Source organism: Elephas maximus, chromosome 9 (genome assembly GCF_024166365.1).
Source record: "Elephas maximus indicus isolate mEleMax1 chromosome 9, mEleMax1 primary haplotype, whole genome shotgun sequence".
NCBI lineage: Eukaryota > Metazoa > Chordata > Mammalia > Proboscidea > Elephantidae > Elephas > Elephas maximus.
This window is the reverse complement of record NC_064827.1, coordinates 7843580-7987758: the sequence shown is the minus strand read 5'-3', so window position 1 is coordinate 7987758 and position 144179 is coordinate 7843580. Positions and strand designations below refer to the sequence as shown.

Sequence of the window (144179 nt, the reverse complement as noted above, 5' to 3'; positions counted from 1 at the left end):
CCAACATGGTGATATAGACAGAAGCAGCACACCATCTCTCTACAGCAAAGACCCAAAAAACTAAGAAAAACATACAAACATCAATCCTGGAACCCTAAGCATCAAACAAAGGGATAAAGAACTCAACCAAGCACCAAGTGGAAAAAGAAATGGACATAGAACAGAGAACGAGGAGCGATACGGAGTGGAGGTCCCCTACTAGCTAACGCAGCACAGACTCGCCATCTTGGACCTCAGCCACCAAGAATGGCAGAAAAGGAGTACGGAAGGCAACTTCACAGAGCTCCCAACAGGAGACATATCACCCTTAACCAGGGATACACATTTTCCTACCCCACACCCCTCTTCGTTCTACAGCACCTCTACCAATTTCCAATGGGCCACAGTCCCTTGACCAGAGAGACAGAAGCTCCTTGCCTTCTGGATTCACCCTGCCCACACTGGTCAGCTCCTTCAGTGCCACTTTTTTGCAGTTGTTTTTGTTGTTGTCTTACCTTTTTGTTTTGTTTCTTCCCTCTCTCCCTTCCTTTCTTTTTTCCTGTCGAGCTAGCGCCGTATGCCATCTCTGCCCTTCTTGACGGGCTCTGCCATACCCAGCTAGAGAGCCATCAGCACATGAATTTCCTGGTCCGAGGCACCACACTGGGAGGCTCCCTCAGTGCCATTTTTTTTTTTCAGTTTCTTATCTCTCTCTCCTTCTCTTTCCTTTCTCCTGCCCACCTAACCATGTGTACCATCTCCACCCTTTCTTGAAGGGCTTTGCCATACCTCCTGGCTAGACAGCTATAGGCATATGGCTTCCCCAGGTCCATGTGACCCCACCAGCAGGCTCCCTCAGTGCCATTTTTTTTTTCAGTTTCTTATCTCTCTTCCTTCCTTCCTCTCATTTCTCCAATCCACATAGCCGCATGTGCCATCTCCATCCCTTCTTGCTCAGCTGTGCCACACTGGTAGACTAGAGAGCCACAGCACACGGCTTGCTCGGGTCCCTGCCACCCCACCAGCAGGCTCCCTCTGTGTCATTTTTTATTTTATTTATTTTTTCCATTGGTTGCTTATCACTCCCTTCCCTTCCTTCTGTATGCCAAGCCCTGTGTGCTGTCCGCATCCCTTCTTGACAGGCTGCACCACACAGCTCAGCTAGAGAGCCACCAACACATGGCCTCCAAGGGTCTGTAACACCCCACCAACCCCATTTTTAATTTTTTTTTCAGTTTCTTCTCTCTCTTTCTTCCTTCCTGTCTTTTCTCCTGTCCACCAGGTCCCATGTGCCATCCCCACCCCTTCTTGATGGGCTGTGCTCCACTGCTCAGCTAGAGAGCCACCAGCACATGGCCTCCCCAGGTTCACACCACCCCTCTGGCAGGTTCCTTCAGCACATTTATTTATTTATTTTTCTTTTTTTGGTTTGTTTTTCTTTTCTTTCTTGTTGCTTCTTCTCTCTCTCCCTTCCTTCCTTTCCTTTCTCCCATCCACCTACCCCAATACACCACCACCCCTCTTCTCAAAGTGCTGTGCTGTACCATTTGGTTAATAAATATCTATGTACCCAATGACAGGGCTCCAAAATATATAAAACAAACTCTAACAGCACGGAAAAGGGAAACTGACAGTTCCACAATAATAGTAGGAGACTTCAGCACACCATTGTTGGTAAAGGACAGAGCATCTAGAAAGAAACTCAACAAAGATACGGAAGAGCTACAGGCCGAAATCAACAAACTTGACCTCAGACATACATAGAACACTTCACCCAACAGCACCAAAGTACACATTCTTTTCCAATGCACATGGAATGTTCTCCAGAATAGACCACATCTTAGGCCACAAAGTAACCCTCAACAAAATCCAAAATATTGAGATAATACAAAGCATCTTCTCTGATCATGACACCATAAAAGTAGAAGTTAATAACAGGAAGACCAAGGGGGAAAAAATCGAATACATGAAAACTGAATAACACTCTGCTTAAAAACTACTGGGTAATAGAAGAAATCAAAGATGGAATCTAAAAAATTTCTAGACTCAAACAAGAATGAATACATCATACCAAACCTTTGGGATACAGCAAAGGCAGTGCTCAGAGGTCCATAGATGCACACATTAAAAAAAAGAAACAAAACATTAGCTACATAACTTGAACAAATAGAAAGACAACAGCGAAATAAGCCCACAGCCACCAGAAGAAAGGAAATAACAAACATCAGAGCAGAAATAGATGAAATAGAGAAGAGAAAAAGAATAGGAAAAAATCAACAAAACCAAAAGTTGGTTCTTTGAAAGGATCAAAATCAACAAACCATTGGACAAATTGACAGAAGAAAAACAGGGGAGAATGCAAATAACCCAAATAAGAATGAAACAAGGGATATTACAACAGACCCAAATGAGATAAAAAGGATCATAACAGAGTACTATGAAAAACTACACTCTGACAAATTTGTAAAAAAAAAAAAAGAAAGAAAGAAACAGGACCTACACCTCACATTATACACAAAAACTAATTCCAAATGGATCAAATACCTAAATATAAAGCCCAAAACTGCAAAGATGATAGAAGAAAAAATAAAGTCAATGCTAGAGACCCTAATACATGGCATAAATAGCATAAAAAACCATAACTAACAATACACAAACCCCAGAAAATATGCTAGATAACTGGGATCTTCTAAAAATTAAGCACTTATACTCATCAAAAGAATAAAAAGAGAACCTACAGACTAGGAAAAAATTTTTGCTACTACAAATCAGACAAAGGTCTAATCTCTAAAATCTACAGGAAAATCCAAAAGCTCTACAAAAAAACGACACATAAATCAATTAAAAAATGGGCAAAGGATATGGACAGACATTTCACCAAAAAAAAAATTCTGGCAGCTAACAGATACGTGAGGAAATGCTCAAGATCATCAGCCATTAGAGAAATGCAAATGAAAACTACAATGAGATACCGTCTCACCTTGACATTACTGACACAAGTCAAAAGAACAGAAAATAACAAATGTTGGAGAGGCTTTGGGGAGTTTGGAACTCTTATGCACTGCTAGTGAGAATGCAAAATGGTACAACTATTCTGGGAAATGATATGGTGCTTCCTTAGAAAGCTAGAAATAGAAATATCATATGGCCCAGCAATCCCAGTCCTACGAATATATCCTAGAGAAATAAGAGTCGTCACATGAATAGACATGTGCACACCCATGTTCATTACGTTACTGTTCATGATAGCAAAAAGATGAAAACAACCTAGGTGCCCATCAACAGATGAGTGAATAAACAAACTATGGTACAGACACACAATGGAGTACTTTGCAACAATGAAAAACAATGATGTATCTGCAAAGCAGCTCACAACATGGATGAATCTGGAAGGCATTGTGCTGAGTGAGGTAAGTCAATCACAAAAGGACATATTATATGAGACCGCTGCTATAAAAACTCATGAAAGTGTTTATACTCAAAAAGAAACAATCTTTGATGGTTGTGAGGGAGGGAAAGGGTGGGGAGAGAAAAACACTAAATAGATAAGTGGTAACTTTGTTGAACGGTAAGACAGCACACAACACTGGGGAAGCCAGAGCAACTTGAATCAAGGCAAAGTCATAGAAGCTTCACAGACACATTTAAAGTCCCTAAGGACCGAATTGCTGGGCTGAGGGCTGGGGACCATGGTCTCAGGGGAACGAGCTCAACTGTCATCACATAGTTTATAAAGACGTGTTCTACATCCTACTCTGGTGAGTGGCGTCTGGGGTCTTAAAAGCTTGTGAGCAGCCATCTAAGATACTCCACTGGTCCCACCCCATCTGGAGCAAGGGAGAATGAAGAGAACCAAAGACACATAGAAAGATTAGTCCAAAGGACTAATGGACCACAACTACCACAGCCTCCACCAGACTGAGTCCAGCACAACTTGACTGTGCCCGGCCTACCACCACCAACTGCTCTGACAGGGATCACAATACAGGGTCCCGGACAGAGCTGGAGAAAAATGTAAAACAAAATTCTAACTCACAAAAAAAGACCAGACTTACTGGTCCAACAGAGACTAGAGACACCACAAGAGTATGGCCCCTTGACTCCCTTTAACTTAGTACTGGAGACAGTCCTGAGGTTCACCCTTCAGCCAAAGATTAGACAGGGCCATAAAACAAAATGAGACCAAATGGACACAGCAGCTCAGGGGCAAGGACAAGAAGGCGAGAGGAGACAGGAAAGCTGGCAGCGGGGAACCCAAAGTCAAGAAGGAGAGAGTGTTGACATGTCATGGGGTTGGCAACCAATGTCACAAAACAGAATATGTGTATTAATTGACATAAACCTTCATCTAAAGTACAATTAAAAAAAAAAGTTAAATATAGAATTACCCTGTGATCTAGCAATTCCACTCCTAGTTGTGTACCCCAAAGAACGGAAAGCAGGCACGCAAACAGATACTTACATGCCAGTATTCATCGTGACAGTATACACAGTAGCCGAAAGCTGGAACCAGCCTAAAATTTCATCAGTCGATGAATGGGTAAACAGTTTATGGTGTATCCATACAAGGGAATATTACTGTGCCGTAAAACAGATACGTAGGCCTTATGCATGCTACAGCATGGATGTCCCTGGAAATCATTAAGCTGAGTGAACCGAGTCAATCACAAAAGGACAAATACTGTATGATGCCAGTTGTATGATATATCTAGAGTAGGCAAATGTATACAGACCTAAGTTTGTTCGTGGTTACGAGGGGTGGGAAGTAGGGAAGGGAAAGGGGCGACCCCATTGCTTAGGGGCCACTGAGTGTCTGCTAAGGGTGATGGAAAAGCTTGGAAATGGATAGTGGTGATGGTCACACAACATGGTGAATGTGATTAACATCACTGAATTGTACTTATGAAGAATGTTGAAATGGTAAACGTTTTGGTACATGACTATTTACCACACACAGAGACATGTTATCTATTGCTTATGGAGAGGGAGGCACCGGTGTTTACATCCAACCCAGTCCCGTCAACAAAAGCTGCCCAATAACCTACTTCTTACTCTGTTACATTTTGTTCCTCCCTCCAAGAAATAAAACATTTCTGATGCTTAAATAAAACCCAACAATTCATTAGAGGTATGTCTTGAATATCCTCTAGGTTATAATATTCTTTTTGTTGTTGTTGTTCTTGTACAGATGTTATTGTTCTGTGATTGTATTGTTTTTGAAATGTCCCTTTCTCTTTGTTCCTGTGAATTACCACCTGTTCTAGGAAGAGACACCCAAACGTATTTTCTTAAACTGCAGTTGTTTTCGGCTGGCCAGATGCCGCAGCGAAATGCCATCCTCTCCAGGGACTGACGTGTGACTGTCAGCCGAGGAGGCTAATTTTTTTGGTTTTATCAGAGAGGGTTTCTAGAAATCAGTCCCACCAGGTACGATTGCTTTGTTCTGTGCCAGCCTTCCGAAGCAGGGGGACGAGAATCTGCCAGTGGATTGTCTCTGTCTGTCGTAAACCCCTTTGTAGTCAGAGACTATTTCTTTTAAAGAAATTCTATCAAATGTGCCTTTAACTGTCTCCAACCTTCCCTTCCCAATGAATGAATGTAAATATTTGAAAAGACGCAATGGAATTAGAACCTTCAACTGATTTAATTAAGACGCTGGGATAAGGAGGGGCTGTATTTTGCCTGCGGTTATGAAGAGTCTTCTATTACCCGGTATTCAGTTAGTGGACAGAAACAATCAATACACGTTTGGAATTTTTTCTTCTTCTTGCCAACATCAGGAATGAAGGTCTCACATGAGAAAAAACAACCTTTTTTTTTTTTTCTTATATCAAACTGGAATGGACTTTTGTGTTTCTAGCACAATAGGAAGGCTATCACCAGGTGGTACGTTTACTTTTGTATCAGAAATGTAAATGCCGTGTATGGACCTCGTAATGAGCAGGAACCTGTGGCCATCAGGTCAACTTTGACTCATAGTGACCCCGTGTGTGTCAGAGTAGAACTGTCTCCATAGGGTTTTCAGTGGCTGAGGTTTTGGAAGTAGGTCACCAGGCTTTTCTTCTGAGGTGCCTCTAGGTGGGCTCAAACCTCCAACCTTTCGGTCAGCACCCAACCGTCCTAACCATGTACACCAACTAGTGTCTTCATAGATAAACCCATTGTCATTGAGTTGATTCCAACTCATAGCGACCTTCTAGGACAGAGTAGCTCTTCTCCATGGGGTTTCCAAGGCTGTAAATCTTTATGGAAGCAGAGGGCCACATCTTTGTCCTGTGGAGCAGCTGGTGGGTTTGAATCACCTACCTATTGGTTACTATTGGTTAGCAGCCAAGAGAGCGCTTTAATCACTGCACAACCAGGGCTCCTTTCCCCAAAGATAGGCATGATGTATCCTCCGGAGGCCCTAGCTCTCCCTGGAAGCCAAGGAAGAACAGGAACTTTTTGAAACGGGCCACAAATAGCATTGGAACTTCACGGAAGTATGTGGCGGTGGGAGTGGTTTTAGTTACTATTGAGTTGGCTCTCACTCATGGCGAAACAGAACAAAGCATTACTGCCAACTTTGAGGTCTTTGGGGGTAAGTGGGGACAAAAGAAACAAGGCACCAAGACTTAGCAGTGTGACCATTCATGGGGCCAGCCCTTCAGACAGGGATTGGACTGGAATATGGGATGGAAAATGATGCTGGTGAGGAACAGGCTTCCTGAATCAAGTACACACATGAGACTGGAGGGGAGATGAGAGGGCAGAGGGGGCCAGAGGCTCCCCGAATGGACACGAGGAGAGAGGGTGGGGGGAAGGAATGTGCTGTCTCATTAGGGGGAGAGCAATTAAGACTGTATGGCAAGGTGCGTATAAATTTTTGTATGAGAGTTGGACTTGATTTGTGAACTTTCACTTAAGGCACAATAAAAATTAATTAAAAAAAAAAAGACTTAACAGTGTCAGGGAGCCCAGAGCCTGAGCTGTCAACATCAGCTGTCATGGTCTTCCTACTGCCTACCAAGGTAGACATTAGAGGGAGCAGACGTTGAAATTGCCGTGGCTCCAAGGATCTCCTTTCTGTCCTCTTTTGGTGTCGAGTCTGAGATCTGAAGCATCTGCTTTTCAGGGCTCCAGAAATTGGTGGCAGCATCACAGTGACTGAGACTGCTGAGTGTGTGCAGGATACCTTCCTTCTCAATCGCCCCAGCACCTTCAGTATATCTGCAGTGAACAACTCACAAGCTTCGTTATGGGCTCCTTGTTGTTTTGATTGATCTAACTCTTCTTGCTGCTGCTTCTCATTCATTTTTTTCTTCTCCCTGCTGTGACTCACAAGTTTTGCTTGGCTTTCTCTCTCAGGCTGCTCCCAGTTAAACAGTCCTTTCAGCTGGTGAATTGTAGTGGCACATAAATGGAGAAATGGAAAATATTGATCAGCCTGGTATAACACCTGCCAAAATTTCCGTCACCCCTTCTCACTTTCATCAGATATTGTTGTCGTTAGGTGTCATCAAGTTGGTTCCAACTCATAGTGACCCTGTGCACAACAGAACGTAACACTGCCCAGTCCTATGACATCCTCACAATGGTTGTTATGCTTGAGCCCATTGTTGCAGCCAGTGTGTCAATCCATCTTGTTGAGGGGCTTCCTCTTTTTTGCTGACCTTGTACTTTACCAAGCATGATATCCTTCTCCAGAGACTGATTCCTCCTGATAACATGTCCAAAGTATGTAAGATATAGTCTCGCCATCCTTGCTTCTAAGAAGCGTTCTGGTTGTACTTCTCCCAAGATAGATTTGTTTGTTCTTTTGGTTATCTGTGGTATATTCAATATTCTTTGCCATCACCACAATTCAAAGGCATCAGTTCTTCTTCAGTCTTCCTCATTCATTGCCCAGCTTTCACATGTATATGAGGTGGTTGAAAATATCATGGCTTGGGGCAGGGGTCTCCTAGTCCTCAAAGTGACATCTTTGCTTTTTAACACTTTAGAGAGATCTCTTGCAGCCGATTTGTCCAATGCAATGAGTCTTTTGATTTCTTGACTCCTGCTTCCATGGGTGTTAATTGAGGATACAAGTAAAATGAAATCCTTGACAACAACAATCTCTTCTCCATTCATCATGATGTTGCTTATTGGTCTAGTTGTAAGGCTCTTTGTTTTCTTTTATGTTGAGGTGTAATTCACATTGAAGGCTGTGGTCTTTGATCTTCATCAGTAAGTGCTTCAAGTCCTCTTCACTTTCGGCAAGCAAAGCTGTGTCATTCGAATAACGCAGGTTGTTAATGAGTCTTCCTCCAATCCTGGTGCCCTGTTCTTCTGTAGTCCAGGTTCTCAGATTATTTGCTCAGCATACAGACTAAGTAGGTGTGGTGAAAGGATATAACCCTGATGCACACCTTTCCTGACTTTAAATCACTCAGTACCCCCGTGTTCTGTTCAAACGACTGCCACTTGATCCATGTACAGATTCCTTATAAGCACAATTAAGTGTTCTGGAATTCCAATTTTTTGAAATGTTATCCATAATTTGTTATGATCCACACAATCAAATGCCTTTGCATAGTCAATAAAACACAGGTAAACATCTTTCTGTTATTCTCTGCTTTCAGCCAAGATTCATCTGATGGCAATGATATCCCTCATTCCACCTCCTCTTTTGAATCCAGCTTGAACTTCTGGCAGTTCCCTCTTGATATACTGTGGCAGCCACTTTTGAATGATCTTCAGCAAAATTTTACTTGCGTGTGATATTAGTGATATCATTTGATAATTTTCACATTTGGTTGGATCACCTTTCTTGGGAATAGGCATAAATATGGCTCTCTACTGGTCCGTTGCCAAGGTAGCTGTCTTCCAAATTTCTTGGCATACATGAGTGAGCACTTCCAGCACTGCATCTGTTTGTTGAAACATTTCATTTGGTATTCCATCAATTACTGGAGACTTGTTTTTTTGCCAATGCTTTCGTGGCTGTTTGGACTTCTTCCTTCAATGCCAGCAGTTCCTGATTATATGTTACCTCCTAAAATAGTTGAACATTGACCAATTCTGTTTGTTACAATGACTCTGTGTATTCCTCCCATCTTCTTTGATGCTTCCTACATCGTTTAGTCTTTTCCCCATAGAATCCTTCACCATTGCAACTCAAGGCTTGAATTTTTTCTTCAGTTCTTCCAGCTTGAGAAACGCCAAGTGTGTGCTTTCTTTTGGTTTTCTATCTCCAGGTCTTTGCACATGTCATCATAATATTTTACTTCATCTTCTCGAGCCACCCTTTGAAATCTTCCATTCAGCCCTTTTACTTCATCATTTTTCCTTTTGCTTTAGCTACTCAACGTTCAAGAGCAAGTTTCAGAGTCTCTTCTGACATCCATTTAGGTCTTTTCTTTCTCACTGTCTTTTTAGCGACCTCTTGCTTTCTTCATGGATGATGTCCTTAATATCATTCCACAACTCATCTGGTCTTCAGTCATTAGTGTTCAGTGCCTCAAATCTACTCTTGAAATGGCCTCTAAATTCAGATGGTTGTACTTTGGCTCTTGTGGGCTTGTTCTAATTTTCTTCCATTTCAACTTGAACTTGCATATGGGTAATTGATGGTCTGATCCTCAGTCGGCCCCTGGCCTTGTTCTGATTGATGATTTTGAGCTTTTCCATTGTCTCTTTCCACAGATGTAGCCGATTTGATTCCTGTGTATTCCATCTGGCGAAATCCATGTGTATATTCGCCGTTTATGTTGGTGAAAAAGGTATTTGCAATGAAGAAGTCGTTGGTCTTGCAAAATTCTATCATTCAATCTCCGGCATCATTTCTATCACCAAGGCCATATTTTCCAACTACCAATCCTTCTTTGTTTCCAACTTTTGCATTCTAATCACCAGTAATTATCAGTGCCTCCTGATTGTATGTTTGATCAATTTCAGACTGCAGAAGTTGGTAAAAATATTCAATTTCTTCATCTTTGGCATTAGTGGTTGGTGCATAAATTTGAGTAATAGTCATATTAACTGGTCTTCCTTGTAAGCGTATGGATATTATCCTATCACTGACAACATTGTACTTCAGGATAGGTCATCAAATACCAGGGAAATAATATAGTGGATCATAGACTCCAACAGGCATCTGAGACTCAGAGCTCATGCTGTGGACTATATTTGCTGTGGGGAAAAAAAAATCCATTTAGAAACTATAAAAAGGTAATATTACTACAGCGCGGCCCTGTCTTTATTTTTACATATTCCATTTTTAGCTTTCTTTGGTCTTCTAACCCCCCAGTGATTAAACTTGTAGTCCACGGGGAGGAGGAATTGATCTACTTTTTCTCTGTGCTGTTGAGCCTTCTCTGTTCAGGGTTAAGTTGTAGCATTTAAGAAGAACTGTCTTACCTGACTCTTTCTCATGCTTTTTAAAGAAAAACACACCAGATAAAATAGAACATGTCAAACAAAGCCAGGCCAAAATGAAAACTTTCTTCATCTCCCCGAAGTCAGAACATGCTCTGGAACACGCCTCTTTCTGGCAGCAGCCAGAATATTGGGTGGAATTATACAGTGGCATCTGACTGTCTGGATTCCAAGGCTGGCTTCAGCATTTACCAGCTGGGAGACTTCAGACAAATCATCTCCCATCTTTGAACTTCAGTTTTCTCACCTGTAAAACAGAGATTGATGAAACAAGTGTGGTAAGTAGAGGTCACATGTGAAACATTTCTAGCAAGTGTCTTAGATTCCTAGTGCTGCTATAACAGAAATACCACAAGTGAGTGGCTTTAATGAACAGAAATTTATTTTCTCACAGTTTAGGAGGCTAGAAGTCTAAACTTAGGGTGCCAGCTGTAGGGAAAGGTTTTCTGTCTGTTGACTCTGGGGGAAGGTCCTTGTCTCTTCAGCTTCTGTTTCTTGATTCCTTGGTGATCTTTGTGTGCTGTGGCATCTATCTTCCACCCATCTCTGCTTGCTTGCTTCCTTGTTCAATCTGTTAACATAACAGAGAAAACCCATTCCCAAGTGGGATTATAACCACAGGTATACCAAACCAGAGCAAACCCATGGCCACCAAGTTGCTTCCGACTCGTAACAACCCTATAGCACAGAGTAGAACTGACCCATAGGGTTTCTAAGGTTGTAAATCTTTACAGAAACAGACTGCCACATCCTTCTCCCGTGAAGCGGCAGGTGGGTTCGAACCACTGACCTTTTGGTTCGCAGCTGAGCACTTTAACCACTGTGCTACCAGGGCTCCTTTTACCTCAGGTATAGGGGCGAGGATTTACAGCACATATTTTGGGGGGTGGGGGGACACAATTCAATCCCTAACAGCAGCGTTTGGCATGGAATGAGCACTCGTGTGTGGACGGACCTACAGTTGCTGTTCTCTCCTGCCTCCTCCTTCTCTTCCTATCCCCCTCATCCTCCTCCTCTTCCATCACACCATGCCGTTGTTGTTAGCCGCTGTGGAGTTGGCCCCCAACTCATGGTGACCCCACGCACCATGGAATGAGACACTGCCCAGTCCTACCATCCCCATGCTCGGTTATATGGTTCAGATCATTGTGATCCATAGAGTTTCCATTGGCTGGTTTTCAGAAGTAGCTTGCCAGACCTTTCTTCCCAGTCCATCTTAGCTTAGAAGCTCCGCTGAAACCTGTTCAGCACCATAGCAGGGCGCAAGCCTCCACTGACAAATGGGTGGTGGCTGCGCTTGCTGCGCATTAGCTGGGAGTTGAACCCAGGTCTCCCATGTGGAGAGAAGACATATTGTCTTGATTAAATGAAGTCTTAAATCATCTATAAGTTCCCTTTGGAGCCCTGGCGGTGCAGCAGTTAAGAGATTGGCTGCTAACCAAAAGGTCGGCAGTTTGAATCCACCAGGTGCTCCTTGGAAACCCTATGGTGGCAGTTCTACTCTGTCCTCTAGGGTCACTGTGAGTCGGAATCAATTGATGGCAATGGATTTGGTTTGCTTGGGAAGGTCCCTTTAGTTCTAGCACAGTCCCCCATCTCTGACCTCCATAGGACAATGACAAAGAGGTAGAGTTGCCTTAGACCAGTTTCACAGAAGCTGCTGTTGAGTGGGTTGGGAGGAGGTAAGGTGCTAAGCTTGCAAAATAGATTGGGTCCTTTTTTCTGGGCTTCTCCACATTCCTCTTGCCTTTCCCTCCACTTGGGGTATTGCCAGCCAGCCCCTCTGCTATTTTAGAATTAGTGGGAATTAGCTGACAATTGTTGGCAGGCAAAGAAAGGATGGGGTTAATACTGGGGAGGAACAGCAGCATGTAGAGCAGCTGAAAATGTCCAAAGATGAACATTGCCTCTTTAATACCCTGTGTCTTTCTGAGCTAATTGACATTTAGCTCCTTTGCTGTCAGGACTTCAAACTGGTTCCTTCTGGTTCGAGCCCCTGCTGAGAATTTGCATTTGTAACAAATTCCCAGAAAGTTATAGGAAAGAGTCACCTGGGGATCTTGTTAAAATGCAGATTCTGATTCAGTGTATCTGGGGTGGAGATGCAAATTCTCCACAGGGAACTTGTTACAAATGCAAATTCTCAGCAGGGGCTCCAAACGGTTTGAAACCCTCCTTGCGGGGTCCACGTAACCAAAACAGCCCTGTGCCTCAGAGTGGATTCCAACTCATGGCGACCTTATGCATGTCAGAGTGGCACCGTGCGCCATAGGATTTTCAAGGCTGTGAGACCCTCAGGAGCAGGTGGCCAGGCTTGTGTGTGTGTGGGTGAGTAAATTAGTTTCTCATTAAACGATACACATATTGTTTTGTGACATTGGTTGCCAACCCCATGGGATGTCAGCATTCTCCCCTTCTCGACTTTGGGTTCCCCACTTTCAGCTTTCCTGTCCACTCCTGCCTTCTTGTCCTGGCCCCTGGGTTAGGGTGGCCATTTTGTGTCACTTTATGGGCCTGTCTAATCTTTGGCTGAAGGGTGAACCTCAGGAATGGATTCAGCACAGAATTAAAAGAACGTTCAGGGGCCATGCTCTCAGGGTTTCTCCAGTCTCTGTCAGACCAGAAAGTCTGGCCTTTTTTTGTGAATTAGAGTTTTGTTCTACATTTATCTCCAGCTCAATGGGGAGGTTACGGGATTGTGATTCTTGTCAGAGCAGTCGGTGGTGATAGCCAGGCACCATCTAGGTGTGCTGGGTTCGATCTGGTGGAGGCTGTGGTGGTTGTGGTCCATTAGTCCTTTGGACTAATCTTTCCCACGTATCTTTGATTTTCTTCATTCTCCCTTGCTCCAGACAGGCTGGGACCGGTGGAGTATCTTAGATGGCCACTCACAAGCTTTTAAGACCCCAGATGCTACTCACCAAAGTAGGATGTAGAACATTTTCTTTATAAACTATGTTGTGCCAGTAGAGTGAGATGTCCCCCTAGACCATGGTCTCCAGCCTTTAGCCCAGTAATTCAGTCTCTTGGGGAGTTTGGATGTGTCTATGGAGCTTCCATGACCTTGCCTTGGTCAAGTTGTGCTAGCTTTCCCAGTATTGTATACTGTCTTACCCTTTACCAAAGTTACCATTTGTTTATTGTCTATTTAGTGTTTCTCCCTCCCAACCTCTCCTCTCCCTAGTAACCATCAAAGATTGTTTCTTTTTGTGTGTAAACCTTTTCTTGAGTTCTTATAGTAATGTCTCATGCAGTATTTGTCCTTTTGTAACTCACTTTTTTCAATCAGCATAATGCCCTCCAGATTCATCCATGTTGTGAGATGTTTTGCAGATTCATCATTGTTCTTTATAGTGTGGTATTCCTTTGTGTGTTTGTACCACAGTTTGTTTATCTGTTCATCTGTTGATGGGTACCTAGGCTTTTTCCATCTTTTTGCTATCTTGAATAATGCTGCAATGAACGTGAGTGTGCATATGTCTATTCATGTGATGGCTGTTTTTCCTCTGGGATATATTTCTGGGAGTGGGATTGCCAGATCATATGGTATTTCTATTTCCAGCTTTTTAAGGAAGCTCCATATCGTTTTCTAGAATGGTTGTACCATTTTGCATTCCCACCAGCACTGCATAAGAGCTCCAAGCTTTCTGCCGCCTCTCCAACATTTGTTACTTTGTTTTTTTTTTTTTTATTCATGTCAGTAATGTCGAGGTGAGATGGCATCTCCTTGTAGTTTTGATTTGCATTTCTCTAATGGCTTGTATAACCAAAATACTCCTTAGAAGTAAGGACGGCAACATGACATCTCACATACTTTGGTCATGTTATCAGGAAGGATCAGTCCCCGGAAAAGGGCATCGTGCTTGGTAAAGTAGAGGGTCAGTGAAAAAGAGGAAGACCCTCAATGAGATGGATTGACACAGTGGCTACAATGGGCTAATGCATAGCAATGATTGAGAGGATGACGCACGACTGGGCAGTGTTTCCTTCTGTTGTACATAGGATCACTCTGATTTGGAACCAACTTGATGGCACTTAACAGCACAACAACAATGGCTAGTGATCGCGAGCATTTTCTCATGTGTGTGTTAGCGGCTTGAATGTCTTCTTCAGTGAAGTGTCTGTTCACATCCATGGCCCATTTTTTAATTGGATTATTTGCCTTTTTGTTGTAGAGGTGTTCGGTTTTCCTGCAGATTTTAGAGATTAGACCTTTGTGAGATTTGTCATAGCCAAAATTTTCCCAGTCTGTAGGTTCTTTTTTTACTCTTGTGGTGAAGTCTTTTGATGAGCGTGTTTAATTTTTAGAAGATCTCAGTTATCTAGCTTATCTTCTAGACTTTGTATATTGTTAGCATCCTGTTTATGCTGTGTATTGGGACCTCTAGCACTGGCCTTATTTTTTCCTTCTATGATTTTTACAGTTTTTGTTTTATATTTAGGTCTTTGATCCATTTTGAATTAGTTGTTGTGTATGGCATGAGGTATGGGCCCCGTCTCATTTTTTTGCAGATGGACGTCCGGTTTTGCCAGCACAATTTGTTCAAAAGACTGTCTTTTCCTCATTTGATGGATTTTGTGGCTTTGTGGAAGGTCAGGTGACCATAGGTGGGTGCATTTACACCTGGGTTCTCAATTCCGTTCCATTGGTCAATGTATCTGTTGTTCCAGTACCAGGCTGTTTTGACTACTATAGCTGTGTAGTAGGTTCCGAGGTCAGGTAGTGTGAGTCCTCCTACTTTATTCATTTTCTTCAATAGCGCTTTGCTTATCCAGGCCTCTTCCTTTTCCATATAAATTTAATGATTAGCTTTTCCATCTCGTTAAAGAATGCTTTTGGTATGTGGATGGGGATTGAATTGTATTTGTAGATTGCTTTGGGTAGAATTGACATTTTCACCATGTTGAGTCTACCCATCCATGAGCATGGTATGTTTTTCCATTTGTGTAGGTCTCATTTGGTTTCTTGCAGTAGTGTTTTGTAGTTCACTTTCTGTAGGTCTTTTATGTCCCTAGTTAGATTTATTTCTAAGTATTTTATTTTTTTAGGGGCTATTGTAAGACGTATTGCTTTCCTGGTTTCCTTTTCGTAGTTCCCTTTATTGGTGTATAGGAATTCCACTGAGTTTTGTATGTTTCTCTTATATCCTGCTACTCTGCTGTATCTTTCCATTAGTTCAGTAGTTCTCTTGTGGAGTCCTTTGGGTTCTCTATGTATAGTATCATATCATCACAAATAGGGATAGTTTTACTTCTCCCTTACCAATTTCGATGCCCTTTATTTCTTTTTCTTGCCTCATTATCTAGCTAGGACTTCCATTACAATGTTAAATAGGAGTGGTGATAAAGGACAAACTTGTCTTGTTCCTGTTCTCAGGGGGGATGTTTTCAGCCTCTCTTCATTAAGAGTGATTTTGGCTGTTGGTTTTGTACAGATGCCCTTTATTATGTTGAGGAATTTCCTTTCTATACCTATTTTATTAGAGCTTTTATCGGGAATGGGTGTTGGACTTTGTCTAAGGTCTTTTCTGCATCGATTGAGGTGATCGTGTGATTCTTTTGTTTTATTCATGTAGTGGATTACATTGATTGATTTTCTATTGTTAAACTATCCTGGCATACCTGATATGAGTCCCACTTGGTCATAGTGTATTTTTTTTGATATGATGCTGAATTCTATTGGCTAGAATTTTGTTGAGAATTTTTGCATCTATATTCATGAGAGATACTGGTCTGTAATTTTCTTTTTTCGTGGTGTCTTTTTTTTTTTTTTGCCTGGTTTTGGTATCAGAGTTATGCTGCCTTCATATAATGAATTCAGATGTATCCCTTAATTTTCTATGCTCTGAAATAATTTGAATAGTACTGGTACAAGCTGTTCTCTGAATGTTTGGTAAAATTCTACAGTGAAGCTATCTGAGCCAGGGCTTTTTTTCTTGTTGGGAGTTTTTTGTTTTTTTAAATTACCTTTTCAATCTCTTCTCTTGTTATGGGTCTGTTCAGATTTTTGACCTCCGTGTTAGTTTAGGTAGATAGTGTGTTTCTAAAAATTTGTCCATTTCCTTGAGATTTTCAAATTTGTCAGATTATAGTTCTCTTAGTACTCTATTATGATCCTTTTTATTTCTGTAGAGTCTGTCGTAACGCCACCTGTTTTGTTTCTTATTTCGGTTATTTTTCATTCTTTTTTTTTTTGTCAATTTGGCCAGTGGTTTGTCAATTTTGTTGATCTTTTCAAAGAACCACCTTTTTTTTTATTGTTTCTAAAGCTTTTCTATTCTCTATTTCATAAATGAAATAGAGAATAGAAAAGCTTTAGAAACAATAAAAAAAAAGGTGGTTCTTTAAATGAAATAGAGATCTCTGATCTTTATTATTTCATTTCTTCTGGTGGTTGTGGGCTCCTTTTGCTGTTTTCTTTCTATTTGTTTGAGCTGTGTAGGTAATGTTTTTATTTTGTCCCTTTCTTCTTTTTTGATGTGTGCATCTATTACTATGAATTGACCTCTGAGCACTGCCTTTACTGTGTCCCAGAGGTTTGGGTATGATGTGTTTTCATTCTCATTTGAGTCTAGGAATTTTTTTATGCCATCTTTGATTTCTTCTATTACCCAGTAAGCAGGGTTTTATTCAGTTTCTGTGTATTTGATTTTTTTTTTCCTTGCTCTTCTTATTAATTTCTACTTTTATGGCATTGTGATCAGAGAAGATGCTTTGTATTATTTCAATGTTTTGGATTTAGTTGAGGGTTGCCTTTTGGCCTAAGATGTGATATATTCTGGAGAATGCTCCATGTGCATTGGAAAGAACGTGTACTTTGCTGCTGTTGGGTGGAGTGTTGTATGTATATGAGGTCAAATTTGTTGATCTGACCTTTACATCTTCTGTATCACTGTTGAGTTTCTTTCTAGTTGTTCTGACCTTCACCAAGAGTGGTGTATTGAAGCCTTCTACTATTATTGTGGAACTGTCTATTTCTCTTTTCTGTGCTGTTAGAGTTTTTTTTTTTTGTTGTTGTTGTTATGTATTTTGGAGCCCTGTCAGTGGGTACATAGATATTTATTATGGTTATGTTCTAATGGTGGAATGTCCCTTTAGTCATTATATGAAGTCCATCCTTGTCTTTTATGTTTTAAAGTCTTTTTTATCTAGATTAGTATTGCCACTCCTGCTCTTTTTGATTGCTGCATGCTTGATATATTTTTTCCACCCTTTGGTTTTTAAAATCTTTATGTCTTTGTTTCTAAGGTGTATCTCTTGTAGGCAACAAATTGATGGGCCCTGTTTTTTAATCCATTCTGTCACTCTCTGTCTCTTTATGGGTGCATTTAAGCTATTTATGTTCAGTGTGATTATTGATATGTGTGAGTTTACTGCTGTCATTTTGTAGTGCTTTTTTTGAGGTGCTGACATTTTCTTTGTTCCTCTTACTCTTCTGTGCTGAGTTCCTTTTGTTTGTTTTGTTTTTGTAGATTTAGTGTTCACTGTGACTTTATGTTTTTCTTCTTTATTTTGATGAGTAAGTTTGTTAACTTTCTTTGTGGTTACCTTGAAATTTACTCCTACTTTCCTAAGTTTAAATCAGTCTTTTATTCTTGATAATGGCTTGACTTCCTCTCCATTTGAAAGCTGTATACCTACACTGTTTATTCCCTTTTTTATTGTTCTGACATTGTTGTCATTTCCAGCTTGACCTCTTTGGGTCCCGGTTGTAAATCTTTTAGTTTTGTTTTATCCTTGAGAATTCATAATCTAGGTTGGTATCTGGCTGATGCTGTCTTATATCCTAGATTCAGGCTGTTTTCTGAAGTTGTTGGTTATCTGGCTGATGCTGTCTTATATCTTAGATTCAGGCTGTTTTCTGAAGTTGTTGGTTCTCTCACCCAAGGACTTCCTTTAATAATTCTTGTAAATTTGCTTTTATTTTTACATGTTTCCTTAATTTCTCTTTATCTGGAAATGTCCTAATTTCACCATCATATTTTGGTGAAAGTTTTGTAGGATATATTATTCCTGGTTGGCAATTTTTTTTCTTTCAATATTTTATATATGTTATTCCATTGCCTTCTTGCCTGCATGGTTTTTGCCAAGTAATCAGAGCTTAGTCTTACTGTTTCCCATCTTTATTTGTCTTTGGCTGGATTCTCCAGAGAACAAGTAAAGCATATAAATATATATAGAAAAAAAATAAGAGAGATTTATATCAAGGAAATGGCTCACACTATTGTAAAGTACGAAACATCCCAATCCAGTGGATCAGGATAGAGGCTTCTGATTCACGTAGCCATAGGGGCTGATGAACCGAAGATTGGCAGGCTGGAGAGCAGGGCTCTTGTTTACAGGTTGTGAAGATCGACATATTCCAAGATCGGCAGGCAAGACCTCAAGGCTTCTCCTGATTCATGTAGCTGCAGGGGCTGATGAACACAAGATCAGTAGGTCAGAGAGCAGGGCTTGTGTTCACAGGCTGTGAAGATCGATGAATCCCAGGATCAGCAGATAAGCTGCTCGCTCAAATCCCAAGAACTGGAGGTCAGAAGAACAAGAGGCAGCTGCAGGATCCAGAGAAGGCAAAAGCCAGAACATCCACTTATATTCAGATGCAGGCCACACACCCAGGGAAACGCCCTTTCAACTGATTGGCTACTCACAGCAAGGTCTCATCATGGGGGTGATCACATGTAAACACTGAGAATTGTGGCCCAACCAAGCTGACACACAATCTTAACCATCACAGTATGTGACTTTTCGTTTTTCTCAAGTTACTCTCAGGATTCTTTCTTTGTCTTTGGTTTTAGGGAATGCAATTATGATATGTCTTGGTGTTTTCCTTTTGCGGTCTATCCTATATGGGGTTCCTTGAGCTTCATGGATGGTCAGCTTTTCATCTTTCATGATATAAGGGAAGTTTTCTGGCAGCAATTCTTCAATGACCCTCTCTGTGTTTTCTATTTACTCCTCCTGTTCTGGAACTCCAATTACTTGCAGATTTTTGCTTTTGATTGTATCCCACATCATTCTCAGGGTTTCTTCATTTTCCTTCATTCTTTTCTCTGATTTTTCCTCATGGTGGTAGCCAAGGGTTTGTCTTCAATTTCACTGATACTGTCTTCCATTGTTTCAAATTTGCACCTAAAACTTTCTATTGCACTGTCTGTATCTGAAATCTTATTATCTTTTGGATTTCTAATTTCTGTTTTTGTATGATTTCTACTTGTTTACTTATTTTGACATTCTGTTCCTGTATTATTTTCCTGAATTTTTCCATTACTTTGTGTTTTCCCTGATTTTGCCTGTATTTTCCGTAATTTTGTCTATTTTTTTTTTTTCCTTATTTTTGTCTGCTTTTTCCTTCATCTGTTGGAGAACCTTGAACATTAGAGTTTTGAATTTCCTATCAGGTAGTTTCAGTGCATTTTCTTCTACCAGAAGTTCATCTGGCATTTTACATTGGTTGCTTTCTGGAGCCACCCCCCCCCTTTTTTTTTTATATTTTTTTATATGCTTTGATATTTTTTGCTGTCTCCAGGACATTCAGGGATTATAATCTTTCTTTATTCATTGTAGATTTCATTACTCCTATGGCTTGCACCTGTGTCATGTGGCTTAGTGAGTAGCCAGTGATTTGACAGAAGTCATGTTCAAACACCTGAAGCCAGTATGGCTTTCATTTGCTGCCAATGGACCTGAATGTGGGTAGGGGAGTGAATTCAAATGCAGGCCATTTTCAGGTCTGCACTGGATTTATTTTCCAGGCCTTTGCATGTCTGCTATGTGCATGCATGCAGCCTCCAGGTAAGCCAGGATTTATGACTAGCTCAGGGCCTCGCTGGCCTCCACTGCTCATGTACACAGCCTCAGCCAGGAATTGGCTCTGTCCAACCAAGGTCATGGAAACCCTGGTGGCTTAGTGGTTAAGTGCTACAACTGCTAACCAAAAGGCCTACAATTCAAATGCACCAAGCACTTCTTGGAAATTCTATGGGGCAGTTCTACTCTGTCCTATAGGGTTGCTATGAGTTGGAATCCACTTGAGGGCAATGAGTTTGGTTTATTTTTTGGAATCAGTGTCACAACCTTAGGCCAGTAGAGCCAAGCCGTTGACCTTCCCTTGCTTGCCTACTTCTGAGAAGCCACTTCCCCTTACAATGAGACAGGGTGTGGACACTGTCCACCACTCTAAATCAAGTCAGCCCCTTTGATTATGGCAAAGGAGTTGCCAGGCCTCATGGTCGGCCTCATCATGGCAGATTTTCTCACCAAACAAGCCTGGACGGGGAGATGGGAACAGCCCCAGGCCAGAACACTCCAGATTCCCATGGTTTGTACCCAAAGCTCAGCAGATTTTCAAGCATAAATGCTTCTCGGATTGTCGTGTGCCTCTGGTCAATTTTCAGAGAACTGAAATGGTTGTTTGGTCATTTTTTGTCCAGCCCTATAGTTGATTTGGGGTGAAAAATTTGCCAATTTGCTCATTTGGTCACAGCTGGAAGTTAAAGGTTCTTCTATACTGGTAACTTACTAAGAGGGTTTAACTATCTCGTAAAGCAGCAGTTACTTATATTTCTTACATTCCTTCCAAAGTACCTGGTCTGATATTGGCATGGCACCAAGGAACTTCAAGGAATTCCTAGGGCTACCCAGGGCTGTGAGTTTGTCATACTCTGGGGCCCCATGTGTTGCTGTGATGCTGGAAGCTATGCCGCTGGTATTCAGATATCAGCAGGGTCACCCATTGAGGACAAGTTTCAGCTGAGCTTCCAGACTAAGACAGACTAGAAAGAAGGACCCGGCAGTCTACTTCTGAAAAGCATTAGCCAGTGAAAACCTTATGAATAGCAGCAGAACATTGTCTGATATAGTGCTGGAAGAAGAGCACCTCAGGTTGGAAGGCACTCAAAAGATGACTGGGGAAGAGCTGCCTCCTCAAAGTACAGTTGACCTTAATGACATGGATGGAGTAAAGCTTCCAGGACCTTCATTTGCTGATGTGGCATGACTCAAAATGAGAAGAAACAGCTGCAAACATAATAATCGGAACCTGGAATGTATGAAGTGTTAATCTAGGAAAATTGGAAATCGTCGAAAATGAAATGGAATGGATAAACATCGATATCCTAGGCATTAGTAAGCTGAAATGAACCAGTATTGGCCATTTTGAATCAGACAATCATATAGTCTACTATGCTGGGAAGGACAACTCGAAGAGGAATGGTGTTGCATTCACCGTCAAAAAGAACTTTTCAAAATCTATCCTGAAGTACAACGCTGTCGGTGATAGGATAATATCCATACGCCTACAAGGAAGACCAGTTAATACGACTATTATTCAAATTTAAGCATCAACCACTAGAGCCAAAGATGAAGAAATAGAAGATTTTTATCAGCTGCTACAGTCTGAAATTGATCGAACATGCAATCAGATGCATTGATAACTACTGGTGATTGGAATGTGAAAATTGGAAACAAAGAAGAAGGATCAGTAGTTGGAAAATATGGCTTTGGTGATAGAAACAATGCCGGAGATCGAATGATAGAATTTTGCAAGACCAATGACTTGTTCATTACAAATACCTTCTTTCACCAATGTAAACAGCGACTATACACATAGACCTCGCTAGATGGAACACACAGAAATCAAATTGACTATATCTGTGGAAAGAGATGATGGAAAAGCTCAATATCATCAGTCAGACCAAGGCCAGGGGCCAAGTGTGGAACAGATCATCAATTGCTCATATTCAGGTTCAAGCTGAAACTGAAGAAAATCACAGAAAGTCCATGAGAGCCAAAATATGACCTTGAGTATATCCCACCTGAATTTAGATACCATCTGAAGAATAGATTTGACACATTGAACACTGGCGACCGAAGACCAGAAGAGTTGTGGAATGGCGTCAAGGACATCATTCATGAAGAAAGCAAGAGGTCATTGAAAAGACAGGAAAGAAAGAAAAGGCCAAGATGGATATCAGAGGAGACTTTGAAACTTGCTCTTGAGTGTTGAGCAGCTAAAGCAAATGGAAGAATTGAGGAAGTAAAAGAATTGAACAGAAGATTTCAAAGGGCCTCTTGAGAAGACAAAGTAAAGTATTATAATGACATGTGCAAAGAGCTGGAGATGGAAAACCAAAAGGGAAGAACACGCTCGGCGTTTCTCAAGCTGAAAGAACTGAAGAGAAAATTCAAGCCTCGAGTTGCGATAGTGAAGGATTCCGTGGGGAAAATATTAAATGACACAGGAATCATCAAAAGAAGATGGAAGGAATACACAGAGTCATTATACCAAAAAGAATTAGTCGATATCCAACCATTTCAAGAGGTGGCATATGATCAGAAACCGATGGTACTGAAGCAAGAAGTCCAAGCTGCTCTGAAGGCATTGGCAAAAAATAAGGCTCCAGGAATTGATGGAATATCAATTGAGATGTTTCAACAAACTGATGCAGCGCTGGAGGTGCTCACTCGTCTATGCCAAGAAATGTGGAAGACAGCCTATTGGCCAACTGACTGGAAGAGATCCATATTTATGACTATTCCCAAGAAAGGTGATCCAACCGAATGTGGAAATTAGAGAACAATATCGTTAATATCACACGCAAGAAAATTTTGCTGAAGATCATTCAAAAATGGCTGCAGCAGTATATCGACAGGGAACTGCCAGAAATTCAGGGTGGCTTCAGAAGAGGACGTGGAACCAGGGATATCATTGCTGATGTCAGATGGATCCTGGCTGAAAGCAGACAATACCAGAAGGATGTTTACCTTTATTTTATTGACTATGCAAAGGCATTTGACTGTGTGGGTCATAACAAACTATGGATAACATTGCAAAGAATGAGAATTCCAGAACACTTAATTGTGCTCATGAGGAACCTTTACATGGATCAAGAGGCAGTTGTTCGGACAGAACAAGGGGATACTGATTGGTTTAAAGTCAGGAAAGGTGTGTGTCAGGGTTATATTCTTTCACCATACCTATTTAATCTGTATGCTGAAAAAATAATCCAAGAAGCTGGACTATATGAAGAAGAACAGGGCATCAGGATTGGACGAAGACTCACTAACAACCTGTGTTATGCAGATGACATAACCTTGCTTGCTGAAAGTGAAGAGGACTTGAAGCACTTACTGATGAAGATCAAAGACCACAGCCTTCAGTATGGATTATGCCTCAACATAAAGAAAACAAAAATCCTCACAACTGGAACAATGAGCCAACATCATGATACACGGAGAAAAGATTGAAGTTGTCAAGGATTTGATTTTACTTGGATGCACAATCAACAGCCATGGAAGCAGCAGTCAAGAAATCAAAAGATGCATTGCATTGGGCAAATCTGCTGCAAAGGACCTCTGTAAAGTGTTGAAGAGCAAAGATGTCACCCTGAAGACTAAGGTGCGCCTGGCCCAAGCCATGGTATTTTCATTCACATCATATGCATGTGAAAGCTGGACAATGAATAAGGAAGACCGAAGAAGAGTTGACGCCTTTGAATTGTGGTGTTGGTGAAGAATATCGAATATACCATGGACTGCCAAAAGAACGAACAAATCTGTCTTGGAAGAAGTTCGGCCAGAATGCTCCTTAGAGGCAAGGATGGCGAGACTACGTCTTACATACTTTGGAGAGTACAGGGTCAGCAGAAAAGAAGAAGACCCTCAACAAGGTGGATTGACACAGTGGCTGCAACAATGAGCTCAAGCGTAACGACGATTGTAAGGACGGTGCGAGACCGGGCAGTGTTTCGTTCTGTTGTGCATAGGGTTGCTATGAGTCGGAACCGACTCGATGGCACCTAGCAACAACAACACCAACAAGGAAGGACCCTCCGCTATAGCCAATGCCCTAATTTAAACTCTAGCCTCCAAAACTGTGAGACAATAAATTCTTGTTCTTTAAAGTCACCCACTCATGGTATTTTTTGTTACAGCAGGTAACTAAGACACCAACTTTGCCTTATTTTCTCTTTCCCCTTGGTCCTCATTGTTTTATATTCTTGTTTTTTAAATTGTCTTAAATCCTTTATAAAATAAGAAAATTATAAGAAAAGCACTTGCTTTACTATTAGAAAGGAAAACAAATTTGAAAGCTTATCCATGGAATGATGGAGGCAAATGATCAGAACCTCCTTTCAGTCTTCAGGGCAAAGACAACCAGCATCTTTTTCTGGCAAAACAACACTGATAAAGGAAAAGAGGAATACTTCTCCAACCTTCAATATTTTCTCTAAGAATCCTGGGCCACTTTCCATCAGAAACCTGGATCTCTTTATGAAGTGCTGAGCTAGCAAAATGTTTTCATTAAATGCATTCGAACAGTTTTCCTCTGTGGCTTGTCCCAGGAAATACGTGTGCACAAGAGGGCCCTGTTTGCTTGCTTTGCATCAGCATCAGCACGAGTTACTATTCGCTTTTTAGGAAAAGAGGGTGTGTAAGAACCACGTGAACTTCCGTTCCAGGCCTCTTCCACGCAGAGTGGCAACAGGCTCCAACTCGACTTAACTGTGGATAGGTCAGCAGGAGATGGCACACGCGCGAATTCCACAGCAGACGTTGCACATACCTCTGATTGTAAAGAGGTTACTGTATGAGCATCATAACTCCTTAGTTCCTCAGAGTCCCCTGGAGACTCAGCAGGAGGTATTAAGAGAATGGTCAAAGGAGAGATATTTGCTTTCCTGTTTCAAATACTCCATGCTATGTGATGAGAGCAGGCTTGTTTTCCCCTGAGTTACTTTCTAGAAAAACTCCCATCACTTCCTGCTGAATAGTGCATTACCAACATGGTTCCACATAGTCTACATGTGGGGAATGCCCCTCCCCCAAATATAAGCCCCCAAAGAATGCAGTGAAAGGAGCCCTGGCGATGCAGTGGTTAAGTGCTTGGCTGTTAACTGAAAGGTTAGTGGTTCAAGCTCGCTAGCTGCTCCTCGGGAGAAAGATGTGGCAGTCTGCTTCCATAAAGATTAAAAAAAAAAATTGGAAACCTGTGGGGCAGTTCTATTCTGTCCTATAGGGTCTCCATGAGGTGGAATCAACTCAACAGCAATGGGTTTGGTTTTTTGGTCAGCGGAGTGGGTTCTTACCATGTGCCTGGAACCATGCAAAAGCCTTTACTAAAGATCTAGTTTCTCCTCTCCACCAATCTTCAAGGAGGGTTTATTCCCATTTTCATGTTGAGCAGCCTGAGGCTGAGACCACTGAGTAACTTGTCCAAAGTCACACAGCTATGAAATGCCAGAAACAGAATTCAGATGTCTGTCCCACTCCCAAATGCCCACTCTTAAGCACGAAACTATTGTGACCCTACTTGTCCAGAAGAGGAGAAGTCTAAATTCTCTTTCCAGAGCCTGTCCACCCTGATAGATCCAAGAAGTCCAGGTAATTCCTTATGGACAATGGGTCTTCTGGCTCTACTTGTACCCAGTTAGCCCTAAAGTCAGAACTCAGACGTGTTCCTTTAATCTTGGAAGACCGCAATGGTTGCTTTAGAAAACCGCAATGGTTGCTTTAGAAAACAAAGTCAGCCGGAAGCCGGGTGTTCCATGAAGCTCAAAAAGGTCTTCTGTTGGCTATCACTGCCTTTACTGCCAGGCACGTTCACCACCACCTGTGTCCATTGCTGTGTGGGTGGGGCTGAGCCTCTACTCCAGCGGTTCTTGGTGATAGCGGCATTATGTCAAGTGTTTTAGGAAAATGAGGGCATATTTTGTTTGTGTGCTGCTGGCCTTTAATGTTCAGGGCTAGGGATTCTGGACATTCTGGAATGCAGCTGTCTTAGGCATCAAGGGCTGCTATAACAGAAATAGCACAGGTGGATGGCTTCAACAAAGAGAAGTTTACTTCCTCACAGAAAAGTAGTCTAAAAGTCCAAATTCAGGGCATCTGCTCCAGGGGAAGGCTTTCTCTCTCTGTTGGTTTTCTCATCAATCTTGCCCCGGACTAGGAGTATCTCCACAAAGGGACCCCAGGTCCAAAGGATGCGCTCTGCTCCCAACACTGCATTCCTGGTGGTGTGAGGTCCCCCACTTTCTGTTTGCCTTCCTTTCCTTTTATCTCTTATAAGATAAAAGGTGGTGCAGGCCATATCCCAGGGGAACTCTCTTACATTGGATCAAGGATGTGACCTTAGTAAGGGTGTTACAGTCCCACCCTAATCCTCTTTAACTTAAAATTACAATCACAAAATGGAGGACAACCACACAATACTGGGAATCATGGCCCAGCCAAATTGAGACACACAGTTTTTGGAGGACATAATTCAATCCGTAACAGGAGGTGACATACCCCACTTATCAAGAAAGAGGGCCTGCATTAAGGTCACCCCCACTCCCTGCCCCCCATTTATAATATCTAAGTCTAGATCCTATTTTGTTTTACATATAACCACAAAGTATTTTTTGTGTCGTTTTAATCTACACTGAATTACCCAGGAATGCAGTCCAGGGGAGATTATTAGTTGTTTTGTTTGAATATCACCTAACGTGGCTCACCATTTCAGAAGACTGTGTCACCAGCAGCCATGCCACTTGTCATATGAGTCTCCAATCCACCGTACCTGCATCAGGGGCCATTGCATTCACACAGATTTTACGGGAACAATATCTGACCCCAAAGCAGCTGCAGCAGGACATCGACAGGAAACCGCCTAAAATTCAAGCCCGATTCAGAAGAGGACGTGGAATGAGGGCTATCACTGCTGATGTCGGATGGATCCTGGCTGAAAGCAGAGAAGGCCAGGAAGATGTTTACCTGTGTTTTATTGACCATGCAAAGGCATTCAACTGTGTGGATCATAACAAATTATGGATAGCAAATTATGGAGAATGGGAATTCCAGAACACTTAATTGTGCTCATGAGGAACCTGTACATAGATCAAGAGGCAGTCATTCAAACAGAAAAGAGGATACTGCATAATTTAAAATCAGAAAGGGTATGCATCAGGGTTGTATCCTTTCATCATACCTATTCAATCTGTATGCTGAGCAAATAATCCGAGAAGCTGGACTATATGAAGAAGACAGGCAACAGGATTGGAGGAAGACTCACTAACAACCTGCATTATGCGTATGACGCAACCTTGCTTGCTGAACGTGAAAAGGACTTGAAGCGCTTACTGATGAAAATCAAAGTTCACGGCCTTCAGTATGGATTACGCCTCACCATAAAGAAACAAAAATCTTCACAACTGGACCAATAAGCAACATCACGATAAATGGAGAAAATACTGAAGTTGTCAAAGATTTCATTTTCTTTGGATCTATAATCAACGCACATGGAAGCGGCAGTCAAGAAATCAAACAACATATTGCATTGGGCAAATTCGCTGCAAAAGACCCTTTAAAGTGTTGAAAAGCAAAGATGTCACTTTAAGGACTAAGATGTGTCTGACCCAAGCCATGGCGTTTTCAGTCTCCTCACATGCATGCGAAAGCTGGATGAGGAGTAAAGAAGAACAAAGAAAAATCGATACTTTTGAATTATGGTGTTGGTGAAGAACATTGACTATACCATGGACTGCCAAAAGAATGAACAAATCTGTCTCATAAGAAGTATAGCCAGAATGTTCCTTAGAAGCAAGGATGGCAAGACTTAGTCTCGCATAGCCCAGACTTGTCATCAGGAGAGACCAGCCCCCGGAGAAGGACATCATGGTTTGTAAGGATGACACAGGACTAGGCAGTGCTTTGTTCTGTTGTACATAGAGCTGTTATGAGTTGGAACTGACTCGATGGCACCTAACAACAGCAACAGTATCTGACCACTGCTGGGTATCTTCTGGTGTGATTGGGTCATATTACTTTCCAACAAATAGTTTTCCATTAATTTTCCTTCGAATTAAACTTAGGCATTATTTTGACTATTTTCATTTCATAGATTATATATTTAAAAAATTACATAAGGTATTACTTATGCTTTTCATTTCAGGATTGTGGTTATTGTTAGGGGACATCAGGGATATGGCATGAACAAGAGTATTACGATCTCACCCTAATCCTTTTTAACAAAAAATTACAATCACAAAATACAAGACAGCTACAGAATACTGGGAGTCATGGCCTAACCAAGTTCATACACACATTTTTGGGGGGACATAATCAATCCATGACAACCATCCTCACAATTGTTGCTGTGTTCAAGCCCACTGTTGCAGCCACTATGTCAATCCATCTCATCAAAGGTCTCCCTCTTTTTTGCTGGCCCTCTACTTAACGGAGCATGATGTTCTTCTCCAGGGACTCAATTCCTCCAGGTAATGTGTCCAAAGTAAGCAAGATGAAGTCTCGCCATCCTTGCTTCTTAGGAGCATTCTGGCTGCACTTCCTCCAAGACTGTTCATTCTTCTGGAAATCCATGGTAAATTTAGTATTCTTTGCCAGAAAGGGTATCTTAAGATATTTTTTATATGAAAGGGGCAAATGATAGTGTTGAGATCCAGTCTACCCTCCCAGGAAACAGAGTACAAACACTTGTCTAGGCAAGGTGGCTCTTCAGGAGAAAAGGAGGGGGGTGCCCTACTCACTGTTACCTCAGTTGAGGGTTGTTATTGTTGTTGTTAAGTGCCATTGAGTTGCTTCCAACTCATGGTAACCCCATGTACAACAGAATGAAACACTGTCCAGTCCTGCACCATCTGCACAATCCTAGCTATGTTTGAGCCCATTGTTGCAGCCACTGTATCATCCATCTCATTGAGGGTCTTCCTCTTTTTCACTGACCCTCTACTTTACCAAGCATGATGTTCTTCCCCAGGGACTGAAGTAACTTGGGCTCCCAACTGCCATCTCTATAGGTTCACAAGTTGAAGCCGCTTGCTTAAGACAGAATCCTTTGCTTTTTGGGACAAGGCAAGACCCAGAATCACTGCTTGCCTCCAGGACAACTCTTTCTATCCCCAATGAGTACATTTATACCAAACCAAACCCACTGCCGTCAAGTCAATTCCAACTCACAGCAACCCTATAGGACAGAGTAGAACTGCACCACAGAGTTTCCAAGGAGCGCTTGGGGGATTTGAACTGCTGACCACTGGGTTAGCAGCCGTAGCACTTAACCACTACGCCACCAGGGTTTCCATAAAATGAAGCGGTTGAGATTTTGGTTCCTTCCCTTCCCTTTCCTTCCCAGAAGGAATACTAGAGTTCCTATGCAAATGTGCTTACCTCCACACTCTTGTAACTTTAAATTCTTAATACCAACACACTGTCACAACGAAAACCTCACAGGACACCCAACTAAAACCATTCACTGCCACTTATACGTACATTATCTCATTGGAGCCAGAGGAAATGCTACAAAAGTTGGGTAGAGCAAAAGAATTGTCTCCTTCTCCTAGTTGAAGAAAACAGGCTCAGAAGCAGCTAAGGGGCTTCCACAAGGCCACAGAGCTGGTGAATGGCACAGCCTGGACTCAAACCCCAGCCTTTAAGCCCAAATGCCACCTCATTAAGCTGGTAAACATAAAAAAAAGCCACAAAGCCATCCCACAGTCAGAAAAGTCCTTTCTGCCACGCCACTTTGAAAAGTTATTCTTTCTTTGTTAAGCAAGGTAACTCGAGTCACCCTCTAGACTAGCAGAAAGGTTACTACTTACAAGCATTTTATCATCAGTGTGGGCCAGGAATCCTTCCAACACACACACACACTTGTACCTGTTACTTGCTCAGCTGCTTACTAACAGGACATGTCTAACGAATTTAAATTTTTTTCTGTGGGCTGCAAGCTTCATCTTGGAATATAAAACACCACTGGGTTATTGTTCCCTTTGCTCATGAACTCAAAGGCCCTGCAGAGCCTGGGGAAGTTCCAAGTGTGCCGCCCTTTTAGTATGTTTTCTTCATCAAAGTAGGAGAGTGTTGTACGTTGAATTGTATCCCCCCCACCATAGACCCTGATACCTATGGATGTGATCCTGTTTGGAAAATAGGGATTCCATATGTTATGCTATTGAGGTCATACCAGAATACCAAACCAAAAAAAAACCGATTGCCATACAGTGGATTCCAACTCATAGCAACCCTACAGGACAGAGTAGAACTGCCCCATAGGGTTTCCAAGGAGCGCCTGGTGGATTCTAACTGCAGACCAGCCGTAGCTCTTAACCACTACACCATGAGGGTTTACTACTAGAATACAGTGGGTCCTAAACCTAGTCCCTTCTGAGTTATAAAAAGAGTAGAATGGACACCGAAACCACTGGGGGAAGGCGCCACGTGAAGGCAGACACACACAGCAGATACAGTTGCAAGTCCAGGAACACCAGGATTGCGGCCACTACTAGAAGCTGAATGGGGCATTGGCGGTTCGGTGATAAAATTCTTGCTTCTTTGGAGGAGACCCAGGTTCGATTTCTGGCCCATGCACCTCGTACAGAGCCACTACCTGTCAATCGGTGGAGGCTTGCGTGTTGCTATGATGCCGAACAGGTTTCGGCAGTGCTTCCAGACTAAGAGGGACTAGGAAGAAAGGCCTAGTAATCTACTTCTGAAAATCAGCCAATGAACCCTGGGGAAAAATAAGCTTCTTGGATCAAGTAGACACATAAGACTATGTTGGCATCTCCTGTCTAAAGGGGAGATAAGAGGGTAGAGGGGGTCAGAAGCTAGCTGAATGGAGATGAAAAGAGAGAGTGGAGGGAAGGAGTGTCTCATGAGGGGGAGAGCAATTAGGAGTATATAGCAAGGTGTTTATAAATTTTTGTATGAGAGCCCAACTTGATTTGTAAACTTTCACTTAAAGCACAATAAAAATAAAAAAAAAAAAAATCAGCCAATGGAAACCCTGTGGATCACAGGTCCAATCCTCAACACATCTTGGGGGTGGCGAGGATTGGGCAGCATTTCGTCCCGTTGTCCATGGGCGTAGGGTCAACTCAACACCAGTGAACAACAACCTTTGGGAGAAAAACACAAAGACCTCCTTCTCCCCCCAAGTCAGGGTAGCCAGATGGAAGGGAAGAGTTAATTCACTGCTTTGGTTATAAACCTAATACATGCACTGCCAAGTCTAGATAAAGACAAGTATTTATAGCCGAGTGAGATTTAAATGGCCAGTAATGGTTCCTTCTAGTAGGTGATCAAGAAAATAAAGATTCTAATGGACATGTCACCAGGAGGGACCGGCCTGGAGAAGGACATCATGCTTGGTAAAGTAGAGGGTCAACGAAAAAGAGGAAGACCCTCAGCAAGACGGATTGACACAGTGGCTGCAACAATGGACTCAGACATAATAATGATTGCGAGGATGGCGCAGGACTGGGCAGTGTTTCGTTCTGTTGTGCATAGGCTCTCTAGGAGTCAGAACCAACTCAAAGGCACCTAATAACGACAATGTAATAGCTACTCTCTCGGACAGGATATCAGACCCGTGAGTAGAAATAAGCAAACTGAAGCCAGTGCATAACAGAGTCAAATGAAAGGGAAAGAGAATTTGACCTGAAAAATAGTTCCTGTTTTCCCCTTCAATTTCCAAATAATCTGTTGTGCATTATTTCCGATAATTTCTCCAATGTCTCTTCTCCCGAAGTGGACTTGATTTGAGGAAATGACATTACATCTGTAAGGCACAGTTCCATTTCTCTTCATATCCTGAGAACATTCTTCCTTGAGCAGAGCCTCCTGGGCTTTTTTATGTGAAGCCAGAAGGCAGGCAGGCCAAGGGCTGGGGGAAAGCGTGAAAAAAGGAAAATAAGCAACTTCATTGGATGTGACTAAAATTTCCTTGTGAAGTCAGAAAAGAGAAAGAAATAACTACTGTTGTTTTTTCCTAACTAGTAATAGAATTTCTAAGTATTGTACTTTGCCATAAGATCCTAATCAAAACAACAAAGTGGGGGGCGGGGGTAGTGGTGATTTCATTGTTCTCTTAAGGGAATATTACGGATTGAATTGTATCCCTCCAAATACGTGTTGTAAATTCTAACTCCTATGCCTGTGGTGGAGCCCTGGTGGGCCAGTGGTTAAGTATTCATTTGCTAACTAAAAGGTCAGCAGTTTGAATCCACCACCCACTCCTTGGAAACCCTATGGGGTGGTTCTCCTCTGCCCTATAGGGTCGCTATGAGTCGGGATGGACTCAATGGCAATGAGTTTGGTTTGGTTTGGTACGCCTGTGGTTATAATTCCCTCTGGGAATGGGCTTTCTTTGTTATAATGAGGAAGTATTAGTGTAGGGTGTGTCTTGAGTTGATCTCTTCTGCGATATAAAAGGAGCAGATTAAGCAAGCAGAGATGGGGGAAGATAGATGCCACACCACATGAAGATCACCAAAGAGCAAAGGAACAGAAGCTGAAAAGAGACATGACCTTCCCCCAGAGCCAACACAGAGAGAAAACCTTCCCCTAGAGCTGGTGCCATAAATTCAGACTTCTAGCCTTATAAACTGTGAGAAAATAAATTTCTGCTTGTTAAAGCCACTTGTGGTATTTCTATTACAGCAGCACTAGATAACTAAGACAGGGAATATTCTCGAAGACATTCCAGGTTCTACAGAAGGTAATCCAATTTGGTACCAAGTCATAATGCCACCAATACGACTTGCTGCCTCTGGTTTTATTCTGTCATGTTATTTTTGTCTTGCTGAAAAAAGCGCCCTAAAAGGATGCCAGCTCTATGTATAGCCATTTGAGAGAAACAAATAAGAAACTACAAAAATTTACAGTATGCCTTTTCAAAGCATGAGACATAGAGTTTCTCACTTAGCCTTCATCTAGCCATGCAGAGGACTTCTGGTGGCACGGCAGTTCAGCGCTCAGCTGCTTAATGGAAAAGTTGGCAGTTCAAACCCACCAGTGGCTCTGTGGGAGAAAACACCTGGCTATCTGCTCCTGTAAAGACGATGGCCTAGGAAACCATATGAGGCAGCTCTACGCTGTCATATAGAGTCTCTAGGAGTCGGAATCGACTCCATGGGACCTGACAACAAAAACAGCCATGTTAAGTGTTAACCCCTATCCCTCTGTGTATGTGAGATCAAGATCAAAGAGTTGGGGGTGCTTTGCAGAGATGCAGTAAGGGTACTGATCGGAATCGTACTCCTCTAGCTGCTCAAGGCAATTATTCCCCTGAAAGTCCATCAGCAGTTCTCCCAGGCATGACTGACATCATGTTTGCAGAGCACTTTGAACCTTCTCAGAAGAAAGGCAATGTGCGAATTCAAGACATTCCTCTCCCACTATGTAAGGCATAGCTATGGTTTTGTTTTGTTTTTGCTCTCATCCTCCAGCTGGGCAGGCCCCACTATAAATGGAAGAGGAATCTTCATGGATTTCTCCTTGGGTATGTTGAATCGCCTTGGGGCCAGCCAACACACTCTCCCTCACCTCTCTGTTCTTTCTTGCAGTCCCTGACGAAGGCGAGAAGGAAAGAATGCAGACAGGGAAAAACTAAGCAATCATTCAGCCTGTTTACGGTCACTTGCTCCCTGAAAGGTACTTTTCAGAGTTCACCAACAGAACCTGATCAACAGATCGCTTCACATATTCCAGCTCAATTCCGCGAACATGGCAGGTCCTGCAATTATTGAAACCATACTTTTTGCCCTCATGGTACTTACTTCTTGCAGTAAGAAAGGAGGAAACTGTAGTAGGAAAGGAGTATGTTTTGAATGCATCGTTTGATTGCAAAGGATATTAGAGATACCAAGGTGTTAGGGTTAGAGAAAAAAGAAAGCGAAAGGCAAGTATTTGTCAGATTCAGTATTAGTTTCAGCTACGTTGTGGTTCCCAAGCCAGCCCTGCATCCCCAATCCCAACACCCTCTGCAAAGATGACACAAACTGCTGCACTAGAAAGGTGCAAGGTGGGCAAACCATCTTTAACACTAACTGCACATGGCAAGGATCAGCATGAATCCAACTCCCACCTGGCCTCATCCTCCCACATTTCCACTCCTCGTCACCAGCTACTTCCCTGGCAAGTCCTCCGACCCTAGCCACCCAGAGTTAGAACTCATCTCTGGCTATCCTGAGCCAGGTCAAATCATCCATGGCCACATGAGACCAGGTCACTGGAGAGCAGCTGTAGGCTGAGGAGTCTGCATAACTCCCTGCATTTCAGACCAGCTGGCCTCTCTCTCTCTGTTGTCCCCTGTGAGTAGGTCACAAGCTAGAAGGACAAGCTAGAAGGACCCTATCCTTCTTCCTCGACTGCCTATGCAGTCTTTCTCTATCACCTAGCCACTCAGATCTGGGGCTACACAAATCCACTCTGTAATGCCAGCACCTGCTGGCTCATTACCAATATGGGTTCATTAATTCTCTATGATGGCTCAAAAAATTCAGGGAGACTATTACATATACTTATAGTTACCCATTTATTACAACCATGAAGGATACAGCATACAGATGTATGGCAAAGAAAGGTCTGGCACTGGGCCTCCACTGTCCCCAGGGACGTGCTGCTCCCTATCCCATGCATGGGTGCGTGGATGTTCTTACCGATCCAGGAGCTCCCAAAGAGAGCGCTCCAAGGTCTTGGGTCCCCTAGTCATTTGGACTTCAATGAATATGCATGACTTGGGTCTTAATGGAGCGCTGGTGGTGCAGTGGTTAAGAGCTATGGCTGCTAATCCAAAAGGTCGGCAGTTCGAATCCACCAGCCGATTCTTGGAAACCCTATGGGGTAGTTCTAATGTGTCCTATAGGTTTGCTATGAGTCAGAATCAATTTGATGGCAATGAGTTTGGTTTTGGTTTGGGGTCTTACGACATAGTTATGATCAATCCAATCAATGAATATGCATGACTGCATCATGCCCCCTCCCTTCCTAACGTTAGGTGTGGGGATTGTGCAGCCCCTACTTGCTGGCTATTTTAGAAAGATAAACCAAAAACCCATTGTCATCGAGTCAATTCCTCCTCATAGCAGCCCTATAGGACAGAGTAGAATGGCCCCATAAGGTTTCCAAGACTGTAATCATTATGGAAACAGACTGCCACATCTTTCTCTGGTGGAGTGGCTGGTGGGATCAAACCACCAACCTTTCAGTTAGCAGCCAAGTGCTTCACCTCTGCACCACCAGGGCTCATCTTAGACAAGGAGCACCTTAATTGCTCAAGCTCTTTTCAGAAACCAGAACAAAATGCCAAGCTTAGTTCTCTGTCCCATACCCTCCCACTCCATCTGCCTCAGATCTGGGATCCCAAAAGGTCTCCCATTACCTTCTTTCCATCAATCGTCTTTGAACTCTAGAAGGAAACCTCTCCCCAAAAGAAAACCATTTTTTCCCCCTCACTGGCAAGGGTTGTGCCTTCAGGAATAATCAGACCCAGAAAACGGCTATGGAAAATATACCTTCTGAGAGAGTTCAGTTTCTCTTGGGGTAGGGAGAGATATTCTTAAGATCCCAAAACTGAATTCCATTTTCTACCAGATCTTAAGTCTGTTTCCACCGTGCTTTGGCAACATAACCTCAGCCTGCACCTTGTTTTCCTAATGGATGGTCAGCTGAAATCACAATACCTTTATGTGCAAAAACATATTTTCTCTCCCACACAACTCATCCAAGGGCTCCTTTAAGATTTCGTTGGAAGACCCAGCTCCTACTGAAAGGGTTTCTCCAGTGACAATGGGACCCCCTTGACTCTTTGATCTGTCTATCCATTTGTTCCAGACTTCTGACTCTAGGACTCATTAAGTGGTCTTTCCTTTTTCAGATGGCAAACTCTGTTGGGTCTCATAATTGAGTGGGCACTCGCTAAATGAATGCTGTAGTTCTTGGAGGGAAAATACACTTCCCATTGGCAGCGAATTCAAGAGAAACTTCCTTAGATGAAAGGACTGTCAATTACCACTTAACAAGCTGAGTTTTGGCTCCTGTAGAAAAAGCAAACAAAACCATAACAGCTCACTCGCCAGCAGCAGCCACATGGCTGTTTGGTGGCTGCCCTCCAGTCACCTGACACACTGCTGGTCCCACAAAAGGTGCTCCACAAGTCCTTGCTGGTAGATTGATTTGTACAGGCAAGAGACTGGAGCCATGCAATCCATCACCTGATAGGTAGACGCCACCTGGGTCCCTTACAGTCTGGCTGTGCCGGGCTTCTGACCTCCCCTGGTCCTTGGCTCTCTGACAGCTGCAGATCTAGCTGCATGTGAGAGGCAGGGCCAGGAGGAGAGGGCACGGCGCTGGGATGAGGAGATTGTTCTGGAACACGGGCCGGGGAAGGCGACGTCTCTCTCACTCATCTATCACCTACAGTTTTCCTTTCATACCACCCCCCACCCAGAGCTTCGGGCTCCACTCAGTGACTCACAATTAGAATGCACAGTGGACCCACCTGGGAGCTTTCAAAATGCTCAGGCCTAGGCACCACGCCCAGAAATTTTTCTTTAATTGATCAAGAGTTGTGCGCCGGTATTGGCATTCTTAATCTCTCTCCAGGAGATTTTAATGTGCAGCCAGCGTTGAGAACGGTTGCTTCCCATTACTCAAGGCTTTGGTCCACGCATGTAAAGTCCCTTTGCCTCTCTTTTACTTGAGGCCTGATGTTAATAATAAGAGCAGCAACAAAAAATAATAATATCGTTAGTATTAACAATAACTCATTGCTGTCGCGTTGACTCTGACTCATAGCAAAGCTATAGGACAGAGTAGAACTGCCTTATAGGGTTTCCAAGGTTGCAATCTTTATGGAGAAGCCCTGGGTGCTTCAGTGGTTAAGAACTTGGCTGCCAACCAAAAGGTCTGCGGTTCAAATCCACCAGCCGCTCCTTGGAAACCTCATGGGAAAGCTCTACTCTGTGCTATAGGGTTGACTATGAGTCGGAATCAACTCGACGGCAATGGGTTAATGTTTACGGAAGCAGATTGTCACATCTTTCTCCCACGGAGCAGCTGGTGGATTTGAACCACTGACCTTTCGATTAGCAGCCAAGCGCTTAACCACTGTGCCATCAGGGATCCTTAACAATAATTGTTAATACTTTTGAGCATTTTTTATATGCCAGGCAATGTTCTCATTGCTTTACTTTTGTAAATGCATTGAACCCTTGTAAGAAGTGGGTGTTCTTGTTAGCGTCACTTTTCAGGTGAAAAAACTGAGGTAGAGAAAAAAAAAAGGCTAAATAACTCACCTAAGATTTCACAACTAGTAAGTGACTGACCAGGCTTTGAGCCCAGGAAGACTGGCTCCAGCATCTACTGTCTTAACCATTAACCTACACTGCCTCTCTGGAGTCCCTGAGTGGTACAAACAGTTAACACGCTTGGTTGCTAACTGAAAAGCTGGAGGTTTGAGTCCACCCAGAGGCACCTCAGAAGAAAGGCCTGGAGACCTAATTCTGAAAAATCAGCCATCGAAAGCCCTATGGAGTACAGTTCTATCTGCCACAGGAGTCGGAGCCAACTCCGCAGGAGCTGGCAGTGGCGCCTCCCTAATCTCAGCACTGATTCCATGCACGAGGCTCCCAGGTACCACACGCGTGCCCTCTGCACCCTGTACGAGCGTAATCGCCTCCTCACATGGTCGTATTTCTAAAGGCTTATCTGATCCATCATCCCTTGACCAGAAGCCTTCAATAGCTTACTGTTTATGGGATAAAAATCCAAACAACATATGAATACCTTCCTAAACTGTCCTCGCCTGCTCTCTGGTATCTCCTCCTAGAGACACTCGCTCTCCCTCCAACGGCTCTGGATCGCTCGCAGTTCCTTGAACCCACCCTAGAGCCACAGCAGCAGGCTCGACAACCAGGCTCCCCTCCACATTCCAGGTACGGTTGTTACCAGCATTAAAAAAAAAAGTTGCTGCGGAGTTGACCCTGATTCGTGGTGACCCCACGTGTGGGGGGGTAGAACTGTATCCCAAAAGGTTTCCAGTAGCTATCTTTTGCAAGCAGATCGCCAGGCCTTGCTTCCAAGACACCTCTGGGTAGACTCGAACCTCCAATCTTTGGGTTTGTAGCCATGCATGTTAATCACTTCCACCATCCAGGGACTCCTTTATCAGCATTAAAAAAAAAAGAACAAACAAAAAATAGCATTAGAACTCAAAAATGTGTTTCTAAAACAATATAGAGGAGGTAAGACAAAACTGCCCCCAAAAGCAAGGCTGGAAGGCAGCACACTCATTCAGAAGACCCAGCCCCTCAAAGAGGGTGCGCAGCAGTTATCAAGTGGACTTAAACTATACACATGTGAACGGTAAGAGAACGTTAGACACCTCACTGTCCGTATTCTCAAAACTCCTAAAAATTTAAAAACCGTGGTCCAATGCGACGCAGTTAAAGAACTTGCTCATAGCTTGCAGCTTAAAATTCCTCCCTCCTAATAAGCAATCTATGCTTAGCTGGCTCCGTAGGGGGCCACAAAGCTCCCATTGTCTGAGCTAAAGGCTGCAGAGCCGCATTCCGATCTCTCTTGCAAGTTGTATTCCTGACAAATTAGGACAATCACATTTGGGGCCAGAATCCCAGAAATTAGTTATTAGGGTTTTTGGAAAGTAAAGTAAAAGTGGCCCAGTACTTCATTCCTGCCTTGAAAAACAAACAAACCTGACATTTCTGCAAAATAAAGGACACAATGAAGTCACCACCAGCCAGAAGGTGGATGTCATCCTGATCTACTTCGATTGGGAATGTAGACTGCTATGGTCCACCTTATGTCTCCCAGGTCTGTAGGTCCACCTATGATGACCTTCTCTCACATCGTATTCACACCGGCCATTGACTGAACCGAGCCCTGGTGGCACAGAGGTTAAGAGCTCGGCTGCTAACCAAAAGGTCGGCGGTTATAATCCACCAGCTACTCCTTGGAAACCCTAGAGGGCAGTTCTACTCTGTCCTATAGGGTCACTAGGAGTCGGAATTGACTCAAGGGCAATGGGTTTTTGGTATTACTGGACCAAGGAAAAAAAAAGAAAGAAAAAAACCCCAAGTGGGCTTTCTTTGTTAGGGAGAGAGCATCTTTCTGTTAGGCCATCTAATATTGTCCCCCTACCGTACCCTGGAAAACCTGGTGGCGTAGTGGTTAAGAGCTACGGCTGCTAACCAAAGGGTCAGCAGTTCAAATCCTTCAGGCACTCCTTGGAAACTGTATGAGGCAGTTCTACTCTGTCCTGTAGGGTTGCCACGAGTCGGAATTGACTCGACGGCACCGAGTTTGGTTTTTTTTGGTTTACTGTACCCTAGACCAAAAGCTCCTACACTGTAGTCATGTGACTTCTCATAAATCTAGCCCAGGATGTCTCAGCCTCGGCCCATTGACATTTGGACCTGAAAATTCTGCACGTGGAGGCTGTCCTGTGCACTGCAGGGTGTTTTGCAGCATCCCCGGCCTCCACCCGCTAGATGCACCAGATGCCAGTGGTCTTTCTCCACGGGGGGACAATTAAAAATGTCTCGAGACATTTCCAAATGTTCATTGGGGGAAAAATTGCCCCCAGTTAAGAAGCACCGATCTAGCCTTATGTTGTTTTTGTCAGGTACCATCCAGTCCATTCCGACTCATGGCGACCCCATATGACAGAGCAGAACTACCCCACAGGGCTTCCAAGGCCCTAATCTTTACAGAAGCAGACTGCCACATCGTTCTTCCACAGAGCGCTTTAACCACTGCATCACCAAGGCCCCGTCAAGATTACAACCTAGAAAAGCCCTGTGAGGTAGTTCTACTCTGTCACAATCTTTACAGAGCCTCGGTGACACAGTTGCTAAAGCGCTCCACAGGAGAACAAAGTGGCAGTCGGCTTCTGTAAAGATTATGGCCTTGGAAATCCTGTGGGGCAGTTCTACTCTGTCACAAGGGGTCGCTATGAATCCACATCAACTCCGCGGCTCCCAACAACAACAGAAGTAAAGCTACGTAGCAGTTAAAACTGTAGAAGGCAGAGCTTTTTCTCTAGAAAATTTCTTAAGCAGCCTGGGTCTTAAGAATCACCTGGAGTAGGGTTAGAAATACAGATTCTTGGGCTCCACACTAAACCTACTGAAGCAGGAGCACCAAGTGGGGGGGGCCTGGGACTCTGCATTTTGACAGGCATTACCAATGATTCTAATGGAACCTGCTTGTTTAGAAAACAGCGGTCTAAGAAATATACCCAAAGGGCTGGGGAGAAAAATCTCCCGGAGGAATTACGTATGTGAACATTTCTTGAAAGGAAAATAATAGTTCCTTCCTCCCTTTCTTTCTGTCCTCCCTCACTACCGGAGCCTCTAACTAATTGCTCTTCCTCTAATCTCCTCCTAAGGAGCCTTGGAGGTGCAATGGTTAAACGCTCAGCTGCTAACTGGAAGGTCGACAATTTGAACCCACCAGCCACTGTTGAAGAGAAAGACCTGGTAGTCTGTTCCTATAAAGATTACAGCCTAGGAAACCCCATGGGGCAGTTCTGCTCTGTCACAGAGGGCCGCTATGAGTTGGAATTGACTCAGTGGCACACAACAACAGTCCTCTGTCCCACCCCACTAAATAAGTCACCTTCATACCACTGCCAGAAGGATCTTTCCAGAACAAACTAGATGTCTGTCCTCTGATCGAAATCCATTATGAAGCTTGGGGGACACTGAGCTTCTGTTAAGGGGAATGAAAACAGTGGTGATGGCTGCACAATGTGACGAAAGGAATTAATGCCACTGAATCGTACAAGTAAAATATGTTGAAATAGCAAGTATTTTTTTTCTACATATATACTCACCACAATACAAAATAAATATCTTTAAAATAAACTAAACAAAACCAAAAAACTCCATAATGAGTTCTGGCCGCAGCCTCATGGGATGAAGTACATACAAAGCTTTAGCGTGACAAACACCCACAGCTCCTAACCCAGCCTCTGCTTCTACCTTTAGCCTACTTGAGCCGTCCTGAATCCCCCGTATTTCCTTGAATACATGACGCTCTTTTGTCCCAGTTCCCTCTGTTTTCCATGGCCTTTCTTCCCCTTCACCTGCTGTGAACGCAAGGTTGTGCTGAGGTACCAAAACCTCGGTAGATGAAGATGCTCGGTTTACCAATTGCCATCAGGTCGATTCTGACTCACAGCCACCGCCTGTGCTCTATAGGATTTTCAGTGGCTGAGTTTTTGGAAGTAGATTGCCAGGCCTTCCTTCCAAGGCATCTCTGAGTGGGGACTGGAGCCTCCAACCTTCCAATTAGCAGCTGAGTATGTTAACCCCAGAGCCCTCGTGACACACTGGTTAAGAGCTTGGCTGCTAACCAGAAGGTCGGCAGTTCAAATCTACCAGCCGCTCCTTAGAAACCCAATGGGGCAGCTTTACTCTGTCCTATAGGGTCGCCATGAGTTGGAATCGGGTTCGCTTTTTTTTTTTTATGTCAACCCTATGCACCGTCCAGGGACCACTGTGCTGTACACAGGCTACTGCAATTGCTTGTCTGTCTCCTGACCAGATGGTGAGCTTCCCTGGGTAACGTCTCTCTATGCCCAATGCCCAGACAGTGCCTGTTACCCTGGGCTACTCCATGTTCGTTGCCTCCACAAGCAAACAAATGTGGCGGATCATGGGAGTGAGTGGGACTGCCTATCGATTCACCTGAACGCTTTGGTGGTCCCGCAGCGCCAAGCTCTCTGAGCCCAGTTAGCTCAACCACACAAGCTCCACTCCTGATACATTCCTCCTGCTGGTTATCTGGTTACTTTCTACATTAATCAAATACATTTCTCCTGATAATACTTCTACTAATCAGTGCTTTGCAGGGAGCTGAGGTCACGGAGCACTTGCTGTTATGCAGGTTGGTTTCTGTTCTCAGTTTACAGGTCGGAAGGCAGGCACAGAGAGGCACACTGATTTTCCCAAGTTTCACAGCCAGTCAGAGGTGGAGCTGAAGGTTCCGCTTTTCTTTTTGATTCCACAAAAAAAAAAAAAAGAAAGAAAGAAACCGCAGGAATGAATACAGAACACAGGGTTGAACATAGAACTGCTGCTAATTTCAGTAACAGTTTATTTGTGTCCCTTGCAGAGATAGAGTAACACATGTTTGTTAAAGATAAGTCTGATTGCGCCATATCAGTGTTTAGACTGTGGTGTACATTCATCTCTGAGTAAAATGTTGAAAACAAGCCGCGTGATGGTTCATTAACGTACTTTTTCTCGTATTGATTCTGCCTACTTCCTCTACCCCCTTCCTTCTTCTGTAAAGCGGCATGGCTTGTCAGATGGCCTTGCAGACCACCTGGAGAACACCAAAGACGCCATGTGCCTAACTTTTACCGTCACACCTTAATGCCTGTTAGGTGAACACCAACGTGCATCTTCACTACCAACTGACGTAAAAGGCTTTGTAATTCAGTTTCACGTGCAACACGTGGGTGGCTGCTGCAGCTTGTACCAAAGTTGTAGCCAACCACAGAGGTGGGCAAAATAGCATTCGGAATGAGCGACACTGCGACCCCATCCGTGGGGAGACTGAAGCTGCTTCCTGCTTATCCGCCACAATCTATGCAATCCTCTGCCCCCCCCCCCCCCCCCCCGGCCGAGTGTCTCCTGACCTGGAATTTTCCTCTCTGCCTCCTGGGTGCAGTAAGTTCTTGAGACAGGTCCCATCCACTGGCCAGCCTTGATAGATGCCAGAAGAGAATCAGGGCACAGAGAATAGAGTTAGGCAACAAGCACCACCTCTCAGATCATCAATGGGACAGAGCCGAACCTGGTCTGAGTGAAATCTGCCAAGTTTGAGTCATTCAAGATGAAAATGAAGCTTTCTTCTTTTTCAACATTATAAAAAGCCTTTATTTAAGAAGACCAACTAGCTTGGTGTGCCCTCCCACCCTTGCAGGATGCTTAGCAGACCACAGAGGGCCAGGCACTCAACCAGAGGAAAGTATGCAAGAAAACTGAAGTACACAAAAAACAAATTATAGATTCGGGAACTCCCAGGAACAAAACAAGAATCATTTCTTTCTCTGAATCTTACCTTTGCCTCCTATTTTTCTTTTCCTTATGCCTTGTAATGGAATGTTACCAAGTCTATCAAGAAGAACAAACCCACACGTGCCCCCTCCCCAAACAAGAAAAGGTTAAGCTTTTAATTGCAGGCCCTCAAACTATCATTTTGTGCAATTAGCAATTAACTATAATCCTTGACGAGAGAATGCAGAGCCGCGCGAGCAATTCCCCTCCTGTCCCAGACTGGGTTATATTTAGCCTTTTTCTATTACAGAGAACAAGCCACAACCGTACGCACGCTCCCACATACAATTTTTACAACGTGCAATGGAGACGGGCACCCGGAACCCCACATCAGAGCAGTCCAGACGTTTTGGCCCCTCCTCTTCATCACTTTCAGGAGGGCCAAGGAAGCGGCTACCTACCAGCCTCACAGTACCAGCCGGAGGGGTGGGGGGAAGGGGCGCGGGCGAGGGTGTAGCCCCTGGACGCTTCAAGACCCCGGGCTGCAAGCGCCGTGAGTGGGGAGGCGCTGGCAATAGCAACGACAGTTGCATCAGCGCTAACTGCTGCTGTCGCCGCTGCCCTGACTGCTGGTGGCTGCCGGGAGGGAACAGTGCTGACTGTAGGGAGCGCACAGCGGCGGCGGCAGGTTCCCTGGATCAGGAAATTAGGGCAGGCCCGGGGGATTGGAGGCGAGGGCGGCGCGCGAGCCAACCAGCAGCCGCCCCGGGCCCCCGTGAGCCAGCGGGCGCGCGGAGCAGCCGGGCCAGGAGCAGTCCGGGCGGCGGCGGTCACGGCCACGGCCACGGCCACTCGCGCCCGGCCACCCGCCCGCCGGCTCGCTCGCTCGCTCGCTGGCGCTCACACCCTGCAGGGCCGAGCGGACGCCGACTGCCCGCCTCCCGCCCTCCGCGGCTCCCAGCGCTCGGGCCGCGCCGGGTGGGTGCCGGGCGCCTGCTCGCTGGCTCGGCGCTCCTCCCGCACCCCCCCACGTCCCCTCCGGCCCCCCCGTCCCCTCCCGCCCCTCCCCTGCTCTGCAGCGCCTGCATTATTGCTGCCCGCAGGCCCGGCTGGCGCGGCGGCTGCAGCCGGGAGGCGGGCGGGCGGGCGGGAGGGCTGCTGGTGGGGAGGAGGTTGTGCAAGTCGGCGGGGAGGGGGTGCCCTCTTCTCCCGGCTCCCGGTCCCCCTCTAACTCCTTCCCCTCCTCCCCGCCCCGCCCCCACCTCCTTCCTCCTTCCGAAGGCTGGTAACTTGTGCCGAGCGGCGGCGGCACCATCCCAGCGGGCACTATGGGCACGTCCGCGCGCTGGGCGCTCTGGCTGCTGCTCGCGCTGAGCTGGGCGCCCCGGGGGAGCGGCGCCACCGGAGCGGGTGAGTGAGAACGTACCCCCCGCGGGCGACCCGAGGACCTTGGGGCGGCTGAGGGGCTCCTGCGCCCAACCTAGTAGAAGCGCTTCTCCGCGCTCCTCGTCTCCCAACCTCCCCCCTCCCGCAACACCCGGTGGCGCCTAGGAGCTGTCAGCGCCGCAGCTCATGAGCTTGCGAGACGTGGGATTCGGGGTATCCTAAAGCCGCACCTCAACTCGTCCGCATTCCTTCCACCCCCTCCCCAAAGTCGCGGCTTGGCCTCATTCTTCACCCACCCGGCAGGGGCTGGGGATGTGGCTCCGCAGCCCTTGGAACAATGGTCCTGCCTCCTTTGCCGCGCGGAGTGTTAGAAAGGAGGCAGAGGGCCAGGCCAAGACGGTGTCGGCACCCGGGCAAGCTCCTCGGTCTCAGGGATGGTGCGAGCGAGTGGTGGGCGAGGGTAGGTGACATCAGGGACGCAGGGCGCCGGAGCCAACCGGGGCCAGGGTGTCCCCGCCGCCGTGAGTAGGCGCGCGTTCCGTGGGCACCCGCCGGGAGCATTGCGTAGCCGGCGCACCGGGCCTGCGCTCCCCCCGGTGCCGGGCCCCTTCCCGGGTGCTGGTTAGGGGAGGAAAGAGGCTTTAAATAGGACTTCCCTTGGGGACGACTGCCTTCCCTCCCCACCCTTCTGGCGGCTTTTGGAACCCCCACCCCACACTCCGGGGTCTCGGGGCTTGCTGAGTGGGGGAGGGGCAGTGGGGACGAGGACACAATCAGGTTAGTTACTGATCCTCCTGCAGTGAGGTTTCCTGGAGAGGAATTGAGCCTTAGTCTAGTGACTGTGGTTAGCCTTCATTCTAAACAATAGATCAGAGGAGGAGCGCGGGCTGGGAGCGCTGAGGGGTGGCTGTGGCTTGTTGAGGGTGGGGGGACCACCGTGGAGTCCCCAGGGCTCTGCCGCACTGGGCCTGAAGGCCCTGTCTTCAACCACTCTCAGACCACTTTGGGGCTGCAACAACTTTCCTGGGCAGGTGACAGGAAACGCTGCTCTAAGGGGGTGCGGTCAGAATCCTGGTGGGTCCCTGAAGTGGTCATGGCATCAACAGGCTGGCTTGGCAGCTCTAGGGAATTGGGGCAGAAAGCTGCCTTGGCCCTAAGCACCTTCTCGGGTCCCTGATGGCTTAGGGGGCCCGCCTGCCTACAGTCACGTGCGTCTTCTGAGAAGGAGAGCAAACCTAAAAGTCTGTGTTCAGGCCGTGTCTGAGTACTTGGGGTTAAGTCTCGAGCTGCACCCCTGCCCCCTGGTCTCCACAGTCCCCAGCGAACGTGCTAAGCTGGGACCGGCTCTTCTGTCCCCTGCGATTGGCCGGCCGCCCGATCACGTTTGGGTTGGTCACATGGCTTCGCGGGCTCCTAACTTTGCAGCGTGAGAAGCGTTATCTTTAAGGGAAACGTGAGAGACCTGGCCGCGCCAACTGACGGTGCTCTGAAACGCTCTCCCTGCTCAGACTTCTCCGGAGCGGCCAACAGGCAGTGAAGAGGGTCCTTGATGTGTAATAAACCTGAGAGACTAGCAAAGCCCTGCTTCCTAGCGTTTGCAGACCCCACCACTAATCATTAATGGACAGCAAAACCAGCTTAACTAAACAACTTCTCGAGGGACAGTGCTGTGTCTTGCTTTACACTTTTCAGTACCATGTCAAAACTCTAAGGTGTGCCAGAAATGCCTCATAAGTGGCCACAGAGTTGGGAGGAAAGATTCATTTTTCCTGCATGCCCCTTCATAGTCTTTGAATTTAGCATGCAACCCTTTAGGTTAGAGTTTCACTTTTCCCTGTAGGTTGCTAAAAATACAGCTAACTGTTCAAAGAGTTAGTTGGAGCCATATGTATTCCTAGTATTTGTGTAAGTAAGGGTCCCTTTACTCCTTTTTGTCACCTGGAAAATATGTGGCATGCCATGAACACTGGGAGAGGGAAACCCACTCAAGACTTCAGTTTTTCCAAGGAAGGCAGGCAGGCACATCCTTTCTGAACTGGAGGGAGTTTGGGGTTGGCCAAGCAGGTATCGACCCTAAGCCAACCCAGACTGACCCTGTTTTAAGTTCATAGTCCCAAGGCATATGGACTGACTTCCTGGCCCAGGTCTTCTACACTTAGCTCTTTTTTTCACAGTACCACTCCCAACACCCACATGCTCATGGTACTGGTTTAAAATACTCCAGGACAAGGGCAAGGGTACCCTAAGACTCTGGCAAGAAACCTAAGTCAAACTACTAAGAGAAGGTCAAATTCAGTGGTATACTGTGCTTGATAGCAAAACACAGAGGGGTTCTAGAACATTTCCTCCAGCCAACGAAGTCAAAGTTAGGATCTAGGGTAACGTATGTTCTTTAAGGCCAGAGTCTAGAAGCACAGTTTTGTGGGAGCTATTCATATATGGCTCTTGTTGTTAGTTGCTATAAAAATGGCATGGGGGGCATTGGAGGTCCTCCTCAAACTTCAGGAGGGAGAGAGAATCGCCATCAGCCCGAGATTAATCCCAGTGTCGCAGAGGTCAAACATACCTCCACCATCCAATCTTTTTACCAATTCTGACGCCAGCCATCCCTGCCACGGCACTCTACTTCTCTGCTGGGTTGGATTATTTCATTTGGCCGCACAGAACTCATAGACCATACTCACAATGATGGGGTTTATTAGGGAAGTAACAGGTTATAATTCAGGATCAGGAACAACTCAGGATTCAGTCCTTAGGTCAAGAAAGATCCTCAGCCATGCCCCCAGGCAGGCCTCTCCCTGGCCCTTGGTCCCTTGGCCTGGCCTCTGCTTGCCCAGGCAAGTGTTACAAAGCTCTTTAGCTCTACCAATAAGTGCCTGGAGGCACCCCACTCTGCCAGCAAGCCTCCTGCCTGAAGGCACTCAGCTTTCTCTCTCCATGGGTGGGAAGCCCGCTGCATCGTCTCCTAATGGTCTCCTGGTTCTGCTGCTACCAGTTCTCTGCTGCACTTGCTGCTCCTTCTCACCGTCTTGTGCTGTCTCTGTTGTTACAGCTCTCTGTCTCCTGGGCCTAGGAGATTCTCAGCACAGGAACCCCGGGTCCAAAGGACACTCTCTTCTCCCTTCTCTTCTTCTTGGTGGTAGTGAGGTCCCCCTCTACTCTGGGATTGACTTTCTTTTAAGCCTAGCAGGATGGAAAAACTGATCAATCCTCTTGTTAGGGTTCCATACACCTTATTTGCATGGCCCAACCCCCCACAGGGATTCCATTCAAAGAGTGTGCATTATTAGCAAGCTGTCCAATCCCTTGGTAGGCCGTGAGCAACTTATTTGCATAGTCCCACCCAGTTGTTTGGTGGGCGTTACAAGACCATGGCAAGAAAGGCCATATAAAAGCAAGCCATCACACCACAGTTGCTGTCCCCTGATTCCAACTTATGGTGACCCCGTGGCTAGTCACCACAGGAGCTCCTCTCATCGAGAAAAGGGGGTTGGTAAAGACTGGCAGTAGTTACAGACCCGGAGAGGTGGGGAAGGAGAAAAGGGCAGGTGTGACGATGATAGTGGTCCTCGTGTAGGTCAGGGAATAAGCATACGAGCAGAGCCTCTACACCAGGATCACCAGCCAAGTCCTTGATGGCAGTGACAGCTTCTTGAAGTCATGAGCAGATTTGTTCTCCAGACTGGCCTCTTGCCCACTTCATGTGGCATTTAGCTTAAATGTCTGTCCTGTGTCACTTTGACTCTTTGTTTTTATTGCTTGAGTCCTCGGATACCTAAAACATGCTGAAAGGCCAAGTCCAGCAGAACTGACCAGCGTTGCCACTTAAATACTGTAAACAAACTACATTGCCAGCAAGGGTAACTCTGGCTGACCCCAGCAACAACAGAAGCAGGAGGCCTGACTGAAGTTTTTCTGCCCTTTATAAATTAAGGAACCCTCGACGTGATTTCACTTGAGTAGGTTCATTACAGTTGTGACGTTGTTAGTTGCCGTTGGGTCGGCTCGGACTCATCGCGACCTCAGGTATAACAGAAGGAAGTGTTGCCTGGTCTCGCGCCATCTTCACGATCCTTGGTATGTTTGAGTCTGTTGTCGTGGCTGTTCTATCAATCCACTGCACCGAGGGTTTCCCTCGTTTTTGTTGGCCCTCTTCTTTATCAACCATGATGTCCTTTTCTAGTGATTGGTCTTTCCTGATGACGTGTCCTAAGTAAGCAAGTCAAAGTCTCACCATCCTTACTTGTAAGTAGCATTCTGGTTTTATTTCTTCTAAGACTTACTTGTTTGTTCTTCAGGCAGTCCACGGTATATTCGATATTCTTTCCCAATGCCACAGTTCAAATGTATCTGTTCCCCTTCTGTCTTCCCTTTTCGTTGGCCAGCTCTGTTGTTAGTTGCCTTCAAGTCGATTATGACTCATGATGACCCAATTGTACAGACTACACTTACTCCACAGGGTTTTCAAAGCTGTGACCTTTTAGAAGAAGATCACCAGTCTTATCTTCTGAGGTGCCTCTGGGTGGGTTCGAACTGCCAATCTTTCAGCTAGTAGTTGAGCTCTAGAGGACGTGGAAAATAGTTACAACCCTTCTGTTCCAAGAGGGACATCTAACTGATTAGCCCTAATGAGAAGTCCTAGACTAGAACATTGCCTCAAGATTGAGGAAACAGATCGTTCTTAGCTATACGGCTGTGGATTTTGATCCAAAGACCAAAGACTCAGAGCACGGAAGTGTAAATAGCTCATATTAAATATCTAGACTGTTCACTGTATGTCACAGAGCTTGAGTAAAGTCTTTTCAAAAGAGGGAAGAGTGATCAAGGCTAGGCAGTCAGCTGCTGTGGCTTGAAGTCATAACCACGTAACCACATTTCCTTTGGATACTGACTGTTCCTTGGAAAACCACTGTCACATTCTAGCCTATAAGAAATTAAATGCCTGAAAGTCCTGTGATAAGGTGTGCAATGTACCTGCCTTAGGAGAATTTCTTATGGTAGGCTAGTAGAGCTGCCCTGCAGATGGTTAGTTAATAGGCTCAAAATTGCCTAGTTTTTTCCCTTCTAAGGGCAGTTCAAATCCGCTAGGCGCTCCTTGGAAACTCTATGGGTCAGTTCTAGTCTGTCATATAGGGTCGCTATGAGTCGGAATCAACTCGACGGCAGTGGGTTTAAGTTAAGTAAATCTCGAGAGTACCTGGACCCCAGAATGAGAAACTACTTTCAAGGCAGGGTCCCAAAATACCTCCTACGGAGGTGATGGATGGGATGTACCTGCTAGAAAGGTGTATAAGTGGTCCAGAGACAATTTTCGTCCCCTGGCCAGAGTTTTTTGGCTGGGAAACGTGAGAACTGAGAGTTTTCCTGAGGGCTTAAAAGCAGAATGTGACTCTGCTTTGGGAGAATCTGGCTTTGTACGTAAAAATCGCCTCCATTTCACTCTCTGCATTTTTCAGTCTGAATCAATATCTTTCTGCAAGCTCTTTTGGCTTCCACTAGACTGCTTTTGTTAGCTGTCAAGTCGTCTCTCAACTCACGATGACCACATGCACGACAGAATCGAACAGTCGTGACCCACAGGGTTTTTACCGGCTGATTTTTGGAAGTGGATCACCATGCCTGTCTTCCTAGCCCACCTTAGTCCCGTAGGGAACTTAGACTCGATTGTAGAGACAGTGGGAAGTCAGGAAGTGATGCCCTCCTTGGCGCTCCTGACCGTTTTGTTATTGCCATCAAGTCAGCCCCGACTCATGGCAACCCCATGCGCAGTATAACGAATCACTGCCCAGCCCCGTGCCATCCTCACAATGGGTTGCAGATCAGATGGTGTTCCATCATGGCTCATAGCATTGTCACTGGCTGATTTCAGAAGTAGGTCACCAGGCCTTTCTTCCTAGTCTGTTTTCGTCTGGAAGCTCCACAGAAGCCTGTTCAGCATCACAGCAACACACAAGCCTCCACGGACAGACGGGTGGTGGTTGTGCGTAAGGGGCGTTGGCTGGGAATTGAACTCAGCTCTCTCTCCACATGGAAAGTGAGAATTCTACCATGAACCAGCACTGCTCTCCTTTCAACTCTAACACCGTTAGTATCACCTCTCTAGGCACACTAACCACGCCGCAGGAACAAAATAAGGTGTCCGGTCATAAGGTGACATCTCCCAGGAAAGCCGGGGCCTGCTAGTTATTTTGAGCCACTAACAAGAAAATGCTAGGTGCTGCGAGAGTTACTAGTCCAGAGATTCTGCTTAAAAGGAAGTGATGTTTGCTTAGTGAACCTTTACCTACTTGCAGTCTTACAGATGCTATGTGGGCCGGGAAAGGTATGCATGACTCGTAGTTAAGAGAGAACATTGGAGGGCAAAGCTAAGATGAGAGCAGTGACCAAAGTGGCTGATGGCATCACCACCTTGGGGTATCTGGGTTGGCCCTGCTGGCCAGTGGCCTTTATGTGTCCACCCTTACAGTGATCTGAGCTGGTAGTGGCAAGGGGCTTGCAGTTTACCAAAGAAGGGAGAGGATAAAAATCTTGGTGATCACATTTGCAAGGCATCTCATATGTTATAACTTAATAAACCAACCCAAACCAAACCCGCTGCTGTGGAATCAGCTCTGACTCATGGCAACCCCACAGATTACAGAGTAGAACTGAGCTCCATAGGGTTTTCTTGGCCTTATTCTTTACAGCGGATTGCCAGGCCTTTCTTCCATGGTGCTGCTAGGTGGATTCAAATCGCCAACCTTTATGTTAGTAGTTTACGCCACCCCAGGGAGTTTCCTAAAGTCTCCAAGAACTTAGGCTTTCATCTGACAGAACCAGGAGCTACACCAGCTCTACAGATGATCTTGCAAAATAACAAGATTCCAGTGACAGCGCGTTGCTGCCAACTTTGCCACAAGGATATTAAAACGTGTCAGAAGTAAAATCCAGGTCTGAGAGATCACATTTCTAACCTCACCCATTGTTGTTGTCTTGTTAGGTGCTGTCGAGTCGATTTTCAACCCACAGCCACCCCATGTGACAGAATAGAACTGGCCCATAAGATTTCCTAGGCTCTAATCTTACAGGGGAGCCCTGGTGGCTCAGCGGTTAAGAGCTCAGCTGCCAGCCAAAAGGTCAGCAGTTCGAATCCACCAATTGCTCCTTGGAAACATGGGGCAGCTCTCCTCTGTCATATAGGGTCACTCCGAGTGGGAATCCACTTGACAGCATCAGGTTGGGTTTGGCTTTTTACTCATTACAGGAGCAGATTACCAGGTTTTTCTCCCACAGAGTGGCTGGTGGGTTCAAACCACCAATCTTTCTGTTAACAGCTGAGTGCTAACCAGTAGCGCCACCAGGGCTCCTACCTTACCCGCTAGCGTCTGCTAACTTTCCTGCGTGCCAGAACCTCTTCTTGACAGGGAAGAAAGCCCAGCACAGCCACACCGCCACACTCCTTCTGACAGACAGGCGTGTGAAAGTGCACTGCTTTCAAATGACAAAGTGCCCCAAAGATGAGGTGGCAGCACTCAACAAGGCAAAGGGAAATGTCCTTTATAAACCTAGAGTCTTTCAAAGTATTCTAGCTCGTGACACAGCTGGTCACACTTGGTTTCAAGTTCAGTAAAGCTGGGAAGAATGCTTTGAGAAAAGTCTATAGTTCAGACCTGCTTTGTTAGTGAACTAATAAATCAATGGGTGCTTCCGGGAATACTAACTAGCGCCTAGGGAATCTTTATATGCCAGGCGCCAGGCCCTGAGTTTCAGAGATAAGTTCCAGCCCTTTCCTAGAGGTGGGAGCAGATAGGTAAGCACAACGCGGTACCTGCCGGCTGTGTAGCAGGCCTGAGGTTACAGGGACACAGCCAGACAACACCTAGTTCTGCCGAGAAAGGAAGGATTCGAAGGCCTCATTTGAGAAATGACATCTGAGCCCACTCCTGGTGGGTAAGTGAGCAGGGGTAACGGAGCCAAACCAAAACAGGAGGGGGAGAGGGAAGTGAATGGGGCCCTTGGGGTTGTTAGCTCAGCGGGTACAGCCTGAGCATATGGTGAGTGGTGACTCATTGGGAAAACACTGAGAAAACACTTAGACTCAATCCTAGACACAGTGAGAAGCCAGGAAGTGAGGCCCGCCTTGGCATACCTGGCCGTTCTGTTGTTAGCTGCCATCGAGTCAGCCCCAACTGCTGGCAACCCCGTATACAATGGAAAGAAACGATGCCCATCCTCATGGTGGCTTAGAGATCAGACAATGTTCCGTTGTGCTCCTTAGAGTTTTCGTTGGCTGGTTTCCAGAAGCAGATTGCCAGGCCTTTCTTCCTAGTCTGTCTTGGTCTGGAAGCTCTGCTGAAACCTATTTAGCATCCTGGCAACACACAAGCCTGCACTGACAGACGGGAGGTGGCTGCGCACGAGGGGCATTGACTCGAACTTGAACCTGAGTCTCCCGCATGGAAGGAGAGAATTCTACCGTGAATCACCAGTGGATTGTGTGGCCCTTCTGGGCGACTTGAATCCCCGCCTCAACTAGGATAGAGAAAGCAGCAGACTGGAACGGGAAGAGCAGGAAACTCAAATTTAGATCAGGTGAAAATGAGGGCTTGGACGCTGCCGAGGCTTGATGACAGAATGTCAAGGAGGGTCTGGGCTCGTTAGTAGACTTCTGATTTAGAGTAAGTGATGGGCCAGTCAAAGACGGGGCACCCGGGGAGGGCACAGTAGGTGTGAGAAGAAACCACCTACTGCGCGGTGGTAGCAGGTGTCCAAATACAGTGTACCTTCCGAATGGGCACAAAAGAAGCGCTGAGTGGTGCAAACAGTGAAGCACTTGGCTGCTAACCAAAAGGTTGGTGGTTCAAACCCACATAGCGGCTCTGAGGGAGAAAGACCTGGCAATCTGAACCCTAAAGATTAGAGCCTAGAAGACCCTGTGGGTCAGCTCTACTATGTCCTGTAGGGTTGCTATGAGTGGAACCGACTCAATGGCACGCAACTACGACAATACTGACTCCAAGGCCTCACTTGTGTCCATTCAGTCATCAAACGGCTTAGTAGGATATATTCCAACCCAGAAAATGAAATTACTGGCTTCCTTGTGGGTAGAAACCTTAGTGCAGTGGTTCTCAAAGTCTGGGACCAGCAGCCTCTACATCATCTGGGAGTTCATTAGAAATGCAAATTCGAGCCCCACCCTGTGGTTGCCATTCATTGCTCTTAGGTCAGCTGACTCATGCCGGACAACAGAACGAAACATTGCTGGTCCTGCGCCGTCTTCAGGATCACCGGTATACTCGAATCCATTGTTGCGGCCACTGTGTGTTTTGAATGTCTTCCAACCTAGAGGGCTCGTCTTCCAGCTTCGTACTGGACAATGTTCTGTTGTGACCTTTACGGTTTTCATGGGCTAATTTTTGGATTTAGATTGCCAGGCCTTTCTTCTAGTCTGTCTTGGTCTGGAAGCTCTGCTCGGTTTACCGTGGGTGACCCTGCTGGGGTGTTTGAAATATAGGTGACACAGCTTGCAGCGTCACAGCAACACGCAAGCCCCGAGTACCAAAGTGACAGATGGGTGGTGGGGGCCCCACTCTATCCCCCCTGAATCAGAAACTCGGGGGGCGGGGGCAGCCTCCTGTGTTTGAACAAACCCTCCAGGTGACATGAAGCATGCTAAAGTTTGAGAACCACAGACTCTACTTACCACCCCGAGAAGCTAGTCACTTCCAGCGGTAGAGGGCCTTTGCCCAGACTTATTGGGACACCAGTGTGCCCTAGCCAAGAAAACAAACTGTAGTTCTTGCAAGAAAATACCTGCTGAGAAAATCCTAACAGTTTTTTTTTTAACTGCAGTGGGGGAGGAGAGGGCTCCATCACAACTGTATACTGTATTAGAACAGTGTCATCTTGGCAAGTGAAGCTACTCAATTCTGGATTCGTTTAAACTGGCTCTACTACCTAAGTTACAACAAGTCAGCGGAATATCATAGAAGAACGCAGTGCTGAGTCAGGTGCTCTGCTTTGCGTGTATGCTCAGTGGCACTAAATCTGGAGCCAGACTGACTGGATTCAAATCCTAAGTTTTACCCAGGATGAGCTTAGGCAAGTTCCTTCGCTTTTCCAAACAGATTTTCTGATCTGTAAAAGGGGTTCATAGTGTTTAGCATGACAATTAAATGGGGTAGGAGACATGAAGTCTTAGAACAGTGCTGGGCCAGCAGCAACCATTCGTTTACTCTGCGTGATTCTTACAGTCACCTCAAAAACCAAACCAGTTGCCACAGAGTCGATTCCAACTCACGGCGACCCCATGTGTGTGAGAGTAGAGCTGTGCTCCATGGGGTTGTCAATGGCTGTGACCTTCCCGAAGTAGATTGCCCGGGCTTTCTTCCAACGCACCTCTGAGTGGACTTGAGCTGCCAACCATCTGGTAAGCAGTCAAGCATTTAATTGATTGCACCACCCAGGGACTTCAAAGACCACCTCGATCAGATGTAAATGGAAAAATTGCTTAATCGATATGCAAAATATCTTATTTCAGCAAATCAGAAGGATTAATTCAAGTGTTTGACAGTTTTTCGTCCGCCCCACACCCGGCTCTTACAATGCCTAAAGGGCTGACCTTAAAACAAGAACACAGCCTTATAGCTTGGCAGCTTGGCCTTCCTCCTTCTCTCTGTTGCAGTGTTTTGCCTCCTGCTAATCTTCTCTGCAGGAAAACTTGGTTGACTTGGAAATCTGCTTGTCCTAAAATGAGTTTTAACCTATGAATAGAAAGATCGGCATTCAAGTGGCAAGCAGTCCAAGTGATCTGGACTAAAAATAAATGCCCTTGGCAGTCCCAGAAGTGCCAAAACAAATGGACTGGAGAAATTCCAGTAGATAATGACACCTGTATGCTCCAGCACTGAGGACGGGTGGGGGAGAAGTGGGCACCGGGCCCCGGAAGCCACGGCAGCGGGCAGCATGAGCACCCCAGTGCAGGCGGAGAGATGCGTCTCAGTTGGGTACCTGGAAACATGTTAAGCCAGTTGCCATTGGTCGACTCCGACTCGTGGTGACCCCTGTGCGTCAGAGCGGAACTGTGCTCCACAGAGTTTTCTAAAGCAGATCACCAGGCCTTTGTTCTGAGGCACCTCTGGGTAGACTCAAACCTCCAACCTTTCATTTAGTAGCCGAGCGTGTTAACAGTTTGTGTCACCCCCATATTATCTGGGTTCCAGGTATGCAAGTAGGCGAGTTTCTGGCAAGGTGCTGGTCAGAGCCCGGTTTGAAGGCCTGGCATTTCCCAGAGGATCTATGTAGTTTCTTACCGAAGCTTACATACATATTAAGGTCCCTGGGTGGCGCAAATGGTTAAGCGCTCTGCTACTAACCTAAAGGTTAGCGGTTCTAACCCATTCAGCATTACTGCTTCCGTAAAGACCACAGCCCCATAAAAACCACGTGGGGCAATTCTGTGCTGTCACACAGGGTCGCTATGAGTCGGGGGCTGACTCTGAACACCTAATCAGTAAAAAGCTGCCTCGGTTTTTATGCACGTGCTATTCTCCCATGTTAACTCTCCTAGGGAGAGTTAGTCAGCAGCAGGCTGCCTTCTGTGTGCAGTACAAGCTCAGAGCTCCTAGAGCCAGTGAACTGCCAACACGTCTGGGTAGCAACGTTCGCTATTTAGGTAAGCCGGGCTCCGGGAACATGGCGTCTTGTAAGACTGTTCTTACAGTCTAACGCCATCTATGTAAGTGACGGTATGAGCAAGTAACTCATACACACTCCTGGGCATTCATGACAAGTTTAAACACTCACATAAGGGAATAGGTACAAGTGACTTCCAACCCCTCACCGAAAAGGATAAAACTCAAAAACAAAAAACCAAACCCGTTGCCATTGAGTCGATTCCAACTCACAGCAACCCTATAGGACAGAGTAAAACTGCCCCATAGGGTTTCCAAGGAGTAGCTGGTGGATTTGAACTGCCGACCTTTTGGTTAGTCGTCTGAGCTCTTAACCACCAAAAAAGGTAGTGGTGTTCGTTCTGAGTATTAGAGCTAGGAGGAAACCCCGATCTCCTCCAACAGTGTGATTTCATTTCTTTGTGTTTCTAATTTCGCCTTGCTGTTGGTGAGGACATATACACACAGCAAAACCCACACCAACTCAACGGTTTCCGCATGTGCAATTCAGTGGCATTGATTACAGTCTTCAGGTTCGGCGGCAGCGGAATTCCTTAAAGCAGGAGTACTTTTCTCTAAGTCCTGTGCAGCTCTCCAGTAATCAAAACAAAGCTTTTGGCATTGAAACAGAGGTGGAAGGTCTAGGGTCTTTTCCTCCACTTCCCCCATCCCCTTTGGCCCCAAGGCATTCCTCTGAAACCCTGTGGCTTTGAGGAACCCTCTAGTAAGCATACGTACTCCAACCTTTCACCTTTCTGAGTACATAGACCCTGGAATATAGAGTACCTAGCGCTTCTACTTCCAGGGTTTTTTTTTTCTTTGAGACATCCTTGGCTTTAGCTAGTCCCCGGGTGGTGCAGCCGGTTAACACGCTAGGATGCTAACTGAAAGACTGGATGGAGGTTCGAGTCCACCCAGAGGCACTTTGGAAGAAAGGCCTGGTGATCTGCTTTTGAAAAATCTGCCATTGAAAGCCCAGTGGAGTGCAGTTCTACTCTCATACATTGGATCGCCATGAGTCAGAGTTGGCTCGACAGCCACTGGTGGTCTTGCTTTAGCTTAGCCTAAGACGTAAAAGCAGCTCAGGTGGAGATGCTTCCAAGCTCCCCTTGCTCGTTTCATGAAAGTGTAATACTGAGCTTGAGGCTTATCTTTCATGGATGGAAATAGGCCACAGGTCCACGGTCCCGTAATCCCCGAAGTCCTGGAAACCCAAAGCTTCTTAACCCCTTTGGTGCCTTTGATTCTCGTGGAGCTGTAAGGCAGCCCTCCCAGCTGAGCAGCAGAGGTGGATAGGCAGAATCTTTGGCATCTTGGATGGGAAGCCCCCAGTGCCCCAGTCTGGCAGCTCAGGTCTCAGCACCGACTTGTGTCTGGGCTTCCACTGCCCTCGCTGTGCGATGCAGGTATTGAGCAGAACTAGCAGCACTTCCTGCCCAGTAGCAGTCTTGCAAAATGAAGTGCTTAGGAAGCTAAGAAACTAAGCAGATGCCTGTAGAGCTGAAGGTCTTCATTTGCCTCTCTTTGAAGGATCCTTCATAAACCTTGGAGTCCCTAGTTGGTGCAAACAGTTAACGCATTCGGCTGCTCACTGAAAAGTTGGAGGTTCAAGTCCACCAAGAGGTGCCTTGGAAGAAGGACCTGGTGACTATTTCCAAAAAATCAGCCATTGAAAACTCTATGGAGCACAGTCCCACTCTGACTCACACGAAGTCTGTGTAAGTCGGAGTCAACTGCACGGCAACTGGTTTTACTAATTCATAAAGCCAGCGGGGCTCGCCCGCCGCCACCCAAGCCCGCTCCTCTTTTAAAACAAGCAGGACATTTAGGTGCAGACCCTAAGCCTCCCTCGGGTTCCTCCTGCCCAATGGCATCTGCTGGGCGCCGTGGTAAAGGCCGGCTTTACGACAGCCAGGATGCCTTTCCCAGATTCCTCCTGCCCAATGGCATCTGCTGGGTGCCATGGTCAAGGCCGGCTTTACGACAGCCAGGCCGAAACTTAGGTGAAGGGGAGATACCTGGGGTCCGAAAGGGTAGACATTCCGTTCCTCTTTGTGTTAGACTGCTAGAATGAACACGAAGGCACCGCTCATGTCTGTCATGAGCCCGCTCGGTGTAGACTCTTGCAGCAGAGTTGCTGGGATTTTAATATCACTTATTACCCATGACGTTGTTAGTGGGTGCTGTCGAGTTGATTTGCGACTTCTAACGACCCTATATGACAGAGTAGAACTGCCCCGATAGGGCTTTCTGGGCTGTAATCTTTATGGAAGCACATTGCTGCATTTTTCTCCTCCAGAGCTGCTGGTGAGTTCGAACCATCCACCTTTGGGTTAGCAGGCAAGCGTTTTAACCATTGCGCCATCAGGGCTCCTGATCACCACTGATAGTTTATGTGTTATAACTAAGTCCAGAGCCTCTCTTCAAGGTGTTAGTGGACTAAATACTACACTTAAGAGATTGTGTACCTGTGTTTAACCCAAACCAACTTGAGTGTCTCTGAAACCTGTAGCTTCAAAATTCATGTTTAGGGAGATCTTCCAGCTGTCTTAAGGAACCCAGGTGGCACAATGGTTAAGTGCTCAACTGCTAACCAAAAGGTTGGTGGTTTGAAACCAAGAGCCGCTCCATAGGAGAAAAACCTGGTCATCTGCCAAGAAAACCCTATGGGGCAGTTCTACTCTGTTGTATATGGTCACTATGAGTTGGAATCAGCTTGGTGGCAACAGGTTCCAGGTGTCTTACTCTGAGGGAAAATTCATCATTTAACACCTACTTTGAAGTCCCTAACCAAGTTGGACTCTCTGGTCACGTTTTGGATCATGTGGATGTCCATGTCAGTGTTTTTTGGTCTTGTTTTGACTTAACGACCTTTGGGAACTAAGACCATTAAAAAATCCAGAGTTTTCCTGACTTTGTCGTATCCAGCTGCAACCTGACTCTTCTTTCCAAGGATATTGGTGTCTATATGGCCTGACTGTGAATTACTCTTTTTTGCCTTTTTTCTATGTTCTTTTTCTACTTTTGCAAATCAAGTTCTCAGAGTAAATACTTACAAACTCCACGGTTCTCAGAAGTTGTGAGGACACAGAACTGCAGCAAAGGGCCCCCAAAACACACCGTCCCCCCCAGCACTGGGTCTATACTGAGAACACAGTGACGCTGGGAGAGAGGGAAGCCAGGGTCCTCGTATTTGGTATGTTCGTGGTGGTGCTGTCGAGCCAATTTCGACTCATAGCAACCCCGTAGGACAGGGTATAACTGCCCATAGGGTTTATGGGAGCAGATGGCCAGGTCTTTCTCCCACGAGCCGCTGGTGGGTTCAAACCGCCAATCTTTTGGTTAGCAGCCGAGCGCTTAACGGTTGTGACAGCAGGGCTTTAGCAGTATAAAAACTAGCAGGGGACGGCAGTAACCTCCACTCTCCTCTCGTTCTCCTTCTAAATTCCTATTATGTTGAATAAAGTATTTGTAGAATGAATGGATACTATGAAATGTAGGTAGGAAATGCCATGAAAACATACGGCTTTATTAGTGGTTGCCAGGTATAGGGGGGAAGGGGGAGCCATTGCTTAAGGGGCACTGAGCTTCTGTTAAGGGTGACGGAAAAATTTAGAAACGGATAGCAGCTGGCTGTACAACCCAATGAATGTAATCGATGTTGCTGAATTGTGTGTGCAAAAATGTCAAAATGGCCAATGTTATGTATATTTTTGTTATGGTTACGTGCTGTCAAGTCCATTTTGACTCGTAGTGAATCCATTGGAGTAGAACTGCCCCATAAGGGTTTCTCGGCTCTAATCTTTTCAGAAGGAAGCAGACTGCCAGGTCTTTCTCCTGCAGAACTGCCTGGCGGGTTTAAACCACCAACCTTTCAGTTAGCAGCCAAGTGCTTAACTGTTGAGATACCATTTTACCACCAAAAGGGGGAAAAAATACATACATACATATATATATATATATATATATATATGAGTCAGAAATGACAGTAACGGATATATGTATATCCGTTACTGTCATTTCTGACTCATAGCAATCCTGTAGGACAGAGTAGAACTGCCCCATAATTTCCAAGGAGCTGCTGGTGGCTCCGAACTGCCACCTTTTGGTTAACAGCCCAGCTCTTAACCACTGCGCCACCAGGGTTCCATGTATGCATATGTATATATACTGCTTTCTATCTTCGTATCTGGGCTCTAACTTGCCTCATGGCAGCAGAGTGATATAATTTTCAAAGCAACACACTCAGTACCTAAGGAGGAGCCACACCCATAGGTAAACCTGACTTGGGCCAAATCGTAATCTCCCTGAGAATGAGCCACAGAGCACAGAATGCTCCCAGACAGCAAGGAGTAGCTGATAGGAGCGGACCAGTTAGAACACTGTGTGCATAACACAAGAGTCCCAGTCTGTGCCTGGTGCCGTAGTGCGCCTTCTTAGGCCAGCATGGCACAGCTGCAGACACTGGAAAGGAGGCAGGAAATCTGCAAGCTTGCTGCTAGAAGCCCTCCCTGAGTCATCTGCATCCACCTTGTGGCTCCACTGGGCTGTTCTGTTTGGTTTTTAACACTTGTAGTATATTTGTTTTTAAGTAATCAGATTTGTGCCTGTCATCTCAAAGTCTCACCCTCCAAAGGACAGAACAGCTAATGATAGAAAATACCTGAATGTTAATTGTTACAAGCCAGGCAAAACACCAAGTGCCTGACTTACAAGTATTAGTTCTTAATTAAATTAATTAAATATCCCTACCTCAAGCATAAGAGTGCTTGGATGGTGCAAACAGTTAATGTGCCCCACTGCTAAGCAAAAGGTTGGAGGTTCGAGTCTACCCAGTGGCGCCTGGGAAAAAAGGCCTGGCAGTCTACTTCCAAAAAAAGAGCCATTGAAAATCCAGTGGAGCACAGTTCTAGTCTGACATACCCGGGGTCACCAAGACTTGGAGTCGACTTGACAGTAGCTGGCACATTAAGCAGAGGAAAGCTGAGGTTCAGAGAAACAGAATCCGGGTCTGTGGTTCTATCTCACTTTCCTTCTTTCCCACCACTACGTCAGAAATTACCTCCTTTTGCCTCTTAACTCTGCTTTTTTTCCTTGATGTGTTTTATCTTAAAGCTATTTTGTAAACATGTCTCTTTCTGATTAAACTTCAAGTTCTTAAGACCAGAAACCATGCATTAAACCTTGAAACCCTCTAAACCTTCTCCTTGCTCCCCCTTCTAAGTATCCTTTACTTTGCTTGTAATAGGAATATCATTCATGAATGAATAGCATGGAATGTGGAGAAGAAATGCTGTTAAAGGGTTAGGATTCAGCCCTATGACTACAGCCCCAGAAGTGGCTTAAACGAATGACAGAAATTAGTACAAAGACAGGTCTGAGGTGCCCTGGGTATCTGGGCAAATCAGGTTCCTTCTATCTTGGTCTGGTTCCATTGGCCAGCCACTATGCTCAGTTTTCAGGAACCAGAAAGGAATAATGGGAAGGAGAAGATGTTGCATGGAACTGTTTCTGGTTACATTCCATTAGCCAGATTTAGCCCCGTGGCTATGCCTAGCTGCAAGAGAGGCTGGTAAACCTACTCTTTAGCTAGATGGCGTGTGCCCAGCTGAAAACTCAGTTACTGTCATTCCTCCAAGACTCATCCAGCTCTGTTATCACCTGCTAAGTCTGAGACCCTCCCTCCACGAGGATCCCTGTCCATGGGTTTTGGGCAGCTCGCATCTCTAGTTTATTTGCCTTCTGTCCCTGCGTAGCTAAGTGTTCCTTTCTGATTCTAGGGAGAAAAGCCAAATGCGAACCCTCCCAGTTCCAGTGTACCAACGGTCGCTGCATCACTCTGTTGTGGAAATGTGATGGGGACGAGGACTGTGCTGACGGCAGTGACGAGAAGAACTGTGGTGAGTAGAGACTTCCGTGGCCTTATTTGCATCCTCCCTTGGACTTAGGCGTTTTATTGAAGTGCAATGGTGTTATCTTAGTTTCTACAAATGTATTGAGATTCTGAAAACAGAATTCACTCTCACCGTTGGATCCAGCAGTCATGCTCCTGCGTATCTGTTTACCCCAATGAATTGAACGCTTAGGTCCACATGGAAACCTGCTCATGGATGCTTATAGCAGTTCTCTTCACAATTGCCAAAAATGAGAAGCAGCCAAGAGGTCCTTTGGTAGATGAATGGGTAAACAAAACAACCCGTGCAATAGAGTATTATTCAGAGATAAAAAGAAATGAGCTGTCCAGCTATGAAAATACGTGGAGGAATTTTAAATACATATTGCTAAGTGAAAGGAGCTGGTCTGAGAAGGTTACATGTTGTATGATTGTGACTATACGACATTCTGGAAAAGGCAGAACTGTGGTGGTGCTGTTGTTAGGTGCCGTCGAGTTGGTTCCGACTCGTAGTGACCCTGCGCACAACAGAATGAAACACTGCCTGGTCCTGTGCCATCCTCACAGTCATTGTTATGCTCGAGCCCATTGTTGCAGCCACTGTGTCAATCCACCTCATGGAGGGTCTTCCTCTTTTCCGCTGACCCTGTACCTTGCCAAGCATGATGTCCTTCTCCAGAGACTGATCCCTCCTGACAACATGTCCAAAGTATGTAAGACACAGTCTCGCCATCCTTGCTTCTAAGGAGCATTCTGGTTGTACTTCTTCCAAGACAGATTTATTCGTTCTTCTGGCAGTCTGTGGTATATTCAATATTCTTTGCCAACACCACAGTTCAAAGGCGTCAATTCTTCTTCGATCTTCCTTATTCATTGTCCAGCTTTCACATGCATATGATGTGATTGAAAATACCATGGCTTGGGTCAGGCTCATGTTAGTCTTCAAGGTGACATCTTTGCTTTTCAACACCCTAAACATGTCCTTTGCAGCAGATTTGCCCAATGCAATGTGTGTTTTGATTTCCCGACTGCTGCTTCCATGGCTGTTGATTGTGGATCCAAGTAAAATGAAATCCTTGACAACTTCAATCTTTTCTCCGTTTATCACGATGTTACTCATTGGTCCAGTTGTGAGGATTTTTGTTTTCTTTATGTTGAGTTGCAATCCATACTGAAGACTGTGGTCTTTGATCTTCATTAGTAAGTGCTTCAGGTCCTCTTCACTTTCAGTAACCAAGGTTGTGTCATCTCCGTAATGCAGGTTGTTAATGAGTCTTCCTCCAATCCTGATGCCCCATTCTTCCTCATATAGTCCAGCTTCTCGGATTGTTTGCTCAGCATACAGATTGAATAAGCATGGTGAAAGAATACAACCCTGATGCACACCTTTCCTGACTTTAAACCAATCAGTATCCCCTTGTTCTGTCTGAACAACTGCCTCTTGATCTATGTACAGGTTCCTCACGAGCACAGTTAAGTGTTCTGGAATTCCCATTCTTCGCGACGTTATCCATAGTTTGTTATGATCTACACAGTCGAATGCCTTTGCATAGTCGATAAAACACAGGTAGTTGTTGTTGTTAGTTGCCATCAAGTCCATTCCAACTCACGCGGAGTAGAACTGCCTTATAAGGTTTCCAAGGCTGTGACCTGTTGGAAGCTGGTCGCCAGGCCTGTCTTTGGAGACGCCTCTGGGTGGGTTTGAACCAGCAACCTTTTAACTAGTAGTCGAGCACTTAGCCGCTTGCGCCACCCAGGGATGCCATGGCAGAACTGTAGCCAAAACCCATTGCTGTCAAGTCAATTCTGACTCATGGTGACCAGACAGGACAGAGTAGAACTGTCTCGTAGGGTTTCCTAGGCTGTAATCTTACCGGAGCAGATTGCCAGGTTTTTTTTCTCCCTCGAACCACCAACCTTTTGGTTAGCAGCCGAGTACTTACGCATTGCGCCGCCAGGGCTCTTCTCCTCAAGGATGGGGACAGATAGTAGAGTGACTCACGTATCCCTTCCCATTCCCGTTGAGTCCATTCTGATTCACAGCCACCCCGTGGGACAGGGTAGAACTGCCCCATAATGTTTCCAAGGCTGTAAATCTTTACAGAAACAGACTGCCACATCTTTCTCCCGTGAAGCGGCTGGTGGGTTCAAACTGCCGACCTTTTGGTTAGCAGCCGAAAGCTAAACCACTGCATCACCAGGGCCCCTGGCAGAATTCTAAAACCAAAAACCAAACCCATCGCCGTCGAGTCGATTCTGACTCATAGCGACCCTCTAGGATAGAGTAGAACTGCTCCATAGGGTTTCCAAGGAGCAGCTGGTGGATTCAAACTGCCGACCTTTTGGTTAGCAGCTGTAGCTCTTAATCACTGCACCATCAGGGCTCCAACTCTAGAGACTAAAAAGATCAGTGGCTGTCAGGACGATAGGGGAGGGAAAAGGGATGAATGGATGGAGCACAGGGCATCTTTAGGGCCGTGAAACTGTCCTGCATGATACTGTAATGGTGGATACGTGACATAATGGATTTATCAGAACCCATAGGGCTTCCTGGGCTGTAATCTTTCTGGGGGCAGGCTGCCAGGTGACCATCTTATGGGGTGGTGGGGGGGCGGGGGGACGTCCTCACCTTCTTCTTGGAATAACTCTTGACAATAAACACTGACAAAAGCACCAGACCGCAAAAACAAGAGTCCTTGTTCTGATGCCTCTGACAGTTAGGCTTAGTGTCCCCAGCAAGTATGGCCCAGCAGAGTGGACAGCACGGTCTCTTTTCTCTTAAACTAGGAAAACCTCTCTTAATAGAACAACCACAAAAAAATAATGATAAAGTGACAAACTAGTTGATATTAAAATTCAGGGCTGCTTTTCATGCAAAAACCTGAGATGGATTATAAATAGATGATAGATACATGATAAAACACTACCCACTGCCGTCGAGTTGATTCCAACTCATACACTAGCAACCAAAAAGTGCTCTTATCCACACATATAAAAACCAAATCACTAGGGGAGAGACAGCACAAGAGGAAGAAAAAAAGGGAAAACAAACCAACAGACATTTCAAAAAGGTTACCCTCGCCCCTCCACCAAAAAAAAACACCTGGGCCTGCACAACACAAAGAGTGAACCATCATGTAAACTGTGGGCTTGAGTTCATAACAATACTGTGTGCACATTGGTTCAAAAAATGAATTAATGAAATGAATGAATGGGCTTGCTGTCCCCCACCCCCCCCCCCCGTTTTCCACCACCAAAAAAAAATGTATAATCTATTCCCAAGCTTTGCTTTGCACGTACCAGAGTCCGCAGAACCTATACTTCCTGGTCCAGAGGAATAGAATTCGGTGTTTGACGTGGGGTTATCAACGTGAGTATTGGAATGCTGAAGATAAAGTGGAGTTCCTTTCAAATGACAGGGCCTGGCTTATCTGAGATCAGGCAAACATTTGGTAGAGGAAGCAGGGGGCGGGGGTGGGGGGAGCACAGAACAGAAGTCGAGACAAACAGAGGATTGCTTATGAGTGCCTTTTTTTTTTTTTAATTCTCAAATAGCTCTAATCCCAGAAAATAAAGCAAGCCATGGACACTAAGAAAGACCCTAAAATTTCAAGGGGTTAATTAACCCCTGGCCTAGAAACTGCAAGCTGGCGCAGGCCACAGACGAGAGCAGGACCCTCTCTGACTCTCTCCCTACCGTAGGTCACAGCTTTAACGCATTAGGCGAGGTAGAAGACATTCCCTCCTCAAGAGAACAGGGCCACAATCATACCTGCTGATGAGCATCTACCAAATATCGTTGTGGGAAGCGCCTGTCTATGCAAACCATGTAACCTCATGTTAGGTCAAGTCAGCTGAGGGCTGCATGTCACGATGACATTTTTAAAACCCGTCGAGTCAGTTCTGACTCCTAAGGACCCCACATGCTGCAGAGTAGAACTGTGCTCCACAGGGTTTGCAATGGCTGTGACTTTTTGGAGGCATCACCAGGCCTTTCCCTCAGGTGCCTCTGGGTCACTTTGAACCACCAACCTTTCCGTTAGTAGCCGACCACTTAACCGTTTGCACTACCTGCAGACTCCTAAGATGACATTTAACCAAAACAAACAAACAAAACTAAACCTGTTGCTATCAAGTCACTTCCAACTCCTAGTCTGCTTTATGATAACCTTGTTCTAAGGAACCCTGGTGGCACAGTGGTTAACTGCTCGGCTGCTTACCAGAAGGGTCTGTGGTTTAAACTCACCAGCCGCTCCACGAGAGAAAAGACCTGGCGATCTTCTGTAAAGATTACTGCCCGTGGGGCAGTTCTTCTCCGTCACTGGGAGTCAGAGTCGCCTCCATGGCACACAACAGCAACAGTCACAACCCTTGTTTTGTAAAAATCCTGAAACAACGTTGTGTGTGAATGCTGCTGATACAGCTGTTCACTGCACGACCAAGAAATAAAGGAGAGAAGTAGAAGTTAGACGTGGGTTTTATCTTGCTGCGCCGTTCCCATCTTCTTCATGAGTAATTCATAAAACGGGCTAGAGAAGACAGCCTGGCTGGCCGGTCCTATGCGTGCTGTCTCGGGGCAACCCCACGGATGCTTTCACGACACATGCCGACGGGTGGCTCCTTTGGAACCGTGGAAAGCCCATTCTGCGGTCTCAGGGAGGACGCTTAGTTCTCCTCTCTATCACGTTTCCATCATTTGCGTTTGAACACTCGTGATTTTCATCTATTCCCCAAGACGTGGAGTTCTCCACCTTTTCTGGGTTACCTTGGTGATAGAGTTCTCTCGCTAAATTTCTCACCAAAGGCCCTCACCTTGACGACTGTTCTCTCGGTGTACGTGGCAGTTCCTCCTCTCTCGGAAACTGTGTATTTGGCAAAACCTGCTGCATTTCCTTAGAGAGTAATTATTCTCTTCATGTTGCAGAAGTCTACTTTTACCCTGTGACTAATTTAGTAGAAGCTAACCTGGGTCGTCTTAGAAGTAATCACTGGCTTTTCCTAAAATAGTCTTTGTGTAAGTAGCCTCTTCTGCCAAAAACCTTTGCCACCAAGTCAACTCCCACTCGTAGTGACCCTACAGGACAGAGCAGAGCTGCCCCACGGGGTTCCCAAGGCTGCCATCTTTACAGAAGCAGACGGCCACATCTTTCTCCCGCCAAGCAGCTGGTGGGTTCAAACCACCAACCTTTCAGTTAGCGGCCGAGCACTTCACCACGCTGCACCACCGGGGCTCCTTAGAGTAGAACTGCCCCCATGGGGCATAATCTTTAAGGGAGCAGATTTCCCGGTCTTTCTGCCATGTAGCCACTGGTGAGTTCGAACCACTGACCTTTCAGTTAGCAGTCAAGCGCTTAACCTCTTTTAGCCACATGGAAAGCCCTGGCAATCTACTTCGGAAGAATCAGCCATAGAAAATCCTGTGGAGCATAGTTCTACTCAGACACACATGGGGTCGCCACAAGTCAGAGCAGAGTCAACGGTAACAGGGCATGGGGCGCACAGGGGATGTGGAGATGTGGCCTCGGGAGTGGGCGTGCGGGGCCAGGAGCACGGCTGGCTGTGGCGGTCCTGGCTGCTGCCACTCTGTTGGTACGGCCACTTCCTAATCGTGTGCAGCCGCCGCCACCACCTCCCGGAGCTGAGAGCCCATGAGCAACCCGGCCCAGCAGGCACCTCTGTCAGTGCCTGCGGCCCGAGCCGTGGCAGGTGCTGCCCTGTGCCAGGAGTGAACGGCTGCGTGGCTGCTCAGCGGATGAATGAAGCCAAGAGGAAGAGGAGGAGGGACTGTGGTTATTGGGATACCCCCTGGAAACCCTCTGCTGGTTCACACTGGGGCTTTGGGGTCTTTCCCTTGAAAACAAAAACCTTATGGGACCACAGTTGGCTGTTGCCCGAACAGATGTTATATAGCTCATGACTATAATTAAAACTCCCAAAGCCGCCTCCTATTTCTCATCTAACCTCTTGATGTGGAGCTTGGTTACAATTTTCAGCAGGGCTCTGTCTTCCAGACATGTCAGTTGGCATGCGTAGTCAATGTCAGCTTAGAAATTCCATAAGCCATGTGCTTCTATTGGTCCTGTAACTCATTCTTTTTATAAACGTTAGACTGAGCTGATTAATAAGTAATTTAGATACCTTAGGAGTCTCTGGATGGTGCAAATGGTTAACTCGCTTGGCTGCTAATCAAAAGACTGGAGGTTAGAGTCCATCCAGAGATGCCTCAGAAGAAAGGCCTGGCAATCTATTGCCAAAAAATCAGCCTTTGAAAACTCTATGGAGTACACTTCTACTCTGACACATGTGGGGTCACTATGAGTTATATCGACTTGATGGCCCCCAGTTTTTTGTTTTGTTTTGGATATTCTAAGTTTGAGACTTCTAGTTCTCTTCCCCTGAGGCCCATCTCAATTTCTACCCATCTGTCAAGGTCCAGTTTAAAGATCCCTTCTTCACTCTCCTAGTCTGTGTTCAGAGTGGAGAGAGATGGACTCTGTAGAGCTTTGTCTCTATTCATCTTTGAAGCCCTGGTTGCGCGGCGGATGAGAGCTCGGCTGCTGACCAAAAGATCGGCAGTTCAAATCCACAAGCCGCTCTGTCCTATAGGATCACTAAAAAAACCCAAAAACTAAACCCAATACCATCAAGTCTATTCCGACCCATAGCAACCCTCTAGAACAGAGTAGAACTGCCCCGTAGAGTTTCCAAGGAGCAGCTGGTAGATTTGAACTGCTGACCTTTTGGTTAAGAGCTGAGCACTTAACCACTACACCACCAGGGTTTCCATGGGGTTGCTAGAAATTGGAATTCACTGGACGGCTGTGGGTTTGGTGGGTTTTTTTGTTTTTTTTTTTTTTGGTATTCATCTTTTTGCTGAAACACTTTTGTTATACAGCCAAGCTTTCCCATTTCTGTTTCGTTTTTACTCCTTCAAATCACGTGGTCCTTTTAGAGCCCTTCCCTACCCTCTCTTTTGCAAATTCCCAAGAGTATTACAGGCTGAATTACAGCAACTAACTCAGTGGACCCTTTGGCCACTTTGGGAGCTGTGACTCCTGCATGCTCAGATGAACGTGAGCCTTAAAATCCAGTTGCCGTGGATCGATTTCAATTCATGGCAGCCCCACGTGTGTCAGAGTGAAGCTGTGCTCTATACAGTTTTCAGTGGCTGATTTTTTTTGAAGTAGATTGCTAGACCTTTCTTCTGAGGAGCCTCTGGGTGGACTCAAGCCTCCAACCTTTTGGTTAGCCTCAGAGTACCTTAACTGTTTGTACCACCCAGGGGCTCCACGTGGCCTTGGATATCTTGCTTATGCCAAATTAACACTTAAGCTTGAGTGTTTTGGTGACTCTAGAACAGTTGTAAATCTAAAGAGCTAACATGGCATTTGTTTCCTTGTCTACACAGTTCAAGGCGATGAATAATCTTTTTTGGGTCATCCTAACTCTCATCCCATCTTGAGTTCTAGGACTTAACTATAATCACTATCTCCCCCTTTATAATTTCTGTTGCTATACCAGGCAGTGGTCCAAGGGTAAGCCTTAAACTCTGAGAACTCCATCTAACTTAAACAACCCTGACCTGAAGGGATCCCTTTCAAAGTTTCAGCTAATTGTGGGCTTTTAGCCAATTTACCATCATACAATCCTTTTTAGAGAAGAATGTTTTAAGATGGAAGTTCAGGTAAAAAAATACAGGCACAGAGGAAGAACACAGTCTAGGAAGGATAAGCCTAGAATTTCTGTATGGTTACATCATCCAGAACCTTCTCTCCCTTGAAGGAAACTAAAGACACAAGGGAAAGATTAGTCCAAAGGACTAATGGACCACAACTACCACAGCCTCCAGCAGACTGAGTCCAGCACAGCTAGATGGTGCCTGGTTACCTCCACCGACTGCTCTGACAGGGATCACAATAGAGGGTCTAGACAAAAAAAAAAAAAAAGCTGGAGGAAAATGTAGAACGAAATTCCAACTCCCCAAAAAAGACCAGACTTACTGGCCTGACAGAGACTGGAGAAACTCTGAGAATATGGCCCCTGGAGACCCTTTTAGCTCAATGATGCAGTCACTCCTGAGGTTCACCCTTCAGCCGAAGATTAGACAGGCCCATAAAACAAAATGAGACTAAAGGGGCACGCTAACCCAGGGGCAAGGACTAGAAGGCAGGAGGGGACAGGAAAGCTGGTAATACGGAACCCAGGGTTGAGAAAGGAGAGTGTTGACATGCCATGGGGTTGTAAACCAGTGTTATAAAACAGTATGTGTACTATATTAACTGTTTGATGAGAAGCTAGTTTGTTCTGTAAATCTTCATCTAAAGTACAATATAAAAAAATTACATAGAAAAAAAAAAAAGAACCTTCTCTTTCTGTGCTTCCCTCATGGACTGGGTGACCATTGAGCTGGGTTTGTTGAGAGCAGCCCTGGTTGGTGCTTATCTTCCTGGTATCATTAATATGTCCTCTTTCTAGAGACTGCCTCAATTTGAGCAACAAATTGCATGGTAGCCTACCCAAAGGGGAAAGCGTCTTCCTAATAGTAAGAATTGAAACCCTGCCTTAATTGATTTAGATGACCCCCATGAAAAAAAATGTTCTAAATCCAACTTTGGTGAGTAGTGTCTGAGGAGCATTTGGGGTCTTAAAAGCTCGTGAGTGGCCATGTAAAATGCATCTTCTGGTCCCATCACATCCAGAGCAAAGGAGAATGAAGAAAACCAAAGACATGAGGGAGATATTAGTCCCAAGGACTAAGAGAACACAGGTGCCACAACCTCCACCAGCCTGAGCCCAGAACACCAGCTGTGCTGATAGGGATCACAGTAGAGGGTCCTAGACAGAGCAGAGAAAAATGTAGAACACGATTCAGATTCACCAAAAACGACCAGACTTACTGGTGTGACAGAGACTGGAGAAATCCCAAGACTATGGCCCTCAGACACCCTTTTAACTCAGAGCTAAAGCCACTCCTGAAGTTCACCCTTCAGCCAAAGATTAGACAGGTCTATAAAACAAATAATAACACACGTGAGGAAGGTGCTTCTTAGTTCAATCATATGTATGAGACAAAATGGGCAACACCTACCAGAAGCAAAGACAAGAAGGCAGGAAGGGACAGGAAAAATGGACAGATGGAAGCAGGGAACCCAGGGTGGGGAGGGGGAGGGTGTTGACACATTGCGAGGATTGCAGCTAATGTCACAATACAATTTGTGTATAAGTTGTTGATCGAGAAATGAACTTGCTTTGTAAACTTTCACCTAAAAAGCACAATTAAAAAAAAAAAAGAAATCCTGCCTTAAGCTGTTTTTCAACTCTAGTATTTAGCTATGGAAAAGGAGCCCTGGTAGCGCAGTGGTTAAGCACTTAGCTGCTAACCAAAAGGTCAGCAGTTCGAACCCACCAGCCCTGGAAGAAAGATGTGGCAGTCTGCTTCTGTAAAGATTACAGTCTTTGAAACTTTATGGACCAGTCCTACTCTGTCCTATAGGATCACTATGAGTTGGAATCGACTTCAAGGCAATGGGTTTGGTTTGTTTTGGTGTTTTCAGTCAGCTGTGGATATTAGATCTGGCAGCTTCAATGCCTTTTAGCTGGTTGAGCTTAACCTACCACTTGGATAAACCAAACCAAACCCAGTGCCGTCAAGTCGATTCCGACTCATAGCGACCCTATAGGACAGAGTAGAACTGCCCCATAGAGTTTCCAAAGAGCACCTGGCAGATTTGAACTGCCAGCCCTTTGGTTAGTAGCCGTAGCACTTAACCACTACGCCACCAGGGTTTCCATCACTTGGATACAAGGGCTAAAAACTCCTCTCCTTGGATTCTCGAGGATGCCCTCTTTTGTTATACTCCAGTGTAAGCTTTCCCCTTTTCCTGCTGGGTGGGGTTCTCTGCCCTGGTAGACCAGGAGGGGTGATATTCATTATTGGGACTTGCCCTTCCATCTCTGCCTGAATGCGTCGGTGTTGTCAGGAAATGGCTCTAAAACAGTGGTACTGTGATCCAATCATGGGATGGGATGATTGGCTAGGAAACATACCAAGTACTTTATTGGCTAGGAAACATACCAAGTACTTTAATGACTTGGAAGACATACGGGAAGAGGATGAATCTGTTACTTAATCTCAGCATTTCCAAAAGAGGCAAGAAGTTAATTGTAGAGAGCTCTTTGTCTGGTTTTGACTTCAATGTTTTCGAAGTCTCTCAAGTGACGACCTTCATCTCCTGAAGAAAGAAAGCTTTTTCTGCAGTTCCCCTGGATATTGGCAGTTGAATGCTAATTGACTCAGCTATATTTTTAGAATAAAGAAAAAAACCAAACCTATTGCCGTCAAGTCAATTCCGACTCATGGTGACCCCCCTCCATGTGCGTCAGAGTGGAAATGTGCTCCACGGGCTTTTCGGTAGCTGATTTTTCAGAAGTAGATCGCCAGGCCTTTCTTCCAAGGTGCCGCTGGGTGGACTCGAACCTCCAACCTTTTGGTTAGCCACAGTGTGTTAACCGTTTGCACCACTAATACATAGTTTCACCCCTAATGGGAAAGAAAAGTGGAGCTCTTATGTAAGTGGCTTCAACTTCAACCCTGCAATAAACGTTCTCTTTCGTAGTAAAGAAGACGTGTACTGAGTCTGACTTCGTGTGCAACAATGGCCAGTGTGTTCCCAACAGATGGCAGTGCGATGGGGACCCCGACTGTGAAGACGGTTCAGATGAAAGCCCAGAACAATGCCGTGAGTGTGACTTGCTTTGGGCTCGAACTTTCCTCAGCTGTTCTGTGTCTCGTGCCTCTAAGCACTGCTTAATCTGACACTTGGTAGTAGTTTTCCCGTCCACCCTATAGGTTAGACCATTGGACTCCAAAGTCAATCAGGCCATTGACAGTTGACCAGTCTCCTTTCCAGAATGGTCCTGTCAGTCTAACAAGACTGACATTCTCTTGGGTAGCTTCATTATTCACTATTGAATGCTGCAGACTGAAGCCAGCAGATTTGATTAAGAACTCCTTGACTAGAGGCATAGATTCCAAATGTTTGACAATACCGACTCTGAGCAGTTGGTATTCTAGTCCTGGAAGGTAAGTCAAGGTGAGAAGGTCCCTCATGGGCCAAGTATAAGCTTGTGGAGACAGAACTCCTTGTATTATAAAAAAATCTATTACTCAAAGGGTGAGCTGTTAATTAGGTGTTATGGTGGCTGTTAACAAACATGTAACTGAAGTTATTGAATCAGGGATCCTCTAGCTTGTTCTTAAATAAAAGAAACTCCACAGATACGTAAGTAGCGCTGGCAGCTTCGGTGCCTTTCAGCTGGTTCATCTGAACCAACCCCTTGGATGGAAGGGCTCAAATCTCCTCTCCCTTGGATTCTTAAATATGCCCTCTTGTTATACTCCAGTTTTTTATACGTTATTTACGTGATGTATAGCCGTGTCCTTAGGCTGATGTTCAGAAACAAGGCTAAGAGGTCATACAGGCTGATGGTTTGGGATCCTCTGAGAAGTTTTGAAGGTCAAGGTGAAGAAAGCTTGGAGTCCATTTTAAGGCACTAGAGGCTGGTCAAAGCACTGTAAGTGGAGGCAGAGCTTAACAAAGTTTACGTCTACAAAATTATTATAAAATAAAACCAAATAGAAAGGAAGAGAGTGTGTTCATTTCAGTTTTTCCAAGTAAGAAGTGAGGGAAATAACTAGGATATTAGTCAAGGCGGGTGAGATGGCGCAGGCAAAGACAGGATCTATAAAGATGCACCCCTGGTTTTAGTGGTGGATGACCTGGTGGAGTCAAGAATGAAAGCGTCTCCCTGCCTTGTGAAACATAAATCCAAAGGTGGTTGCTGAGGAGGCCTGTAAAGGGACCTAGCAGGGGAAGACTTAATAGGTATGAAACCATCTGGCCGTTAAGGAAGTTGGGATTAGGTGACAATGTCTGGGCGTGCCCACTTGATAGCCTTCAGATAAATAATTGTCTAGGAGCAGGCCAGGAGTCCCTGGATGGAGCAGACGGTTACATGCTCAGCTGCTAACTGAAAGGTTGGTGGCTCGAACCCACCTACAGCTCTGTGGGAGAAAAGACCTGGCGATCTGCTCCTATAGAGATTATAGCCTAGAAAACCCTATGGGGCAGTTCTACTCTGTCCTATAGGGTTGCCATTAGTCAGAATTGACTTGTAGACACACAAAAATAACAATATACCGAGTAAAGCAAAAGCCAGGCCTGAGAACGGCCACGGAAGCTTGAAGGAGTGACATTGCCAAGGCCCTCAGGTGTACTGCCAGGTAGCGTTGGTTGGCATGGCTTCTCAGGAATGGCGCCGGCCAGTGATCCAACCAGGCTTCGATAGTAAGACCCATGTCACCAGAATTCCAGGCCACTGAGTGACGAGTGTTACCGCTTCCAGGCAGCTCAGGAGCGGCAGCTTTGCACTGATACGTGTGGAGGCTCTTTTGAGACTGTATATCGTCAACAGATATGAGAACATGTCGCATAAATGAAATCAGCTGTGGTGCCCGTTCCACTCAGTGTGTCCCAGTATCCTGGAGGTGTGATGGTGAAAGTGATTGTGACAGTGGAGAAGATGAAGAAAACTGTGGTAAGAAGACCAGTGTTGAGGGGCTTGTCCTACAGACCCCTTTCCTGCAAAAAGGGGGGGCAGGGGAAGCTACTGAATCAGGAAGACACAGCTAGATTGACTCACTTCTCAGCGACTTCACTATCTGCTCAACGTTAGCGTTCTAACCACTTGTCCTTCGTTAACCGCCCTAAGACTCTGAAAGGAGCTCTCGTGGTCATTGGCCATTGCTTGCTTTGGCGTTTCTTGTAGACAAATAGAAGTAAGAAGGTAAGGCATTCAAGGCACTTAAACATTTAGCAGAAGCTCAGTGAAGCCGAAAGTGTGTGGGCTTTGGAGCTCTGGCGGCATAGTGGTTAAGAGCTTGGCTGCTAACCAAGGGGTCAGCAGTTTGACTCCACCAGTGACTCCTTGGAGACCCTATGGGGCAGTTCTGCTCTGTCCTATAGGGTTGCTATGAGTCGGAATTGACTCGATGGCAGGGGGTTTGGTTTTTGGGTTTTTGCCTGCGTTAGGAGTTCCTGGGTGATGCAAGTCGTAAAGCGCTTGGCTACGGACCAAAAGGTTGGAGGTTCGAATCCACCCAGAGGTGCCTCAGAAGAAAGGCCTGGCAACCTACATCCTAAAGATCACAGCCACTGAGAATCCTGTGGAGCGCAGTTCTACTCTGACACACATGGGGTCATCATGAGTCAGAAATGACTCGATGGCACCTGGTTTTGCCTCTGTTACTGCAGTGATTGGTGGGCCTTCCTCACGTTGACTCAATAAAACTGGAAGGGAAAGTGGGGCAGACACGCACATTCACAAGTCTAAACTGCTTGAGTGTCATCCAAGCGCTTCTTAACCCCCAAGCTAGATTCTCTTGTAAACCCAGTGCCGTACCCTTTCCCAAAGTTGAGCTGGCCCAGAAACATGCATTAGCACCTTCGCAGCAGCTACCCAGAGCAAACCCTACCCAACCTGTGGTGTCTTTGTCACCTGTCACAGTTCCTATCTGGGAAAGCCAGCTCTGTTTCCTACCCTTTCATCTTTCCGTTCTTGGAGAATGCGTAATCAAATGCAATGTGTTAAAGGTGAGGTCCTGGGAAAATCTCTAGGTTGAGTAAACATTGCTTGAAAGCTCTTTCAAGCTCCCGTCCTTTTTATAGAGCCTCTCAAACCTATGAGGAGCCCTGGTGGTGCAGTGGCTAAGCACTCAGCCGCTAACCAGAAGGTCGGTGGTTTGAGTCCACCAGCCACTTCATGGAAGAAAGATGTGGCAGCCTGCTCCCCTAAAGATTTAGAGCCTTGGAAACCCTATGGGGCGGTTCTGTTCTATAGGGTGGCTATGAGTCAGAATTGACTCGATGGCAATGGGCTTGGTTTTGGCTTTTGAAAACTACAGCTAGGGCTTCAAACCGGTTCATTCAAACCCCTGCTGAGAATTTGCATTTCTACCCCCAGATATACTGAATCCGAATCTACCGTTTAGCAAGATCCCCCGGTGATTCTTATGTACAATAAATTTTGAGAACCATTGCTCTACTCGTGTTCTCAGAATTGGTCCCTAACCAGCGCCACTAGGATCACCTGGGAACTTGTTAGAAATGCAAATTCAGCTCAAAGCCCTGCCTATAGCTCCCAAGTATGACAGGCATCAGGGCCTCAGATAGAGTGGACAGTGAGGTCTGAGCACTGGCAATCAAAACACCGGTCTGACATGGAGAAGTTGCCACCAGAGGCCAATAGCCCTGCACCTAGTCCAATGAGCTTTGGTGGCCAACCCCAGAAATGAGCTTTATATGTTGGTGAGCTCTGGAGCTGCCAAGTGTTTCCCTGTTAAAACTAGACTTTGCTTCCCAAGAGAGTCATGGTCTCCACCCAAATTACCACTAAACTGTGACCTTAATACGTTTGGCAGGGATTTGAATCAAAGTAAAAACCGGCTAGTGTGCGGAGCTTATTATTAGCAGACTTGGCTGGGAGATTGTGACCCTTGGCCTAGCGTGACTTTCTGAAAACTGAAAGTGTTTAAGACTTGTTATTCCTGATCCCTCTTTAAAGGACCTGAAAAAGAAGGCACCGAGTGTGATGGTATTACATAATGGCTTCTCTTTGGCGACAGTGCCTTCATGCTTGTTACGTGTGTTACAATTGCCTGCACACCCATGCGTGGTCTTCTCAACTGATGATAGAATCTGTCCTGAAAAGCAGTATGTTCTTTGAAGTTCACTCAGGCTCTGCCTTCCAAAACTAGGTCCCTGGCTGGCGCAAACAGTTTGGACTCGGCTGCTAACAGAACAGTTGGCAATCTGAGCTCGCCCAGTGGGGCTGTGGAAGAAAGGCCTAGCAACCTACTTCCATAAAGATTACAGCTCAGAAAACCCCATGGAGCAGTTCTACTCTGACACACATGGGGTTGCCAGGAGTCGGAATCAACTGGACAGCAACAGGTGGGGGGTGTGTGTGTGTGTGTATGCGCCTTCCAAAATGAAATCTCTGGTTACAGTTTAAGGTGCCAATCCCTGTCCTTTAAAGAGTCAGTTCTAATTCTTATTTCAAGTTAATGTCTGGTCTTCAACTATTTTCTTGGTCCTCTATTTCTATTCTTACCCACAGTGCTTCTGCATTTTTCGCACAATGAGACCATTTCCTAGCACTCCAGGGGCTTGACCTTGATGTAACTCTGCTTTAGCTCTTCAAGTAAGCTAGAGATCTAGGATTAGCATCAAAGGTCTGCATCTCAGATTCTAGGGCAGGAGTCTTGAGAGGACCGATCCCGATGCCCTACCGATGGGGCATCCTCTGTCCCCACAGGCAACGTGACATGCAGCGCCGACGAGTTCACCTGTTCCAGCGGCCGCTGCGTCTCCAGGAACTTTGTGTGCAACGGTCAGGACGACTGCAGTGACGGCAGCGACGAGCTGGACTGCGCGCCGCCAACCTGCGGCCCCCACGAGTTCCAGTGCAGCACCTCGTCCTGCATCCCCCTCAGCTGGGTATGCGACAACGATGCCGACTGCTCAGACAAGTCGGACGAGTCCCTTGAGCAGTGTGGCCGCCAGCCGGTCACCCACACCCGCTGCCCAGCCAGCGAGATCCAGTGCAGCTCTGGCGAGTGCATCCATAAGAAGTGGCGCTGTGACGGTGACCCCGACTGCAAGGACGGCAGCGATGAGGTCCACTGTCGTGAGTAGCATCGTCATCGGCGTGGCACCTTCACCCTCTTCCCTGGCCGCCTGGGTGACGCCGTGGCTGGCTTCATCCCACCGCCTTCTCTCCCTCTGCAGCTTCTCGAACCTGCCGGCCGGACCAGTTCGAGTGTGAGGACGGCAGCTGTGTCCACGGCACCAGGCAGTGTGACGGCATCCGAGACTGCGTGGACGGTTCCGACGAAGTCAACTGCAAACGTGGTGAGGGCTCTTCCTGTCGGGGAGGTGGGGTGGCGCCGGCTCAGCCCACTAAGGGCATCTCTGTGGCCGTTTTGCTTTGCAGTCGACCAGTGTTTGGGCCCTGGGAAGTTCAAGTGCCGGAGTGGAGAGTGCATCGATATCAGCCAAGTGTGTGACCGAGAGCAGGACTGCAGGGACTGGAGCGACGAACCCCTGAAAGAGTGTAGTAAGTGAGAGGAGACTGTGTAGCACCCGGTTAGGGACCTGAAGTGGATCCGGCTGCTTCCGTTCGCACCGAGTCAGACTGAGGTTAAACCGCCCTTAACCAACTCGGGTCAGTTGCTAGGCTTACGAGTGAAATTTTATGACTTAGCGGCCCAAGTAGTGACAAACTAGTTCATAATTTAACCTCCTTATAGATCACTGGGGAAGCCTTGGTGGCACAGTAGTTATGCGCTTGGGCTGCTAACCAAAAAGGTCAGCAGTTCAAATCCACCAGCCACTCCTTGGAAACACTACGGGGCAGTTCTACTCTGCCCTATAGGGTTGTTATGAGCTGGAATCGATTCAACGGCAACAGGTCTGGGTTTGGTTTTATAGCTCAGTGCAAAGCAGTACAGAAGCTTGACTAAATGCTGCTGAACCAGCTGGTAACCTGCCAAGGGGGTTAAGTTTAAAAAACCAAACCCGAATCTGTGCAGCTGATTCTGGCTCCTAGTGACCCTGCAGGACAGAGTGGAACTGCCCCATAGGGTTTCTAAGGCTGTCATCTTTACAGAAGCAGACCGCCACATCCTCTCCTGTAGAGCAGCTAGTGGGTTCGAACTGCCAACTTTTCATTCGGCAGCCAAGCGCTTAACCACTGTGCCACCACGGCTCCTCGGGATTAGGGTTAGTCTCCCTACCACAACCCACCCTGAGATGCAAACCTGCAAAACACATGATCAGGCCCTTGCTTAATCATGGGTTTGACCAGTCTAACAAAATAAGTTATCAGAGACAGCCTGGATTTTAAATGTTACTGAGACGAATGATCTATTTGGAATATGCCGTCTAGTAACTGAGCTACGTTTTTATTTCAGATGTGAACGAATGCTTGGTTAATAACGGCGGGTGCTCCCATATCTGCAAAGACCTAGTGATAGGCTATGAGTGTGACTGCGCAGCTGGGTTTGAACTGATAGATAGGAAAACCTGTGGAGGTGAGTCCGAGAAGACAGCCTGAGCCTGGGGGTGGCGGGAACAGGCAGAAACCGTCTAGCAAGGCGTAGGAACCGCAAGACTAATTCTAATTTCCCTCCTAGATATTGACGAATGCCAAAATCCAGGAATCTGCAGTCAAATTTGTATCAACTTAAAAGGCGGTTACAAGTGTGAATGTAGTCGTGGCTATCAAATGGATCTTGCCACTGGCGTGTGCAAGGCAATAGGTAACGCACTTGGACTGGTGTTGCTCGGGCACCTTTACGAGTAAGTGCTTGTGAAAGGCACAGCCAGTGACTACAACAGCAAACGAAACATGGAATGAAAGCAGTACTTGAGAGCAGTGCTGTGAAGCTCACAGTGTGATACCAAAAAGCGGTTGCCACTGAGTTGATCCCAACTCATGATGGCCCTGTGTGTGTCAGAGCAGAACTGTGCTCCACAGGGTTTTCAATGGCTGCAATCTCTCAGAAGTAGATCACCAAACCTTTCTTCCAAGGTGCTTCTAGGTGGATTCGAACCTCCAACCTTTCGGTTAGCAGCTGAGTGTGTTAATCTTTTGCACCACCCAGGGATTCCCCATGGTGCCATATCATGGCTTAATAGCAGATCGTTTCCCTAGCACGAAACACCTTGGGCATTTCTTTTGTGTATGATACCATGAATACCTACCAGGTTTACTTACTTTCTGCTTCTGGAAACTTGAGTGCCATTCAGATAGGAAACTAAATTATTCATCGACCGCCCTGCTTTTGAACTCAGTGACCCAAGGACCACCTTCCTCAATCATGGGAAGCACTTGCGGGTTCCAGGGGCAAGAACCCTGGGCAGGGTACTGCCAAAGTGTCCAGCAGTGCCTTGGCTGCGAGGGCTCCTCTGTGGAGAAGAGGTGACTTGGAAGGACCTTGCCTTCTAACAGCAAGACTAAATAAACCCGACTCCTGTCTTTCAGGCAAAGAGCCCAGTCTGATCTTCACTAATCGAAGAGACATCAGGAAGATTGGCTTAGAGAGGAAAGAATATATCCAACTAGTTGAACAGCTAAGGAACACGGTGGCTCTTGATGCTGACATAGCTGCTCAGAAACTGTTCTGGGCTGATCTGAGCCAAAAGGCCATCTTCAGGTAACTTGCAGTTCCACTCTAGATGTCTTAGCACAAGCCATTGTCGCTTTGCCTGTGAGAAGGTTTGGAGAGGAAGCTCAGCATTCAAGTTTCTCATCTGTACCTCCAATCTAGCCTCTGATTACCTGGGAATATAAATCTAAATACTGGTTCTGTTTTTTAAATCAAATTACTGTCAGTTCCTAATTACCAGTGCCAGTTGCCATCAAGTTGATTCCAACTCATGGTGACCCCATGTGTTTCAGAGTAAAACTGTGCTCCACAGAGTTTTCAGTGGTTGATTTTTTAGGAATAGATCACCGGTCCTTTCTTCTGAGGTGTCTCTGGGTGAACTCGAAATTCTAACCTTTCAGTTAGCAGCTGATCATGTTAACTGTTTTCACCACCTGGGGCCTCCTATTAGTTAACAATTAAAAACTAGCAATTGCCTGTGAAGTAAAAGGCGGCTATAGCTATAACACTGTAACGGAAGACATCTTAATTTCTCATATTTTCCCCCCTTGCTCTACAGTTAATTGAGAACCAACCTCATTGTTATTACAAACAGAAATGGTGGTGGCAGCTCTTTCTTATTGGGAACTAAAGAGAGTCAGCTGATAGCTACTAAAACAAGCCGCTTCCCTAGAAACTTGTGGCTCTAGTGTATAGGATACAAAGGAGCAGTTAGATTACCTATAATATTGCTAATTTAGTATGAGCAAGCAACATGGTAAAGAATTTGAGGGGTGAGCGGCAGTGTTACTAGAGTTTGCTCTGAACAAAGTCGTTGACCAGCGTGTAAGCAGAAAGTCTGTTCTCCAGGCTCCAACGGTGTCAAACTGTTAAATTTCCTGTGACCTATTGTGTTTCAGTGCCTCAATTGATGACAAGGTTGGTAGACATGTTAAAATGATCGACAATGTCTATAATCCTGCAGCCATTGCTGTTGATTGGGTGTACAAGACCATCTACTGGACTGACGCGGCTTCTAAGACTATTTCAGTAGCTACCCTAGACGGAACCAAGAGGAAGTTGCTGTTTAACTCGGACTTGCGAGAGCCTGCCTCCATAGCTGTGGACCCCTTGTCTGGGTTTGTATTCTGTGTTTTTCATCATGTCGCCTTTGGATGCTATCTGCATAGGCCAAGGCCCTTCCTCATACCTGAGTTAGTACTGAAATCCTGCGACTTGGTAGCCCTCTACAACAAAGAATGATCCAGTTCATGATGTCAGCAGTGCTGTGGCGGAGAAGTCCTGCTCTGACCTCATCTCTGTGCCAAGCCCTCCTGTTGCCATCAAGTCGATTCCAACTCACGGTGACCCCGTGGGTGTCAGAGTAGGACTGTGCTCCGTAGGGTTTTCAGGGGCTGGGACCTTTCAGAAGCAGACCATCAGGTCTTTCTTCTGAGGCATCTCTGGGTGGACTCGAACCGCCAACCTGTGGGTTAGCAGCCAAGGGCGTTAACCATTTGTACGGCCAGTGGACTCCATGATTATTGCTAGTTGACGTTAATAAAACAGCATTCCTGACTGGATGAGCACCAGGCGCTGTATCTGCAGCCTTATGCCCACCCCGTCTCAGTGGATATGATTTTAGTTCTGGTCTGAACATTTGGCTGGGCTGGCTGCAGCTGATCAAACCTAAATATTAGCATAAACTGTTGGAACTAAGGTAACTGCTTTGCCTCCAGGCTTATGTCTAGAAGTGCAAGTTGTCTGGAAGTCCCCTGGAAATAACAGAACTTTCTGGAAACATTTCACGGAGGGACTTTCTTAAATTACTGTTAAGTTACATAGAAAGGCAGCTTAGGAAGGTGGCTGTTGTTGTCGCAGGTCTTCGAGTTGATTCCTACTCATAGTGAGCCTATGTAACAGAGTAGAACCACCCCACAGGGTTTCATAGGCTGTAATCTTTACGGGAGGAGATCACCAGGCCTTCCTCCCGCAAAGCCAGTGGGTGGGTTCCAAGCACCAAGCTTTAGGTTAGGAGCCGAACGCTTAACGGTCATGCCACCAGGGCTGTGAGACTGTAGTAAACCCAGGTGGTCCTTATTAAGCCTCCCTAGACCATGACCAGCCAGCTCCTACTATAAAATGTGAAGGACAATCATCTTCCACTCTTCTGAAAAACTTGATCTTTTACAAAGCAAACATACAACCGTGAGACTTTGGGCTGAAATTTAAATGTCAGCTGTATGTAGGTTAACATAGTTAGCAATGAGCTTGTAGATTTTAGCGTTAAGATTTGCTTACTAAGCACAGAATTCAGACCCTTAAGTGTTTCTATTTGTCCCTAGAGAATGAACCCCTAGCATTTTGTTTACTCTTTGAACTGTTGTAAGTACAGCTTTATGTCTCCTCAGCCACTGAGGCTTATTTCTAACTGAATTCTTCCCAGCTTTGTTTATTGGTCAGACTGGGGAGAACCAGCTAAGATAGAAAAAGCAGGAATGAATGGATTTGACCGGCGGCCGCTGGTGACAGTGGACATCCAATGGCCCAACGGCATTACTCTGGGTACGTATGTACTTCCTTCCTTGACTACCAGTTCCACAGGCTTCACAGCGTTTTAACTTACCCTCCGTGGTTAGGTCTGGACCACAGCAGACGACTCTGATTGTTCCTTCTGCAGCAGGAAGTTTTGGATGAGAGTACCTGAGCGATGGAGTCCCTGGGTGGTGCAAACAGTTAACGTGCTCGGCTGCTGACCGAAAGTTTGGAGGGTCAAGTCCACCCAGAGGCACCTCAGAAGAAAGGCCTAGTGATCTACTTCCGAAAAATCCGCCACTGAAAACCCTATGGAGCACAGTTTTCTGACACACATGGGGTCGCCATGAGTGGGAATAAACTTGATGACAGCTGGTTATCTGAGCAGTACAGGCGGCATGGTGGCCTTAACAAATTACATGCTCCGTAATTACTAGCTTTGTTGTCCATTTGGCCCTAATATGTGACGTGGATTCAGTAAATCTTGGGGCCTCTTGTATTAAATATTCCTGGCGCAGGTACACAGCATTTCCTGGGTTGCAATCTTACAACAGTTTTCTTCTGGCCCACTGAGGAAGAAGAACAACGTAACCCTAGCCTCTTAATCAAAAGCCATTAATTAAGTAATTATTAATTAATACCTTCTATAATTTGGTTGGGGGCAGTCGTGGTTCAGTGGTAGAATTCTCGCCTACCATGCGGGAGACCCAGGTTCCATTCCCGGCCAGTGCACCTCATGTGCAGCCCCCACCCACCTGTTAGTGGAGCTTGCATGTTGCTACAATGCTGAACAGGTTTCAGTGGAGCTTCCTGACTAAGACAGACTAGGAAGAAAGGCCTGGTGATCTCCTTCTGAAAATCAGCCCATTAAAACCCTATGGGTCACAACGGTCCGCTCTGCAACCGATCATGGGTGGTGCGGGACTGGGTAGCATTTCATTCCTTTGTGCATGGGATCACCAGGAGTCGAGAGCAACTCAGTGGTTGCCAACCATAACAGCATAATGTGGTCAACATTTCTCATGTCAGTGACTTTGAGGATCTTAGGTACCCTTTTAGCACTGAAAAAAAAAAAAAAAACGGGCAAAGGTACGGACGCAGCGTACTGTTTGAAGAGGTCTGTGGGACCTCGTTTAAGACTCCCTGCTGCAGGAGGAACCCTAAAAGTAGAATATTCTTTAGGTATTGAAGATGTTTGCCAGCATCCTAATACCTCATATCAAACAATGACAATTCTTTTCCTACCTAGACCTTATAAAAAGCCGCCTCTATTGGCTTGATTCCAAGTTGCACATGTTATCCAGTGTGGACTTGAATGGCCAGGATCGTCGGATAGTACTCAAGTCTCTGGAATTCCTCGCTCACCCTCTGGCACTAACAATATTTGAGGTAAGTTGTGTGTGTACATCTAAGTGTATACCCTTGAGTTCCTATAGCACTCTGGGGAGAAAAAACTGGCATATTTTGATGGGCAGAGGCATATGACTTGAGAAACAGCTTTCGCTTAAACCTGGTACAGCTGACATACTAATTCCTCAAAGTACTTCGAGAAACCTGGACTTGCTTCTTGTTGCTGTCTTACATCTGATGTCTCAGGCCGACATTAGATAAACATGGTCCATTATATGGCCAGTACCTAATGACCTTTGATATCGACTTGTGTTTTATCTTTGGTGTACATGCTAATTTGGGGGTTCTGTTTTAGGATCGTGTCTACTGGATAGATGGGGAAAACGAAGCAGTTTATGGTGCCAATAAATTCACCGGATCGGAGCTGGCCACTCTGGTTAACAACCTTAACGATGCCCAAGACATCATTGTCTATCATGAACTTGTACAGCCATCAGGTAACATGGTTTTCAATGGCTACTTAAGAGGCAACAGCATGACGCGGTGCCTGCTGGGTGCCCATAACTCTTTACTAACTCAACTTTCCCTAAAATGAAACTTTTGTTCTTCTGTACCCTACCTGAGACACTTCCAACTTGGAGTCTGGTGTCTTTTATTTCCATTTTCCCAGTGAAATGGCTTCAGAACTTCATCTTTTATGTTCCCTCCCGATCCTCAGTGTTGAGCTTTTGTTTCCTTCTATTCTATATCCCTTTTCCTTCGTTTCCACTTGCTGAGACAATTGCACTAGTCTCCAAAGTAGCTTTTGTGCCACAAACTTTCCCTCCATTCTGCACCTTATGTAGGATCACATAGATCTACCAGCACACCTGGTCACATCAGCTTCCTGTTCAAGTTCCTTGGCTGGTTCTAGCTAAATAAAGCCCTCAAATTTCCCTGCACCTGGGCTCCCTTCCATTTTGCAGGAGAGAGGCAGGATAAATCAGGAGAGCATGCTTGCTCTCCTCCTCTGAACCTCCACTCGAAGTCATGGACCAATAGTGAGTGCTAGCCCTGGTCCCTCACCTCCTTCCCACCTGCCCCCTCGCCTCCTGTCTAGCAAATGACACCTGTTTCCACTACCAGAGGAGAAGTTCCATTATATGGAGGACAGTAACCTGCTCCGTAGTTTGCAGGTGTTGGGGTTGCCAAGAAAGACATGACTCACATGCAGGCATTGATTGGAACAATGCCTAACTCACATAGAGAAGAGACAGAGCAAGGTCAGCTTCCATAGCAAGCACCGGTCCCCCATGGCCAGCGGGTCTCACTCTGCAGCCAACGGAGAGAGATGGTCTGCACACACCCCTCTTGTACTACAGGAGCAGGACCCCGTTCCCCCCTCCTCTGGGGATGGATATAGCTGTGGGGCTGGCCAGGTGCCCTATAACACAGACGCTTAGCTAAGTAGTTCCTGGGAATGTTGACATGTGCTCGGGGCAAGAGGGGAGAGATGTGCTGATAGGATGCCTTCTGCTGTGGGATGTGTTTTGGGTCAGGACGCTCTAGAAAGGGAGTCATCCCACGCTCATCCTGTCCAAGACGCCAGGCCAGCACATCTGGTCCAAAGTACAAGGTTCATTCGTGGGTCACAGGGAAAGGCGGCAGGCTGTGCTCAGACTGCCCCCTTCCACACCAGACTTAACGCGTATTCTACATCCACGAAGTCTCCTTGGACCTGGCGTTCTCTTATAGCATGCTGCTTGTGCCCTTATGCTTATTCTTCATTGGCCTTGGGTTAACTGGAATGCTGGACAGAGTAGGCAAGTTTAAGCTCTTTGAAAACAAGGACTCCTCTCTTCCGTGTCTAGAACAGGGCTTTGTACATAGTAGACACTGGAATGCCTGTTTGAAAGGACTTTTTTTGCTGACTAGGTAAAAACTGGTGTGAAGAAGACATGGAGAATGGAGGATGCGAGTATCTATGCCTGCCAGCACCCCAGATTAACGACCACTCTCCAAAGTACACCTGTTCCTGTCCCAATGGGTATAATCTAGAGGAGAATGGCCACAAATGCCAAAGTAAGGCTTTTTGCTTTTCTGCCATAAGCAGGACACACAGCAGGCGATACCGGAAGACACTAGCTATATAATCTGACTTGTTTTAACCAACTCGTGGAATAGATTTGAGAATGTATCTGCTGTAACTGCACAGCAGGTGTGCATGCCATTACTTAAGACCTGCCTTTTAACTCATCTCAACACGAGATGCACCTATAAGTGACTAAAGTGTCAACCAGCATCCTACTAATCTGTACCGATTAAGCCCGTAACTGCACTGAGCTAGACAACTTGCAGATAATTAAACAAAGTCTTTGTATTTACCTCCAAGATGGGAGGGCTGAAATTATGCTTAAAGGAAGGCTGTGGTTACAGGAACCCCCAAAGCCTCAGTGGGTGACACTATCTTAAACTCTCACTTAAACCAAACCTGCATTTTTGTCTTCTGTCCTTAGCTTTGTATTAAGTGGCAAATTAAACTCACGTGTTGTGATTGAGGAACTCATATGGCAGGGTTTGGATTCGCTTAATTATGGGTTGCTGCAGGGACAAGCTCAGTTCACTAAGAAAGTAGTTGCAAGACAGTTCGGCAGCGGTGAGACTGGTAGGCCTGGTAATCTGTTTTCAGGGCTTTTCTTGAAACTTCTAGGAGCCTGGGGCATTATCAAGGAGTACTGGTTGCATAGTGGTTAAGTGCTCAGCTGCTAACTGAGAGGTCCATGGATTGAACCCACCAGCCACTCTGTGGGAGAAAAATGTGGCAGTCTGCTTCCATAAAGATGATAGCCTTGGAAACCCTATGGGGCAGTTCTACTCTGTCCTGTAGTGTCATTATGAGTTGGAATTGACTTGATGGCAATGGGTCAGTGGGTTGGGAGATTGTCTAGAGGGCTCATTAAGTGTGTCTGTGCATATTTTTGGATTGTCAAATTCTACATGCTGGCCTTTTTGCCCAAAGGCTCATGAATCTTGAGTTCTTTGTACGCATGAAGACTGCCCTGTCATTTTTGACACATCAGTGTCACAGCATAGTTCAGTAATGACGTGTCTATTTCCAATGGTGTGAAGTTAACCCCCTATTGTGTGGCTCATCTGGACTAAACAGCTAGCCACCCTGGAACCCTGGCATTAACCAGGTTCTCGGTTTTTATAATTCAGGTACTGCAACTACTGTGACGTACAGTGAGATAAAAGATGCCCACAGAACAGAAGGTTCACCAACTAGTGGACTAGTTCCTGGAGGTACTGAGCTTTGTACTGCAGACGGGTCATCTCAACTAACAGCCATGCTCTTTGTAGCTATCACTTAAGTAGTTAATATGGCCTTTATCTACTGGTTCTGCCACTGATTGGTAATCCAGGTTTAAACTCCAAAGGCTTAGAACCTGCAAATCCTAGCCTGACCTGACTCGTTAAGGTTTCTGTTAGAGAGATACTATTAGTGAGCATGGCTGTTATGCCATGTGATTCTCAAGTACTCTAGGCCAGAGATGTTTCCTGGTATGTATTGGAGTGGGTACCCAGCGTCAATAACGGGCACAGATGCGTGAGGCCCTTACTCTGTTGGGTAGCTGTCTACGTCTGAATTTGGAGCCTTCTACACTGACTTCTTTTATTCCCCTGCAGGGATCAATGTGACCACAGCAGTGTCGGAGGTCAGTGTCCCCCCAAGGGGAACTTCCGCTGCCTGGGCCACCCTTCCTCTCTGTAAGTAGAACTCCCTACCTGTCTGGCTCCAGAGAACTTCTTAAATACCAAACGAACATTCCCGCTTCATCGAGGGATACCCCTCCTGAATGTTCCCATGATCCCTGGTGCTGTCATAGCACTTAGGACGCCGGATTACGTTCGCTTCTTCCCCCATATGGAACGCTGAGTTAGGATTCTGCCTTAGTTCCCTGGTGCTGCTGTTTTAGAATTACCACAAATAGGGTGGTTTGTAAGAATAGAAATTAATTTTCTCATAGTTCTGGGGGTGAAAAGTCCAAATCAGGGTCTCAGCTGTGTTGATTCCTTCCTTGTAGGTAGTCCTGGGTGTTCTTTGCTTCCTTGGTGGTCCTTAGCTTGATCATCACATAGCATCTGTCCTCCCCGTGTGTGTGCCTCTCTGTCTGTTCTGCTCTTTTTGTAACTCAGAACTGATTAGGCTTAGGACTCACCCTATGCTGGTATGATCTCATTAACACAAGAAAAGAAAAACAATATTTCCAAACAAGACCAGACCCACAGGTACAAGGGCCAGGAATTCAACACTTAATTTTGAGGGGACACAATTCAATCCATAACGTTGTCCATACCGTTCTCTTCAGTGGTACTTAGCACAGTGACGGGCAGTTACAAATGTTCAATTCGGATGTGAAAGGTTGTTAGCCTGGCTTACCCCAGTTTATAAGAAGTCCCTTTCAGTAAAGACTACTGTCCTATCCACCTTTGAAATATGTTTAATGCTTTGTACGGAGTAGATACACAAGCGCTTAAATGCTTTCTTGGACAGCTTTAGAACTTGTAGAGGGTAAATTAAAAATAGTTAAGAATTTTCAAACCCAGGGAAAAGAACCTGTGAGGCTGTTATTAGATATATAAACTATAAGGTGGTTCACTATAATGGCCTTCTTGACCTAAATGTACTTGGGTTCCAAGCTTAGCCAACACACCAGGACAACCTGAAGAGCTCTCTAGAAACATCTGCCGTTCTAATTCAGTAGGCCATTGGTGGAGCCCAGGACTCCATGCTTGGCCGAACGGGTGTGGCCAGCTCAGCGTGAGTCTATAACGTAACACTTAGCCGCTGGTCTGAACCTATGAAGCTGTTGGCCCATCTCTATTCTGACTCCTAGTTGTCCCAGCTCCATAAAACATGAACCTTGTTGTTGCTGTTAGGTGCCATCGAGTTGGCTTTCCGGTCCTGTGCCCTCCCCATGATCAGTTGCAAATCGGACCGTTGTGATCTGCGGGGTTTTTATTGGCTGATTTTTGGAAGTAGATCCCCAGACCTTTCTTCCTAGTCCATCTTAATCTGGAAGCTCTGCTGAAACCTTGTTAGCATCATAACAACACGCAAACCTCTGCTGACAGGTGGGCGGTGGCTGCACAGGAGGTGCGTTGGCCAGGAATCGAACCTGGGTCTCCGGCCTGAAATGCGTGAGAATTCTGCCACTGGACCGCCACTGCTCCCGTGAAGCTTTTACTTCTGTCACTTGTCTTGGACTCTTGAACACCTCCGTTCTGTGTGTTCTGAAACTAGACCTAGCTTCACCCCTGTCTTTTTACAGTGCTCTTAGCGATGGCGGCGGTAGGCGGCTACCTGATGTGGAGGAATTGGCAACACAAGAACACGAAGAGTATGAACTTTGACAATCCTGTGTACTTGAAGACCACCGAAGAGGATCTCTCAATAGACATTGGTAGACACAGTGCCTCTGTCGGACACACGTACCCAGCAGTAAGTCACCTTCATGCCTTTCTACACCATGGCTTGTGACTGTTGGTAAGGAGTGGCTGCCTGCACTAGGAGAAGCTATTGGGACCGTTAAGCCACCCAGTGCCTCACCTAATATCTGGAAATTAGACAGTCTAACCTGTTAGAACATAAGCAAGTCAGCTGATAAGTGCCTGACCAACACAGAATGGCACGTAGGTCAAATTAAGGTCATCTCTCTACTCTGGGATATTTCAGTTATAGAAACTACATGTAAACCCTAGCATGAACCAAGTAGCTCCTTCTTGAACTGTTAAATGTGAGTTAGCACAGCATACCATAGAGGAGTTGGCTTCAAGTCAGCCTAGTGGACAAGAGTCACTTAGCCAAAATTACCGAATGTGTTACTCAGCCAAGTGTCACATCCCACCTATTATAGCAAGCTTTTCGTTCCGCTGTAGAGTAGGTCACTTATCCTTCAGATGAAACCCAAATGGAGCCTCTGGCTTTCACATAAGGAACAGGCTGGAACAAAACAACTGCCAAACACTCCCCTCTCAAGGTCTCTGGTGAAACATTGGACTGTGGCCAATTCATGGTCCACATTTGTCTTTTCACATTTTTCTCCAGGAATTAAGATCATTCACTAGAACAGGCAGAATCAATCATGCTGTTTTCTCACCCCACCAAGTGAATACAGTTAAGTTCAAGTGCAGTGCATGAGTGATACAACTCAATATTGCGTGGTATCCGGTCTTCCGTCCCTTTCAAGCTCATTTGGTCCTTGAACGACCAACTCAAAAGCAAGGTCCACTTTAGGGACTGGAGTTGTTGCCAGGGAATGGTCGCCAATGTCATTCCATACTCTTTCTTCTCCACAGATTTCAGTTGTAAGCACAGATGATGACCTAGCTTGACTTCTGGGACAAGTCTTGACCTCTGAGGTCTAAATCTATAATCCCACACTTCGGAATGGTAACCGAGCCAGCAGCTGAAGTCTCTTTCTTCCTCCAGTCTGGGAGAGCATCAAGATATCTTGGCGTGGATCAAGCTTATGTCTTTGACCATTTTTATACTACTTTTGTAAATATTCTTGTCCACATTCTACTTCAGCTTTGGATGTGGTTACCAAGTATCTGTAACCCTTGAATTTGTAGACAGTATTGCCACCTCTGGCCAAATATGCACTTTCCTTAGAAAGCCATATTCCAGCAATGAAACTTGTGCTATAGTGTATACCACCTGTACATACGTTGTATAGGCCACCTGTAAATATCCCAGAGAACAATCACTATTCTTAAGCACTTTGAAAATGTTTCTATGTAAATTATTGTAAACTTTTTCAATGTTTGGGACAATGGCAATAGGAGAAAACGGGTTACTAAGATGAAATTGCCAAAAAAAAAAAAAAAAATTGTAAACTGATTTTGTATGTATGAATGAAATCTTTGACCTCCGGGGAGGTTGACAAAGACTGAGTGTTCAAACTACTGTACATTGTTTTTTCAAGTGCTCAAAAATTAAACCAAGCAACTTAACCACAATTTGCGCCTGCTCCTCTCGCGTCAATAGCCTGAATAGTATCAAGTGTTCTTGTGAAATGCGGGAGCCATGGATCTCGGTGTTGTACAGCAAAGCGTGTAATTGGACTAGTGTCTCTTACAGCCAAGTACTAACTTCACAACAAAGTTCCTTTTAACACCTGCTCCCTAAATATTTCTTATTCTGTTTAAGTAGCTTACTTTGTTCCTCGAACTCCTCTGGTACTTGGAGGTGATTTCCTTTTCTTATTAATTTGTTTCCTGATCTAGAAACATGTGCTAAGATTTCTATTCAAGTCTGCTTCTTGACCCTTAAGTCCTTTCTGTTTTCCGGGTTCCTTCATTAATATAGAGGTGAGGGACAAATACCTTCTAAGGCATGGGGACGGACCTTCCTGTAAGTCTAGACAGTCTTACCACAAAAATGGTAAGTGGTACCCTTCTTGGACAATCTGATCTAAGGCTGTGGTTCTCAATGTGGCCCCAGAACCAGCAGCATCTGAATCACCTGGGAACTTGTTAGAAGTGAGAATTCTCAGGCCCCACCCCAGACCTGAATCAGAAGCTCTGGGGGTGGAGCCCAGCAATCTTGTTTTCACAATCTTCCAGGCGATTCTGATGTAAAGTTTGAAAACTTCTGTTCTAATGTGGCTTCAAGGAGCCCTAGTGGCACAGTGGTTGAAGGGATCGACTGCTAACCAAAAGATCCATGGTTCGAAACCACCAGTGGCCCCATGGAGAAAGATGTGGCAGTCTGCCTCTATAGAAATTTACAGCCTAGGAAACCCTATGAGGTCACTACGAGTTGGAATCAACTTGATGGGAGTGGGTTTGGGTTGGAATGTGGCTTCATGGAGAATATCACTGTAATAGCTCTAAGCCAGATGTTATTTTCAGCCTGACTGGCTGCGAATATATTCCATCTACGGACAACTTCTGAAGTTTTTCATAAGAAAAGCAGATAAAGCAGCACTGGGCTTTGGTGAGCTCTTCATCAGGGTGACCATAACTTGCTTTCTCTAAAGCTTAGAGATGCCAGGAAGCAAAGAAGATACAAGGCTTGACACACAGGGAAGATACTCCAAGTGCAGAAAAACAAAACGAAGCAAAACCTGTTGCTGCCAAGTCAATTCCAACTCGTGGAGACCCCATGAGTAGAACTGCTCCACGCGGTTTGCTTGGCTGTGATCCTTATGGAAGCAGGTTGCCAGGTCTTTCTTCTGCAGCTCTTTTGGATGGGTTTGACCCTCCAGCCTTTAGGTTGTCATCCAGCACAAACCATTTGCACCACCCGGGAATCCTAAGTTCAAAGCAAGATAGAGAGCCCACTTGGAAAATGTCGTGATTCCTCTGGGGGTGAAGTGAGCAAAGTAGCCACAGAAGGACAAAAAGCGGGTGCTCTGAGTAGCTAAAATTGTTTGGTGGATAAGTCTTATTCTACTTGCTTATAGAATATAAAACAGTTGACATCTTGCTTGGGGCTCAAGCCAGGAGATGAATAATTCTAGATGAAACGAAAGTTGCTTCTCTACCATCTTGCTTGATGGACTCCTCCTTGTGATTTAGCCAAATGGAAATAAAGCAGAAGGATGGGCTTGGGACTTGTTTTGTGGGAGAGGGGAGGGCTAAACGTGTAGAAGGAAAAGGCTGTGGTCATTAAGGCCGGGTTGTCTGCTCACCACCTGTCCCTTACTCTATAAATGGATGAACAGCTGGGTGGCTGACATGCCTATTTTTAAGTAATTAGCTTTAATCCTGTCTGAACTCTGAAGGACATTTGTTTGGGGCTTTGACACTGCCATCCTACAGAGACCACTGATTTACTTTTTAATTGGAGTAATACAAAGTTTATTGCTAAGGAGTTTACAGATAGTGGTCTTTTCCCCCATTACAGGGATTATATGGCATGAACCAACTCTAAGGCCAAAAGTCGTCATTTTTTCAGAATAAAATAAAGCTGTATTCGCTGGCATCTTCTCCTGGAAGCCAGTTCCTAGTGTGTTCCAGTCAAGCTCTGGATCCCAACTCCCAGCCCTGGACCCCCAACTCCCAGCCCTGGACCCCAACTCCCAGCCCTGGACCCCAACTCCCAGCCCTGGACCCCAACTCCCAGCCCTGGACCCCAACTCCCAGCCCTGGATGGGTCTAAAGCATCTCATTCTTTTACATCATGCTCCACAGTGAGAAGCCACACCAAGGACTCACATTCTAACTTTGAGGCACAAACTCACTTGAAGAAATATCTAGTTAGATATTTCTACTGAGATAAGAATCGTCATTGGCTAGGTCACTAGTCACTTCAGCGTGTAATAATAGTTCATAAGGGACTAGGGCTGTGGGTTTTAGCAGCCAAACCAGACTTAAAGAATCCTTTGTGAAACGTATTGTCTCCAGAGCTTAATATAAGAGATGAGAACAATTCCGAGGCAAAATGTGAACCTTATGAAACACTAAAAGAGGGTGTTTGGAGTTAAATGAGCCTGACATACAAAGTGACTGAAAGGGGGTCCTCCAGAGACTTTAGGAATTGCTACAAAGAATTGCTGATGGAAAGATGAGTTTGTGGCTTCTGGCAAAGAAATCCAGCTACATCCTCGCATCCAAGTTTTCTAAGCGGCCTTTGTGTACTGTCTGGTTTGGTAAGAAATCATGCCAGTTGTACAACAACAAGAAAAAAACACAGTTGCCATTGAGGCACCTCTGACTCATGGCAACCCCATGTGTGTCAGAGGAGAACTGTGCTCCATGAGGTTTTCAGTGGCTGATTTCTTGGACATGGGTTGCCAGGCCTTTCTTCCAAGGCACCTCTGGGTGGACTTAAACCTCCAACCTTTTGGTTATCAGCTGAATGCATTAACCATTGTTACCACCTAGGGGCTCCAGTTATTCAACTAGCCCCTTAAAGCTTCCTTATACCTAGTTTAAAGCCTCAATATCATTTTTAATCCTAGCGTATTCCATTCTTGATAAACATAAGGCAAAAAAAAAAAAAAGAGACGTCAACCTTGATACTTGCCACTTCTATCTTTGGAAGCCAGATAACCTGTCTCAAAAATGAGAAAACTATGGATCATTTACAGGAATAACTCTAATGTTAAGAATACTGTGGAAACAGGAGGCCTACCTAAGGTCCCTGGGCAGCACAGACAGTTAAGTGCTCAACTACTAGCCAAAAGGTGGGCAGTTCAAACCCACCCAGAGATACTTTGGAAGACAGGCCTGATGATTGCTTCCAAAAGGGCACAGCCCTGAAAACCCCGTGGAACAGTTCTAGTCTGCACACAGGGGATCACCATGAGTTGGAGTCAACTCAAGGGCAACTAACAACCACCACCACCTAGGTTCTACCTTATCTATCTTCACTCCTCAACCAGAAGATTCCAGTGGGACTCACTCTTCTACCAGGTAGTAGAACTGAAATAATTTCCTAGATTTCTTATTTAGTGAAATCTCACCTATTAAAGCCGTTCATTATTTTGAGCCCTAACAAAAGCTAGGCATCTTACTTAGTGATGGGGAAAACTGTAAAAGCATATTCACTTTTGCTATGATAACTTAGGACCAAAAATGAAGAATACCAGCCTGGTAGTGATGCAATGGTTAACGCTGAGCTGCTAACTGAAAGGTTGGCAGTTCAAACCCACCAGCCACTCCACAGGATAAGATGTGGCAGTCCACTTCCTCAAAGATTTACAGCCTTGGAAACCCTGCAGGGCAGTTCTGCTCTGTCCTACAGGGTCGCTATGAGTTGGTATCAACTTGACGGCAACAGGTTTGGTTTTAATCTTGATCCTTAGATTTGAAACTGTGGTTTCGTAAGTGTTCAGTCTGACTTTGGGGGCAAAGGTTGAGAATGCATGTCTGTGTCCCAGTCATATTGTGGACCTAAACCATGAAAATTCAGGAATACATAAAATAGGGAGGAAAAAATGATGCAAATTATCTTCTTTCCACATACTGGGGGTATGAATTTTTTAAACTTCTCTTAAATTTTCCAGCTCAAAATAGCTTTGTACAAAGGGTAACCAGCCTCCTCTGTATGCACTTCGTTCATGTATACTTTCGTGTTTGAAAAGCAGAATTTATCGGTGAGCTCCTGTATGTGAAATCTGGGGATCCAAAGATAAGTTACTAAGAACCCGATTAGTAGCATCCTACCTCTCTGTCTGGCATCTCCTGAGTCTGCTTAGTATTTCTGAGCCTGGCTCATTTGAGGAAAAGTAGTGAGGTAGGACCACTGACTGACAGCCCCCCAGTATATCTCCTTCTGTCCATGGGCACAAAGACAGGAGTAAGGCCAGCTAAGGGTGAGGAGTTTGGGATCTGCAGGTTACCCTGTGACATATTAAAAAAAAAAAATTGTTTTGAGGGAGTGGAGGCAACACAGCACTATAGACAGGAGCACCATATGGTCCCCCTACAGCAAAGACCCAAAAAGCTAAATAAAAGAGTTAACAAATGTCAATCCTGCAACCCAAAGTATCAAATGAAGGCATAATAATAATAATAATAAAACTAAAAGATTTACGACAGAGAACCAGAGAAGTCAATCTGTAAATGACAACGTGAGAACAATAAAAGAGGGAATAAACCGTGTAGGTATAGAACTTTCAAATGGAGAGGAAGTCAAGGAGATATCAAATAATAAAAGACTGGTTCAAACTTAGGAAGATAGGGGTAAATTTCAAAGTAACCACAAAGAAAGTTAACAAACCTACTCATCAAAATAAAGAAAAAATAAGGCCTCAGTAAACACAAAATCTACAAAAACAAAAGAAACAAAAATACAAACGAAAGGAATTCAGCACAGAAAAGTAAGAGGAACAAAGATGACATCAGCAACACACACACACAAAAACCACTAAAAAAATGACACCAATTAACTCACATCTATCAATAGTCACACTGAACATAAATGGCATTGGCATACCCATAAAGAGACAGAAAGTGATAGAATAGATTAAAAAACAGGATCCATCAATATGCTGTCTACAAGAGAAGCCTTAGAAACAAAGACATAAATATACTAAAAATCAAAGGATGGAAAAAAATATATCAAGCAAGCAACAACCAAAAAAGGGCGGGAGTGGCAATACTAATCTCAGACAAAATAGACTTTCTAACGAAATCCACCATAAAAGACATGGAAGGATATTATATAATGATTAAAGGGACAACCCACCATGAGGACAAAAACCATAATAAACAGCTATGTACCCAATGACAGGTCTCCCAAATACGTAAAACAAACTCTTAACAGCACTGAAAAGAGAAATTGACAATTTCACAATAATAGTAGGAGATTTCAACACACCACTCTCAGTAAAAGACAGAACATCTAGAAAGAAACTCAACAAAGATACAGCAGATCTAAAGGCCACACTCAACCAGCTTGACCTCATAGACATATATAGAACACTCCACCCAACACTAGCAAAGTACGTATTTTTTTCCAACATACATGCAATGTTCTCCAGAATAGACCACATCTTAGGCCACAAAACAACCCTCAACACAATCCAGAACACTGAGATAATACAAAGCATCTTCTCAGATCACACCACTATAAAAGTGGAAATTAATAACAGGAAGAGCAAGGAAAAAAATAAAATACATGGAAACTGAAAACACTCTGCTTAGAAACCACTGGGTAATAGAAGAAATCAAAAATGGAATGAAAAAAATCCCTAGAAGCACATGAGAATGAAAACACACATCATACCAAACCTTTGGGACATAGCAAAGGCAGTCCTCAGAGGTCAATTATGGCAATAGATGCACACATCAGAAAAGAAGGAAATCAAAACATTAACTACAAAACTCAAACAAATAGAAAGAGAACAGCAAAATAAGCCCACAGCCACCAGAAGAGAGGAAATAGTAAAGATCAGAGCAGAAATAAACGAAATAGAGAATAGAAAACTGAACAAAATCAAAAATTGATTTCTTTGAAAGAATCAACAAAATGGACAAACCAATGGCCAAACTGACAAAAGAAAAACAGAAGAGGATGCAAATAACTCAAATAAGAAATGAAATGGGGGATATTACAACATACCCAACTGAAATAAAAAGAATCATAACAGAGCATTATGAAAACTTACACTCCAATAAATTTGAAAACCTAGAGGAAATAAATTTCTAGAAACACACTGCCTACCCAAACTAACACAAGCTGAAGTAGAATATCTGAACAGACCCATAACAAGAGATTGAAAAGGTAAAAAAAAAAAAAACTCGCAACAACAACAACAAAAAAGCCCTGGCCCAGATGGCTTCACTGGAGAATTCTACCAAACATTCAGAGAAGAGCTTGCACCCGTACTACTCAAACTATTTCAGAGCATAGAAAAGGAAGAAATACTTCCAAGTTCATTTTATGGAGCCAGCATAGCCCTGATACTGAAACCAGGCAAAGACCCTACAAAAAAAGAAAATTACAGACCAATATCTATAGATGCAAAAATTCTCAACAAAATCTAGCCAACAGAATTCAGCATCATATCAAAAACATAATTATAATAACACATCACAATCACGTGCAATTCACACCAGGTATGCAAGGATGGTTCAACATTAGAAGATCAATCAACATAACCTACCACATAAATAAAAGAATCACACGATCATCTCAATCAACACAGAGAAAAACATTCGACAAAGTTCAGCACCCATTCCTAATAAAAACTCTCAAGAAGACAGGTATAGAAGGGAAATTCCTCAACATAATAAAGTGCACCTATACAAAACCAACAGCCAACATCATTCTCAATGGAAAGAGGCTGAAAACATTCCCCTTGAGAACAGGAACAAGACAAGGTTGCTCTTTATCACCACTTCTATTTAACATTGTGTTGGAAGTCCTAGGTAGAGCAATAAGGCAAGAAAAAGAAATAAAGGCATTCAGATTGGTAAGGAAGAAGTAAAACTGTCCCTATTTGTGGATGATATGATAATATACATAGAGAACCCAAAGAACTCCCCAAGAAAACTACTGGAACTAATAGATATAGCAGAGTAGCAGGATACAAAATAAACATACAAAAACCAGCAGGATACAAGATAAACATACAAAAATCAGTGAGATTCCTACACACCAATAGAGAGAGCTACAGAAATCAGAAAAGCAATACCGTTTATAACAGCCCCTAAAAAAATGAAATACTTAGGAATAAATCTAACCAGGGACATAAAAGTCCTATACAAAGAAAATTAAAAAACACTACTGCAAGAAACCAAAAGAGACCTACCCATTATCTGTTGCCGTCAAATGGATTCCAACTCATAGCCACCTTACAGGACAGAATAGAACTGCCCAATAGAGTTTCCAAGGAGCACCTGGTGGATTTGAACTGCCAACCTTCTGGTTAGCAGTCGTAGCTCTTAACCAAAGAGACCTACATAAATGAAAAAACATACCGTATTCATGGACAGACAGACACAACATTGTGAAAATGTCAATTCTACCCAAAGCAATCTACAAATACAATGCAATTCTGATCCAAATACGAAGGGCATTCTTTAAAGAGATGGAAAAACTAATCATTAACTTTATATTGAAAAGGAAGAAGCCCTGGATAAGTAAAGCACTACTGAAGAAGAATAAAGTAGAAGGTCTCGTACTACCTGACCTCAGAACCGACTATACGGTAGTCGAAACAGCCTGGTACTGGTACACTGACGGACACATTGACCAACAGAACAGAATTGAGAACCTAGATGTAAATCCATCCACCTATGATCACCTGATCTTCAACAAAGGTCCAAAGTCCATTAAATGGGGGAAAAGACAGTCTTTTTAACAAATGGTACAGGCAAGACCAGATGTCCATCTGCAAAAAGGTGAAACAGGGCCCATACCTCACACCATACACAAAAACTAATTCAAAATGGATCAAAGATCTAAATATAAAACCAAAAGCTACAAAGATCATAGAAATAAAAATAGGGTCAATGCTAGAGGCCCTAACACACTGCACAAACCATAACTAACAATACACAAACACCAGAAGATAAGCTAGGTAACTGTGATCTTCTAAAAATTAAACACTTAGGCTCATCAAAAGACTTCACCAAAAGATTAAAAGGAGAACCTACAGACTGGGATAAAAATTTTGGCTATGACAAAGCTCTAGCCTCTAAAATCTACAGGAAAATCCAACACCTCTACAACAAAAAGACAAATAACACAATTAAAAAATGGACAAAGGATATGAACATACACTTCACCAAAGAAGACATTCAGGCTCTAACAGAAACATGACGAAATGCTCGCAACCACTAGCCATTACAGAATGCAAATCAAAACTATAATGTGATACCATCCTACCTCGACATTACTGGTACGAATCAGAAAAAAGGAAATTGCAAGTGTTGGAGAGGCTTCAGGGAGATTGGAACTGTTATGTGCTGTTGGTGAAAATGCAAAACGGTACAACCATTTTGGAAAATGATATGGCGCTTTCTTAAAAAGCTAGAAATAGAAAAACCATATGATCCAGGAATACCACTCCTAGGAATATATCCTAGAGAAATAAGAGCCATCCCAGGAATAGACATGCACACACATGTTCATTGCAGCATTATTCACAATAGCAAAAAAGATGGAAACAACCTAAGTGCCCATCAACAGATGAATGGATAAGCAAACTATGGTTCATACACACAATGGAATACTACTACACAATGATGAAGAGCAATGACGAATCTGGGAAACATCTTACCACATGGATGAATCTGGAGGGCATCATGCTGAGTGGAGTAAGTCAATCACAAAAGGACAAATATTATATGAGACCACCGTTATAAAAACTCATGAAAAGGTTTACATACAAAAAGAAACAAACTTTGATGGTTACTAGGGAGAGGAGGGATGGGCAGGGAAAAACACTAAATAGACAATCGATACGTGGTAACTTTGGTGAAGGGTAAGACAGTGTACAATACTGGGGAAGCCAGCACAACATGACCAAGGCAAGGTCATGGAAGCTTCATAGTCAAATCCAAACTCCCCCGGGACTGAATTACTGGGTTGAGGGCTAGGGTGCATGGTTTCGGGGGACATCTAGCTCAATTAGCATAACATAGTTAATGAAGAAAATGCTCTACATCCTACTTTGGTGAGTGGCATCTGGGATCTTAAAAGCTGTGAGCTGCTACCTAAGATACTCCACTGGTCCTGCCCTGTCTGGAGCAAGGGAGAATGAAGAAAACCAAAGGCACAAAGGAAAGATTAGTCCAAAAGACTAATGGACCCCAACTACCACCGCTTCCAGCAGACTGAGTCCAGCATAACTAGATGGTGCCCAGCTACCACTACTGACTACTCTGACAGGGATCACAGGAAAGGGTCCCAGACAGAGCTGGAGGAAAACGTAGAGAAAAATACTAACTCACAAAAAAGACCAGACTAACAGAGACTGGAGAAACCCTGAGAGAGTGGCCCCTAAACACCCTTTTAACTCAGTACTGGAGTCACTCCTGAGGTTCACCCTTCATCCAAAAATTAGACAGACCCATAAAACAAAACGAGGCTAAATGGGCACACTAACCCAGGGGCAAGGACGAGAAGGCAGGAGGTGACAGGAAAGCTGGCAATAGGAAACCATCGTAAATGGGAAAACTATTGATTGCGTCGTTTGCTGAGTTCCTTTACTACGGACATCAGGATGCTTCGGCAGCTTCTCAGGTGTCTCAGATGCCCATACAGCTGGCTTCCAATATGGCAGAGTCCTGGAAGTCCATCAGGTCAGCACAGAATTACTTTGTTGGTTATATGTCATGCCTGCAAGATGCTAGGGTGTCCAGCGTTATTTTCCTTGGTGACTCGTGTGAAACAGAAGTAGATTATTGGATTTTTTTTTTTAAAGCAAAAGATAAAAACTCCATAAAGGAATTTATGGTCATGAACATCACTCCTGTGTCCCAGACATTGGGGATAACAAGCTGTGACACATTATGACTTAAATGTTAAGGCTCTCGTCGGGAGAGGCATGCCCGAGAAGATCAGAAGAGCTTAGTGATGATGCCGTAATTGCATGCCTAGATCTTAGGTATTCTGGGATCTACCCCGGAGACCGGGTGTCTCTCAATTTGTACACATTGCACAGGAGGACAATAACTCTTTGAATGAGATAAATCGCTTTGACAAAACCATACTGCCCTTTTGAAAAAGTCACTTGATACTAAGATGTGATTTTTAACTCCTATAAGGTCACTATGAGTCAGAATTGATTCCACAGCAACGGGTTTGGTTTGGTTTGGTTTGGTTTCTTTTTAACGCCTCAGGAGTCCAGGGCATGCGACCAAATAATCAGACTCAGAATCTCCAGAATTCTGCAAGCGTGTGTTAGAGCGTGTCCAGTCCTGCTACCTGTAGATAAACAATTTTTTTCTTTTGTTAACGAACTGTACATTTAATTTCAATAAAAGTTTATTTTTGAGATAGCAATTGCTTTTGCCTTTCCTTTTTCTAGAGGATGTTTATAAATGCTTTCGGGCAACTCTTTCTTTTTTTTGTTCACTCGCTGAAGATGGCTCAGTCACTTCTGTCTGGGAAATAACTGCAGGACCCAGACCTGGATTCTTCAGATTGGACCCAAAACCCTTGCCGTACTTTGAAACACAGTTTGTGGGTCCCCAGAGGCAGTTAGTGTGTCACCTTCCCAAATTCCTTTCTGCCCCTTCCATGAAAGGCAGGGCTACTACTACCAAAGGTCGCGGGTCCAGAGCTTCCTCCGTAGAGTGACTGAGAACAAGTGACTCCCGGCTAAAGGGGGATGTCCCAGGGTGGCAGGAGAAGACTGGCCTTTACAAGAAAAGTCATTCTCATAGTTTCCCCTCATCAGCCCTTCAGTGATCTGTGTTGAGATTCTGTTTTGAGGTACGGCTAACTATTCATGACCTTAGGCTATTCCATCTGAGACTTTTCCAAGCAATGTTGCTCAATTGTTTGAATTATACTGGGGGCTAAACCTTGAAATTGCCTAAAGGAATCCAAAAAAGTGTTGCTGTTGTGGTTGTTACTTGTCATCGAGTTGGCTTCAGCTTATGCTGACCCTATGCACAACACAACTAGTTGTTGCCTGGTCCTACTCCATCTTCACGATTGTTGGTATACTCCAGTTCATTGTGGCCACTGTGTATTCTGAGCATCTTCCAGCCTAGGGGGCTCATCTTCCAGTGCTATATGGGACAATATTTTGTTGTGGTCTATAAAGCTTATATTGACTGATTTTTGGAAATAGATCACCAGGCCTTTCTTCCTAGTCTGTCTTAGTCTGGAAGCCCCAGTAACACCTGTCCACAAATGGTGACCTTGCTGGTATTTGAAATACCAATGGCAGAGCTTCCAGCATCACAGCAACACAGTACGACAAGCTGACAGGTGGCTGGTGGTCCAAAAAGTAGTGGGAAGAAAATTGGCGAAAAGGGAAAATATCAAAAAGAAAATCTTTAAAAACTTCATAGTGAGTCCTTCATGAGTGAGATGTTGAGTGAATGCCAGCTTGGCAGTGAGACGGACGTGAGTTCTGCTGTTTTCTCCACCACTTAACCAGCTCTGGCCATAGGTGAGTTGCTTGCCATCCAAGCTTCTGTCCTCCTTTGAAAAGCACAAAACCTAGCTTCACTGGGTTTTCCTAAGAAATAGAGCCGACATGTATAAAGTGCTTTACTCAAACAACGGCCTCTGTTTCTCTCCCTAGCATCAAATAACCAATATTCATTTAAAAATAAAAATGAAGTTAAAATCCATTACTTGTGTCCTTTTGGGGGATCCAATTTTTGCTCTACATTCTTATATTGAAATTCCATTTGCAAGCAAATGTTCTCCTTGTTGTGTGCCCTCGAGTCGATTCTGAGGTGACCCCATCTGGTAGATTAGAATTGCCTCATAGGGTTTCCTAGACTGGTGGGTTCGAATCACTGACCTTTCTGTTATCAGCCAAGAACTTAACCATTGTACCACCAGGGTTCCTTATGTTCCTTGTTGTTGGTGTTGTTGGGTGCCGTCGAGTCAGTTCTGGCTCATAGTGACCCAGTGCACAACAGAACGAAACACTGCCCGGTCCTGAGCCATCCTTACAACGGTTGTTATGCTTGAGCTCATTGTTGCAGACACTGTCAATCCATCTCGTTGAGGGTCTTCCTTTTTTCTGCTGACCCTGTACTCTGTCAAGCATGATGTCCTTCTCCAGAGACTGATCCCTCCAGACAACATGACCAAAGTATGTAAGACACAGTCTCGCCATCCTTGCCTCTAAGGAGCATTCTGGCTGGCTGCACTTCTTCCCAGACAGATTTGTTCATTCTTCTGGCACTCCATGGGATATTCAATATTCTTCGCCAACAAAACAGTTCAAAGGCGTCAATCCTTCTTCCGTCTTCCTTATTCATTGTCCAGCTTTCACATGCATATGATGCGATTGAAAATACCATGGCTCGGGTCAGGTGCACCTTAGTCTTCAGGGTGACATCTTTGCTCTTCAAAACTTTGAAGAGGTCCTTTGCAGCAGATTTGCCCAATGCAATGTGTCTTTTGATTTCTTGACTGCTGCTTCCATGGCTGTTGATTGTGGATCCAAGTAAAATGAAATCCTTGACAACTTCAGTCTTTTCTCCGTTTATCATGATGTTGCTCATTGGTCCAGTTGTGAGGATTTTTGTTTTCTTTATGTTGAGGTGCAATCCATAGGGAAGGCTGTGGTCTTTGATCTTCACTAGTAAGTCCTTCAAGTCCTCTTCACTTTCAGCAAGCAAGGTTGTGTCATCTGCATAACGCAGGTTGTTAACAAGCCTTCCTGCAATCCTTATGCCCCTTTCTTCTTCATATAGTCCAGCTTCCAGGATTATTTGCTCAACATACAGATTAAATAGGTATGGTGAAAGAATACAAACCTGACGCACACCTTTCCTGACTTTAAACCAATCAGTATCCCTTTGTTCTGTCCGAACAACTGCGTCTTGATCTATGTAAAGTTTTCTCATGAGCACAATTAAGTGTTCTGGGATTTCCATTTTTCACAATGTTATCCATAGTTTGTTATGATCCACACAGTCGAATGCCTTTGCATAGTCAATAAAACACAGGTAAACATCCTTCTGGTATTGTCTGCTTTCAGACAGGATCCATCTGACATCAGCAATGATATCCCTGGTTCCATGTCCTCTTCTGAAACCTGCCTGAATTTCTGGCAGTTCCCTATTGATATATTGCTGCAGCCGTTTTTGAATGATCTCCAGCAAAATTTTGCTTGTGTGTGATATTAATGATATTGTTCTATAATTTCCACATTCGGTTGGATCACCTTTCTTGGGAATAGGCATAAATATGGATCTCTTCCAGCCAGTTGGCCAGGAAGCTGTCGTCCATATTTCTTGGCATAGACGAGTGAGCACCTTCAGCGATTCATTTGTTTGTTGAAACACCTCAATTGATATTCCATCAATTCCGGTACCTTTGTTTTTTGCCAATGCCTTCAGAGCAGCTTGGACTTCTCGCTTCAGTACCATCAGTTCCTGATCATATGCCACCTCTTGAAATGGTTGAATATCGACTAATTCTTTTTGGTATAATGACTCTGTGTATTCCTTCCATCTTCTTTTGATGCTTCCTGTGTCGTTCAATATTTTCCCCATGGAATCCTTCACTATCGCAACTCGAGGCTTGAATTTTTTCTTCAGTTCTTTCAGCTTGAGAAACGCCGAGCGTGTTCTTCCCTTTTGGTTTTCCATCTCCAGCTTTTTGCACATGTCATTATAATACTTTACTTTGTCTTCTTGAGACGCCCTTTGAAATCTTCTGTTCAGTTCTTTTACTTCCTCAATTCTTCCGTTTGCTTTAGCTGCTCGACGCTCAAGAGCAAGTTGCAAAGTCTCCTCTGACATCCATCTTGGTCTTTTCTTTCTTTCCTGTCTTTCCAGTGACCTCTTGCTTTCTTCATGGATGATGTCCTTGATGTCATCCCACAACTCGTCTGGTCTTCGGTCGGTAGTGTTCAATGCGTCAAATCAATTCTTCAGATGGTCTCTAAATTCAGGTGGGATATACTTAAGGTCATATTTTGGCTCTCATGGACTTTCTGTGATTTTCTTCAGTTTCAGCTTGAACTTGCATATGAGCAATTGATGGTCTGTTCCACAGTCAGCCCCATGTTCTGACCGATGATATTGAGCTTTTCCATCGTCTCTTTTCACAGATGCAGTCAATTTGATTTCTGTGTGTTCCATCTGGTGAGGTCCATGTGCATAGTTGCCATTTATGTTGGTGAAAGAAGGTATTTGCAATGAAGAAGTTGTTGGTCTTGCAAAATTCTATCATTCAATCTCCGGCATTGTTTCTATCACCAAGGACATATTTTCCAACTACTGATCCTTCTTTGTTTCCAACTTTCACATTCCAATCGCCAGTAATTATCAATGCATCTTGATTGCACGTTCGATCAATTTCAGACTGTAGCAGCTGATAAAAATCTTCTATTTCTTCATCTTTGGCTCTAGTGGTTGATGCGTAAATTTGAATAATAGTCATATTAACTGGTCTTCCTTGTAGGTGTATGGATATTATCCTATCACTGACAGAGTTGTACTTCAGGATAGATCTTGAAACGTTCTTTTTTTTTTTTTTTTTTTTTTTTTTTTATAATAACTTTTATTAAGCTTCAAGTGAACGTTTACAAATCCAATCAGTCTGTCACATATAAGTTTACATACATCTCACTCCCTACTCCCACTTACTCTCCCCGTCTTGAGTCAGCCCTTTCAGTCTCTCCTTTCTTGACAATTTTGCCGGCTTCCCTCTCTCTCTATCCTCCCATCCCCCCTCCAGACAAGAGTTGCCAACACAATCTCAAGTGTACACCTGATATAATTAGCTCACTCTTCATCAGCGTCTCTCTCCCACCCGCTGACCAGTCCCTTTCATGTCTGATGAGTTGTCTTCAGGGATGGTTCCTGTCCTGTGTCAACAGAAGGTCTGGAGAGCATGGCCGCCGGGATTCCTCCAGTCTCAGTCAGACCATTAAGTTTGGTCTTCTTATGAGAATTTGGGGTCTGCATCCCACTGCTCTCCTGCTCCCTCAGGGGTCCTCTGCTGAGCTCCCTGTCAGGGCAGTCATCGATTGTGGCCGGGCACCAACTAGTTCTTCTGGTCTCAGGATGATGTAGGTCTCTTGTTCATGTGGCCCTTTCTGTCTCTTGGGCTCTTAGTTGTCATGTGGGCTTGGTGTTCTTCATTTTCCTTTGCTCCAGGTGGGTTGAGACCAATTGCTGCATCTTAGATGGCTGCTTGTTAGCATTTAAGACCCCAGACGCCACATTTCAAAGTGGGATGCAGAATGATTTCATAATAGAATTATTTTGCCAATTGACTTAGAAGTCCCCGCAAACCATGTTCCCCAGACCCCCGCGCTTGCTCCGCTGAGCTTTGAAGCATTCATTTTATCCCGGAAACTTCTTTGCTTTTGGTCCAGTCCAATTGAGCTGACCTTCCATGTATTGAGTGTTGTCTTTCCCTTCACCTAAAGCAGTTCTTATCTACTGATTAATCAATAAAAAAACCCTCTCCCACCCTCCCTCCCTCCCCCCCTCGTAACCACAAAAGTATGTGTTCTTCTCAGGTTTACTATTTCTCAAGATCTTATAATAGTGGTCTTATACAGTATTTGTCCTTTTGCCTCTGACTCATTTTGCTCAGCATAATGCCTTCCAGGTTCCTCCATGTTATGAAATGTTTCAGAGATTCGTCACTGTTCTTTATCGATGCGTAGTATTCCATTGTGTGAATATACCACAATTTATTTACCCATTCATCCGTTGATGGACACCTTGGTTGCTTCCAACTTTTTGCTATTGTAAACAGAGCTGCAATAAACATGGGTGTGCATATATCTGTTTGTATGAAGGCTCTTGTATCTCTAGGGTATATTCCGAGGAGTGGGATTTCTGGGTTGTATGGTAGTTCTATTTCTAACTGTTTAAGATAACGCCAGATAGATTTCCAAAGTGGTTGTACCATTTTACATTCCCACCAGCAGTGTATGAGAGTTCCAATCTCTCCGCAGCCTCTCCAACATTTATTATTTTGTGTTTTTTGGATTAATGCCAGCCTTGCTGGTGTGAGATGGAATCTCATCGTAGTTTTAATTTGCATTTCTCTAATGGCTAATGATCGAGAGCATTTTCTCATGTATCTGTTGGCTGCCTGAATATCTTCTTTAGAGAAATGTGTGTTCATATCCTTTGCCCACTTCTTGATTGGGTTGTTTGTCTTTTTGTGGTTGAGTTTTGACAGAATCATGTAGATTTTAGAGATCAGGCGCTGGTCGGAGATGTCATAGCTGAAAATTCTTTCCCAATCTGTAGGTGGTCTTTTTACTCTTTTGGTGAAGTCTTTAGATGAGCATAGGTGTTTGATTTTTAGGAGCTCCCAGTTATCGGGTTTCTCTTCATCATTTTTGGTAATGTTTTGTATTCTGTTTATACCTTGTATTAGGGCTCCTAGGGTTGTCCCAATTTTTTCTTCCATGATCTTTATCGTTTTAGTCTTTATGTTTAGGTCTTTGATCCACTTGGAGTTAGTTTTTGTGCATGGTGTGAGGTATGGGTCCTGTTTCATTTTTTTGCAAATGGATATCCAGTTATGCCAGCACCATTTGTTAAAAAGGCTGTCTTTTCCCCAGTTAATTGACACTGGTCCTTTGTCAAATATCAGCTGCTCATACGTGGATGGATCTATGTCTGGGTTCTCAATTCTGTTCCATTGGTCTATGTGTCTGTTGTTGTACCAATACCAGGCTGTTTTGACTACTGTGGCTGTATAATAGGTTCTGAAGTCAGGTAAGGTGAGGCCTCCCACTTTCTTCTTCTTTTTCAGTAGTGCTTTGCTTATCCGGGGCTTCTTTCCCTTCCATATGAAATTGGTGATTTGTTTCTCTATCCCCTTAAAATATGACATTGGAATTTGGATCGGAAGTGCGTTAAATGTATAGATGGCTTTTGGTAGAATAGACATTTTTACTATGTTAAGTCTTCCTATCCATGAGCAAGGTATGTTTTTCCACTTAAGTATGTCCTTTTGAATTTCTTGTAGTAGAGCTTTGTAGTTTTCTTTGTATAGGTCTTTTACATCCTTGGTAAGATTTATTCCTAAGTATCTTATCTTCTTGGGGGCTACCGTGAATGGTATTGATTTGGTTATTTCCTCTTCGGTGTTCTTTTTGTTGATGTAGAGGAATCCAAGTGATTTTTGTATGTTTATTTTATAACCTGAGACTCTGCCAAACTCTTCTATTAGTTTCAGTAGTTTTCTGGAGGATTCCTTAGGGTTTTCTGTGTATATAATCATGTCATCTGCAAATAGTGATAACTTTACTTCTTCCTTGCCAATCCGGATACCTTTTATTTCTTTGTCTAGCCTGATTGCCCTGGCTAAGACTTCCAACACGATGTTGAATAAGAGCGGTGATAAAGGGCATCCTTGTCTGGTTCCCGTTCTCAAGGGAAATGCTTTCAGGTTCTCTCCATTTAGAGTGATATTGGCTGTTGGCTTTGCATAGATGCCCTTTATTATGTTGAGGAATTTTCCTTCAATTCCTATTTTGGTAAGAGTTTTTATCATAAATGGGTGTTGGACTTTGTCAAATGCCTTTTCTGCATCAATTGATAAGATCATGTGGTTTTTGTCTTTTGTTTTATTTATGTGATGGATTACATTAATGGTTTTTCTGATATTAAACCAGCCTTGCATACCTGGTATAAATCCCACTTGATCAGGGTGAATTATTTTTTTGATGTGTTGTTGGATTCTATTGGCTAGAATTTTGTTGAGGATTTTTGCATCAATGTTCATGAGGGATATAGGTCTATAATTTTCTTTTTTTGTAATGTCTTTACCTGGTTTTGGTATCAGGGAGATGGTGGCTTCATAGAATGAGTTGGGTAGTATTCCGTCATTTTCTATGCTTTGGAATACCTTTAGTAGTAGTGGTGTTAACTCTTCTCTGAAAATTTGGTAGAACTCTGCAGTGAAGCCGTCCGGGCCAGGACTTTTTTTTGTTGGGAGTTTTTTGATTACCGTTTCAATCTCTTTTTTTGTTATGGGTCTATTTAGTTGTTCTGCTTCTGAATGTGTTAGTTTAGGTAGGTAGTGTTTTTCAAGGAATTCATCCATTTCTTCTAGGTTTTCAAATTTGTTAGAGTACAATTTTTCATAATAATCTGAAATGATTCTTTTAATTTCATTTGGTTCTGTTGTGATGTGGTCCTTCTCATTTCTTATTCGGGTTATTTGTTTCCTTTCCTGTATTTCTTTAGTCAGTCTAGCCAATGGTTTATCAATTTTGTTAATTTTTTCAAAGAACCAGCTTTTGGCTTTGTTAATTCTTTCAATTGTTTTTCTGTTCTCTAATTCATTTAGTTCAGCTCTAATTTTTATTATTTGTTTTCTTCTGGTGCCTGATGGATTCTTTTGTTGCTCACTTTCTATTTGTTCAAGTTGTAGGGACAGTTCTCTGATTTTGGCTCTTTCTTCTTTTTGTATGTGTGCATTTATTGATATAAATTGGCCTCTGAGCACTGCTTTTGCTGTGTCCCAGAGGTTTTGATAGGAAGTATTTTCATTCTCGTTGCTTTCTATGAATTTCCTTATTCCCTCCTTGATGTCTTCTATAACCCAGTCTTTTTTCAGGAGGGTATTGTTCATTTTCCAAGTATTTGATTTCTTTTCCCTCGTTCTTCTGTTATTGATCTCTAGTTTTATTGCCTTGTGGTCTGAGAAGATGCTTTGTAATATTTCGATGTTTTGGACTCTGCAAAGGTTTGTTTTATGACCTAATATGTGGTCTATTCTAGAGAATGTTCCATGTGCGCTAGAAAAAAAAGTATATTTTGCAGCAGTTGGGTGGAGAGTTCTGTATAAGTCAATGAGGTCAAGTTGGTTGATTGTTGTAATTAGATCTTCCGTGTCTCTGTTGAGCTTCTTACTGGATGTCCTGTCCTTCTCCGAAAGGGGTGTGTTGAAGTCTCCTACTATAATTGTGGAGGTATCTATCTCGCTTTTCAGTTCTGTTAAAATTTGATTTATATATCTTGCAGCCCTGTCATTGGGTGCGTAAATATTTAATATGGTTATGTCTTCCTGATCAATTGTCCCTTTTATCATTATATAGTGTCCTTCTTTATCCTTTGTGGTGGATTTAAGTCTAAAGTCTATTTTGTCAGAAATTAATATTGCTACTCCTCTTCTTTTTTGCTTATTGTTTGCTTGATATACTTTTTTCCATCCTTTGAGTTTTAGTTTGTTTGTGTCTCTAAGTCTAAGGTGTGTCTCTTGTAGGCAGCATATAGATGGATCGTGTTTCTTTATCCAGTCTGTGACTCTCTGTCTCTTTATTGGTGCATTTAGTCCATTTACATTCAGGGTAATTATAGATAAATAAGTTTTTAGTGCTGTCATTTTGATGCCTTTTTATGTGTGTTGTTGACAATTTCATTTTTCCACATACTTTTTTGTGCTGAGGCGTTTTTCTTAGTAAATTGTGAGATCCTCACTTTCATAGTGTTTGACTTTATGTTAGTTGAGTCGTTACGTTTTTCTTGGTTTTTGTCTTGAGTTATAGAGTTGTTATACCTTTTTGTGGTTACCTCATTATATACCCCTATTTTTCTAAGTAAAAACCTAACTTGTATTGTTCTATATCGCCTTGTATCACTCTCCATATGGCAGTTCAATGCCTCCTGTATTTAGTCCCTCTTTTTGATTATTGTGATCTTTTACCTATTGACTTCCATGATTCCCTGTTATGTGTATTTTTTTTTTAATTAATCTTAATTTGTTTGTTTTTGTGATTTCCCTATTTGAGTTGATATCAGGACGTTCTGTTTTGTGACCTTGTGTTGTGCTGATATCTGGTATTATTGGTTCTCTGACCAAACAATATCCTTTAGTATTTCTTGTAGCTTTGGTTTGGTTTTTGCAAATTCTCTAAACTTGTGTTTGTCTGTAAATATCTTAATTTCGCCTTCATATTTCAGAGAGAGTTTTGCTGGATATATGATCCTTGGTTGGCAGTTCTTCTCCTTCAGTGTTCTGTATATGTTGTCCCATTCCCTTCTTGCCTGCATGGTTTCTGCTGAGTAGTCAGAACATATTCTTATTGATTCTCCCTTGAAGGAAACCTTTCTTTTCTCCCTGGCTGCTTTTAAAATTTTCTGTTTATCTTTGGTTTTGGTGAGTTTGATGATAATATGTCTTGGTGTTTTTCTTTTTGGATCAATCTTAAATGGGGTTCGATGAGCATCTTGGATAGATATCCTTTCGTCTTTCATGATGTCAGGGAAGTTTTCTGTCAGAAGTTCTTCAACTATTTTCTCTGTGTTTTCTGTCCCCCCTCCCTGTTCTGGGACTCCAATCACCCGCAGGTTATCCTTCTTGATAGAGTCCCACATAATTCTTAGGGTTTCTTCATTTTTTTTAATTCTTTTATCTGATTTTTTTTCAGCTATGTTGGTGTTGATTCCCTGGTCCTCCAGATGTCCCAGTCTGCATTCTAATTGCTCGAGTCTGCTCCTCTGACTTCCTAGTGTGTTGTCTAATTCTGTTATTTTATTGTTAATCTTTTGGATTTCTACATGTTGTCTCTCTATGGATTCTTGCAACTTATTAATTTTTCCAGTATGTTCTTGAATAATCTTTTTGAGTTCTTCAACAGTTTTATCAGTGTGTTCCTTGGCTTTTTCTGCAGATATCCTAATTTCATTTGTGATATCATTAAGCATTCTGTAAATTAGTTTTTTATATTCTGTATCTGATAATTCCAAAATTGTATCTTCATTTGGGAAAGATTTTGATTCTTTTGTTTGGGGAGTTGGAGAAGCTGTCACGGTCTGCTTCTTTAAGTGGTTTGATATGGATTGTTGTCTCCGAGCCATCACTGGGAAACTAGTTTTTCCAGAAAATCCGCTAAAAAAAAACTGCAGTCAGATCCCTATCAGAGTTCTCCCTCTGGCTCAGGCTATTCAGATGTTAATGAAGCCGCCTGGGGAGGGTGGGGGAGGGAACAGAGAGATAGGAGAGTAGCACCTCAGAATATAGCCAGAGTTGCTTGTCTTGCTTGGAATGACTCTTATATCTGAGATTCCCGCGGGCGCGTCGCCTATGTGTGCTGTCTGTGTGGAGATTGCCCCCGGGGGGTCTGGCCCGCTGGAGTCACGGTCAGATCCTCCGCTTCCAGCCCCACGCCCAGCGTCAAGGCTCCCCTACTGGGACGGTGCACTCTCGACTCCAAAATCAGTCGCTGCCTCCCGGGGACTTCTCGTCCCTCCAGCCGCGTGGCCGTGCCGCCCCCGTGAACCAGGTGGGCCCCCTCCCGGGGTTAGTTCAGATGGGTGGAGTAGCTCCCCGTGCTTGTGCCGCGACCGAGTGTCCCGGCTGGAACGCTGTTCTCCCCGCTCCAATACCAGTCGCTGCCTCCCGGGGACTTCTCCTACCGGCTGCGTCCCACGCCGCCCGCGCGACCCGGATGGTCACCTTCCCGGGGTTAGTTCAGGGGGTGGAGCAACTCTCCGTGTTTATGGCGTACCTGCGTGCAGTCCAAATCCCTGTGGGACGGTTCCCCGGCTCGGATGCTACTCTTTCTGCTCCAAGATCAGTCACTGCCTCCCGGGGACGTCTCCTAACGGCTGCGTCCCACGCCGCCCGTGGAACCGGCTAGTCCCCCTCCCGGGGTTAGTTCAGGGGGGTGGAGCAGGTCTCTGTGCTTGTGCCGTACCTGACTGGTATGCTGGCTCCAGGCTCTGGAAACAATCGCTGCTTCCCCGTATTAGTTCGTTCTCCGTCTCTAAATCTGTGTTTGTTGTTCAGGGTTCGTAGATTGTTATGTATGTGATCGATTCACTTGTTTTTCCGTGTCTTTGTTGTAAGAGGGATCCGAGGTAGCGTCTGCCTAGTCCGCCATCTTGGCTCCGCCTCCCTCCATCGAAACGTTCTTTTTGACGATGAATGCAACATCATTCCCCTTCGAGGTGTCATTCCCAGCATAGTAGACTATATGATTGTCTGATTCAAAATGGCCAATACCAGTCCATTTCAGCTCACTAATGCCTAGGATATTCATGTTTATGCATTCCATTTCATTTTTGATGATTTCCAATTTTCCTAGATTCATACTTTATACATTCCAAGTTCTGATTATTAATGGATGTTTGCAGCTATTTCTTCTCATTTTGAGTCGTGCCACATCAGCAAATGAAGGTCCTGAAAGCTTTACTCCATCCAGGTCATTAAGGTCGACTCTACTTTGAGGAGGCAGCTCTTCCCCATGCTCTTTGTTTGGTCTCCTTTTATAAAGCTAGCATTTGACAATTTTCTTTACTTCAAACAATCAAGATGGTTGATTGTCCTACACTTATTAACCTTAAGAAAACCCTATGCTGATTAAACAACACAGGTGACTGGTTTAAGTTCACTGATTATACAGAGAGGTCTGGTTAATCGTGGGGAAAGAAGACAGGCTAACATGTTCACCACTCAACAAGCTAAGGTTAGTACACTCTTTGGATTTATTGTGTTTGGATATGGGATTGGCCCGTCAGCCAGGAAACATTGGAGGATGCTAACTTTCAGGTCTAAACATTTAGCAAACACTGTAGTCTCTAATTCAGAGGCATTTATTGCCTGCTGGTTGGTTCAGGGCAGGGTGTACGTTTTAAATCCTCCATATTTATTTATGTATTCATAAGTTCACGCTTCTACCTGTGAGATTTACTGAAGATTAGTTCTTGAAAGCTGAAAGCAGATTTGCCTTTTGACCTGACCCTAGATGAGTAGCCCTGTGGTTTTCTGAGAAGGGCTTATAAATGCTGGAGGTTATAGGACCCAAATGTTATAGGACCCAAATGTTATGGGACAGTTTCATAGTTGGCATATCCCAGATTGAACATCAGTTGGCGGGAAACACAATTTGTTCTTGAAATTTTAACAACATTGAGGAAGGATGTATGTACCAGTTCATTCAGTTACCCTCCCTCCCCTTCCACACACAAACTCTGTCTTCCTGCATTCATTTGTCCAACCCCTCCTATGTGCCAGGCACTGTCCTGGGTTCTGGGAATAATGGAGAACAAGACAGGCCAAAGCCCCATCCTCCATGGCATTGATTCTCGCCAGAGTCAGCGGCAGACCAGACATTCACTATGTCAGGGAATAATAAGAGCTGTGAAGATAAACAAAATAGGCTAAAGGGGTAAAGAATGATAGAAAAACCAAACCCACTGCTGTCAAGTTTATTCCAACTCATAGTGGCCCTATAAGACAGAGTAGAACGGCCTCATTGGGTTTTCTATGCTGTAATCTTTGCAGAACCAGATCACCTCATATTTCTTCCTAGGGGCCACTGGTAGGTTCAAACCACCATCCTTTCCATAGTAGCCAAGTGTTTAACCACTGTACCACCAGGGCTTCTTGAATGGTTATAGATGGACAGATGGACGGACAGATGGATGGACGGATGGACGGACAGACGGATGGACGGACGGACGGATGGATGGATGGACGGATGGACGGATGGATGGATGGTTGGATGGATAGACAGATAGATATAGATGGCTGCCGTCCAGTTGGCTCTGATTCATGATGATTTTTTGTACAACAGAACAAAACACTGCCTGGTTCTGCATCATCCTCACAATTGATAGCATGTTCGAGTCCGTTGTTGTAGCTACTGTGCCAATCCATCTCACCAAGGGTCTCCCTCGCCCTTGCTCATCCTCTCCTTCACCAAACATGAGGTTCTCCTCCAGTGATTGATTCCTCCTGATGACATGTCTAAAGCAAGTGAGCTGGGAAGTAGTCTGTCACGATCCATAAGGTTTTTATTGGCTAATTTTTGGAAGTAGGTCACCAGGCCTTTCTTCCTGGTCTGTTTTTGTCTGGAAATGCCCCTGAAACCTATTCACCACAGGTGACCTTGCTGGTATTTGAAATACCAGTGGCATAGCTTCCAGCATCAGAGCAACATGTAAGCCTCCGCAGTACAACACGCTGACAGACAGGTGGTGGAGAGAATGATAGAATGTGCTGTTTAAGATAAAGGGGTTGAAGAAGGTCTCCCAAGAGAAGCCTCAAGCAGATAGCCTGGGGAAGTGTGGGAATAGCCCAGGCAGAAGTCCTGAGGCAGGAACAAGGTTGATGGATCTGAGAAAAGGCAAGAAGGATCACATGGCTGGAGGTGGCAAAGGCAGAATAGGAGTAGGTGAGGAGCAAGGCCCAAGTGATGCAGGCTCCAAGTGCCATGGTGGGACTCAGGGTCTTCTTTGAAGTGATGGGACAACTTTGATGGTTTGGGGGAGGGGTGTGACACGCAATGTTAAAAAGATCATTCTGTTGGGAATAGATTGCAGGAGGCGAGGGCAAAAAGGGGGAGACAGTTTAGGAGATTCCAGCAGGGGTCAAGGTGGTTGCCATGGCTTGGTCTGGGCTGATGGGGAGGAAGAACACTCTACTTCGCATTGAATGGCTTTACTCAGGGCCTGTCACTCACCGTCTACCCACCGCTTTTGTTTTCCCCGTTACCTGCCTTCCCCTACAGGCACTGGAGAAACATCAAAACTATCTCCACCAAGAAATTTTAGGATCCTGGTATTTCTGAGTTTAAAGAGACTCCAGGATCACTGAGTTTCTTGCCTGATAGAGGAGGTGATGAGCCCAGTTGGGGAAGCTGGAAGTGTCTGCCTACATTACCAATCAGGAGAAGCCATCCATCAGACAACGTCACCGTAAGTCACCCACAGAGTAACAATGGCTCGCATAATATGCCAATAAATTCACCAACAGCTGGCAGCTTTTAGTATAAAAAACGGGAAAGGACACAGTTTTGGAAAACAAGAGCCTCCTAGGAGAATTTTTTAATGTGCAAAGAAGCAAAGTGAGCCTCCAGAGTGGACACCCACGCCCTGGCAGAGGAGTCAGACGCTCACAAATAGCTTATGACGCAGAAATCAGCCCCTTCCCGGACATTAGCTCCAGCTCCGGTTTCCATTCTGGAAAGAAAGCCGCCTCGTGTATGTCAGGGCCCAGCACCCTCCAGGGAGGACAAGGCTGAGAGGCTACGTGCCACTGTCCCTCAGGTCTCCCACCTCTGCACAGACACCGTGTTCCCTACGCTGTGAACTGTCTTCATTACCAGCCAGATAAGATTTCAAAGGGCTCCACTAACTGTGCCAAGCTGCCGGAAGCGGTATGCCGGCTTGTATGCCATCTCCCGTTCGTGCAGAAATCCAGTGGAATTGGTGTGGGAGAAGATTGCTGAGAACCAGCGCTAACTGCAGCTTCTTTACCCTTAACGGGGGGCCGAAAATTTCCCTGGGAAAGAAAATCTCTATATTGCTACGAGGGAAGGAACATCTTTGAATTTGCAAAAGGGGGTTTGGAGGCGAGTTTGGGGAATGGGCTGCAGAGAGCTGACTTTGTGGACAATGAAGAGAGGAATCGGATCACAGGTGGGAAAGAGGTTGAGAAGAACGAGGTGGAGAAGAGGGCTGAGAAGACCTGGATGTTCGGGACTCAAGTTGACGGACAACAGAGACATCTGATATGCTGTTCCGGATTGCTTCTGTTTTCTGCACTGTTATCCCTTTCGCCTCCCCGGTCCTCGGGTAAAGTCAGTGCCACACACCCACAGCTTGTGCGAGAATTCGGATGAAAATCACAGAAAGGGGCCCAGTCATAGACCAGCTTGACATAGGGACAGTACAGGGAAATTTCGTCATTTCCATTAGCTGAACTAATTCAGAGCTTAGATGCAGAGAACATAATCACCCAAGAACTCTTTGGCTGGGATGGTGGACTTTCTGCAGGATGTAGAACCATATTACCTGGAGCTTAAAGGACAGAGGATAGGTCCCTGCGTGGCCCAAATGGTTTGTGCTCAACTGCTAACCTAAAGGCTGGTAATTCAAACTGACCAGTTGCACTGTGGAAGAAAGACCTGGCGATCTGCTTCCATAAAGATTCCCATTGGTATCGAGTCTATTCCAACACATAGGTACTCTATAGGACAAAGTAGAACTGCCCCGTAGGGCTTCCAAGGCTGTAATCTCTACGAACAAGAGACACACGACCCAAACTGGGGCATGAGTTGATCCCCTGAGTGCAAACAGTAGATTATTTATAGATAATCTATTACATATCAGGACTTAGGCCTCCAATGACGCATTGCCTTTTGACAAAACCTTCAGAGGTTATTTGCCTATTGTGATGACGCCCTAGTACCCCACCCAAGCTGGAGGTTCTTTTGAGGACCTACATTCAGGGAGGAACACTGTCTTTTGTGTACATACCTTTATAGCAGATTTTTTGTCTTTGAGGGTAGGCTTAATATTTTGAAACAGTAAGACTCTGAGTGTTCCACAGAGCACATACCATAATGCTGGTGTGCCATTGGAGACCCCTCACCCCAAGACAGTCCTAATGAGGAAGTCTTACAGAACGTACTTAGAACCAATAGAGTCATCTTTGAAATAAACACATAACTAGCTGAGGGGATTACATTGAATGGGATACCACTCACCGAGGTAGCTATATACTGATTGGACCATTTAAAACATTATCCTGTTTTAACGTAGTCACACCTGTAACTTCTTGGTGAGAAAATGAGAGTTCTGGGTGTTTTTGAGTTCAGAATGGATTTGCCAACTAAGTGCCTTAGTTAGGCATGGCTGCAAAAGAGCTCTATCCTACGAGCCTAAGTGTGTTCTTAAGCCAGTTATCCGAGGGTTGAGTGTCAACATTCATTAGTCCATGAAACATTTTTGAGCATCTACCACATGCACAGAAGGGTTCTGAGTGCTCTGAAACATCAGATGATTGTGATAAAGGGCCTGTTATGTATAACAGTTGTAGAGGCACGGGTGGTTCAGTGGTAGAATTCTCGCCTTCCGTGTGGGAGACCCAGGTTCGATTCCTGGCCAATGCACGTCATGTGCAACCACCAGCTGTCTGTCAGTGGAGGCTTCTGTGTTGCTATGATGCTCAACAGGTATTAGCAGAGCTTCCAGACTAAGAAGGACCAGGAAGAAAGGCCTGGTAAGCTACTTCTGAAAATCAGCCAGTGAAAACCCTATGGATCACAATGGTCTGATCTGCCTGGAAGCAGCACAGGCAACGTTTCATTCCTTTGTACATGGGATCGTCCTGAATCGGAGGCCAATTCAATGGCAGCTAACAAAGCAACAAGATGTATAACAGTTAAGTAACAAAGCAAAGCTATGCTCAGTGATTGCCAAATCAGTGTGGCAGGCAGAGGGCACAGGAGATGGAGAAATCTTTGTGGGCTAGTATAACAGGGGCGGGGGTGGGCGGCGAATGGTACTTGTGTCTATCAGAACAATGGTTCTTTAAGAATCAGATCACTTTTTAAAAGTCTGATGAAACCAAATGATCTCCCCAGGAAAAGACACATAGACAGACACAAAGTTTTGCATTTAATTTCAGAGATCCTTGCACCTCCAAAAGTCAACCTATGGGCTAGAAATCTCTGATGTACACTTTTAAATTCCCATGTTCTATGACTGTCTCCTTTTCCCTAAAATCCTACACATTAAGTTTTCTGAGATACCATCAAAAAAGTGATATTTACAGGAAGAGTTAATACCTTATTTAAAAGCAAAACACAACAGTCCTATGGAATTATAACATTTGGGGGCTTATTAATAAAATATTCAACTTCTGGGGTATATTATTGACTTGCTCTGTGTTATATATCAAACCAAACCCAAACCTGTTGCCGTTGAGTCGATTCCAACCCATGGAGATCCCATGTATTACAGAGTAGAAAGTAGAACTACTCCATAGGGTTTTCTTGGCTATGACCTTTATGGAAGCAAATCGCCAGGCCTTTCTTCCATCGTACTGCTGGGTGGGTTCAAACAGCCAACCTTCAGGTTAAGTAGTGGAGTGCAAAACATTTGCACAACCCAGGGACCTTGTATTATACACCAGGTGTGTGTATTTTGAGTCCTGCAAATTAGAAATTGCCTAATCACCATATACGTATTTTGACTCTGGAGAACCAGGGTTAAGACTTTGAGTTCTGTCTTAGTTGGCCCCTTACTTACTTTATGCTTCTGGTAAATGCCTTTCTATCTCCAAGTCTTCATTTCTTCATCTATAACATGAGTCAATGATCAAATTTGCTTTAGTTACTTCACACGGTTGTCAGGAGGGCCAGGTGGGCTAACAGATGTGTACTATGTAAATATAAGCTTTTTTTTTTTCATGGCTATTTGAATAAAAGACATTTACCATGTGTACCTTTTTGTGGTTTCACTTCCCAGAAAGAAATCGTATTGCATTTTGACTTGGCGGATGTTTGGTTTACAATGGTAATAACCTGTGCAGAACATTCTCCGTTTAAAATAGCACCACCCATGTTGACAATGCCAAGTCATTCGCTCTAATGCCAATTGAAAGCCCTTCCCTAATCTCTTGAAATTTCCATTGATGCTTTCTGCACCCCCCTCCCAACAGCACTTTATGACATGAGAAAATGTGTGCTTGCTTTGCTAATATATAGGCATCATGTGAGCTGCAATGAGGAAGAAAATGCTTGAAAGAAGCTCTCATAAACCTATGTCGGGAAATATTTTCATGATCTGAAATGAATTTGTAAAATATGGTGGTTTCAGTAGTAAAATAAATTCATGCATTTTTTTCATTTTTTAGTTTAAGTTACTAAGTGCTTTACTTGGTATTGACCTATCCTATCCCAGGAACTGATGCAACCCAGTAAAACTCCTTGAGAGTGGCCATTGTTATCAAGCAGATCAAATTGCAATATTGTTCCCCAAAAAATAACGCAGCGTGTAGAAAGAAATACACTGGATACCATGCTCAGAGCAAGAGACTGTGCCTGCTCAAAAACGACAAGTCTCCAGTGTTTGAGTGACAGTGACTTTACAGAGCTGTGTTACAAATAGGTCCCTCAGATCTGTTTTTCTTTTATAACTCTTTAAGCCTGAAAGAATGGAAAATATGAAATCATCACTTTCCCTAAAAAGAAAAAAAATTCTATAGCCATTTAAAAATGCTACAATTTAACTCTGGTCTTGGCACTTTTTCGTAAAGCAAGTGTCAAGCCAGGCAAGATTTATTAGCTGAGTTAGAAGCCCCGGGAACCAAGAGTAATTTCTTAGTGGTGATAGTGGCAGCGCAGCCATAAAAACCAACCAACCAACTAACAAAAAACAGTTGCTGTCAAGTTGACTCCTACTTATGGTGACCCAGTGAGTGTCATAGTAGATCTGAGCTCCACAGAGTTTTCAATGGCTGATTTTTCAGAAGCAGATCACCAGTTTTTCTTTCGAGGTGCCTCTGGGTGGACTTGAACCTCCAACCTTCCAGTTAGCAGCCAAGTGCATTAACAATTTGTACAACCCTCCATAGAGAAAGAGCGCCTTCCAGGCTCTGCAGTTTTTATCAAATAGGGTCACCTTGCTTTCTGCATAAGGAACTCCCCCAAGCCTGTGAAAGACCGAACAAAAGCTTTATCTGCAGGCATTCTGGAAATTAGAATGTTTTCCCCGGCGCTTATATCTAAGACCTCACTGCCAACGTATCTCCTGCCCACAGCTGCCAGATTCAGCGTCCCAAAGTACACTTTGCAGACGTCATCTTTTTCCCTGTGGGAACCATTGGAGGTTTCTGAACAAAGTCCAAGCTCTTGAGCCTCCAGGTCAGGGCTCCACACCCCTGCTCAACCGTCTCTCCCAGTGTTGCCAAATTTTCCCATCAGACAAACAATCCAGTTCCCTTGCCCTAGATTCCTAAATGCATGCCAACTCCATATTTTAACCCCACCAGAAAGTCACCCAGTTTTCTTTAGTTAAAGCTTCTTTAGCAATACTCCACCCCCCCTGCCTCCCAAAGCCTTCCTTAATTGCTACCTCCAACTCTTGTGCCATGTTAGGTTTCTCCCATGCATTGGCATTGACTCATGCTGCCTTGTGTCTTTGTCTCTGTGTACCTGGCCCACCTCCACAACTAGGTTGTAGACCCTAGGAGTGCAGGCAACCAGTTTTGCATCTCTTAGTTTCCCCAGCTCTCAGCCCAGCACTCTGCACACAGCAGAGTCGAGTTGCCCCTCACGTTGCACAGTGTACGAGGCATTAACTGCATAGAGTCAAAACTCCCCTTGGAAATGTTTTACACCTCTGTGAAGAACCTGCCCTTCCATGCTTCCATAAGTGTGATAGTTACTGTGAAGTGTCACTTTGGCTACACTCTGATTCTCAGTCGTTCAACCAGACACCGGACTGGTTACTGTTCTGTAATGGAATGGAATGTAACATAATCAATTTCCATGAGGTGATCTGATATGATCAACCAATCAATTGAAAGTGGAGTTTCCTTGGGAATGTGGCCTGCCTCCACAATATAAGTGAGTTCTCTGTCTCTCTCTGTCTGCCTCATCTCTTCACTCTTCTCATTACTTGAGCTATGGTTCCTGGGACATAAGCCTGCAGAATCCTCCAGCCTGCCGCCTCACCTATGGATTTGGGATTTGCCAGACCCCACAAATGCATGACCCATTTCCTTGAAGTAAAATGGCTCATGCAATTGTGGGGGCTGGCAAGTCCCAAACTCCTAAGGTTGCTTTGACTCGACGGCAGTGAGTGGGCATACATACATGCTGTTGTTGTTAGGTGCTGTCGAGTCATTTCTGACTCATAGCGACCCTATGTATCACAGAGCCAAACACTGCCCGGTCCTGCACCATCCTTACAATCCTTGTTATGCTTGAGCCCATTGTTGCAGCCACTGTGTCAATCCACCTCTCTGAGGGTCTTCTTCCTTTCCGCTGACCCTGTACTCTGCCAAGCATGATATCCTTCTCCAGGGACTGATCCCTCCTGACAACATGTCCAAAGTATGTAAGACGCAGTCTCACCATCCTTCTTCTAAGGAGCACTCTGGCTGTACTTCTTCTAAGACAGATTTGTTCGTTCTTTTGGCAGTCCATGGTATATTCAATATTCTTCACCAGCACTGCAATTCAAAGGCGTCAATTCTTCTTGGGTCTTCCTTATTCATTGTCCAACTTTCGCATGTATGTGATGCTTTTGAAAATACCATGGCTTGGGTCAGGTGCACCTTAGTCTTCAAGGTGACATCTTTGCTTTTCAAGAGGTCTTTTGCAGCAGATTTGCCCAATGCAATGTGTCTTTTCATTTCTTGACTGCTGCTTCCATGGCTGTTGATTGTGGATCCAAGTAAAATGAAATCCTTGACAACTTCAACCTTTTCTGCATTTATCATGATGTTGCTTATTGGTCCAGTTGTGAGGATTTTTGTTTTCTTTCTGTTGAGGTATAATCCATACTGAAGGCTGTGGTCTTTGATCTTCATCTGTAAGTGCTTCAAGTCCTCTTCACTTTCAGGAAGCAAGGTTTTGTCATCTGCATAATGCAGGTTGTTAATGAGTCTTCCTCCAGTCCCGATGCCCCATTCTTCTTCATATAGTCCAGCCTCCAGGATTATTTGCTCAACATAAAAAAAAAAAAAAAAAATTTCCTCAACATACGTATGTATAAATATGTGTGTGTGTCTCGCTGGTTCTGTTTATTTAGAGAACTCTGATGAAGACAATAAGTATAACACAGCTAGTTTGTTCACCGTCTTGTTGAGACTGACACAGATTGCTCCTTCTTTGCTTGAGGCCTGATGAAGAGCTTTGGTGGTGCGGAGGAGCCAGGTGGCACCGTGGCAGCCACTTTTGGTGACCCAGCCAATCTTCTTTCCCTGCTAACAGAGTCCTAATTACGCTCAGGTGGGAACCCTTAATCCTGAGGCGGTACTCTCCTCCATCAGGTCCAGGGAGTGAATCATGGTTGAACTGGCAATGTTCATTCCATTTTGCCAAATATTCTCCTTCAGTACTTCTCGGGTGACTGACTTACACTCACGAGGGAGTTATCCACTGGGGACTTTTTCTTATATATACATAGTTTATGTTATTTTTATTTGTACTTTAGATGTAGGTTTAAAGAACAAACTAGCTTCTCATTAAACAGCACACATATTGTTTTATGACATCGGTTAACAACCGCACGACATGCCAAAGCTTCTTGACCTTGGGTTCCCTATTACCAGCTTTCTTGTTCCTTTCTGCCTTCTAATCCTTGCCCCTGGATTGGTGTGCCCATTTAGTCTCGTTTTATTTTATGGGCCTGTCTAATCTTTGGCTGAAGGGTGAACCTCAGGAGTGACTTCATTACTGAAATGAAAGGGTGTCCGGAGGCCATACTCTCTCCACTGGGGACTTTTTGAAAACCTTTATCTTGCTGACAAAAGGATAGCACTGTCGCCGCTACTGGCTCTGCTTCCTGGTTTTGAATCTTGTCGTGAAGTTTTGCACTGATGCAGCTGGCCAACAAGTCACCAAGAGGTGGCAAGACTGAGGACAAGAAGCTAATGCCCCAAAGTCAGGTCAGCAGATGGATGGAAAGAGCCAGGGTTCTTGATGGCACTAGTGCACGGCCAAGCCAGCCCTGGTCAGCCAGGTCTCATGATAGACAGACGATGTGCAGACAGGTCTAGGAATTCCTGTAGGGTACATGGAGTGATTCATAATAATCGAAAAAGCTTCTCATCTTCTGGCTAGCATGGTGCTCAAAAGCAGTTTACTCTAATGTCACTCTAATGTCACAGTTAGAGCCACCTGGAGGCTTTAAAAAGTAGCAACGACCATATTCCACCCAAAGCCATTTGAATTAGAATCTCTGGAGATGAGGTTCGAGCATCCGTATTTTTTCCAAAATGCCCCAGGTAATTCTAAAGCATGGTGTGGGTTAAGAACCTGTGAGCTAAAGAGAGACACGTTTCCTTTAACGGGACCTCATGAAAGGCCTTTAGGTTGATTCATTTTAACACAGAGTGCTGTAGATTTCATCCAGGACTACTTTTCCCTCACTTTCCTCATGTGGATGGAGCTCTGGTGGTGCAGAGGTTAAAGCACTTGGCTGGTAACTGAAAGGCTGATGGTTTGAACCTCCAGCTAGTCCACAGGTACGCCGATCTGCTTCCATAAAGATTACATTCTTAGAAACCCTATGGGGCAGTTCTACTCTGTCCTATAGTGCCACTAGGAGTCAGAATCGACTCAATAGCAATGGGTTTGGTTTGGCACAGAGGTTAAGAGCTTGGCTGCTAACCAAAAGGTTGGCAGTTCAAATCCACCAGCCTCTCCTTGGAAACCCTATGGGGCAGTTCTACTCTATTCTAGAGTTGCTATCAGTCAGAATTGACTCAACGGCAACAAGTTTTTTGGGGGGGGTGGTGGTGGGAAGGTGTTACAAATGTTGACTACTAACTGAAAGGTTGGCAGTTTGAACCTACCCAGAGACACCTTTGGAGAAAGGTCTGGTGATCTGTTTCCAAAAGGTCACAACCTTGAAAACCCTATGGAGCAGCTCTACTCTGCAACACATGGATGGCCATGAGTTGGAATTGACTTGATGGCAACTGCTTTGGTTTTTTGGTGTTTGGTATCGAGACAAAACCCTTCTGCATACTCTAGCTTATGTCCCATGATCTGCACTCTGGCTGCTGGAAACACAAACTGTTTCTGATCCTATGTGAGCTCTGTGCATCATTCTCTCTAATGCTTTCAGGTGGTTCCTTCCCTGACCATAAACCCAGTGCCGTCAAGTCTATTTCGACTCACAGCGACCCTATAGGCCAGAGTAGAACTGCCCCATAGAGCAGCTGTAGCACTTAACCACTATGCCACCAGGGTTTCCTCCCTGACCATAAAAAAAAAAAAAAAAGAATACAAAAATAGCTAGCACTCAACAAAGTAAAATTCACAATGCCTGGCATTCATATAAATAAGCATTAAAAATCACCCATAATGAGGAGAAAATCAACCAGTTGACACTGGCTCAGAAATGACGCAGATAAGAGAATTAGTAGGAAAGGACATTAAAACAGTCATTTTAACTGTATCTTTATGTTCAAGGAGCTAGAGGAAAGATTCAGCATGTTAAGTAGCAACATGGAATATTAAAAAAAAATTGAACATCGAAGGGTAAAAATGACAATGTCTGAGGTGAAAAATACACTGGATGAGATAACAGCAGAGCAGATATTGCATAAGAGATTCCTGAATTTAAGGACATAGCAATAGAAACGAACAAAAATGAAACACAGAGATGAAAGAGACCAAGAAAAACAACCAGCAGCTCATCAGTGAACTGCAGAATAAGTTCAAGAGACCTAACGTATGAATAATTGGAGTCTCTGAACCAAAGGGAGGAGGAAAGAAAAATATGTACATATTTGAAGAAATAGTGACTGAAATTTTTCTAAATTTGATGAAAATATAAACATACCTATCCAAGAAGCTCAACAAATTTCAAGCATAAGGAATATGAGGAAACTACGAGGCATGTCATAATCAAATTGCTTAAAACCTGTCATAAGCAGAAAATCTTAAAAGCAGTCACAGAAAGCAGATATTCTATTCATAGTATCAAAGATATGGATGACAGAAGATTTGTCATTGGGAATAACGCAAGCCAGAAGGCAGAATAAAAAGAAAATAACCACCAACCTAGAATTCTACAGCCAAAAATATCTTTTAAGAATGAAGGCAAAATACCAGAACTAGATGGTACTCAGCTACCGCTACCGAACATTTTAATCAGGAACACAACAGATGAATCCTGAGAAAAAATGTGGAACAGAACTTCAAGTTCTTAAAGAATCCAGACTTACTGATCCTATTGAGTCTGGAGGAGTGCCCCAGAATATTGCCCTGAGTTGGTCTTCAAACCTGGAACTGAAACTACTCCCTGAAAAGTCATCATTAAATTAAGAGTGTAGCCCAAAGAGTAAAGATTGTCAGCCTTAATTATTGCGTTTCTTAAAAAAAAAACCAAACTATATAAGGCCAAAGAATCAACAGCTATTTTACAGCATAGATGAGAAGGCTGGGGATGCAGGGAGATTAAGTCAATGGAAGTGAAACAACGATAGCAGAAATAACGAGAATGTAGACACAATGTGAAAAATGTAACCAACGTCACTGGTCATTATGTCTAGGAACTGTGGAATGGGAGCAGGTTTTGCTGTGTATATTTTCACTAAAAATAAAGTTAAAAAAAAAGAAGAACGAAGGCCCAAATTAAAGACATTTTAAGACATACAGGAGCTGAAAGAATGTATCATCAGTACATCCACAATGTAAGAAATGTTAAGAAGACTCCTTCATGCAGAAGAAAACGATACCAGATTGAAATCTGGATCGAAACAAAGGAATGAAGACCTCTGGAAATGGTAACTACCTAAGCAAAAATAAAGAATGTTTTTCTTATTATTTCAATATCTTTAAAAGGTAATTGACAGCTTAAAGCAAAAATAATAACAATCATAATTATTTAATTATAAAATATCATAAAATAAAATATATAACAATAATAGCATGGAGCCCTGGTGGCGCGGTGGTTAGGAGCTCAGCTGCGAACCAAAAGGTCAGGAGTTCGAATCCACCAGCCACGCCTTGGAAACCCTATGGGGCAGTTCTACTCTGTCCTTTAGGGTCGCCATGAGTCAGAATTGACTCAGGGCAACAGGTCAACAGGTTAATAATAGCATAAAGTCTGGGAGGGGAGAAACAGAAGTATACAGGATGAAAAAGCAATATTTAAAAAATCAGTTGTTTTTTTGTGACAATTGGAAATTAAAAATTTTAAAATAATACTTTTTACAATAGCATCAAAACTGTGAAATACTTAGGGGTAAATATGGCAATAGATATGAAGAGCTGTACCCCAGAATATCACCTTTTCTCTACACCAGCGTATCATCTATCTAAATGCTAAAAAAAATATGTTTTCCTTTAGTTGGTGGGTGCAGTGTTCTATAAATGTCAACTAGGTCAAATGGGTTGATGAGAAAAACAAACAAACCCAGTGCTATGGAGTCGATTCTAACTCCCAGCAACCCTATAGAAGAGAGTAGAATTGCCACATAGGGTTTCCAAGACTGTAATCTTTACAGAAGCAGGCTGCCACATCTTTCTCCCCTGGTGGGCTCAAACCACCAACCTTTCAGTTAGCAGCTGAGCTCTTGACCACTGTACCACCAGGACTCCTTAACTGGTTGAAAGTGTTGTTCAAATTTTCTATATCCTTGCAGATTTTCTATTTACTTGTTTTATCAATTATTGAGAGAGAAAGAGAGGGGAAAAAAAAAAACTGTCACTGTCGAGTTGATTCCAACTCATAGCGACTCTATAGGACAGAGTAGAACTGCCCCATAGGGTTTCCAAAGAGCAACTGGTGGATTCGAACTTCCGGCCTTTTGGTTAGCAGGAGAGTTCTTAAACACTGCGCCACCAGGGCTCCGTCAATGATAGAGTAAATGGAATAATCCACCATGACCAAGTCATAGTTTTCAAGATATGCTAGAATAATTTAACATTAAGTCATCAAACATGGCACATCAATGGGTCAAGTAAGACAAACCTTACAATAAAAAATAATAATAATTTCCAGAAGACATTATGTAAATTCAACAAGCATTTTAAATAAAAAACCTTTAGAAAACTAGAATTATAAGGACAATTCTTTCAAATGATAAAAATATATAGCAATCTTAAGGCAACAGCTATGTTCATACTTAATGATAAAATACACTAGAAGCATTCCTTCTGAGGTCAGGAATAAAACAAAAATGCTATTTTTTCTCCAAAGATGTTTGCAACTTGTTCACTTTCATTCTTCCTTTTACATGCCTCTTGGCCCCGGGGTCCTTGAGTTCCCTCTGTCCATTCCAGAGATAGTTGCTGCAGGGCACTGGATAACTTCTGTTCCTAGAGCTTGCGTGCTATTTCCTAATTTAGTCAAGTAGTCATGAGAAAAGCCTCTATGAGCCACACGGATAAAATTTAGAAAATAAAAAGAAAAATGATTGGGCAGACTATGCCATTACAGCTGCATCAGATAATAAAATTGTTGAAAAGGCCTATTTTTAGCTTATTTTGAAATTTAAGCCGGATTCGGAAGAAGATGTGGAACAAGGAATATCATTGCTGATGTCAGATGGATTCTGGCTAAAAGCAGAGAGTACCAGAAAGATGTTTACCTGTGTTTTATTGACTACACTAAGGCATTCAACTGTGTGGATCATAAGAAATTATGGATAACATTGCAAAGAATGGCAATTCCAGAACACATAATTGTGCTCATGAGGAAATTGTACTTAGAACAAGAGACAGTCCTTCTAACAAAACAAGGGGGTACTGTGTGGTTTAAAGTGAGGAAATGTGTGCATCAGGGTTGTATCCTTTCACCATACCTATTCAATCTGTATGCTGAGCAAATAATCCGAGAAGCTGGGCTATATGAAGAAGAAGGGGCATCAGGACTGGAGGAAGACTCATTAACAACCTGCATTATGCAGATGACAAAACCTTGCTTGCTGAAAGTGTAGAGAACTTGAAACACTTATTGATGATCAAAGACCACAGCCTTCAGTATGGATTACACCTCAGCATAGGGAAAACAAAAATCCTCACAACTGGACCAATGAGCAACATCATAATAAACAAAGAAAAGATTGAAGTTGTCAAGGATTTCATTTTACTTAGATCCACAATCAACACCCATGGAAGCAGCAGTCAAGATAACAAAAGGCGCACTGCGCTGGGCAAACCTGCTGCAAAAGACCTCTTTAAAGTATTAAAAAGCAAAGATGTCACTTTAAGGACTAAGGTGCACCTGACACAAGCCATGGTGTTTTCAATCACCTCATATGCATGTGAAAGCTGGACAATGAATAAGGAAGACCGAAGAAGAACTGATGCCTTTGAATTATGGTGTTGGTGCAGAATATTGAATATACCACGGACTGCCAGAAGAATGAACAAATCTGTCTTGGAAGAAGCTCAGTCAGACTGTTCCTTAGAAGCAAGGATGGTGAGATTTCATCTCACATACTTTGGACATGTTATCAGGAGGACCAGTCCCTGGAGAAGTTCATAATGCTTGGTAGAGAGTCAGCGAAAAAGGGGAAGACCCTCAAGGAGATGCATTGACACAGTGGCCGCAACAATAGACTCAAGCGTAACAATAATTGTGAGGATGGCATGAGCACCAGACAGTGTTTCGTGCTGTTGTACACAGAGTCGCTAAAAGTTAGAACTGACTCGATGACACCTAACAACATATATTTTTCTAAATGATGATTTGTGTCTTGGTGTGTGTCTGTTCTTTTATTGTGCTGACCCGGATTGAGCCCTTTCAATCTGAAACTCACATCTTTCTGTTTTGGGAAACACTCTTATACTATTTCTTTGCTGGTACTTGTCACTTCAATCTCTGACCCTTCTTTCTGGTACTCTCTCTATGAATGTGAGACCTCCTAGATTGATCCTCTGGTTGTCGTATATTTTGTCTCCTACTTTCCTCTTCTTTGTTTTTTTGTTCCTACTTTGTGGACAATTTATTCAGATTTATCTCTGAACCATCTAACTTTTTTTTACACAAGAAACACTAGCCTTCTAAATAGTTTTCAGCCACTCCCTCCTCCCAGGAGATATTTTTGTAAGCTCTACCGTGTCAATTGTTTTTATATGTTGCTGTAAAAAAAAATTAGTATAGTGCACTTATGAAAGAAAATATCTTACAGGAGGAGGGAGAGGCTGGCAAAACACATGTAGAAGGCTCATATTATTTGTGTAAAAATACAGTACTGATCTTCTTATTTTGGTTATAGTATTTTTAGTTTTCAAGAGCTTTTCCTTACTCTCTGAATGTTACTTTTTATAGCATCCTTTTCTTGTTTCAGAGACCTTTATATTATGTCTTGTCGTAGTTATCTAGTGCTGCTATAACATAAATACCTCAAGTGGATGGCTTTAACAAACAGAATTTTATTTTCTGACAGTTTAGGAGGCAAGATGTCCAAATTCAGGGTGCTGGCTCTAGGGAAGAATTTCTCTCTCCGTCGGCTCTGGAGGAAGGTCCTTGTCTCTTTAATCTTCTGCTCCTAGGCAATCTTCATGTGGCTTGGCATCTCTCTTCCCTCATTTCTGCTTCTCACTCGCTTGTTTAATCTCTTTTATATCTCAAAAGAGATTGACTCAAAACACACCCTACACTCATCCTGGCTCTTAAACATAACAAAGACAACCAATTCCCAAAATGGATTACACCCACAGGCATAAAGTTTAGAATTTATAATACATAATTTCTTTTTTTTTTAATTTCAGGAGACACAATTCAATCCATAACATGTCTTAAAGCTGTTATTCATAGAGAGTTTTTTGGACATTTTCTTCTGTTTCCTGCATTGACCCTGTATTAGTTTCCTGCACCTGCAGTAACACAAATTTTCAGAAAACTGAGAACAAAGTGAGGATTGTAAATACTTCCAGGAAAAAAGAACAAGCTGCAAATAAAGTCTCAGACATGAGAATAGCACTGGATTTCTCAGCAACGCCAGAGCTAGAAGAAAATGCAACAAGATCTTCAATAATCTGGAGAAAGGTTAGTTTAGCCAGGAATTCTATACCCAGTCTAACTATCAATCAAATGGTAGGGTAAAATAAACACATTTTAAGACATGAAAGATCTTTAAAAATTTGCCAAACAAAAAGTTAGGTGATTATTGATTCTAAGGAAATAAACAGTGGTCACACAAGAAAAATATTATAAGATTCAATTGGGAATAAGATCTACATTATTCTAAAAATATAAATGCCAACTATTACTGGAATCCAAAATTGTATAATGGAAAGACATGAAGAGGGAGAAGATGGAGGTAGAGAGTTGGGAGGGATTGTGAGTAAAATTCTCATCTTTTATTGTAAGAAGTCAAATTGATCTAACACAAGAAAAATCTGTACACAGCAATAAAATCTTATCAGTTAGAAAAATGGAGGGAAAAGTTAGCAGTAAGAGTTGATAGTCCTTGTGTCTGATTAGCTGGAAGGCAGTGGTGAGGGGCGGGACGATTGTTTTTCAGTATCATCACTGTAGACTTTTTTGACTTTTAAAACAATTCCTACTTTTTTTTAAACAAAGATAACTTAAAAAAAAAAGAGTGAAGCGAAGGCTTCAATGGCATGTACCCATAGGTTCACAAAAGTTCTTGTAATCTTTGGTGTAAGGAAGATAAGATACTGCTCAAAGAAAGCGGTTGAACTCTGAATTACATCATGCACTGAGGAATGTGTAGTTGAGTCGGCAATTCCTGAATTGCAAAGAAAGGAACATGAGACCCCGTTGAACTAGCTGCAAAGAAAGCTTTCAAAACATCCCAGGATCAGGATCTGCTTTCTCAGTAAGAACTCTTTCTAGAGCCCAGCCAGGAAGAACACACATTTATTAGAGATCTAGGTCCTGGACAGGGGAATAAGTTTTACAAAAAGGAAGAATTGGAAGAGAATGGTGGGAAGGATGGGAGGGCATAAGGATGGGGATGAAAAAGTGAGGAAACTCATGAATTAACCATTTATTGCCTGCCTAGCATATGTCAGGCACTGTGCTAAACATTTTACATATGTGGCAACATTTATTTTCACATCAAAATAATTAGATATTTCTATTGTCTCACTGGAGCCCTGGTGGCACAGTGGTTAAGAGCTCAGCTGCTAACCAAAAGCTCAGCAGTTCAAATCCACTAGAAACTCCTTGGAAACTTTATGGGTCAGTTCTACTCTGTCCTATAGGGTCGCTATGAATCAAAATAGACTCATTGACAACGGGTTTTTTTAGTTATCTCATTAAGAAGCCCTGGTGACACAAACAGTTAAGCACCACTAACTGAAATGCTGGTAGTTTGAACCCACTCAGAGGCTCCGTGGGAGGAAGACCTGAAGGTCTACTTCCATAAAGATTATAGCCAAGAAAGCCTTGTGGGGTAGTTCTACTCTGCGACACAGGGTGGCTATGAGTTGGAATTGATTCAATGGCACGCAACAACAGTATAAGCATTAACCCATTAGGAGTCTCCAGATGGCACAAACAGCTGAGTGCTGGGCTACAAACCAGAAAGATTGGCAGTTTGAATCCACACAGAGACACCTTGGAAGAAAAGCTTGGCTATAAGCTTTCAGAAGGTCACAGCCACTGAAAATCCTATGGAGCACAGTTCTACTCTGACACACATGGGGTCACCATGAGTAGGAATCTATGGTAATTTGTTTGGTTTTATTATCCTATTTTACTAATGAGAAAACTGGAACTCTGACAGGCCAACTAGTTTGACCATAGCCACAGTGTTAGTGAGTGGTGGGGCTTGGATTTCAGCCAGATTGGTTTGATGCTGAAGACAACGTTCTTTCCTCTGTACCATGGTAGAGGAAAACACAGAGCCAGAGAAGAAAGATGGAGTTTCTTTTTCTTCCTGAGCGTATAAAATGTCAACGTTTGAACAACAAAAAAAGAAAAAGCCATGGCCCAGAAGACTTTACTGGAGAATTCTACCAAACAAATTCAGAGAAGAGCTTGCACCATTCATACTTTTCAAGCCATTTCAGAACATAGAAAAGGAATGAATACTTCTGAATTCGTTCTATGAAGCCAGCATAACCCTGACACCAAAACCAGGTAAAGATACCACAAAAAAAGAAAATTACGGACCAGTATCTTTCATGAATATAGATGCAAAAATTCTAAACAAAATTCTAGCCAATAGAATTCAACATCACATCAAAAAAAAAAAAACAAAAAAACACCCCAACCAATGGGATTCATACCAGGTATGCAAGGATGGTTCAAGATTAGAAAATCAATCAACGTAATCCACCATATAAATAAAAGAAAAGAATCACATGATTATCACAATTGATGCAGGAAAGGCACTCAACAAAGTCTAACACCATTCCTGATAAAAACTCACAATAAAATAGGTATAGAAGGGAAATTCCTCAACATAATGAAGGGTGGCTATACAAAACCAACGGCCAACATCATTCTTAACAGAAAGGCTGAAAACATTCCCCCGGAGAATAGAAACAAGACAAGGATGCCCTTTATCACCACTCCTTTTAACATTGTGCTGGAAGTCCTAGCTAGGGCAATAAGGCAAGAAAAAGTAATAAAGGGCATTCAAATTGGTAAGGAAGAAGTAAAACTATCCCCATCTGCGGAGGACATGATACTATACATAGAGAACACAAAGGACTTTGTAAGAAAACTGCTGGAACTAATAGATTCAGTAGAGAAGCAGGATACAAGAGAAACATACAAAAATCAGTGGATTCCTATACACTAATAAAGAAAACTATGGAAAGAAAATCCGGAAAACAATACAATTTGTAATAGCCGCCTCCAAAAAATATATTACTTAGTAATAAATCTAAACAGGGATGTAAACAACCTATACAAAGAAAACTACAAAATGCTACTGCAAGAAACTAAGAGACCTACATAAATGGAAAAACATACCATGTTCATGGATAGGTAAACTCAACATTGTGAAAATGACAATTCTACCCAAAGCAATCTACAAATACAATGCAATCTCAATCCAAATACCAACAGCACTCTTTGAGAAATGGAAAAACTAATCATTAACTTTATATGGACAGGGAAGAGGCCCTGGATAAGTAATGCACTAAAAACCCTCCACCAAAAGGTGGAGCACTATTGAAGAAAAATAAAGTAGGAGGATTCACACTACCTGACCTCAGGACCTACTATACAGCTACAGAAGTCAAAATACCCTGGTACTAGTACAAAGACGATACATTGGCCAATGGAACAGAATCAAGAACCCAAATGTAAATCCATCCACCTATGGTCAGCTGATTTTCAGAAAAGGCCCAAAGCCCATTAAATGGGGAAAAGACAGCCTTTTTAACAAATGGTGCTGGCAAAACTGGATATCCATCTGCAAAAAAAAAAAAAAAAAAGAAACAAGACCCATACCTCACACCAGAAACAAAAACTAATTCTAAATGGATCTAAATGGAGTCTAAATATAAAACCAAAAACTATAAAGATCATAGAAGAAAAAATACGATCAACTCTAGAGGCCCTAATACATGGCATAAATAGGATAGAAACAATAACTAACAATACACAAACACCAGAAGATAAGCTAGATAACTGGAATCTTCTAAAAATTAAACACTTATGCTCATCAAAAGACTTCACCAAGGGAGGCAGGGCCAACATGGCACTGTAGACCAAAGCACCACGCCATCCCTCCACAGCAAAAACTAAAAAACTTAAGTAAAACAAAGATGAATATCAATCCTGGAACCCTAAGGGTCAAATGAAGAGATAAAGAACTCAACCAAGCACCAAATGGGATAAGACACTCGCAGAGAACAGAGATTGAGGAGAAATATGAGTGGAGGTCCCCTATCAATCAGCTATTGAAGCATGGAGTCACCATCTTGGGTCCCTGTCAGAGATCAGCAGACGGGAAGTACAGGAAAGCATCTTCACGGAGCTCCCAGCAGGAGACAGAGCACCTGGCAACCAGCAACATACACTTTCCCACTCCCACCTTTCTTTCCCCTGCTTGGCCTCTGCCACTTCCCAGTGGGCTGAGGTCACTTGGCCTAGAGGCACTGGCTCTGTGCAGCTTGGATTTGCCCTGCCTACACCAGCCAGCTCCTTCAGTGCCATTTCCTTTGTTGCTGATGTTGCTTTTTTTGGCTTCTTTTGGTTTCTTGCCTGCCTCTCACCTCTTCCCCTTCTTTCACTTGAATGTCTGGCTCCATGTGCCATCTTTGCATCATCTTGACAGGCTATGAAGAACAGCTCATCTGGGGAACTGCTTCCCTGATCTGTGCTACCTCATTGGTGGGCTCCCTGGGGCCTTTTTGTTCGTTTGTTTTATTTTTCATTTCTCTGTTTCTCGTCTCTCTTTACTTCTTTTCCTGGCTCCTTAATACCTGGCGCTGTGTGCCATCTCCACCCCTTCTAGCCAGGCTGTACTGCAAGGGTTGAGAGCCACTTCCCCAGTCTGAGCAGCCACATCCATGGGGTACCTGGGGGCATTTTTTCTTATTTTTTTTCTTTTTGTTTTCCTTTATTTCTCAGTTTCTAGTTTCTCTCTACCTTCCTTCTTTTCCTGTCTCCTGAACACCTGGTGCTATGTGCCACCTCTACCCCTTTTAGATGAATTGTGCCCTGAGGCCTGGAAGCCACTTCCCTGGTGCCGGCGGGATCCCTGGGGGCATTTCCTTTTATTTTCACATTTTTATTTTTCTTCATGCCTCAGTTTCTCATCTCTCTCTAATTTCCTTCTTTTCCTGTCTCCTGAATATCAGTGCTGTGTGCCATCTCTGCCCTTTCTAGGCAGGCTATGCCCCAAGGCCTGGGAGCCACTTCTCTGGTTGCCAGTGGAATCCCTGGGGGCATTTTATTTATTTATTTTCTATTTTTCTTTTTGTTTTTCTTCATTTCTTAATTTCTTGTCTCTCCACTCCAATAGCAGGCTCCCTCAGCACTTTTTTGTTTTGGTTCCTGTTCTCTCTCCTCTCCCTCTCTTCTTTCCCACACCCAACTTAGCTCCACACATCACAACCTTCCCCTTCTCTCCTGATAACCTGCACCGTGCACTAAATATAGCACCCCCAAGCAGCACAGGCATGGCCTACTGGAACCTTCCCTGCACTGACCCCAGTTCACCCTGTTGGCCCCAGTACATGCCACAAACAATCCACCCCAGCCCTCCCCTTCAGCTGGACCTGCCCTGCTGCACCATAGCTGAATGCCTAGCCCTGCTCACTGGACAAGGAGGTGAAAAATACCGTGCCCACACATGAGCAAACAATAGAGAATGCACAGTCCTCCTGCTCAGACATAACGAAATAAAACAAAAAAGCAGGGTGAAACAACAAATCTACAATCAATATATGAAGAAAATAAGTACTGAGTGTTCCAAAGACAGCAGACAATATCAAAACATTAAAAAAAAAAAAAAAAGGACAGGATGGTTCCAGGAGAAGTCCAAAATAAGACATGAGATGACTTTCCAGTAGAAGAAAAGGCACTAGAACTACCTGATAGGGAATTCAAATCTCTAATATTCAGAGCTATCCAAGAGCTGAACCAAAAAGCAGACATAAATGAGGAAAAAATAGACAAATTCATGGAAAATACAGACAAACTATGGAAAAATTCAGGAAAATAATACAGAAACAAAATGTCAAAATAAATTCACAACTAGAAATCATACAAAAACAATTAGAAATCTAAAAGATAAACAACAAGATTTCAGAAATGGACAGTGTCATAGAAGGGCTGAGGAGAAAGTTTGAAACAATGGAAGACAAGATCAGTGAAATTGAAGACAAATACTTAGGTATCACTTTGTTTGAGGAAAAATCAGGAAAAAGAATGAAGAAACCCTGAGAATGATGTGGGATACAACCCAGAGCAAAAATTTGTGAGTTATTGGAGTTCCAGAACAGAGGAAGAAAATGGAAAACACAGAGAGTATCATTGAAGATTGCTGACAGAAAATGTCCCTAATATCATGAAAGATGAAAAGCTGACCATCCAAGAAGCTCAATGACTGCCCATGTAGTATAAACCCCAAAAGAAAATCACCAAGGCATATCATAATCACACTGGCGAAAACCAAAGCCACAGAAAGAATCCTGAGAGCAGCTTGAGAAAAACAAAAATTCACATACAATAAGACTAAATTCTGATTACTCAGCAGAAATCATGCAGGCAAGAAGGCAATTGGATGACATATGTAAAACCTTGAAAGAAAAAAAACTGCCAACCAAGAATAATATATCATGCAAAACTCTTGTTCAAATATGATGGTGAAATCAGGATATTTCCAGATAAACAGAAATTAAGGGAATACGTAAAAACCAAACCAAACTTACAAGAATTATTAAAGGGAGTCCATTGGCTTGAGGAAAGACAACATCATACAACAACCTGAATCTGGGACACAAGACCACACCAGCCAGATGTCAACCTAGGAAATGAACTCTCAAGGACTGTTCAAAACCAAAAGATTTACAAAAGGGAACCAGAGAGGTTAATCTGTAAATGACAACAATGTCAGAACAATAAAAGAGGGAATAAATGCTGTAGGTGTAGAACCTTCTAATGGAGAGGAAGGAAAGGTGATGCCAAGTAACAATAGACTAGTTCAAACCTAGGAAGATAAGGGTAAATTTCATGTTAACTACAAAAAGTGTTCACAAACCTACTCATCAAAATAAAGAAGAAAAACATAAAGTCTCAGTAAAAAAAAAAAAAAAAAAAAATCTATGAAAGCAAAATAAATGAGAAAAAAATCCACAAACAGAAGGAATTCAGCACAGGAGCATAAGAGGGACAAAGAAAATGTCAGCAACACACACACACACAAAAAACTATAAAATGACAGCAATACACTCACATCTATCATAATTACACTGAATGTTAAAGGCCTCAATGCACCCATAAAGAGACACAGAGTGACAGATGGGATTAAAAAAAAAAAAAAAAAAAACAGGATCCATCAATATGGTGTCTACCAGAGACATCTTAGAAACAAAGACCCAAATTTATTAAAAATCAAAGGATGGAAAAAAATATATCAAGCAAACAGCTACAAAAAAAAAAAAAAAGCAGAAGTAGAAATACTAATCTCAGATAAAATGGAATTCAAAACAAAATCCACCTTAAAAGAAAAAGACAGCACTGTATAATGATTAAGGGGACAATCCATCATGAAGACATAACCATAATAAACATCTATGCACCCAATGACAGAGCTCTAGACTACATAAAACAAACTCTAACAGCACTGAAAAGAGAAACTGACAATTCCACAATAATAGTAGGAGACTTCAACAGCACACCACTCTCAGTAAAAGACAGACCATCTAGAAAGAAACTCGGCAAAGATACAGATCTAAAGGCCACAGTCAACCAGCTTGACCTCATAGACGTATATAGAACACTTCACTTAACATCAGCAAAGTACATATTCTTTTCCAACATACATGGAACATTCTACAGAATGGACCACATCTTAGGCCACAAAGCAACCCTCAACAAAATCCAAAACACTGAGTTAATACAAAGCATCTTCTCTGATCACAATGTCATAAAAGTAGAAATTAATAACAGGAAGGGCAAGGAAAAAAATCAAATACATGGAAACTGAATAACACCCTGCTTAGAAACCACTGGGTAATAGAAGAAATCAAAGATGGAATGAAAAAAATTCCTAGAGGCAAATGAGAATGAAAACACATCATACCAAACCTTTGGGACACAGCAAAGGCAGTGCTCAGAGGTCAATTTATAGCAATAGATGCGCACATCAAAAAAGAAGAAAAGAACAAAATCAAAACATTAGCTACACAAATCAGACAAATAGAGAACAGCAAAAGAAGCCCAGGGCCACCAGAAGAAAGGAAATAATAAAGATCAAAGTAGAAATAAACGAAATAGAGAATAGAAAAACAATGGAAAGAATCGACAAAAACAAAAGTTGGTTCTTTGACAGGATCAACAAAATCGACAAACCACTGGTCAAACTGACAAAAGAAAAACAGGAAAGAACACAAATAACCCAAATAAGAAATGAAATGGGGGACATTACGCAGACTCAACTAAAATAAAAAGGATCAAAACAGAGTATTAAAAAAAGGTATACTGCAACAAATTTGAAAACCTAGAGGAAATGGACAAATTTCTAGAAACACACTACCTACCCAAACTAACACAAAATGATGTTAAAAATCTGAAAAACCCATAACAATAGAAGAGATTGAGAAGATTAAAAAAAAAAAACTCCCAACAACAACAACAAAAAAGCATAGGCCCAGAGGGCTTCACTGGAGAATTCTACCAAACATTCAGAGAAGAGTTTACACCACTACTACTCAAACTGTTTCAGAACACAGAAAAGGAAGGGATACTTCCAAATTCATTCTATGAAGCCAGCATAACCCTGATACCAAAACCAGGCAAAGTCACCCAGAAAAAGAAAACAAAACAAAAAATTATGGACCAATATCTGTCATGAATATAGACATAAAAATTTTCAACAAAATTCTAGTCAATAGAATTCAGTATCATATCAAAAAAATAATACACCCTGATGAAGTAGGATTCATACCAGGTATGCAAAAATTGTTCAACATTAGAAAATCAATCAATGTAGTCCACCACACAAATAAAAGGAAAAAAAATGACTCACATGATCATCACAATCTACGCAGAAAAGGCCTTTGACAAAGTCCAACACCCATTCCTGATAAAAACTCTCAATAAAATAGGTATAGAAGGGAAGTTCCTCAAATTAATAAAGGGTATCTATGCAAAACCAAGAGCTAACATCATTCTTAATGGAGAGAGGCTGAAAACATTCCTCTTGAGAACAGGAACAAGACAGGGATGCCCTTTATCACCACTTCTATTTAACATTGTGCTGGAAGTCCTGGCTATAGCAATAAAGCAAGAAAAAGAAATAAAGGGCATCCAAATTGGTAATGAAGAAGTAAAACTGTCTCTATCTGTGGATGATATGATATTATACGTAGAAAACCTAAAAGACTCCACAAGAAAATTACTGGAATGAATAGATTCAGCAGATTAGTCCATACAAGACAAACAAACAAAAATCATTTGTATTCCTATATACCAATAAACAGAAGGACAAAAAGGAAACCAGGAAAACAATACCATTTATAATAGCACCTTATAAAATACTCAGGAATAAATCTAACCAGGGATGTAAAAGACCTATACAAAGAAAACTACAAAATGCTACTGCAAGAAACCAAAAGAGATCTATATAAATGGAAAAACATATCATACTCATGGATAGGTAGACTCAACATTGTTAAAATGACAATTCTACCCAAAGCAATTTACAAATACAACGCAATCCTGATCCAAATACCAACAACATTCTTTAAAGAGATGGAAAAATTAGTCATTAACTTTATATGGAAGAGGAAGAGGCCCTGGATAAGTAAAGCACTATTGATGGAGAAGAAGAAAGTAGGAGGACTTGCACTACCTGACCTCAGAACCTACTATACAGCTATGGTAGTCAAAACAGCCTGGTACTGATACAACGACAGATACACTGACCAATGGAACAGAATTGAGAACCCAGACGTAAATCCATTCACGTAAGGTCACCTGATCTTTGACAGGGGCCCAAAGTCCACCAAAGTGGGAAAAGACAGTCTTTTCAACAAATGGTGCTGGCAAAACTGGATGTCCATTCACAAAAAAATGAAACAGGACTCATACCTCACACCAGACACAACAACTAATACAAAACGGATCAAAGAGCTAAATATAAAACCAAAAACTACAAAGATCATAGAAGAAAAATAGGATCAATGCTAGAGGCCCTAATATATGGCCTTAACAGGATACAAACCATAACTAGCAACATACAAACTCCAGAAGATAAGCTAGATAACTGGAATCTTCGAAAAATTAAACACTTATGCTCATCAAAAGACTTCACCAAAAGAGTAAAAACAGAACCTACAGGCTGGGAAAAAGTATTTGCTACTACAAATCTGATAAAGGCCTAATCTCTAAAAATCTACAAGAAAATCCAACACCTCTACAATAAAAAGACAAATAATCCAATTAAAAAATGGGCAAAGGAAATGAACAGACCCTTCACCAAAGAAGACATGCAAGCATTTAACAGGCACGTAAAGAAATGCTCTCAATCACTAGCCATTAGAGAAATGCAAGTCAAAACTAAATTGAGATACCATCTCACCCCAGCATTACTGGCACAAATCAAAAATAAAGAAAACAGCAAATGCTGGAGAGGTTGCAGGGAGATTGGAACTCTTATGCTCTGCTGGTGGGAATTACCAACAGTACAACTACTTTGGAAAATGATATGGCGCTTCCTTAGAAAGCTAGAAATAGAAATAACATATGATCCAGCAATCCCACTCCTAGGAATAAATCCTAGAGAAATAAGAGCCATCCCACAAGTAGACATATGCACACCAATGCTCATTGGGGCATTGTTCACAATAGCAAAAAGATGGAAACAACCTAGATGCTCATCAACAGAGGAATGGGTAAACTAACTATGGTACATACACACAATGGAGCACTATGCAACAATGATGATGAATCTGTGAAGCATCTCACAACATGGATGAATCTGGAGGGCATTATGCTGAGTGAAATAAGTCAATCACTAAAGGATAAATATTGTATGAAACCACTATTACAAAAGCTCATGAAAAATTTACACACAAAAAGAAATAATCTTTGATGGTTATAGGGGGAGGGAACAGGTAAAGAATGGAAAAACACTAGACAATAGATAAGTTGTAACTCTGGTGAAGTGTAAGACAGTACACAATACTGCGGAGACCAGCACAACAGGACCAAGGCAAGGCCATGGAGGCTTCGTAGACTCTTATCCAGACTCCCCAAGGGACTGAATTATTGGGCTGAAGGCTGGGAACCATGGTCTCAGGGAACATCTAGCTCAATTGGCATAACATAATTCATAAAGAAAATGTCCTACATTCTACTTCGGTGAGTAGTATCTGGGGTCTTAAAGCTTGTAAGTGGCCATCTAAGATATTCCACTAGTTTCACCGCTTTGGGAGCAAGGGAAAATGAAGAAAACTAAACACATAAGGGAAAAATTAGTCCAAAGGACTAAAGGACCACGTCCACCATGGCCTCCACCAGACTGAGTCCAGTGCAACTAGATGGTGCCCAGCTACCACCACTGACTGCTCTGACAGGGGTCACAATAGAGAGTCCCAGACAGAGCTGGAGAAAAATGTACAACAAAATTCTAACTCAAAAAGGAAGACCAGACTTACTGGTCTGACAGAGACTGGAGAAACCCCGAGAGTATGCCCCCCTGCCCCAACATCCTTTTAGCTCAGTAGTGAAGTCACTCCTGAGGTTCACCCTTCATCCAAAGATTAGACAGGCCCATAAAACAAAACGAGGTTAAAGGGGCACGCCAGCCCAGGGGCAAGGACTAGAAGGCAGGAGGAGGCAGGAAAGCCGATAATAGGGAACCCAAGGTTGAGAAGGGGAGAGCGTGGACATGTCATAGGGGCAACCAATGTCACAAAACGGTTGCATACTAATCATTTAATGAGAAGCTAGTGTGTTCTATAAATCTTCATTTAAAATACAGTAATTAAAAAATTTTTATCAAGTTAAAAAAAGTGCTATGGCTGTTAACTGTACTATATATATTTAGTAAAGTTTAAAAAAAATAATGTCAAGGTTTGCTTGTCTTTAGCCCTTTCTTCACCTTTGACCTTGCTCTTTACAACCTCCATGTTTTCTCAAACTTTCTCCCCAACCATGCTTCAAACCAGGGCTTCGAACCGGTTCTGCCCTGCTCAGTCATGGCCAAGGAAGCGAAACTGGAAGAGACCCAAATTTTAAAAATCTGAGTGAACTGGAACATAACCAGTATGAGAAAATTATGGTTCAAAGCTCTGCTAGAATCCTAATCTTAGGAAACAAAGGCAGCATACGAGTTGCATAGCAACCAAATAAATCTCTTGCCCGTAGGATTTTTGAGCAGAGTCAGAAAAAACTTTTGATCTTTGAGCCAAAACTATCCCATGAAATCACCTTTAAACAACTTGGCTCTGTAAATAAAGAACACCTACCTTGAGCGTTGCGCCTGTTGAAGCGTTACCTATGTAAGTTTGAAATGACAACAGTAACTCTAAAGCACAGATGAGAACTTTAAAGGACAGAGAGTGTACGTTAACGGTGGTGAAACAATAAAGGCAGAGATTGTGAGAATGGTGAACATGTAAAAATTGGTGAACAAGTGTGTTTCGTGTCTATTTTCACCACAAATAAAAATAAATAAATAAAAGCTAAAAAAAAAAAAGTAGGGGTTCTGCATTAGGACACCTTGCCTTGACAAGTACCATTTCCAGGAGCAAGATATGAGGGCGTTCGTTCTGTCGCTTCGTCATCGTGTTTGAAAGCTGAGATTCCCCTGCAGATTTTCTTGATGACTTACCAGACGACAGACAGTATTTTTCTGCTGGGCTCCAAGTCCCCTGAGGATCCTAAAGGAAGTCTGGGGTCTATAACAGGTCAGAAAAGATGACTTTTGCAACTTTTCTCCCTATACAGACACAACCTTCTACAATTTTTCAATTAAAAAAAAAATTCTGGCCCCACTATATACAGTACACTGCTGAGTCTACAAACCATGTTAGCACCGTGCCTTTCTTGGCTCAGAAGCAGCTGAAAGCCGCAGCGCTGCTGCTAACTGTAGCAATAGGCTTTTCTTCAAAAGTGCTTGGGGTTCAGTAATTGGCATCCCCCCAAACGCAAGCCTTGGAGGACCAAGCCCCAGCTGGCCCGTGGGCAAGTCCAGGGCGTTGGTGGCTTCATCTGTTCAGGTTAGCAGCTAGCATGCGGTGAGAACCAAACAGGTGAACTTTATTTTTTCCAGGTCAAAATCAAGATGGACAAACGGACACTAAGATGTGAGATTGAAGAGTGTGTGCTCCTCTTGTTTGGGCAAGAGGCACCAGAGGACGAAGAACTAGCCGTATCCAGTGATTGAGTTTCTTAGCGCTGCTATAACAGAAATGCCACAAGTGAGCGCAGAGAACAGAAATTGTTTTCTCAGCTAAATTTCAGGGCACCAGCTCTGGGGAAGGCTGTCTCTATTAGCCCTGGTGGAAAATCCTTATCTCGGTGTTTCCAGCGTGCTTCTTTCTGTTCTTGGAGATCTCCATGTAGCATCTATCTTTCCCCCGTTGGTGCTTGCCTGCTTCTGTTTTTATATTTCAGAAGTGATTGGCTTAAGACATACCCCACATTGATATGGCCAATTAACATAATAAAGAAAACCCTATTCCCAAATCCCTAAACCCACAGGTATAGGGTTTAGGATTCTAACACATATTTTGGGGGGACACCACTCAACCCATAACATTCAGAGATGCACGCCAACATTAATTCTTCCACCAAAGCAAACCAGGGCTGCC

The 144179-nt window shown here is 44.0% G+C and overlaps 1 protein-coding gene, 1 long non-coding RNA gene and 1 other non-coding gene across 8 annotated transcripts; 2 read left to right on the top strand and 1 right to left on the bottom strand.

The window, feature by feature from the left end:
* Nucleotides 1–30572: 30572 nt before the first annotated feature.
* Nucleotides 30573–43531, bottom strand: LOC126083457 (uncharacterized). Of its 2 annotated transcripts, none has more exons than XR_007518804.1 (3): nucleotides 42827–43531; nucleotides 36659–42176; nucleotides 30573–36194 (listed from the first exon to the last, which is right to left on the bottom strand). It is a non-coding gene; the product is annotated as an uncharacterized LOC126083457 (long non-coding RNA). The 2 variants fall into 2 exon arrangements; XR_007518803.1 differs by having other exon boundaries at nucleotides 30573–38320; nucleotides 41871–42176.
* A 548-nt stretch (nucleotides 43532–44079) lies between these two features.
* On the top strand, nucleotides 44080–91230 carry VLDLR (very low density lipoprotein receptor). 5 transcript variants are annotated; one of them, XM_049897287.1, is made up of 20 exons: nucleotides 44080–44165; nucleotides 44469–44597; nucleotides 62005–62124; nucleotides 72734–72856; nucleotides 74592–74714; nucleotides 77493–77864; nucleotides 77966–78088; nucleotides 78171–78293; nucleotides 79150–79269; nucleotides 79372–79497; nucleotides 80223–80394; nucleotides 81246–81464; nucleotides 82772–82890; nucleotides 84110–84249; nucleotides 84566–84707; nucleotides 86125–86271; nucleotides 87409–87492; nucleotides 87877–87957; nucleotides 89523–89692; nucleotides 90550–91230. In XM_049897287.1, the coding sequence occupies exons 2-20, from the start codon at nucleotides 44516–44518 to the stop codon at nucleotides 90583–90585; spliced, it is 2622 nt and encodes an 873-aa protein (XP_049753244.1). In that variant the 5' UTR covers nucleotides 44080–44165; nucleotides 44469–44515; the 3' UTR covers nucleotides 90586–91230. The 5 variants fall into 5 exon arrangements, with proteins under 5 accessions (XP_049753244.1, XP_049753246.1, XP_049753248.1 ...); XM_049897289.1 differs by lacking the exons at nucleotides 44080–44165; nucleotides 74592–74714 and having other exon boundaries at nucleotides 44346–44597; XM_049897288.1 differs by lacking the exons at nucleotides 44080–44165; nucleotides 87409–87492 and having other exon boundaries at nucleotides 44347–44597.
* Nucleotides 91231–118107: 26877 nt separating this feature from the next.
* TRNAG-UCC (transfer RNA glycine (anticodon UCC)) lies at nucleotides 118108–118178 on the top strand. The gene has a single exon. It is a non-coding gene; the product is annotated as a tRNA-Gly (tRNA).
* Nucleotides 118179–144179: the final 26001 nt, after the last annotated feature.

Excerpts from the sequence above, each read along its gene's own strand:
- VLDLR (XM_049897287.1), top strand. The coding sequence starts at position 44,516 with ATGGGCACGTCCGCGCGCTGGGCGCTCTGGCTGCTGCTCGCGCTGAGC. Across the intron at positions 79,270-79,371 it reads AGATAGGAAAACCTGTGGAG|ATATTGACGAATGCCAAAAT; the intron begins GTGAGTCCGAGA and ends TTTCCCTCCTAG. Across the intron at positions 84,250-84,565 it reads TGGCACTAACAATATTTGAG|GATCGTGTCTACTGGATAGA; the intron begins GTAAGTTGTGTG and ends GTTCTGTTTTAG.